Source organism: Mytilus edulis, chromosome 7 (genome assembly GCF_963676685.1).
Source record: "Mytilus edulis chromosome 7, xbMytEdul2.2, whole genome shotgun sequence".
NCBI lineage: Eukaryota > Metazoa > Mollusca > Bivalvia > Mytilida > Mytilidae > Mytilus > Mytilus edulis.
Window position 1 is genome coordinate 19,098,137 of NC_092350.1, and position 144,179 is coordinate 19,242,315.

At 32.0% G+C, this 144,179-nt stretch overlaps 7 protein-coding genes across 10 annotated transcripts in view; 2 read left to right on the forward strand and 5 right to left on the reverse strand.

Moving 5' to 3' along the window:
- The first annotated feature begins 3,357 nt into the window (after window positions 1–3,357).
- On the forward strand, window positions 3,358–24,256 carry LOC139480934 (battenin-like). The gene is made up of 15 exons (XM_071263914.1): window positions 3,358–3,447; window positions 7,867–7,913; window positions 9,557–9,636; window positions 10,577–10,644; window positions 11,262–11,336; window positions 14,219–14,271; window positions 15,209–15,243; window positions 16,825–16,931; window positions 17,353–17,407; window positions 18,030–18,199; window positions 18,624–18,703; window positions 19,866–19,985; window positions 22,254–22,364; window positions 22,919–23,084; window positions 23,509–24,256. Exons 2-15 carry the CDS (start codon window positions 7,890–7,892, stop codon window positions 23,568–23,570), a joined length of 1,206 nt encoding a protein of 401 aa, XP_071120015.1. The 5' UTR covers window positions 3,358–3,447; window positions 7,867–7,889; the 3' UTR covers window positions 23,571–24,256.
- A 4,872-nt stretch (window positions 24,257–29,128) lies between these two features.
- On the reverse strand, window positions 29,129–38,436 carry LOC139480936 (transcription initiation factor TFIID subunit 11-like). Its single transcript, XM_071263918.1, has 4 exons — window positions 38,143–38,436; window positions 36,513–36,600; window positions 30,799–30,895; window positions 29,129–29,470 (listed from the first exon to the last, which is right to left on the reverse strand). The coding sequence occupies exons 1-4, from the start codon at window positions 38,388–38,390 to the stop codon at window positions 29,337–29,339; spliced, it is 567 nt and encodes a 188-aa protein (XP_071120019.1). The 5' UTR covers window positions 38,391–38,436; the 3' UTR covers window positions 29,129–29,336.
- Window positions 38,437–38,629: 193 nt separating this feature from the next.
- On the forward strand, window positions 38,630–86,200 carry LOC139480935 (serine/threonine-protein kinase 38-like). 3 transcript variants are annotated; one of them, XM_071263916.1, is made up of 13 exons: window positions 38,630–38,991; window positions 51,304–51,446; window positions 65,557–65,608; window positions 67,278–67,400; window positions 72,395–72,478; window positions 74,134–74,412; window positions 75,472–75,574; window positions 76,338–76,399; window positions 77,394–77,511; window positions 78,145–78,268; window positions 78,909–79,004; window positions 80,727–80,815; window positions 81,361–86,200. In XM_071263916.1, the coding sequence occupies exons 2-13, from the start codon at window positions 51,319–51,321 to the stop codon at window positions 81,507–81,509; spliced, it is 1,407 nt and encodes a 468-aa protein (XP_071120017.1). In that variant the 5' UTR covers window positions 38,630–38,991; window positions 51,304–51,318; the 3' UTR covers window positions 81,510–86,200. The 3 variants fall into 3 exon arrangements, with proteins under 3 accessions (XP_071120017.1, XP_071120016.1, XP_071120018.1); XM_071263915.1 differs by lacking the exon at window positions 38,630–38,991 and adding an exon at window positions 48,211–48,345; XM_071263917.1 differs by lacking the exons at window positions 38,630–38,991; window positions 51,304–51,446 and adding an exon at window positions 51,629–51,689.
- A 6,591-nt stretch (window positions 86,201–92,791) lies between these two features.
- On the reverse strand, window positions 92,792–95,169 carry LOC139480937 (galactosylceramide sulfotransferase-like). The gene is made up of 2 exons (XM_071263919.1): window positions 94,985–95,169; window positions 92,792–94,261 (listed from the first exon to the last, which is right to left on the reverse strand). The coding sequence occupies exons 1-2, from the start codon at window positions 94,999–95,001 to the stop codon at window positions 92,980–92,982; spliced, it is 1,299 nt and encodes a 432-aa protein (XP_071120020.1). The 5' UTR covers window positions 95,002–95,169; the 3' UTR covers window positions 92,792–92,979.
- Window positions 95,170–105,119: 9,950 nt separating this feature from the next.
- LOC139480938 (galactose-3-O-sulfotransferase 2-like) lies at window positions 105,120–110,248 on the reverse strand. Its single transcript, XM_071263920.1, has 2 exons — window positions 110,139–110,248; window positions 105,120–107,351 (listed from the first exon to the last, which is right to left on the reverse strand). Exons 1-2 carry the CDS (start codon window positions 110,177–110,179, stop codon window positions 106,031–106,033), a joined length of 1,362 nt encoding a protein of 453 aa, XP_071120021.1. The 5' UTR covers window positions 110,180–110,248; the 3' UTR covers window positions 105,120–106,030.
- Window positions 110,249–115,392: 5,144 nt separating this feature from the next.
- LOC139480939 (galactose-3-O-sulfotransferase 2-like) lies at window positions 115,393–116,890 on the reverse strand. Its single transcript, XM_071263922.1, has one exon. It carries the CDS (start codon window positions 116,864–116,866, stop codon window positions 115,562–115,564), a length of 1,305 nt encoding a protein of 434 aa, XP_071120023.1. The 5' UTR covers window positions 116,867–116,890; the 3' UTR covers window positions 115,393–115,561.
- A 20,019-nt stretch (window positions 116,891–136,909) lies between these two features.
- The window catches only part of LOC139480940 (sulfate transporter-like), an 8,259-nt gene continuing 989 nt past the window's right edge, over window positions 136,910–144,179 (reverse strand). The window contains exons 2-3 of one of the 2 annotated variants that reach the window (XM_071263923.1): window positions 143,786–143,857; window positions 136,910–139,115 (exon numbers count right to left, since the gene is read on the reverse strand). In XM_071263923.1, the coding sequence (XP_071120024.1) occupies window positions 137,040–139,115; window positions 143,786–143,842 (2,133 nt within the window). In that variant the 5' untranslated portion in view covers window positions 143,843–143,857 and the 3' untranslated portion in view covers window positions 136,910–137,039. The remainder of the gene's footprint in view (window positions 139,116–143,785; window positions 143,858–144,179) is intronic. The other variant, XM_071263924.1, reaches the window with a different exon arrangement.

The window sequence follows — 144,179 nt, forward strand, 5'->3', positions numbered from 1 at the left end:
CGCGATATCTCATTCATTTTGGCTTTGGGTTGCTGATTGTTGTACATGTAATATTGACGTTTGATTTATTAACATACTATATTTAACATACTATATCATCAGATTATTACATGGAATTTTTCATATCGCATGTATTATGATATCAGCCCTAGGTTCAATATCATAACATGGCCGAGGGCTGATAATACATGCGATATGAAAAATAACAAGTTTTAAAAGATTTTTTTCATATGCTTCAACAATGGAGAAAAATAACAGATTTATATATTGATCCTTTTACGTGGTTCCCAACTAGAAGTTCAAAGAGTGAAAGTTTACGGACGTTGGACCCTAAATTTAGTACATTCGATATGAAATCTTTCTGTCATTTGCCTCAACAGAGAAGAAAAACATTTTAATATGGACGAATGGACAACAAAATATTCAACAGTATACATAATGAACATTGTTTGGAAAAGTCAACTTTTTGAAAGTAATTTTCTAAATTATGTTTTAAACTGTTAAAAATGCATTTATCTAATAAATTGTTTATGTTTTTTTTTGTTTTTTGTTTTGTGTTTTTGTGGTTTTTTTTATTATTTTACGCAATATACTTTGCAGTATTCAAATACTTGCAAGTGAATAATTTGACCTCATTAATCCGTATCCATGTGAACTTCAATCGAATTGTATTCCCCTCATTTTAGCGGTATATCTAAATTGCCATAAAGCGCGGAGGTTAGGCTAGCCACAAAATCAGGTTCAACCCACCATTTTTCTTTAAAGTCCTGTGCCAAGTCAGGAATATGGCAGTTGTTATCTAACAGGCAGTTGTTATCTAATGGTTCGTTTCTATAGATATATGAAGATGTGGTATGAGTGCCAATGAGACAACTCGCAATCTAAATAACAATTTACAAAAGTAAACCATTATATATAGGTTTATAAATTACATAAACAAACGACAACTATACTGTGCATCAGATTCCTTACTTAGGACAGGTGCACACATTTGGAGCGGAATTAAACGTTTTAATGGTAACAAACCTTCTCCTTTTTTTGAAACTATGTATGCATGTTGCATTGTTATTTGTTTTTTTTTGTGACACTTCTGTGTTCTGTTATTTCTTTGTTTTTCTCTTATAGTTGATATGTTTCCCTCGCTTTTAGTTTGTTTTCTCTCAATCGAGTTATGACCTTTGAACAGCAGTATACTACTGTTGCTTTTATTTATATCTATGTTTATATTTATATCGGGTAATATAGTTGTCGTCAGTCTTCGGTAGGTTACCCTTATGGTTGATTAGATGTCGTCGAGACTAAAATATGCCAAAAATATTGATACATAATTTTGAGTTTATGTGTTTATTTCAGACTTCAGTTTTTTTTATAGTTGGATATACTGAGCCAAAAAAGTTAAGCAACACTTTTTTTTCCAAATTTTTGTTTGTTGTTTCTGGATTTTTTTTTAAATTAAATTTCATTAATATAATCCTTAGTTTTACCTGTAATTTTAAACAGTCGTTCTTTTTCCAGGATTTCGCGCCATTTCAGCTTTGCACGTGTAATTGATGTTTTACCTTCTGTACCTGTACGTTTAAAACGAAAATTTTTTTTTTTTTGCACTAACGTTCAGAAACATTTACTCTCTTTTGTGTTTTGGGTAAAAACTAAAGAAGATAGAGAGAAACTGCATACAGCTGAAAATGTTCAGCAATGCAAGATCAACAAAAAAGAATATAAACCTAAATGTAGGTCGTTTTTTTTAGCTGTTATATATTTCCAAATCCGTTTCCTTTTATCCTTGATATCGCCTACCCTATTTTACATAGCCCTTTCATCATCTATGTGCATTTTAAGACTAAACTTATGCCCCGACTATCCAATGTTGGATAGTCGGGGCATAAGTTTAGTCTCAATGGGCTTAATGTTTTTTTAAATGCACGTGGACGATTAAAGTGCAATATATCTGATTTCAGTCTTTATTGATTATCGTGGTTGTTGTCACCCCCCCCCCCCCCCCCCCCCCGCCAAATTCCGTCCATATCAATATTTCTTTCCGTTTCCGTTTCGTTTTCCGTTTCCGCCGTTTAGCAACACCCTGAAATAAGACATAATTTCACGTTGAACGTGAAATAATTTCTGTCATGAACGTTGCACGAAAAATAAATACTTTGATGTGAACCTTTTGTGACTGAGTCACTGTTTTCTTGTATATATTAACTCTCAGTTTTACTTGATATTCCCGATTAAGTATACATATTTATGACATAATTGGTTTACGGCTTAAAAAATAAAATCTTGACGATCCCTGCCAAATGTTTGAATTTAATTATTTGAAAAATACAGAGCACGCAAAATAAGCATTTGAAAATCACGATGCACGTAAAATTAAATAGGCAGAACACGAGGCACCTGTCTTGCACGACTGAACGTCAAATAAACTTTGAAAAGTAAAAAAAACCCACATTGAACGAGAAATAAAAAACGGCGATCACGTTGCACGTAAATAAACCTTTACCACCCGCTTTTATAAACCCATGCTGCATCTTGTATATGATGTTATGTCTATCTGCGGTATTCATTATGTGGCTGGTGACCGTGAATATGCTCCATAATTTTGCAGCAGATGTCGGTACAACCTCACATTTTTCCCGTTTTTAAGTCTCATACAAATAAATTTCATATTTCAAGACAATATACGTATATTGTCAAATTACATTTAAAGCCATCTCTTTATTAAGCACTCTAGATGTCAAGTTATCTGGGCCTAGCTGCTGCTTTGTGTGGGTTGAGTGCTTATATAGTGTCACGGAATGGAAGTTCCTTTTATGATATAAGTTCCAAAAGGAAAAAATATTCTGGAATATTATTTCCACAGGAATAAATATTACAGTATATAAATGGTATAGACTATTTGTTCCAACAGGAATAGATATTATTACAATGTTTATAACAAAGTTTAAAAGAGGGGGGGGGGGGCAGAATGAAAAAGTTCTCCTGCATTTTTTTTTAGTTGTAATCTTTGTCCTGCATTTTTATTTTCGCTTTTTTTCGGTCCTGCCTTTGTTTTTCTTAGTTTATCCTAACTTTTTTTTAACAAAACTCTTGTCCTGCCTTTTTCAAATTACATTCTAGTAAAAATCAAATGTTAGCCACCTTATGTTAATGTCTGACGCTGTTTCAAAGTTCCCAGTCATTTTGCATTTATGTTTGTATCCTCAGCTGGCGAATTCCTCTTTACTGGAAAATGCATCTTTGAACTGCTGGTTTAATATTAATATACTGCCTTTCAAGTTTGTATGATCTTGTATCAAGCCAATATCAATGATTACATTTTAAATACCGCGGGAAATCTAAGAACTCTTTTATGTGAAGGTAATATTGGTGTTGAGGGCAATTTCTAGCACATGACAAAAACAAACACACATGAATTTTGATACAACATTTGCAGATTTCTTCTAAACGGTAAAATATTTAAAATTATGAATAAAGAAATTAATATGAGGCAGGTGTTTATCTGTATATAGTACGCAGTCCGACGGGATACATGGTAAACAGATAAATAAATAACAATTTTCAGTCGGAAAAAATACTGATTTTTGCAAAATTAAAACCACTATAAATGATTTAAAATATTATTACTTATGCTATCATTTATCCGCTATAACACTGGAAGTATTTGACTGCACTTTTAAATAGCAGTCTACCAGTCATTATAAAAATCAACATAAAGTATATTAATTATTGTTTTTTATCAAGAACATCTGTATAACTTGTATTTCTTTTGATATGCAACCTAATTTTTGTTTGTGTTCTTTTTTAATTGTTCATGAACATTAATAATGTGTTAACTGTCGATATTTATAGTCTTTTTTTTCACAGGCACTTGTCTCAGAATTTTTCCCCCCAATATACCTTAATATAACATGTATATAAGATATAATTTAATATAACATATATAAGGTATAAAGGGAAAACAAATTCTGAGACAAGTGCCTGTGCTTTTCTTTCATCATATTTATGGTCTTTTCTCTCTTTGCTGTGATTACCAGTCACCCTAATATAATAAACATATTTACACTTTTGGTATTAATTTAGCTGAATCTTGCCTCCGAAAGACCTTAGATCTACCCCGAATGATAATCACCTTTTGATGTCAAGCAACAATCACTTTTAAGTTGTGACGTCAAATATTTTAAATTATGATGTCAAAGTTTACAGGAACCTATGTGATTTTACGTAATCGCGGACAAATTTGCATACAAGTGTAAATACGTCTATTATAATCAATTTAACTATTGTCAGTTTATTGTCTTAATTTTGTATGCCATAACCATTTAATGTAAATGTGTTTGTGCTAATAAATATTGTCTATTGTCTATAATTCAAAATATTTTTTATTGTTCAAATATCAAATGTACATTTAAACAAAGGGATTGGACAAAAGGCAGTGCCTATACAAATCCTTTCCCATACAAGATGGATTGAATAACATGCATGATAGTATATAATTTTCTGATAAGTTAATAGATCATACGTTGTTGTAGTGAGTCAGGGGATGAAATGAAAATATCAAATAAAATAAAATAAACAGTATAGTAGAGAAAAGTGGTGATTAACCAGGAAGACTCACTTGAAAAGTTATGACCCTGATAAATTTGCACAGCTTTTTCATTTATTTTTAACTGAAATAGTTTTTCAAATTTTAGTATGTTACATCTGTGCAAGAAAAAAGTATCCAAATATTGTGCTTGAAAATTTGCCAAAGAACTACACTGCAAGGTGTAATGAAATTCATCACCGATCTCGTTACAATGACATAAGTTACAATATCTAAGGTTTCGCTCAATCTTATTCCATCTACCAGTTTCGATGGGTAACTTATGGTTATCTCAACACCTCATTAACAGGTTGTATCCATTGTCACATTGGATGATATATCTCAGCACCTCATTAACAGGTTGGAGCCATTGTCACATTGGATGATATATATCTCAGCACCTCACCAACAGGTTGTAGCCATTGTCACATTGGAAGATATATCTCAGCACCTCATTAACAGGTTGGAGCCATTGTCACATTGGATGATATATCTCAGCGTCTCATTAACAGGTGGAGCCATTGTCACGTTGGATGATATACATGTATCTCAGCACCTCATTAACAGATTGGAGCCATTGTCACATTGGATGATATATCTCAGCACCTCATTAACAGGTTGGAGCCATTGTCACATTGGATGACATATCTCAGCACCTCATTAACAGGTGGAGCCATTGTCACATTGGATGATATATCTAAGCACATTGTCACATTGGATGATTTATCTCAGCACCTCATTCACAGGTTGTAGCCATTGTCATATTGGATGATATATCTCAGCACCTCATTAACAGGTTGGAGCCATTGTCACATTGGATGTTATATATATATCTCAGCATCTCATTAACAGGTTGTAGCCATTGTCACATTGGATGATATATCTCAGCATCTCATAAACAGGTTGGACCCATTGTCACATTGGATGATATATCTGAGCACCTCATTAACAGGTGGAGTCATTGTCACATTGGATGATACATCTAAGCACATTGTCACATTGGATGATTTATCTCAGCACCTCATTAACAGGTTGGAGCCATTGTCACATTGGATGATATATCTCAGCACCTCATTAACAGGTTGTAGCCATTGTCACATTGGATGATATATCTCAGCACCTCATTAACAGGTTGTAGCTATTGTCACATTGGATGATATATCTCAGCACCTCATTAACAGGTTGTAGCCATTGTCACATTGGATGTTATATCTCAGCATCTCATTAACAGGTTGTAGCTATTGTCACATTGGATGATATATCTAAGCACCTCATTAACAGGTTGTAGCCATTGTCACATTGGATGATATATCTCAGCATCTCATTAACAGGTTGTAGCTATTGTCACATTGGATGATATATCTCAGCACCTCATTAACAGGTGGAGCCATTGTCACATTGGATGATACATCTAAGCACATTGTCACATTGGATGATTTATCTCAGCACCTCATTAACAGGTTGTAGCTATTGTCACATTGGATGATATATCTCAGCACCTCATTAACAGGTTGTAGCCATTGTCACATTGGATGGTATTTCTCAGCACCTCATTAACAGGTTGTAGCTATTGTCACATTGGATGATATATCTCAGCACCTCATTAACAGGTTGTAGCCATTGTCACATTGGATGGTATATCTCAGCATCTAATTAACAGGTTGTAGCTATTGTCACATTGGATGATATATCTCAGCACCTCATTAACAGGTTGTAGCCATTGTCACATTGGATGGTATATCTCAGCACCTCATTAACAGGTTGTAGCTATTGTCACATTGGATGATATATCTCAGCACCTCATTAACAGGTTGTAGCCATTGTCACATTGGATGGTATATCTCAGCATCTTATTAACAGGTTGTAGCTATTGTCACATTGGATGATATATCTAAGCACCTCATTAACAGGTTGTAGCCATTGTCACATTGGATGATATATCTCAGCATCTCATTAACAGGTTGTAGCTATTGTCACATTGGATGATATATCTCAGCACCTCATTAACAGGTGGAGCCATTGTCACATTGGATGATACATCTAAGCACATTGTCACATTGGATGATTTATCTCAGCACCTCATTAACAGGTTGTAGCTATTGTCACATTGGATGATATATCTCAGCACCTCATTAACAGGTTGTAGCCATTGTCACATTGGATGGTATATCTCAGCACCTCATTAACAGGTTGTAGCTATTGTCACATTGGATGATATATCTCAGCACCTCATTAACAGGTTGTAGCCATTGTCACATTGGATGGTATATCTCAGCATCTCATTAACAGGTTGTAGCTATTGTCACATTGGATGATATATCTCAGCACCTCATTAACAGGTTGTAGCCATTGTCACATTGGATGATATATCTCAGCACCTCATTAACAGGTTGTAGCCATTGTCACATTGGATGATATATCTCAGCATCTCATTAACAGGTTGTAGCTATTGTCACATTGGATGGTATATCTCAGCATCTCATTAACAGGTTGTAGCCATTGTCACATTGGATGATATATCTCAGCACCTCATTAACAGGTTGTAGCCATTGTCACATTGGATGATATATCTCAGCACCTCATTAACAGGTTGTAGCCATTGTCACATTGGATGATATATCTCAGCACCTCATTAACAGGTTGTAGCCATTGTCACATTGGATGATATATCTCAGCATCTCATTAACAGGTTGTAGCTATTGTCACATTGGATGGTATATCTCAGCATCTCATTAACAGGTTGTAGCCATTGTCACATTGGATGATATATCTCAGCACCTCATTAACAGGTTGTAGCTATTGTCACATTGGATGATATATCTCAGCACCTCATTAACAGGTTGTAGCCATTGTCACATTGGATGAGTCTTACTAATTCAACTAATTGTTATGACATTGACAAATTATATTGACAGGAACTTTCCACAAATTGACCTCAGATGCTGCAAAATAATGATATTTTTTATGAGGTTTTTTTTTTACATGCAATATATTAGTCTGTCACATAGAAATTTTGTAGTGAAAATTAGGGATTCTTTTTTTACCTAGTACTGAGTATTACATACTTTATGTATGTGTAACAAGATCAGCCCTTGTATTATCCCTTTTGTCTTTCTAGAGATTTAGATGTATATTTTTGGCATGTTGTGGTCATTTGTAACACATGACCACAGAAGTATGCATTGATTTAGTGTTATTAGTGTATACATGTACTTTAAAAACATAGGCACATTAAAATCAAAATCATATTATTATTTGATTTATCAATTCGTTTTTTCTTACAGGTTTGACATAATGAGAAATTAAAATGGGATCAGACTTGAGAAATTGGGTGAGTTAATGCCCTAAATTATACAGAAAACTGATACTATGTATGAATCATTTGATATGTTTGTGGTATATAAAATATAACTAAAACAATTTGAAAATTAATCATTAATATGACAGCAACCTAGAAACAAAGGTTTGGAACATAAACATCTGTGAATTCTTTGAAGAACAAACAGTAATGATGCCATATGAATATGAGAGTTGGTAATGCTTTAAACCTGATCTTTAATATCCGTGGTTATGGTTTACTGACAAGTTATGGTTAAGTCAATCTGATGCAATCCAAACCTGTGACAATTAAGTGATTTACCCTAACAATTCAAGTCTTATGAAAGAAACAAGCAAAAATGATCGCCAATATCAAAAGAAAAGTATATGTGTTATACTAATCATACTTTATATGCCTGTCCCAAGCAAGGAGACTATATTCCAGTGGTTGTTGGTTGTAACTATCTCCCATATTGATTTTTGTTGTATGAGTATTCAGTAAATCAGGCCATTGGCTTTCTTCTTTGAATTGATTCATATTTTGTCATGTCAGGGTTTTTTGTAGCTTACTTTACATATGAGTTTGATTTATGTATGAAAAAAGAAGATGTGGTATAATTGCCAATGAGTGTATATGACTACACTTATAAGCCATAAGACTCAAAAGTAATTGAAGAATTTGAATTTGATTTTTTTATCTACAGTTGTTTGATTGGTAAACCATACCACACCTCCTTTGTATAAGGCTAGAGTAGTGTTTATCTATTGTTTGATTGGTAACGGTAAACCATACCACACCTCCTTTGTATAAGGCTAGAGTAGTGTTTATCTATTGTTTGATTGGTAACGGTAAACCATACCACACCTCCTTTGTATAAGGCTAGAGTAGTGTTTATCTATTGTTTGATTGGTAACGGTAAACCATACCACACCTCCTTTGTATAAGGCTAGAGTAGTGTTTATCTATTGTTTGATTGGTAACGGTAAACCATACCACACCTCCTTTGTATAAGGCTAGAGTAGTGTTTATCTATTGTTTGATTGGTAACGGTAAACCATACCACACCTCCTTTGTATAAGGCTAGAGTAGTGTTTATCTATTGTTTGATTGGTAACGGTAAACCATACCACACCTCCTTTGTATAAGGCTAGAGTAGTGTTTATCTATTGTTTGATTGGTAACGGTAAACCATACCACACCTCCTTTGTATAAGGCTAGAGTAGTGTTTATCTATTGTTTGATTGGTAACGGTAAACCATACCACACCTCCTTTGTATAAGGCTAGAGTAGTGTTTATCTATTGTTTGATTGGTAACGGTAAACCATACCACACCTCCTTTGTATAAGGCTAGAGTAGTGTTTATCTATTGTTTGATTGGTAACGGTAAACCATACCACACCTCCTTTGTATAAGGCTAGAGTAGTGTTTATCTATTGTTTGATTGGTAACGGTAAACCATACCACACCTCCTTTGTATAAGGCTAGAGTAGTGCTTATCTATATTAAAACGCTGAATTAAGTTTTTGTATAAAAATATCAAGAACTCGAGAAGTTGAAATTACTTCATCACTCCTATAACATTTTTGTAAATATTGAATGTTTGATACATTTTAATTATGTATTGTATTTAATATAATGTTTGTTGCTTTTTCAGATTGGATTTTTCTTACTAGGATCAATCAATAATTTACCATATGTGATAGTGACATCAGCAGCCAATACTATTGCAGATAGGTAGGCTAACTGTACTATTTTCCAAAATCAAAAATTATATTACAGAATTATCACATTTGAATTTTTTTATGTCGGTAAAGATGGGATGAGGCCTTATGTGCCGACAGGAACTAGGGGATGAGTGAAAGATAAAAATCATCTTATATCTCATCATCTGTAGTAATCATTCCTACAACAGGTCTTTTTGCCTTCAAATGGTAAAGCTAAATTTTAACCTGGCTTAAAAGTGGTACTTTAGCAAATTTACATTTCAGTAAGCAGATCCATGTATATGTTGAATATGATATACATAATTATTATTGTATTATGTATTAAAGTGTTTCATAAGTTTTCCATCATTTTATTGGCACACAGTAAACACATGATGCCGCATTTTTGCGCCTGTCCCAAGTCAGGAGTCTCTGGCCTTTGTTAGTCTTGTATTATTTTAACTTTTAGTTTCTTGTGTACAATTTGGAGTTAGTATGGTGTTCATTATCACTGAACTAGTATATATTTGTTTAGAGGCCAGCTGAAGGACGCCCCTGAGTGGGAAATTTTCTCGTTGCATTGAAGACTTGTTGGTGACCTTCTGCTGTTGTCTGCTTTATGGTCGGGTTGTTGTCTCTTTGGCACATTCCCCATTTCCATTCTCAATTTTTCATGATGTTTTTTTTTATTGGCACACAGTAAACACATGATGTTTTAAAGTCTTAGAAATAACTTTTAGAACCAAGAAATTGGTTATTATTTGGTTTTAGAATTAAGATGTTGTAAGAAATTTATGTTTCTTTTGTAGGACTACTAAAATATTGACAGTATGGATATTTTGAGTTTCCCAGACTTTTATGCCACATATAAAAATGTGTTTCATTCAATACTTAACCCCAATAAAACTACAAGGAGGCATTCAATTCTTCATTAATTCCCAGACTACAATATTGATATGTTTATTTTACAGTTTTGATCAAAGAAATAATGTTGGTGTTGTTTTCTTTGCCAATGTGGCCTTGTCTGTCATAGTCAAAAGTAAGTAGTGAATAATTATGATAAAAAAAAATACAACTTCTCTAAAAATCAGAATTATATCAGCATTTTTTTTTTTTAGAATACAAACATATTAAATAGTTTTTTGCCTCACTTTTTTGCAATGAAAGAAATTCGGTTAAGTTCATATACAAAATTAAATGCACAATATTAAATTCAAAATGTATTTTGTGAGTTTAAGATGCTTCATGAAGCTGTAGTTGTTTTTTTTTTTTAAATTTCCCAGAATGCTTTAAACAATTCATATTTAGTCAGCCTAATAAATATATTCTATAAAAGGTCTGTACTTATTTGTGACCTAACTTTGATATTATTAGAATGGTTAAGGTAACTTGTCTGTTTTTTTTTTTTTTTATTAACAGCAACTTATTGATGATGTTGATGTATAAGGAAAGGTTAATTGATTTATATAAGAGCACTACTCTTGTTTATTAATCCCAATTTTTGTTGCTATACATAACAAACTCATTTTATAGAATATATTTACACTGCAAAGGTCTTTATTTGACCTTGAACTAAGATCAGTCCATATACTAATAAAGACATAAAAAGTAAGAGAAGAGACATTCCTTTGTGTCCACATTATTTTTATTTTCCAGGTGTGAATGGATTTTTTCTGCTAAAAGTACCCTATGGACTTAGGATTGTAGCCAATGCCATACTAATGCTGATAGGTAAGAACGAAAAGGGAAAATAGCTGCTTTGAATATGTATATCATTCAATATTTCCTGTAAGGGCTGTTCCAGAAAATACTATGTCCCCTCAGGGGACAACACTTTTTTTATTAACCCCCATCACCCTCAACAATAAGAATAAATAAGAACAACACTCTGACAGATTTTAAGAATGAGTTTTTATACGACCGCAAAATTTGAAAAAATTTTCGTCGTATATTGCTATCACGTTGGCGTCGTCGTCGTCGTCGTCGTCCGGCGTCCGAATACTTTTAGTTTTCGCACTCTAACTTTAGTAAAAGTGAATGGAAATCTATGAAATTTTAACACAAGGTTTATGACCACAAAAGGAAGGTTGGTATTGATTTTGGGAGTTTTGGTCCTAACATTTTAGGAATTAGGGGCCAAAAAGGGCCCAAATAAGCATTTTCTTGGTTTTCGCACTATAACTTTAGTTTAAGTTAATAGAAATCTATGAAATTTTGACACAAGGTTTATGACCACAAAAGAACAGTTGGGATTGATTTTGGGAGTTTAGGTTTCAACAGTGTAGGAATTAGGGGCCAAAAAAGGGCCCAAATAAGCATTATTCTTGGTTTTCGCACAATAACTTTAGTTTAAGTAAATAGAAATCAATGAAATTTAAACACAATATTAATGACTACAAAAGGAAGGTTGGTATTAATTTTGGGAGTTTAGGTCCCAACAGTTTAGGAATTAGGGGCCAAAAAGGGACCCAAATAAGCATTTTTCTTGGTTTTCGCACCATAACGTTAGTATAAGTAAATAGAAATCTATGAAATTTAAACACAAGGTTTATGACCATAAAAGGAAGGTTGGTATTGATTTTGGGAGTTTTGGTCCCAACAGAATAAGGGGCCCAAAGGGTCCAAAATTAAACTTTGTTTGATTTCATCAAAATTGAATAATTGGGGTTCTTTGATATGCCGAATCTAACTGTCATGACTGTGTATGTAGATTCTTAACTTTTGGTCCCGTTTTCAAATTGGTCTACATTAAGGTCCAAAGGGTCCAAAATTAAACTTAGTTTGATTTTGACAAAAAATGAATCAGTTAGGTTCTTTGATATGCTGAATCTAAAAATGTACTTAGATTCTTGATTATTGGCCCAGTTTTCAAGTTGGTCCAAATCGGGGTCCAAAATTAAACTTTGTTTGATTTCATCAAAAATTGAATAAATGGGGTTCTTTGATATACCAAATCTAACTGTGTATGTAGATTCTTCATTTTTAGTCCTGTTTTCAAATTGGTCTACACTAAAGTCCAAAGGGTCCAAAATTAAACTTAGTCTGATTTCAACAAAAATTGAAATCTTGGGGTTCTTTGATATGCTGAATCCAAAAATGTACTTAGATTTTTTATTATGGGCCCAGTTTTCAAGTTGGTCCAAATCAGGATCTAAAATTATTATATTAAGTATTGTGCAATAGCAAGTCTTTTCAATTGCACAGTATTGCGCAATGGCAAGAAATATCTAATTGCACAATATTGTGAAATAGCAAATTTTTTTTTAATTAGAGTTATCTTTCTTTGTCCAGAATAGTAAGCAAGAAATATCTAATTGCAAAATATTGTGCAATAGCAAGATTTTTTTTTAATTGGAGTTATCTTTCTTTGTCCAGAATCAACTTAAATCTTTGTTATATACAATATACAATGTATATTCACTTTTTACTACCAACTGATAAATTATAATAAATAACATTCAGTGATAACAAGCAGTTTTTTTTACATCTTAATATTTTATGATGTATTTAAATGAGTAGTTATTGTTGCAAACTCCATTAGAAATTTTAATTGAGATTAGTTTTGGAATAAGGGAAAGGGGGATGTGATTAAAAAAATTGGGTTCAATTTTTCTCATTTGAAATTTCATAAATAAAAAAGAATTTCTTCAAACATTTTTATGCCCCACCTACGATAGTAGAGGGGCATTATGTTTTCTGGTCTGGGCGTCCGTCCGTCTGTCCGTTCGTTCGTCCGTCCATTCGTCCGTCCATCTGTCCCGCTTCAGGTTAAAGTTTTTGGTCAAGGTAGTTTTTGATGAAGTTTAAGTCCAATCGACTTCAAACTTAGTACACATGTCCTGTATGATATGATCTTTCTAATTTTAATGCCAAATTAGAGTTTTTACCCCAATTTCACGGTCCACTGAACATGGAAAATGATAGTGTGAGTGGGGCATTCCTGTACTGAGGACACATTCTTGTTTTGAGAGGATTAATATTCAACAGCATAGTGAATTGTTCTAAGAGAGAAAAAAAATTTTAAGTTCATTAGAACACATTCATTCTGTGTCAGAAACCTATGCTGTGTCAACTATTTAATCACAATCCAAATTTAGAGCTGAATCCAGCTTGAATGTTGTGTCCATACTTGCCCCAACCGTTCAGGGTTCAACCTCTGCGGTCGTATAAAGCTACGCCCTGCGGAGCATCTGGTCTGAATTGTTTAAGTTTTCAATCCGTTGAAAAAATAATATTTGATATTTTTTCGCTCTTTAATGCATCTTCAAGATTTGAAAATTCTGTGTTCAATGTATATTGTGTCTGTTACTGTTTCTACTAAATACATTGTTTGTTTTCTACATGAAAATATGTAAAATTCTAAGACGATTTTGGAATGTATGTTCTTCTCATTTTACCCATATCACTTATTCTAGGACAAAATGTACATGCTTTGTTATATCACAAATTACTCTTTCGTTTGCCATTAAATTATGGGTTATCATATATGGATAGATGAATGTTGAATGTCAAAATGAATGCATATTCAGGACAAAGGTTATTATAAACTGTATGCTTATAAAGGGTACTCAAAGCTGTTGTGATTGATGAATACTGTTTTATATCTTTAACAGGATTATTTGGTGTGGCCTTTGCCTTTAATTTCTGGTTTGCAATTGTATGCATTGTAAGTATATGTGACAGGACTGCTTCCATTCATTTGTAGATACTGAGCCATAAGTGGTTGAGTTAAGGAAGTTCTTCTTTAGCTCAGTCTGTTAACACACTGCCTTGTAATACATTGGTCCCTGGTTTGAGCCTGGCTCAGGAGCCAAGCAATTTTGTTATAAAAATCAGGCTTCCTGGTTACATATATATGCAACAAGTAAAGTGAAAAAAATATAAATAAGTAATGGAAGAAGTTTTCTAGATATTGGCAAACAATGAATTTTATCATTTTAACAAAGTATTCTTTTCATATTCACTAGCAGAGTTATTTAGAGAGGGATAAATTGTGAAAATGTACAGGAATGTGAATTTTAATGCTGTTTAGAATAATAAATAACACACTTCAATTAATATAGATAAATCATAAAAATTTTCAGACATAAAAGAATAAGAACAAAATATAAAAAATTTCAGACCATTGTTTTACAATCTAATTAAAAACCAATCTCTCATCGCTACCTTTTTCTGATATGTCGCGTGGGAGATCTAACGAAACCGGCTTTGAGGTCACATGTGAGTGAACTAAAAGTTATGAATTTATAATCATATGCAAATGAGTTGACGACCTATTAATAAGCCAATCAAAAAAGTATGAATTATTTTGACTGACGATTTCGTCGTAAATAAAATGAGTTACATCCCTTTACCTTATGTTAAACTTTCAAGATTGTGGAAGACTCAATTTCATTGGTTGAAAAAGACACACCTACGAGGTCACTCACATGTGACCTCAAAGCGGGTTTCGTTAGATCTCCCACGTGACATATCAGAAACAGGAGCGATGAGAGATCGGTTTTTAATTAGATTGATTGTTTAAGTTCGTATGATTAGCCATTTAAAATTCCTGAGCATCAATATAAAATACACTTAGTTTGATTTTCTATTAACTATTGCAGGTTTTTGTTGGTGCAAGTGCTGCCTTCGGAGAAAAGTAAGTTATTGCATGATACATTAAACAGATTATTAAAAAAACCAAAAAAAAACCAAGTGATCTGGTTTAAAACATTCTTGATATAACAGATTCGTATGATATCAAAAGTTTTCTACAGTATTCTTTCAAAACTGTAAATTTGATCTTCCATCAGGATGACCATTGTATTAGAAAAGATTGTGTATGGTAATAATGTGAAGAAACTATGTAAGAATTAAGACAGGTTACTCCATGTGAATTTTATAGGAGTATTAAAAGACATTTTGTTCATACAATCAAGCTATGACTAAATTCAAATATTTAACACTGGAGTATTGTAATGTTTGGAAAATGAAAGTCAATGTAGACAAGACTAAAATCATGATTTTGTGCAGTGGTAGACAACCTGTTAATCTTAAATTTAGTTTTGGTAACTCTGATTTAGAAATTGTTAATGAGTTTAATTATCTTGGGATTTATTTTTCTAAAAATGGCTCATTTAAAGCAAATAAGAAGCATCTCGCAGAAAAGGCTATGAGAGCGATGTATGACATGTATGAAGTTAACAAAAAGGGGAGAAAGCATGGCTTATCAATAAGCTGTCAATTAGATTTATTTGATAAATTGGTTAAACCTACTTTATGGCTGTGAACTTTGGGGATTTGGAAATAATTATGATATATTAGAAGTGGTTCATTTGAAATTTTGTAAACTTCTTCTGCATCTTAAATCTTCTACCCGGAATTGTGTTATATATGGAGAATTTGGACGTTATCCTATTAGTTTAGATATTAAGGTTCACATGATTTCATACTGGGCGAAACTGATTTTTAGCAAACCCAGTAAATTATCAGCAATTGCATACAAATTAATGTATAGTTTATCTCAGGGATGAAATGTTTAGAATCTATCCTTAATGAAACTGGTTTAACTTATGTATGGTTAACTTAAACTTGGTTAAAATTTGGTTAAAGACTGTAGTTGGAACATCTCTCCAAGATCAATTTAAACAAACATGGTACTCAGATATTCAAACGAACTCGAAAACATTAAATTACCGCCTTTTTAAGGACCTTTTTTCGGACCTTTTTTCGGATTCGAAAAAGTATTTAGACATTTTGGAACCTCTTGATATTTATACTTTATGTCAATTTAGACTCATTAACCATCGATTACCTATAGAAAGTGGAAGATGGAAAAAAATTCAGAGAGATAAAAGAATATGCGGACTATGTGATCTAAAAGATCTTGGAGATGAATTCCACTATGTAATGAAGTGTAAATTTATGACTATAGAAAGACAAAAGTATATTAATAAACAGTATATTAATTATCCAAACATAATTAAATTTAAGGATGTAATGAATATGACAAAACAATCATATTTAAAAAAGCTATGTACATTTATAAGGCATATTAATTCATGTGTTTGATCTCCTGGCTAAATTCAACTTAGATTTGTAAATAGTGTACATATTATGTTTTCTTTAATTAATTTATAACTGTGCTATTTATTACATGTACTGTACAAATACTGAATACTTTACTGAGTATATATTTGTTTAATGTTTCTTATTTACATTCTGTTTGTTCTGTTTTCAGTGTAGCTCTAGGATATCTGAGATTATTTCCCAGTAAATTTGTCAATGCTTGGTCTAGTGGAACCGGTATGGCAGGGGTGCTTGGATCAACTATATACATTATATTTGGTAAGTTTCTTATTTTTTATGCTCTAAAACTTGGTAATTTCAAAAGGGTAAACTTGTTTTGTGTTGTTTAAAACTGCTGCTTTTGCTCAGATTTTTGTAACTTCACAGAATAATTGTGCTTCTTGTCAAGGTAAGCATCTCCTGCCTTGTTCGCTTAATTATTCAGAAATCAGTAATGAAGGTAATCTTTTCATGGTTTAAATCAAATCTGTGCTACCAAGCAACTTATGTTTTTCCTTCCAATTTTTTATTTATAATTTGTACAGGTTGTGCTGTTTGTGCAGGAAAGACAACCCATTAATAGAGGTTTCACATGCATTTTTTAATTGATGTTTTGTAAGGGTTGTGTGTGCTGTTGGTGCAGGGGACACAACACAGCAATTTTAGTTTTTCATCAATTTTTAATTTATAATTCGTATAGGTTGTGCTGTTGGTGCAGGAGGAGACAATACAGCCAAGTTAAAAAATTTAACAAAGTAAGTCTTGTCAAGTCCCATGTATTTTAGTCAAAGGAATATAAATATCCTGGCATATATATAAACTTAGCTATCTTTATACTTTGTATTACAATAGGACAAAAATCTTGTGTTTTTTTATAATCAATATATGAATTCATAAAAAAGAATTAATAAGCCTTTTTGACCGGCACATTTCCACAAATACCAGAACAAAACAGGTAAATATAATTTCTAATTAGTCCATTCTTCATATTACATTTAGAAGGGTTCCCATTTCCCCCATTTTATGAGATAGGTGAATTTATAATACCATTTACTGAATAAAAAATGAATTTAATCTGAGAGATTTGTTTATGAGAGTAAATTTCCTCTATAAAGTGAAAATTACTTATTACAAGCAATATATCAATGAAGGATTTTCAAATAATGGTTTACTTTTACAAATTGTGACTTGGAAGAAGAGTTGTCTCATTGGCACTCATACCACATCTTCTTATATCTCTCTACACCATCTTTTTTCCTTAATCACAACTAAAAGCAAAACAAATGAGTTCATAATCTTTTAGTGTCAAAGTAGACAAACAGTTGCTCTCTATCCACATCTGATTAAAATATGCTTGTATTCAATGTTCTTTAACAGGTATGCCTTTCTATTGACCTCCCCAGTTGTGGTTGTTTACTTGCTAGCCTATTTCTGGATAATACAGATACCTCCAGAAAGTTTAAGTCTTACCAAAGACGACAGTGATATACAGAAGGAAAAACAACGGCTGTTAGATAATGAAGATGGAGAATTAGATGAAATATCAGGTACTTTATCTTTAAACATTGATATTTTTGCCTTATCTAGCACCAATACAAGGTTAAATGTTTCATTTAAAAAAAAAAAAGAATTGAACTGTTCTCAAGTAAAGCATCAATGTCATATCTACCAAAATCAAAAATAAATTCATTAATAGACAATTAAATAGTAAAAGGCGCATGTGTATACACTGTACGAGTAAAAGGATGAAGGATGTATAAATATTTGGGTATTTTGTGTCTTTAGTGTCAGTTTGGACACTTACATTATTATGATTATACTCTAAACTTAGTTAATAAAATAATAAAAGTGAAGGAATACATGAAGTGAAGACCCATTGGTGGCCTTTGGCTGTTTTCTGCTCTTTGGTCAGGTTGAGAATTGTAAAAGTTGTAAAAGCAGGAATTCATGAGATCATAAATTCCATTACAGAATCAGTAGAACCTGTTGAAGAATCAGCTCTAAAAAGAATATTGAGATGTTTTAAACTGGTGTCATGGGTATCATTAAACGTAAGTAAAAAAGACCACAAGAAATACTAGTGGCAGATTTTACACTATTTTGATTAATTAATACTGTATTAATTTAATAAATTAGAATCATCCATTGCACTGCACAATTTCTTTTTTGAGTCTTTATAAAAAAAAAAATCTTGTAGGAATTGCATAATTACCATATTTTGTGAAAATAAGCATCAATGAATTAAAACAGAACTCTCATCTTGGATTTAATTTTGATTGGAATGCCATTGACAAAATTCAGTGGACACATTTAGAAAACTCAATTTTCTTTCTTTTTATTGGTCAATATATAAAAGGGTCCTAGAGATATATATAATGGATTTTGTTCTCTCATAGATCTTGTTGTATGTAGGACTTAGAGTCAGTATGCCTTGACAGGATGCCATTGGATATGGTACAGCACTAAGCTGTCTCTGTTTGTCCACTCTTTACCATGTTTCTCTGGCATTAAAAAGTAACTTATAATTTTGTTGTTATCATAACATTGACGTTTGGAAACTTACTGAATCCTTATTTTTTAAATCTTTTCTTTGATCTTTTTGTGTGATAATTTTCCATCTCAAGCTACTCTACTCAGAATGCCTTTTCTTAGTCCATCAGTGAGAATCCCGTGTTGTCAACGCTCAACATCATTGTCATTGCCAAAGAAAATAGTGAAAAACAGGGTTTCCTTTTGATGAGATGATGTAGGCGAGATAATCCCTTCTATTTTCAAAATAGTAGATAATCTCCTTTTAATTTACTACTGATACTGTCATTGGCATTAATCCATGAGAAATCAATGAAAATTGCAAGCTTACAATAATTTGTATAAAAATAAGAAGATAGGGTTTCAGTGCCAATGAGACAACTCTCCACTAGAAACCAAATGACCCAAAATTTAACAAATTTAGGTCACTGCATGGCCTTCAACAATGAGTAAAATTCACCTGCCATAGAAATCTATAAAAGGCCCAAAAATGACAATTTAAACAGAAAACTAGTATCATGATTTTTGTACAAACAATCAAAGAAAAGAAAATATGATACACAGCAACAACTGACAACCATTGAATTACAGGCTCTTAACTGGATGTTACAGTATCACAGTATCATTATGTAGATTTATGTAGGAAACATTTATAAATTGTTTAAATATTGTTTATGTTGACAGTTAGCTGCTGTTTACATGTTTGAGTATGTTGCACAAGGAAGTGCAGCTAAAGTGAGACCAAAGTCTGAATACAATAAAGGATGTCCTGAATTATATGCCAGCCTATCATTATGTTATCAGGTAAAGTTAGACCAGTCTGAATGCAATAAAGGATGTCCTGAATTATATGCCAGCCTGTCATTATGTTATCAGGTAAAGTTAGACCAGTCTGAATGCAATAAAGGATGTCCTGAATTATATACCAGCCTGTCATTGTGTTATCAGGTAAAGTTAGACCAGTCTGAATGCAATAAAGGATGTCCTGAATTATATGCCAGCCTGTCATTGTGTTATCAGGTAAAGTTAAACCAAAGTCTGAATGCAATAAAGGATGTCCTGAATTATATGCCAGCCTGTCATTGTGTTATCAGGTAAAGTTAAACCAAAGTCTGAATGCAATAAAGGATGTCCTGAATTATATGCCAGCCTGTCATTATGTTATCAGGTAAAGTTAGACCAGTCTGAATGCAATAAAGGATGTCCTGAATTATATACCAGCCTGTCATTGTGTTATCAGGTAAAGTTAGACCAGTCTGAATGCAATAAAGGATGTCCTGAATTATATGCCAGCCTGTCATTGTGTTATCAGGTAAAGTTAAACCAAAGTCTGAATGCAATAAAGGATGTCCTGAATTATATGCCAGCCTGTCATTGTGTTATCAGGTAAAGTTAGACCAAAGTCTGAATACAATAAAGGATGTCCTGAATTATATACCAGCCTGTCATTGTGTTATCAGGTAAAGTTAGACCAGTCTGAATGCAATAAAGGATGTCCTGAATTATATGCCAGCCTGTCATTGTGTTATCAGGTAAAGTTAAACCAAAGTCTGAATGCAATAAAGGATGTCCTGAATTATATGCCAGCCTGTCATTGTGTTATCAGGTAAAGTTAAACCAAAGTCTGAATACAATAAAGGATGTCCTGAATTATATACCAGCCTGTCATTGTGTTATCAGGTAAAGTTAAACCAAAGTCTGAATGCAATAAAGGATGTCCTGAATTATATGCCAGCCTATCATTATGTTATCAGGTAAAGTTAGACCAGTCTGAATGCAATAAAGGATGTCCTGAATTATATACCAGCCTGTCATTGTGTTATCAGGTAAAGTTAGACCAGTCTGAATGCAATAAAGGATGTCCTGAATTATATGCCAGCCTGTCATTGTGTTATCAGGTAAAGTTAGACCAGTCTGAATGCAATAAAGGATGTCCTGAATTATATACCAGCCTGTCATTGTGTTATCAGGTAAAGTTAGACCAGTCTGAATGCAATAAAGGATGTCCTGAATTATATGCCAGCCTGTCATTGTGTTATCAGGTAAAGTTAAACCAAAGTCTGAATGCAATAAAGGATGTCCTGAATTATATGCCAGCCTGTCATTGTGTTATCAGGTAAAGTTAAACCAAAGTCTGAATACAATAAAGGATGTCCTGAATTATATGCCAGCCTGTCATTATGTTATCAGGTAAAGTTAGACCAGTCTGAATGCAATAAAGGATGTCCTGAATTATATACCAGCCTGTCATTATGTTATCAGGTAAAGTTAGACCAGTCTGAATGCAATAAAGGATGTCCTGAATTATATGCCAGCCTGTCATTATGTTATCAGGTAAAGTTAGACCAGTCTGAATGCAATAAAGGATGTCCTGAATTATATGCCAGCCTGTCATTATGTTATCAGGTAAAGTTAGACCAGTCTGAATGCAATAAAGGATGTCCTGAATTATATACCAGCCTGTCATTGTGTTATCAGGTAAAGTTAGACCAGTCTGAATGCAATAAAGGATGTCCTGAATTATATGCCAGCCTGTCATTATGTTGTCAGGTAATGTGTAATAACTTCACTTCTACAACCAACAATAAATACATTTAAGGACGAGTAGATTTTCCCATAGGCACAATAAGTTAAGTTGATTCAACCATCAGATACAGAAGACTTTAATTTTATTATAGATTTATGTAAGAGTTGCATTTTTATCCAGGAATCTTGTTAATTACTAATTCTTTGTTTATTTGGTTTTTTTCTGGGGGGGGGGGGGGGGGGGATATAATTCATGAGGATTGGATATTTCACTTTCAGCATAGCTTACTGTTGAATATTCATTTATACGATAACAATAATCCTGATTTATAAATTTCAATATATCATGTACAACACTTTATCAGTCAATGAATGTGCATGAACTATTTGCCACTGAACTTTAAGCAACCATTGACAATAATCAATCTTTAGCCTTACCATTCAGTAATATCCTGAACCAAGTTATCTTTTATGGAAATTCTCCTTACTTATGATTTTGATCGTCTCCCTTAAAATAGTTTATGACTTCTTTATCTTTTGTTGTAGGCAGGTGTATTTGTATCCAGATCATCAGTACAGTTATTTAAAATCAAAAGAATAGAAATTCTGTCTGTATTACAACTGATAAACATGGTAGTATGGCTGATAGATGTCCATGTAAGTTTCCAGTTCTATTAGAGGTTATATGTTTTAAAAAAAATGAATAAATACCAGGCAGTAATGATGAACTGGTTCTGTAAATTTGCAATTGATTTGTGTAACATTGTTTTCTTGTATAGATGATTCTTTAACTACATGAACCATAGGATTTACTGGGAGACTTGTGTAACTTATTCCATGTGGTTATATTAGGATTCAAACTGAAATACTGTGAAACCTTTAGACTATACAATTAGTAGTATGTTGACACTATGATAGTTGTCTTCAGCAGGCGTGGCAGCAGCTTTAGCGTTCATACAAGCAGCAAGTATGTTTGATAGCATTTACTTTCATTAGAAATACAGGACAGGCGAGACATTTTTGTGTGTCCACTTTAGTATCATTGATTTTGTTGTAAAAAAAAAGAATAAAACATGTATTTTTACAAAAAAAAAAAAAAAACACTTTTCTAACAGGTAACTATAAAAAAAAAAGAGTGGAATGATGTCCACTTTTAAAAATACTGTCTTTTATTGTCAACTTTAAACATCTTTATTATTTTTAATTTTCAGACAAAGTTTATACCTGTTTACCTATTACCTGCCTATATGATATATGTAGGTTTGTTAGGTGGTGCCTCCTATGTCAATATATTCTATCTCCTACTGAATGATGACAAATACCCAACCAATGACAGAGAGTTGTGTATCAACATTGCTGCTTTATTTATAACAGTTGGTAAGTATGAAGATAAGCGATATATTATTTAGTGCTACCTACCAATACATCACTGTTTTGAACACTTCAAAATGATGAAAAAAGGCTAAGAGTTATAGGGAAAGATGTATTTCACCTGGAATTTCTGCTGTAATTGTAAAAGTACAATGTTGACTATTGATAACTTTTATTTTTAAAATTGGGATTTCACTTCAGATGCTATTTATTCAAGTTTTGTAACATTTCAGGAAGATTTGACAAGTATGTCCATTATATCTAACTACATTATAATTCTTTTTGAAACTAAAATAATTATATAAACTAGTGTTTAACTTCTAAGTCTGCCTGCCATCCAAATATTTTCCATACAAAGTGTATGCACATTCTCAAAATATGTCAGTGTATTATGACATTTATGAATATATATTTTATTTCATTTTATCAGGAATAGTGTCAGGAACAGCTGTAGAAACCTTGTTATTCCAGACAGCATTGAAAAATGATTAGAGAAAAACTCAAGAGTAAAACATTCCATTTGTGTCAAATTCAGGGTTGTCAAATACTGTAAAATCAGAAATTATTGCAAGGTTTTTATTAATGAGAATAATGCAACTCTCACAATAATGGAACATTTGGATATCTAGCACATATATCTGTATGTTGCTTTTCCTAAAATCACAATTGTATAATTAACATTTTGGTTCATTCTTCAGCAATCACAATTATCAAACTGGCATTTTTGTACATTTTTAACAATAGCAATAATATTTGTACACAATAATTTCTGGATTTACAGTACATTTTTGATTTGAACCATGAGATTAATTGTTATGTACATGACAAAGTATTTTTATTTTTGTAATTTTTTATATTTTATTGAAAAATTGTGCAATATTGTTAATATATTAAAAATATGAAGCAAAAACACATCTGTTATTTAGAATTAACTATACTTATTTCTGATTGACCATTTATGTTTGGTATTGCTGGTTGGTTTAAATATGTTGTTATTTGAATTTGAGTTATTTTTCTTGGCAGCAATGTTTAATTGTTAAAGATGTAAATGGTTGATTTTCTTATTTGAAAAAAGTCTGATAAGAGATCAGTACTATCTTGTAGTGATGAAAAAAGCAAAGCTTAAAGAAATTAAGATAGTTCAGAAAACAAACTTTTCTAAAGCTATCAGTCATTATAGCACTGATTTAAAAAAAAAGTTCAATATTGGGACAAAAGGGAAATAACTCATGCAAAAATTGTGCCAATCAGAAACTTGCCATTGTTCATTTTAAGTATTTGAATGAGGCTATCACAAAGAAGCTATATTATATATGTCATTTTTTGCAATGTTATTATAGAATTCTTTATGTAATTTAGAACTGACTTAGCCTAAGAGATGAGACATTTACCACTTGTGTAACACAGGATATGATTTTAAATGTTACACTTGGGAGTAAAAAAATATATATATTTCACTATAAAAGGAGCAGGACCTGCAGACCCTTGCTGAACATGTGTGTCATGCAATTGTTTATGATACTAAGTTGCTCAATCATCAGTATTCCATGTTATATTTTGTTATCATTGTCAACATTTTAAACCTCACTTATGCTCAGTATAAAGATATTGAAAAAAATGTCTATCCCTGTAAAATGAGCATAAAGCATGACATATAAGAAATATTTCTTAATTTAGACTCAATCTCCACTGATAAATTGCACTTATTACATTATTGTATATGTAGAATAGTATTGAGAAATGTTTGTTCTGGTTCTCTATTATCTTTCACTAAAGCACAATGTTATATACTGTGTTTTTTTTATTTCTATTTTGTATGTAAAATATGCTTGTTTTCCATGATAAGTTGCTTATTTTGTCACTCCACTATAGCAGGATGACATTGAATCCAACAAATTTTAAGAAGCCATATACTATTTGTAGTTCCTAGAAAAATGCAACGATAATGTCATACATATCCATTGTATTGTAAGTATTTGATAAACAAGAACTTGTTGAGCAATGAATCAGAAACTGTGTCACATGGTATAACATGAAGCCTGATTACAAATTTCAGGCAGCTATAATTTGAAGTTCCTAAGAAATATGCAACAGACAGATATACTGACAAGTAAAACTGTATACCCTGCTTCCTTCAGAGCAGTGATATTTAATTAACTCTAACTTGAAAATGAATTCAAATATGCATATTCGTGACAAAGTCTTTTTTTTCTTTTGAAATTTCAACTATTATGTGAGTTGGTGTATAGAATGATTGTAATGTGATATGTCCATCTGACTTTGATTTACATGGTTCATTTGTCAAACAGCAAGTTTTCATGGTTTAATTTGTTATTCAAATACTGTAAACAATGATTGCATGGTGTAAATGTTGTCTGGCATGGTTTTTGTCGAGCCTGCAACTTTTGTTGCAGAAAGCTCGACATAGGGATAGTGATCTGGTGGCGGCAGCGGTGTTAGCTCACTTCTTAAAAGCTTTATATTTTAGAAGGTAGAAGACCTGGATACTTCATACTTTGTATATAGATGCTTCATGTTTCGAAGTTTCCATCAGTCACATGTCCAATGTCCTTGACCTCATTTTCATGGTTCAGTGACCACTTGAAAAAAAAGTTCAAATTTTTTGTAATGTTGAATTCTCTCTTATTATAAGTACATGTGTAATAGGATAACTATATTTGATATGTGCGTATCTTACAAGGTCCTGATGTCTGTCAGACAGTTTTCACTTGACCTCGACCTCATTTCATGGATCAGTGAACAAGGTTAAGTTTTGGTGGTCAAGTCCATATCTCAGATACTATAAGCAATAGGGCTAGTATATTTGGTGTATGGAAGGACTGTAAGGTGTACATGTCCAACTGACAGGTGTCATCTGACCTTGACCTCATTTTCATGGTTCAGTGGTTATAGTTAAATTTTTGTGTTTTGGTCTGTTTTTCTCATACTATATGCAATAGGTCTACTATATTTGTTGTAAGGAATGATTGTAAAGTGTACATATCTAGCGGGCAGATGTCATGTGACCCTGACCTCATTTTCATGGTTCAGTGGTCAAAGTTAAGTTTTTGAGTTTTTGGGCTTTTTATCTAATACTATATGCCATAGGTCAACTATATTTGGTGTATGGAAATATTTTATGTCAGTCACGCAGGTTTTATTTGACCGTGACATCATTTTCACGGTTCATTGCACAGTGTTAAGTTTTTGTTTTTTGGTCTATTTTTCTTTAACTATAAGTAATAGGTCAGCTATATATGTTGTATAGAAACATTGTTAGCTGTACATGTCTGCCTGGCATGGTTCATCTGACCTTGACCTCATTTTCATGGTTTATTGGTCTTTGTTTAGTTATCTTGGTTAATGTTAAGTTTATGTGACAGTTGTAATAAAGCTTAGCTTTATACCTAGGACTATCAACATAATATCAATGATTTATAGTATAGAAGGCGAGACATTTCAGCGTGTGCACTCTTGATATAAACTTGACCTCATCTTCAGGGTTCTTTAGTTGATGTTAAATTTTTGTAATTACAAAAATGTATATTTCATTTGAAATATGGGTTCCTTGCAAGGTCTACATGTCTGGCAGACAGAGTTTATCTGACTTCAACCTCATTTTATGGATCAGTGATACAGGAGTCACCACACCAGGTGAAGTGAGTAACAAAGTCGCTCTAGGTCTCCCCACTTCGCTCTAGAGAAGCTCCAGGGAGAAGTTTATGTCACCTTCATTTTCAATAAAATACCCCAATGTCGCCTCATGATATTTTGAGAAATTCTCTATCCAATTGTAAACGACCAATAGGTAATGAAATATAATTTTGTTATGTTTGTTTAATGTCCAACATCTTTGTAATTGAAAATTGTAGATGGCACCATTTTGTCTTTTCAACTCTCATTATTGAAGACAAGGACTTACTTCCTTAACAATTGTCATGCAAAAAAGATTAGGAAAATAACAAAAAGGTGCAGATTTTTAAAGTAAACATGATCTGTCTATTTTCCTTGAGATCTCCCTGTTGGGCCCTCACTTCTCCCTGTTTGGCTCCCAGGGAGAAGTCACTTCTGTGTGGTGATCCCTGGTGATACGGGTAAGTTGGTACATGGATTCCTTGCAAGATCTACATGTTGGGCAGACAGGATTCATCTGACCTCAACCTCATGGATCAGTGATAAGGGTAAGTTTTATTTAACGTATGGTCTATTTGTTGGAACCATAAGCAATAGGTCAACTATAGATGGTGTATAGAACGATTGTTATGTGATGTCATCCAGCAGGTTTCATCTGACCTTGACCTAATTTTTATGGGTCATTTGTAAAATGTTATGGAATTATTGCATGGTTAATAAGTTGTCTGACATGGTTTATCCGACCTTGACCTCATGTTCATAGTTCATTTGATAATGTTCAACTTATGTAATTATATTTGGTATATGAGTTCCTTGCAAGGTTTTACTGACTTCACCTCTTTTCCTTGTTACTTGGTCAAGTCAATTTCTCAGGCCCTATAGCAATAGGTCATCTATTTTTGCAGTATGGAATTATTAAAAATTTTAAACGTCAACGTCTGACTAGCAGGTTTCATTTGTCCATGACCTCATTTTCATAGTTCATCTGACAATTTATAGTTTTTTTGTGGTTAAGTCTATTTCTCAGTTTCTTTAAGCAATAAAACCACAACATTAGGTGTATTGTATGATTGTAAGGTGTACCATTGCATGTCCTGCTGGTAGGTCTTGTTGGACACTGACCTTATTTTCAGGTTTCATCAGTCAATGTTAAAGTTTTTTGTGGTTTGATATTTTTCTCTGGTACTATAAACAATAGGACAACTAAATTTGATATGCAGAATGATTGTAAGGTGTTCATGTCTGCCTGTAATGCGTCATCTGACCTTGACCCCATTGTCATGAATCATCAATGTTAAGTAACAGTGAATGAATACTGATAAGAATCACATATATTAAGGATTCTAACAAACATAGAAAAAGGGAAAGCTTTCAAATTTTTATTTAGTTGACTGGTTTTATAGGTGCTCAAACAAACTGTGATATACGAATACTGTAAATTATGAAACAAAGAAGAACATAATAAAATATCCAAACTGTATTAACTTGTTTTTGTTATATTTTTATCAAGATATACCATTGGACTAGAATTGATCAGAATTGGATTTTTTTAGATGCAGAAGTCCAATAAAAGAAAGGCAAAAGATACCAAAGGGACATTAAAACTCAGTCAAAAATAAACTGACAACACCATGGGTAAAAAACAAAACTGATAAACAACAGAACACAAAACACAACATACAAAACATAAGACTGAGCAACAAACACTCAGGTGCTCTTGAAGGGTAAGCAGATCCTGCTCCACATGGGGCACTGTCAGGTTGCTCAAGAAGAAGACATTACTAAGTCGTAAAACTTGTGTCTGATCTATTTGTCATTTTAAACAAGAAAAATATGTTTAAACTAAACTAGGTTGCTCAAGTAAGTATATAAGAAGGTAATTGATTGGTTGCTAGAAAACTTAGTTGGTATGAGTTGATACATTTCCTACCACTGGAAATCAATCTATCTATCAACATTGCATTAAAATTTCAAGAAAACATTTTTAAGATCTGTGAATCTCAAAGGACATACCACATAAAAAAAATAAGGCTTGTAAATTTAAAATAAGATCTTGAAGACAAACCAAAGTATAATGAACACATCTAGAGTACTAGGAATAACCTTGTGGGAGGAAATGAATTTAACAGTGACCCAAAATTGTTAGCTTGCTTGTACAGCATTGAGTTTGAGGAGGGACTCAATTTAATGATGACCCAAAATCATTTGCTTTCTTTTAGAGTTTTATGCATGCACATTTGCCTACTGACAGAGGATGTCATGTTATAAAGCATATCATTTCACAAAAATTTCTATATCTGATAACCAAAAAGTATCATGAAAATGATATAGACTACATTCTATTTCATAGGTGTCACAGATTACACAGGTTTAAGTGAAAAAAACAACAATCTGACAAAAAAATCATACAACACTACTTTTATTTGAATGAGATTTTTATTTGAATGAGCATTCACACTATTTCATTTTCAACATTTGAACATTGACCTATATTCATTTACAATCACATTAATACATGTACTATTTCATGATGATGATTTTATATCATATACATGTACACGAATGCTCTTGCCTGAAGAGCCTATTCTTTTGTCCATTCTGACATTGTTCTATTCTTCATGAATCTCAGGTGTTGAAAAGAACTTTCTTTGTTCTAGAGTTTGGTAAATGATTTCTATGCTTCAGTCGTCTAACTGATTCTCGTAAATGTTTGGGATGAATTGGTCCTGGTTCTGACCACTGTTCCATGATATCAAGAGCTAAAATTCAAATAGCAAAACAAATAAAATTTCTTGTACATAATGATATAATGAGGTTTAAATACATTATAGAACATTAAATAATTATTTACAACAATGAATTAAAGTTTTCATGACAAGCTACGTCTATTTATACTTTAACCTACATTACACTCCACTTCATTTTTTCTCATTACATTTACCACAGCTATATTGGAACTTTAAGTAAGGACTTGATACTTTATATATAATGATAGCTCTATGTTTTAGCTTTGAAAATTATACAAACATAAACTTATCTTGATTTTCTATCATGGTTAACTCTCTTTGTCTTAGAACCTACAATTTCTATCTATAAAAATATTATTTTTTTAATCCTTTTGGGTCAAAATTTAACAATTTAGAAATTCCCAGTTGTCTCTGCAATCTGCAACTGAATCCTAATCCCAAATAGTAGTAAAATTATTAAACTTCCAAATAATGTTTATTTCTAAGACTATAAAACACCTATCTATCTATAGCTGATAAAGATTGACATCTAGAAATCAGATGGCTTCAACAGATAACTATCAGTCATTGACTGGAGTATTGATTTATCACACTTTTCTCCCAGATTATTTTTATGAATCAATTTATGGTCGCCATAATCATTCAATTAGTAACATATTATTCTATGGGCTTTGATGAGCTTATCATTGATGAAAACTGGGAACTAAGTTAATAACCCAAAACTGTTGAAGTGATATTGTAACAGAATTTTATGTGTTTCCTATCAGAAAAGGAACTTAAAAAGTTATATATATATATATTTATAATTTTATAATAAAAACTAAAAAGGAACCTGATGTTCAGTAGTTGTTGTTTGTTGGTGTGTTTCATAAGTGTTTATCGTTTTTTACATATAGATTAGACAGTTTGTTTTCCCGTTTGAATGGTTTTACACTAATCATTAGTTGGGCACTTTAATGCTTACTGTATGGTGTGAGCTATATAACACAATTTTCCATATATTGCGGCATTATGGCCTTCTTCATTGGAATAAACAACAAATAAATGTACATTGCTTGGATACATGTACGTTAATCCATAATTACTACTGTGACATTTATTTGCTACGTTTTTTACTGTTTTTATAAGTATTTTCACTAACAATCAATCAGGTTCTAAAAATATTTTTTTTATCCAAAATGCTTCTTCAGTTTTTATGCAAATATCTGTGCCAAATGTTCTTTCAGAAGTGTTTAAGAAAATCCAACCTCATACATGTAACTGTGAGAACTATCTCCAACAAACCAAAGGGTCTAAAATTATTATCCATATAAGATCAAAAAGAAGTACAAATGTATTACCTTCTTCCACTACTTCACCAACAAAGACCTTGGCAATGCCAGACATCGCTATGACAACATTCTGTGATACACTGGACTTGGTGATGGATTGCATCAGCTACAAAATCATACACTATAATCATAAACAGGCAGTAAAAGACCTAATAAAAGGTTTTACATTTGTCATTTCTGGGCTTTTAATTGCTTGCTCTTTGGTATGGAATTTGCTGATTGTTGGAGGCTGTAAGGGTGCTAAGCTTCTGTGTCATTTGGTCTCTGGCGGAGAGTTGTCTATTCAGCAATCATAATTATATCTTTCATTTTTATATTTGACAGTTTTAACCAAAGCACAATGGACTGAAATAAAACTTATTAATTACTGAACTGGACAAATGGCCTTGCAGTGTTCTGCCTCAGGCGCTTGTCATCATTGTACTGTGATGCTATATATATATATTGCTTGATATGCTATCAGAAATTATTGTTGTAAAGGTTATTACTATCACCAGATAACATTTTGGATGTGATTCTCTTATTCACAAACTAAGTTTTTTTCTCTTTCAAATGATTCTTGTTTTACTTGTTTAATAAAAAAAAGTATATACTGATTTTACTCATTAAGGTCAAGGATCAGTAAATAAACTAGTCCATAGATTTTTTTAAAACTAAGAACTCAATTAGATATTGAAAATATACATCAAAAAATGTAAAAAAAAGTATATGTCACCGACTTCGTTTTCAAGAAAAATCCATTTTTAAAATGGTCCGAGAGGGTACTAAATTACATTGAATATATAGGGTAAATCTATATTTTTCTTCTACAATTTTCGGTTTCTGGGATAAATCACGAGAACCGCTCCATAGAATTTTTTTTTAAATTAATATTTTTTTCCTCTTTGTCTTACGAATTAGATGATATTAAAAAAAATATGGTCACCGACTTCGTTTTCCTTGTAGAAGCGACGTAAACCCAACATTTTGACAAAAAAAACATCAAAATTCGTGACGTCGTAATTTTTATTATATAACGTCAAGTTAGCATGCTAATAATTTCCATCGTTCTTCGTGTTGATTATGCACGATGATTATGTGTTTCGTATTGATAGATTCTTTTTATCATAAGAGTCTGGATAATTATCATAAATTTTTATTTAGTATTACCAATATTCTTTATTATTTATATTTTACCACCTTATTATACACTTTTTCTTTTTTTTTCTTTTTTGCATTTTATTCTGCAATTTTTGCCCATTATTCTGTATTCCGTAAACCCCAATCAGACCCTCTTTTATGGATCATTTTAAAAAGAAATTATACGTTGTAAAAAATGTTCATTATCAATATACGTATGTAAAACAATTACTAATTCAGACAAAAATACGTTGTAAGTACATGAACGCAAAAATGGTAAAATCTTAAAAATAGAAATCATCAGGGTTACTGTCTACAAGTTGACGCAATAAAAGATGTAATTGAAGCTATATTTTTTATGCCCCCTCAACTTCCCCTGTACGTCTGTCCGTCCGTCATTCCGTCCGTCCAACATAACTCCTGTCCGTCCGTCCCCCTTTATAGTTTATAGTTATTCCGCAAAACATCTACAGTTTAAATCCTAGAACGTACTTTGCTGTCTGTTTGCATGTGGTCAGGATTTTGATCTTTATTAATATTTGCTCTACACTTCAAGTTAACAAGTAAAACACGCAGACAAACTGACATCTTTGTTAATATCTTTTTTGTTCTGTATAAAATTTATTGTATACAAGTCTACAAAAACGTTTTAAAAAGTTTACTAAATGGTTATTGTTCCATAAGTGTAAATATGTATGCTCGAAGTATATACAGAATCAGTACATGATACACAACATGTGACAAATAAAGGGGGGGGGGGGGGGGGTAGTAATGACAGGAAACTAAATTAAACTAAGGCTTTGATGAATGTAAACTTTAATAAAACTGGAAGTTACATAAGGGGAACAGGAAAATAAGAATATATTGCATCACTTACAACAACCTTTAAATTGACCAGTGATTTTTTATTCATCACTGACCAGCAACACCGAGATAATCCAACGATTTTTAAGGGTCCGTATGAAGTGTGGACCTAAATGTTCTTTATCTTTAGATATAACGCTTATTCTGTAAAATCTTCAATTAACGATTTTGTAAAATTCAGTACATGGTCTACACTATTATATTAAATAATAATTTTATTTTCCGTTGTTATTCTTTATAATTTTGCAAACTTTTTTGTTCAAATTTGACATTCGCTAGTATCCGTTATTCTGCAACTCCCTTTGAGATCTAATTATATGTGACAATAAATTATTGTGCTTCTCTCTCTGAATTTCGCTTTCTCTCAAGACATTTCACAGTAGTCTTTGTGGTACAGTGTATTTTCCAGAAAATACATCGTGTAAAAACATTTCCGAGGAAACCAAATTAACGGAGGTTGAGACATATGACATAAAAACAGATGTACATATTTATGTTTGATATGTCTACACCCCCCCCCCTTTCCCCCCAACCGAAAAAAAAACAAGAAAAAAACAATCGCACACAGGCTGAGACATGACTGGTAATATTGTGTTTTGTTATTTAGTCCATCTACACAAATGAGGTTGGACCTTAAACGGGACTCTGGGATCGGGTGTTTTTCAGCACGGGATTTTGGGATTGATCCTTTATGAATCCGGCTATTCTTTTTTCGAATTTCGGTATGGGATTGAAATTTCTATAAGTTCGGGACCTCGGGATTTCATGTTTTTAAAGCCGGGATTTCGGGATCAGGACCCCTGCACCCCCTGGATGCTGTCTTATTGAAGTACTGACTACTTACGGGATTTACATTTAACTTTCGGTACTGAAAGTCTGTGACATTGTGCATATTTTTCAGTCGGTATATATATATAGTAGTACTATGATATAGAGGTGATTGATATAATCTCGTTCTCAACCTTCAAGTTTTATGAGTGAATTTAGAATTGAGAACAGTTCTATTGTATATTGAGATGCTACTTTCAGCTAGGGTACATTTTTTTTTATTCGGTTAATTTTTACGAATCAATACTATTAGGATACTAAGCCCTGTATAAATCTTTAAACCAAATACTATTTATACATGTATCTATTTAAAGATTTGGGTTCTATTTTTAACATCGAAATTGCGGACGTGAAAGAAAGCACCATTAAAAAAAAACAACGTTAGATTACAAAATGTAGCGATGGATTAATGATCGTGAAACATCATTTTTGCTTATTTTTAATTTGTTATAGTCTAAAAACTGTGTATGAATATTAAAATAATTGTTCCAACCGTGAACAAGGTTAATTAATTTGTATTATAGTTTAGTGTCATCTATGACTGACTGACAGCAGCGGCGAATTTATGACCAGTATTAGTTTATGTGGTTCATTTCCTTTTCTCTAATTTGAAAATATTTTTACTTGTTCCGACTGGTGTGATAATTTTCAAAATATGGGAGATATTATAGTCTTACCGTACAACTTTTAACTTTAGTATTAATGTCCCAAAATTGCACCCTTCTGCTTATTTTCTGCTAGACGATGTCTTTTCCCAGTGAATATAGGGTTTTTGAAAGTACAGTTTTGACATACTACATATAGAATACTTCCGAGACCACACTGTTTTTTCTCATCACAATTATGTAGAAATAGTAGTGAGCAACAGTTTTCACACTTATTTTAACGTCAGCAGATATATACAAACGTCCTGATTTTCATTTTGAAGATCGTCTTCAGGACTGTTTTCATATTCATTTTCAATTTTTAATTTTAGAAAAACAAGTTCATTCTCCTATAAGTAACATACTTTCCGTCAAATTTACCGTTGACGTTGTCCCATCGAAAAGTCGCCGGGTGCAATTTTAACATTGCAAAATCTGGTCAAAGGGACGTAATTCGTACAAAACGTCGCAATATTTCGCGGAATCCGCTAGACGGCGTTCATTTACTGTTACTTTACCTTAACTAGTTCCACTTTTCAATAGAGAATGGTTTTTTTTTGTAACAGTTACATGTACTAAAAGTAAGTACATGTACATATTAAAATACAGGTCAAACAATAATGTTATTACAGTTAAACCAGCTTTAGCCTAATTGTTGATGATGTTTTAGCTACAAGTAAATGATGAACGCTAAGACAATAAAGCCAAGTCAATTTACTGTGTAAGTTTAAACCATAAATCATAATATGATATTTTTTACACTGGACGTTAAGCAACCAACAATCAATCAATCAATCAATGATATTTTTCCTCATTTGAAAACAAAGCTTATTCCAATCCAATGACATTACATTTGTATTTTTTATGTTATATGTATTTTTTGCAAAACATAGTACAAGTACAAGAGGCTGTCACAACGACAGCAAACCGGATTTATTAACATTTATTTGTGTCCTGGCTATATCACAAGAACCATTACTGATGAATGGTGAAAGTGAAAATCGTCAATATCAAATTTGACCTCCATTTTGTCATCAGTATCAACATATTAAAATTTGAAAAGCTTAGATTGAATGGTTCATGAGTAAATGCAACAACCTGAATGGAAACGCCATTTTACGATCTTTCAAGAACCATAACTCCTGAACGGTAAAAGTCAAAATCGTCATTATTGAACTTGACCTCTATTTTGTCATTAGTAACAACATATTAAAATTTCAAAAGCTTTGGTTGAATGGTTCATGAGAAAATGCACGGACACGACGGGAAAAACCATTTTTCAATCTTTCAAGAACCATAACTCCTGAACGGTAAAAGTCAAAATTGTCATTATTGAACTTGACCTCCATTTTGTCATCAGTAACAGCATATTAAAATTTCGGAAGCTTTGGTAGAACAGTTCATGCATAAATGCATAGACACGACTGGAAACTCTATTTTTCAATCTTTCAAGAACCATAACTCCTGAAAGGTAAAAGTCAAATTCGTCATTATTGAACTTGACCTCCATTCTTTCATTAGTAACAACATATTAAAATTTGGGAAGCTTTGGTAGAACAGTTCATGCGTAAATGCACGGACAACTCCATTTTTCAATCTTTCAAGAACCATAACTCCTGAACGGTAAAAGTCAAAATCGCCATTATTGAACTTGACCTTTGTATAGTTGTCAGTAATAACATATTAAAATTTTAAAAGCTTTGGTTGAACGGTTCATGAGTTAATGCACGGACAACATTTGATTGCCGCCCGCCCGCCCGCCCGACAGCCCGTCTGCCGCCCGCCCGCCCGCCGTACATCCCCAAATCACAAAAATCCGGTTAAAAATTGATCATAACATATAAACAGAATTATGTGCATTGAAGACTAAAAAAAATGAGTGAGTTTTATTGTAAAGTTTTTTTTGTGAAACATCTTCCTGTATCATGTGTATGTTATTTGACTGAAACTTGAATTGTTTCAAAGAAAACTTCTTCATACATACAAAGATGTCTTATATTAATGGTTTTGTTTGTTTAGTGGACTTTCTCTTCTTTAAAATTTTGTAGTGGTGTAACTGTTGTTTGTTCTGTTTCAACATGTACATGTTTACAAAATGTAGATTGACCCATTTGTACTCACTAAATTTGTAGTTTTTTATGTAATAAAAATGGCATTATATATGCATGAACAATTTTATACCCGAGTGATACTTCATAGAATGTTTGTTCAAGGCACCATACATGTACATATTTTATAATAATTATTTATACAAAAATTATATATTACCCTTTTAATTGAAGCTTTTGGAAATGCAGCTCTTCTGTACATTTCATATCTATTAAGTTGATCTTCTGTAAAGTTTGACACTAAAACCCTGAAATATACATTCAAAATTACAATACTTTTTCTTTAAACTGCAATTAAGTTCAATTAAAATCACAACTTTAACGCTGAAATAATAAGGTTAAAAGTGGAAGAAAATAATGTATCTATCTTTACTTTAGAATAAGGTCCGGAACACAATTACCATCCCTTGAAACAACTTTGTCAACAAAAGTTCCTAGTGAACATAAGGGCACCAATGATCTCCATGGATGAAAATTTATTGATCCAGCATCTACAGTGAAGTGTCATGGAAAGAATTTAATTCCTTTATTTGCATGTAAGGAATGGTGAACAAAAAACTTCAGAAGCCCCTTTCCAAAAAGTATTTAGCCACTTTTAACAAAAAATTTCATTGCAACATACTCTGCAATACACATTTGTTGATTATGAATGATAACCAGATGTTTTAAAAGGATTGTAAACTAGATATATGCTCTCTAAATTCAGATACAATGTAAGAAATTTCATCAGATTATCAAGTTCCAGTTAATATTCATATTTACTTTTTAATTTGTACAGGGATTCAATATCATCCCTTATTGATTTGCAAGTGTTCTTGGTACCAAATTATGTTTTCATTATGTCTTATTTTCACCTGTTTAAAAAGGGGATTGCTGATTGCGTAAGTCAGTATAAAAGCATGTGTTGAATGTTTTTGTTATTTTCTTTTTCACTTGTTAATAATTTATTTTTTTCATTCAAATTTTGATAGCATTTGCTGAACCAAAATAGTGTAATCAATTGTCTATCTTAATCAAGTGTTCTCCAGTCAGATGTGTCAATTTTTCTGTACAAGCTAGTGATTAGTGGTCTTTTGTAGGATATTATCCCTCAGGACTTTAAAACTGGAATTAGGAAAATTAAATTATACTTCAATAAGCCTATGGATTATGCAATTATGTACAACTGATTATAATTGCTGACATAAATGGCGGCAAGAGAACGAAACAAATTTGTCCATGACGGATGATTTAACGGTTGCAGGGATAATTAGAAGGAGGCTAGGCTCATATAGCAGGTCATGGAGATGAGGCGATTTGCCAGTGGGGAGAGGTTTGATGAATTCATTATACACCTTATCGCTATTTGTCTGCCATTACTGGATATCACACAGGTTCCCATAAAATTTAAATGTCATAAAACATAATAACTGACGCCAAATGGAAAAGTAATTGTTGTATGCATCAAGTTCAAACGGCCGGGACAGCTGGGATTACAATTAGTTGTATTCAGATTGGTTGTTTGTACAATGTCAATACGTACACCTTATCGCTATTTGTCCGCCATTACTGGATATCACACAGGTTCCCGTAAAGTTTTGACGTCATAAAACAAAATAACTGACGCCACAATGGAAAAGTGATTGTTGTATGCGTCAAAAGTTCAAGCGGCCGGGTCAGCCGGGATTAGCGATAAGGTGTATGACGTCCATGACATTGACAATGTAGATATTCAGTGTATTCAGAGGAACAAAGGTATGCCATTCACGTATACAACATTGAGAGCATACAACTGATTGTTTATTACGTACTGCATCTTCAATCGTTCTTCTTCTTGTTTTTCTTTTTTATGTTTATTAGCATTTTCCTCTTCTGGTGTTTCAAGCTTTCTTTTTCTTTCCTGAGATGGGCTAACACTTGATGCCTTTCCATCAGTTTTTGTCTCCTTTAGTTGCTTCTCTGGTGTTGTTTCACTCTCTGATCCAGATTGTCCTTCCTTCTCCACATCTTTTTCCACTTTTATAGGAGAGATTTTCGGTGAATCATTTGGCTGGCTCATTTTGTTTTCACCCGGAAGTGAATATCTGAGAACAAATGCACTTTCAAGTTTGATGTAATTTATGTTTGTATTAAACACATGTGTGACAGGACTAATCTCAGATGAAGGATTTCAAAAGTTGACGTTACGTCATCTTTTTTAAAAGCATTGATCTATTAGCTGAAAGTAAAATACTCAAAAGGTATATGATGACTTTAAAGTTCAACACTTTTGACCAAAAGTGCACTTTTCTCTCCGCCGAAAGCGTATGAATAACAAGTGCCCAGAATGTAAACAAAGTTTCAACATTATGTTTCGTGGTTCAAACTTAATTTGTTCTCCTTTTATTAATTCTGAGAAGACAATGATATGATTCTATAGTTCATTAGTATGGTTGATTTCTCAGCTAATCAATACTTAACTGGGAATGTTTGGTGAACTATTTAATGACATGATCGGCGGATGACCTCATTTCCGGTAAGAGTAAACAGTGAAATCACCTGGACATTTTATCAAGCAAGGAAAAAGAAGGGGAAAAGTGCCTGACAGTAATCTTTTCCATGTGAATTTTCACTTAACCGCTGAAATTTGGAGACTTAAGAATAAACTCCTGAAGGCCCGGGTAAGTAAATTATCAACCGTCAATACTGTCGCCCAGAAAACGGTTCAGTCATCATGAGTGATTAAAGCCCCACGTTATTCTTTTGGTATTGTCTGTTCAGTATGAAGAAACAATAGTGTCATATTGTATACCGTACTTCTAAGATACCAAAATTAAGACTTGCGGTAATTTGGAAGTTTTAAGATCAAAATGATTGGATGTCAGACTTATTCAGAAACTTTTTGAATGTCTGTGCGGTTCTTAAAATAATAGACAAGAGAAAACTTATAGCCTAATATAGGAAGTAAAATTGGTCATTGGAAAGGCTAAAACAATAAGTTTTAATAATCTCCCATATTTATATCTGTGTCAAATGTTAGGGATAAAGCATTAATTTCATTTAAAATTAATTTTCTCCTCTGTCTTGTCATGACACCATATATGATGGCCATAATACACTATCATGACTATAGGCAGTAGCAATTGCACTTACAATCTTGGAACGGCAAGATACACCATACCACACTCCTCAAAGCAAAGTTAAAGCTAAATGTTCAAACGAAGCAGAACCACACAATAGGTAGAAGCCAGTCCGCAATATCCAGACAGGATAGCCACATATCATCATCATGACTATATCGCTATTTGATCGCTAATACTGAACATCACTCGAGTTCTCGCAAATTTTGATGTCGTACATGTAGTAGTGAATGTCTTGACGCCACAAAAAAATGTAATAGTTGGTTGACGTCAATAGTTCATGTGTAATAGATTCATACATATACAATTCTAACAATTGCAGTGAAAGGCTTTGTACATGTATATAGAAATACAAACAGACACCTCCCAACCCCACAGCATTCAGGTGTGAGATTGATATGTTGCTGACACACTACCTGCATTGGTTTTTATATACAATTTACAATGTTTTAGTTTATTAGATGGTGTACCAGTGATATTGTAATCTTTTTTCAAAACTTCGGTTAACTACCTCTACCGTTTTTTATTGGGAAAATGCATATTTTTTTTTATTGAAATAGGGAAATTTGTATATTTTATTTAAAACCCATCTACGATTTTTTGCTGACCTGTGCTGTCTTTTTTGCACTGTTTTTCATGTATATTTTAATTTGGTTGTCAGACATTTTCAACCTGAAAGGTACTTTTTGGAGAGGGGAAAGAAACAGAAACAATGATGGTATTTATTGCATTGAAAACCACATGTGTTACAAACACCATGATGATTCTGATCAGAAAACCGGATCTCAAAAGTGCTTCCTAACATCAAAATAATAACATGAATACGAAATTTACAAACATTACTACCAATGCCATCACTGTTTGGGGAAAATGTAAACTTCAGGGATCTCCATGGCCTGTCTTGCGCCATCGTCAAATGACTTGCACTATCGTTCAAATGTCTTGCGCCATCGTCAAATGACTTGCGCCATCGTTCAAAACTGTGATAGTTTTTATAGCCTGATGCCATTTTTTTAGCAATTATAATCAAATGCATGTAATTGCATAACCTTCAGGCTTTCTTTACAGTATAATCCAGTTCAAACGCCTGAGGGATATCCGGATTAGATCGCTAATCACTTGTACCTGAGCCCTGAGCTTGTACAGGTAGATCAACAAAGCAGACAGGAGAATATTATCTGAAGATAGACGATTCATTTGTCAAATTATTTAATTAAGTTTCCGCAAATGCTTATGATAATTCAGATTAAATAAATAAATTAATAGTCCAGTTACAAAGTTTAACAACAACAAGTAGAACACATGCTTTTATTTTGACTTACGCAATCAGCATCCCCCTTTTTAAGAAGTACAAAATAAGACGTAAAACAGAGAAGTTATTATTTCATCGCATATAACTGGAGTACTGCTGTATTGTAACGATAATATATAGTGTTTCCTACAGGTGGTTTTGGCGTGTAATGGCGCCCTGCCGCGATTTCTTGACGCCCTGCCCTTTTTGGGGAAAAAAATTGGCGCCCTGCCCTAATTTTGTCGAAATTCCTGACGCCATGCCTTTATCGTCGTAATTAACAACCGGTACTGAAAGACATATTTTATGAATACCGCTCGAGTTATTTCCCTTCAAAACAAAAGTTCACTAGGTCGCCATTTAGTAATCGATTTCGTAATCAGCTGATTAGCAAACTGCAATAGATTGAATAGTGAATACAGATACTAATCACGGGTCCTGATTGTATCCCCCAAGTCCCAGAAACATCGTTTTGCCTAGAAGATTAATGAAAAAACATCGTTGTGATGCTTAGATAATTTTTTTTTACAGCTGATAGATTTCTAATTTACATAATTTACATTGTTTGCATGGTTGAACAAGCCAATGAACGGCGATCATGAGACATTTGTCAAATTGAAAAGTAAAAATTCTTTGCAAACTATTTTTTAGATACAAATGCTTGACTGTACCTTAAATGAAATGAATAAAAATCCAAACTAAATTATTAAAAGCAGAATAATCCAGAAAATAAATGAATTCCTTGATCAAATGTTTTCTTTTGTTTACAAACATGTCACATGATCATTTTAGGCGGGGAAAATACTTGGGAAAACACCTAAGTAACAGACAACTATGTCTGGCTATTTATAGACATTGAAAATAAACAGCTGATATGGTAGTGCCATGAAAGTAGTAAAACTTGTTGTATCTATATTAATTTAATTTGGAAAAGGGTGTAGAGGGGAAGGGGTTAATTTGTAAAGTTATTTTTTTTTGTAATTTAATAAATTTTGGTTACTAAAAATTACCCTGGATATCAGGGAATGTGTCAACCTGTTTTTAGGGAAAAAAAGGAGGATTTGTCAATGACAATTGATATGACCAAAGCAATATTTTTATATACATGTATATGACATAGTGCTTTCTTGTTTTTAAAGAACTGATTTTGTTTTTAATTGTGTTTATTGTTTTAAATATTTCATATATATATGTTTTAAACACTTTTTCTTGTTTAACAATTTGTTTTAATGATTGATTACAGATGTATATGTCCTTTTTATAGTATTAAACTAGTATGTTTTAAATGAATCCATTTTATAGAAATTAAGTAAGTGCCCTAAAATTGTTGTCCATCGCGCTTAATGTGCCCTCTGAGCTAACAATTACCCTGCCCTTTTTAAAAGCTGCAGGAAACACTAATATAGAATTACTTTAAATGTTAAAAAGTAAAAACTTTTAATATTTCCTGTAAATAAATATTGTATCGTAATTCCGAATTCATTTCGTAGTTTACAATCAAATTGATACATCCGCGTTTCCGGTTTCTATTCAGACTCGAAAGATGCATGTTGCATATAGTATCGATTTGCTAGATAAAGTCATTAAAAACCTTTTCATATGACAACGTTCGCTTTACAAATCTTTTTAACCTTTACATAACCCGTACGACTCGTTTTGTCGTTGCTGCAAACCAGCCACACCGGTAATGGATTCATGAATTCTGAATTTGACAATGTCCGTGAAAAATAAGCTCTACATGAATTTTAACCCCCATTACAATTGCCAAAAATAGCAAGAAAACTACATTAGGACCTTTCGTGATAGCTATTGGTCATTCTCGACTAAGGGAAAGGGAGGGACACAAGGGCTTGGCCTTTAAAGGTTACAAACGGCAATTATTGAAAATATATATACTTTTATATAGTATTTATAATGAAAATTCAAATAAATATAAATTAAATAAGCAATGTTCACCTATCCTTATGTGGAGGGATGAAATACTTTCGATCGCGCTACACTGTACGGCGTAAATACAGTTTATGATGGTGAAAGTTCCTCCATTGTTCAATTTTCATCCATGGAGATCCCTGAACTTTTTGGGAGGAATTTTAAACATTTTTTTTAGTAATTGGGAATTTTCTCTAGGGGAAAAAGCTGAATTTTGGCTGTAATATGAGGCAAACAATATCACTGTGTACATGTATGCCACCACTTTCAACTTACATGTACATCATTTATCTTCATTGCTTTGATTGGTAGAGCAATTCCTAATCAACCACCAACAAACTCTTTCACATTAATTTCAGATTAATATTCCCATGAAAAAAGTTCCTTCACACAAGAAAGTTGATTTCCTATGACATCATTTCACAAGCTCTTTCACACATACACAAAGATCAATCAGACAAGCTCTTTCACACTGATGCAGGAATAATAATTTCCAAATCCAACAAGCTCTTTCACAGGAAGATTGACATTCCAATCCCATAGGGCTCTTTCAAACACACAAAGATTGAATTCCCAATCTGACCAGCTCTTTTGAATTCACACACACGAAGATTGACTTCCAAATCTGACAAGCTCTTTCACACACACATATCAATTTCCTTTATAGCAAGCTCTTTCACATAGATGAAAGATTGTTTTCCCAATCTGTAAAGCTCCTTCACACAGGAATGCTGATTTCAAAATCCAACAAAACTCAACCAAAAATTGTTTTCCCTTCTTTAGTCATGATCATGGTTATAGAATTCTGTTAACTGTTTTCAAAGCTGTAATCAAAAGCAAAGAATGCAACACATACATGTATTCTTTGCTTATTGATAGAATGGACATTTTGTTGCATAAAGGTGGGAACACTGCATCGTCCAATTCAGTATTACTAGCAGTCTACATGCTTAACCACAAGTCCTACAGCATTGGCTAGTAAAATTCTTTTCTACGATTAAACAGAATCCAACTAAAATTTTCAAAAAATTGAGCTTCTGGCTTCTGAGCATGTGGACTCAAAAAGTTTTAAGCGTGAAGGTTGTAGTAATATAAATACTGAACATTTGATTTGTAATGAGGTAGGTCATTTAATCGACATTGACACCTGTTCGTTTTACAAACAAATACTATAAATTACTAAACATAATTAGTATACATTCTGAAACCTGCACAAACTTTATGTTAGCTTTATGTCAACAAGAAAATGTTAAGTTGTTTATATAATTCATTGATAGAATTAATTACATGTACATAATTGTACGGGAGAACTATATTAGACAAGAGGAGACCAATACAGATGTTTGATGATGACCGCATACATGTACAATGATGTATATGTATTACATAGTATTACATAATATTTGAGACTGCAGAATTTTGTCCTTGGTGCAATGTAGGCGTTAAGATATTGATTTCATTTAGCAGTTGATCTGTGTTATATATTTTATTGTATAAATTTCATTAAATGTTAATATGACTGTGGATATATTCTTCAATTGTTTAAATTAAAGGAGATGTAGGGTAAATCATTAATGACAAATCATTGTCCATGAAACAACAAATTAACACATAACTTAGTCTTTCATTGCTAGTACTTTTCCCATTTTAAACAAGTCATTGGTACCCCTTGATTAAGAAATGACAATATACATTGTATTATGTAAGGTATTCATAGAATAAATAAAAAAAGTTCCTCTCTAAAATGTTCGAAAGACCTACCCTACATTAAAAAAAGTATCAGAAGGTAGCATTATAGCCTTAAACAATGGATAAGATATATACCATTCTGTATGACAAACATGAAATTGTTCAGGATTTGAAGAGCTTATTTATTCACTCAAATTAGAACACCAATTATCTGACATGAGGATAATTGTATTCTTAGAACTGGATTATCAGCGGTACGGTACCCTTTTAGATCAGTTTTATATTGAAAAATCTAAATATAAACTTTTTTAAAATGTCTCAAAGTAATAATAAAAGTATTACACAATACCAAAACCATATCAAAATAATATTGCAATGTATATTCATGTATATATTAATTATGCACCTGTCATTCTAGAGTTATGCCCCTTTGCAAATAGAAAAATTGCTGAATCTTGTTTCTGCCACCTTACTTAAGTTTGCTTCAACCAAATGTTATAAATGAAACTAATATGCTATGCTTATTTTATAACCATTAAATACAGAACAAGTTTGAGTTTTGGCGATGTCACTTAAAATTTCTAGAGTTATGCCCCTTTACAAATGGAAAAATTGCTTATTTTTCTTTTCCGTTCTCTAGCTATACATATAGTTTGCCTCAACCAAATGTTAAACACTTATACACTATGCTTATTACCACAAAACTCAGATCAAGTACCAATTTGGGTAGTGTCACTTTTACTGTTCTTCAGTTATTATGCCCTTCATAACTTTATATGATATGCAAGCAGGCCTAAGGGCATCATGTGTGTCCCATGGACATATTCCCTATTTTGTAACATGTACAAAGATTGGCTGTAATAGTTCCTACCTTGAAGTTCTAAGTACAGTACTCAAAAGGGCCTTGCAATTGCTGGACAAAGTACTGTATTACTAGCCTGTAAAAACTGAGGTTGTGAGTTTGAATCCAGCATGTGGCAAGTTTGCTCAAGGTCAATCTTAGGATTGTAAGTTTTCCTACAGTACTACAGGTCAGTAGTTCTTTAGGCACTTGAACTTCCTAGGCTTCTACCAATAAAAACTGACTGCCAACAAACAGCACAAAAGTGCCAAAAGTAGAGTTAAAAACACCCACCAATTAAAGTACTCCATCATTGATGGATAATTGTATATAAGACCTATACATAATTACCAGACCTGCTGGACATATAATTTTATATTTAGATACTTTAATAACTGAGGAAAACATTACATTTTGCACATGTAAGTTAATGTTATGATGTTATGGTTTAAACCTTTCAACTTTTAAACAGTTATTATTATTTTTTATTTGCATGACATTAACTATTTATTTCTGACAAATTTGAACCCCATGTGAAATAATAACTTTTTACACTTGTTCTCTTAAAATCAGCTCAGCTGTTGTATTTCCAAATTACTCATAAATATAGCAATACAATGGGTGCTGCACGTCGTGTGGAGCAGGATCTGCTTACCCTTCCAGCGCACCTGATGAGATCACCCCAAGTTGTTGATGGGGTACATGTTGTTAAGTCTTTATTTTTCTATGTTGTTTTGTGTACTTATCTTTTTCTTTTTAAGCTATGGTGTTGTTGTTTTATTTTCAATGTATGAGTTTGAATGTCCCTCTGATATCTGTCGCCCCTCTTTTATGTCTGATGGAGATTTAAATCCATATGGCGTGGCATTTGTTAATTTCTGATCCTTATTTACAGGAATTTAAAAACTTGTTAAATATAAGGCAATCAAACAGCAACCCTTTATATAGATATAGGAAGATGTGGTGTGAGTGCCAATGAGACAACTCTCCATACAAATAACAATTTAAAAAGTAAACCATTATAGGTTAAAGTACGGCCTTCAACACGGAGCCTTGGCTCACACCGAACAACAAGCTATAAAGGGCCCCAAAATTACTAATGTAAAACCATTCAAACGGGAAAACCAACGGTCTAATCTATATAAACAAAACGAGAAACGAGAAACACGTATATATTACATAAACAAAAAACCTGTAATAATCAGATTACATCTTGATCTAGAGGTCACAATATATTGTTCAATTTTCAAACTACCCACAAAACTTATATTGATACTTAACCTATACATGTACTAACAAAACCGCATTGCTTACCAATACATGTACATATTATAATTACTGTATAGGGTGTTTATTGAGTGTGAAAGCAATGACTTGGTAAAACTTCAGTTTTGTTATATTAGTATTATTACCCTTAAGTTATTGTTGTGGTTTGTGGTCTATAATTAAATGGTGATCAAACCCCAGTAATATACGGTGTATATTTAAACATAGGTAGTGTTTTGTTACACTATACCTATATTTTTGTTGGGAATGATAATATTTTTATTTCATTAAGAATTCAATAGACTAAAAGGGGTATACATTGTATATATAGGTACATTTTGTATCTGATAATACATGTTTTAAACAAATGTACCCGGTAAAGAAAACTTTTGTGGTTTACATTCAGGTTAAATGAAAGTTTTGCCAAAAATTCAAAAATAAGGACAATTTCATAAATATTTCTTTTGGGAAAACATGTGTTAAAAGTTAATTTTGTAATTATTTATTATTCTCTGGTGGGTGTTATAGATCTAGGGTAAACTTTGTTGATACAGGAAAAACTATATAATTTCAATTTGCCATTGAATATATATGAACATTTAGATACATGCATACATTTTTGTCATACTGACAAAATTAAAATGAAAAATATTTTATTCAACAGATATTTTATTCTCTGGCAGTTTGGTTAATTGCAATTATTTTATAGTGAAAGCAGTGTTTTCTGAAGCTCAACTTTTGTTTGAATCTGGAATATGTACAAAGTTTAACTTTTTAATTTCACTTCAGATACTGTTTTAACCTTCTTCTGGTATGAAAGTTATTATGAATAAGAGGCTTGAATGTTTAAGTAAAACTTTCACAATAAATTTGTGTCCACATCTTCGTGATCTTTAAAAATCAGTAAAAGTCCCAATCTCCTGCTGGTTTTAAATTTAGTGTGTGGACATTTGTTTTACCTTCCAATAAAGCCATAAATATATTAATTATGTGGACTGTGATGTAGTTTTGGTCAGAGACAGGTGTCTGTAGAGATTGTAACTTGTCAAGGAAGTCAATGTCAGACATTCTATTACAAATGTCATCATAAAAACTGGACAGGTACAACATGCTAATTACTACTAAAACATACCTGGACACACATAACAATTATTGACCACAAGATTTTAAATCTTATCACATTTAAATGTGAGCATGGTTTATTTTTGTGAATATGGATTTTACACTGTTTTTCTCATTGTCTATTAAATGAAGAAATTGGCACGTTTTTTTAAGGTATGTATGTATGCCTGTTAATCATGCTGTCTTAAGTGCCAATAATCACTTATTCAATAAAAATTGCAAAAGTTTGAAAATTAAAACAAAAAGCTTGTTGACATGTAAAGTCAAAGACACATTCTTATTCCTATACCTGCTGCTGTTATGTATGTTCTATTTATTGACCTTAATTATTTTACTGTGGATCAATTAGTTAATAACGATTAACATAGATAGGATTAGATATTTATAAAAGTTATAAATAGCCTTCAGGATATATCAGAAAAGACAATTGAAAAAGTTTAAAAAGTATATCAAATGGCCATATGCCAGAGACAAGTTTAATCTTTTAAGAAGATTTTGGTCGTGTGCACAGAAATGTGTATATAAGGTTATTTAGTCGATGGTATTAATTTTGTCATTTACTTAAACATAAAATACCATTTGTCATTAAGTGCCTACTGCTTATTCTTCATGTGCATATAAATGTCAAGTTGTACAATTCAAACAGAAATACATTCCCATTTGTAATATGGATTTATATCAAATATCAAATTAGTATTTGAATATGGATAAACCATTTCTTTTGGATCTGGTCTCAAAGTTATTTACTAAAGAGCAGGTATGGAGCATTCAATTTGTTTTATCTTTAATTTTGTTCAAATAAAAAGATTTGGAGTGTTTGTAAGTTGTTATAAGTTAAGATTTATTGCTTTGTTTGTTGGGTGTTAAGACAGTACATGGTACTACACCCATAAACATATTCCATCTTAGAAGGACCAGAGTTCACAGGCATAAGTACATAATTGGCCTTGTGTGTAAAATGATTAAATCGTGACTTATTTCTTTTCTTTCAGAAACTCAATACATTCATTATTATTTGCTTATTTATAACAAAGGTTCTTGTAGGCTTTTGATGTTGTGAATCCTGATTTCTGGAGGGAGGGGGAGAATTTTTGTGGAAATGGAAGTGAAATGTTGTTCTTAGCCCCTTTTTTATTTGATTGGGGAGTCACGTTTTACTTTTTGCTGTTCTGTGCCCAATGTCCAAAAGACCATGCAATATTCAAAGATTCTATATCAAAATTACAGTTTTCACTCATTTATAGATAATTCGCAGAATCCTTGTGGTGATATGCAAGGACTCCTGTATAACTGCAAGGAGACTATGTTTTTCCCCTGTTACTTTGTCATAAAGCAGAGCAGAAGAAAGTGAAATTTTAATGTCTGATTAGCCATCATTGTTTGTGCTTTGTCGCCTTTGGTTCTAATTGGATTTTAATAAAATTCTTGTCAAAGATTTACATCAGCAGTATCTCAAATAATTGGAAACCTGCAATGGTCAAATGTTTTAAGGGAGTTATAGGCTTTAGAATATAGATGCCATTAAATATTTATATTGTTTGCAAGCTTTCAGGGTTAGAATTGTTTAGAACCTGTAGTTTTACTGAAATATTTGGCCCTTATAACTTATTTTGATTCAAGCATCACTGATGAGTCTTTTTTAGACAAAACATGTGTCTGGTATTCAAAAGAAGTAATAATCTGGTGTCTATGATGAGTATATTTATAAAGAAGGTTTAAAAGAAGTAATAATCTGGTTTATCGGTCGTCCAACTGTCTATATCTATCGGCTCAGCTCTTAATAACACTCCATATCACGGCTTTGTGACGTCAAATACGTTGACCTGGACATATCAGCGACGTCATAATGTTTGAACCGACGTTGATAAGTTTGACCCGAACTTATCAAGTCAACTTCCGGTTGCTGGTGAAACTAAGACAATACTTCCAAAAGACGCAAATACAGCCCGATAAATCGATTATCAGGTTATCGGCATATTAATATTGTAAAATATTAGCTGCTCGACATAATATGAAGGCTTTTTGATCTCGTTCGCTGCGCTTACTCGACAAAAAGCTTCATATTATGTCTCGCAGCTGATATTTTACGATATCAAAATGCAGACAACCTGATAATCGGTACGTCTATGATGAGTATATTTATGAAGAAGGTTTAAAAGAAGTAATAATCTGGTGTCTATGATGAGTATATTTATAGTGAAAGTTTGCCTCATTGTTTTTGAGGTATAAATTTATCATGATTTTCTTAAAACATGTGATTCGAAAAGAGAAATTAACATGTATGATGTAGCTTTTGTAATTTGTATCATTCTTAGACCTTGAACTTTGCAGTTGTCCAGTTTAACCTTTCATTGACCTTGTGATTAATACAGTATATAAGTTAGAGTTCCAGCTTCAATGGATGAACTGAAATAGAATCTGTAATTGACAGAAAACAGTTAACAAACTGACACATGTTAATATTCTTTTTAATTTGCTGTCAAAATTATGGTCAAATAGCTTTGTTTTAATATTTAAACAGTAGTTACATTTGTACCCTCATTCAGATGTCATAAAATACTAGACCGAAAATTGCTTACTACATGTTTTGTGTAATTTTTGCCAGTGAAAGGAAATTTGAAAAGACATGCGTGAAGTTAAGAAAATTGTTGGGCTAAAAAAAACTGACAGTCTGTGTTCTTCCCGGCATTTTCAGATAGCACCAGCATTGGTCTTTATACAGCACTGTTTCCCTACAATTATTGCAAGCACATATGATACCAATAGGTTCAATTAATAAAATCTTTCCACAATGTTAACAAGGTTAAGGTGCTTTAAAACCCTTGGGAGAATAATTGAAAATAAAAATTCAAATAAAATTTAAATAGAAATATGCAGCTACTTGAGATATGGAGATATTTCCATTAATATTTTCTAAGTTGTGGTCAAAATCTGCACTAATTTGTCCTTTCTGTTTTATTTACAAGACATCTATTTGTAGCTATAAACATTTTTAATTAATCAAGATTAAATCTAATGCTTATTCAACCTTTCACAAATCTAATCATTGTTATTTAAATTTTAAAATCAACACTTTGACAAAACATTACCTTTCTAAAAGCCTTTCTAAAAGCCAATGTTGTTGTTGGTAATTGTCTTGTTTTGTATCATAATAAACCATTCAATTACTGCTATAAAGGATGTGTAGATCTGGATTAACCATCAGCAAAATCAGAACCAAAAGTCATTACGGACATCCAAATATTGTTATTCAAATTTATCCTTGTTTTGAAACAATGATCTAAAATTATAATCTAATTTGAATACATTGCTTTAAACTTTCTTCTCTTAACCCTCATCAGGAAAAACAAAAGGCTAACTTACTACAGATCATACCTTGCTATATGTACATTTATATACACATGTAGTATAGGGAAACTTATCAGAAGATCCTTTGAAGTTTTCTTCTAGTACTTTGAAGATGTGCATACCTGCAAATTGTACACTGTAACAGTAAAGAAAAATTCAAAGTATAAAAGTAATGCTATTTATAGTGTCACTGAATACGTTAATTTTGTGTTTGGCAGTACATGTATCTTCAACATTTTGTTGTTCTGTAATCCACTACATGCTGGTTATATAAATCCTTGTATTAACAGAGCATGCAGTAATTAATGTAATATTTCGCAATACAATCTTTGCTGTTCACAAAACTAATGATTGATTACATTTCCAGAGTCGCCGCTCCAAGATGGCCACAGTAGGAGAACAATCACAAGTGGTCAGTAACCATACAAAAGATAAAGCAACCAAGGCAAAGGTCACTCTTGAAAACTACTACTCAAACCTTATAGAATCTTACCAAGATAGAGAAAAAAGGTAAGCTAAAGGTCATGTCAAAGGTCAAACTTGAAAACTACTACTCAAACCTTATAGAATCTTACCAAGATAGAGAAAAAAGGTAAGCTAAAGGTCACGACAAAGGTCACTCTTGAAAACTACTACTCAAACCTTATAGAATCTTACCAAGATAGAGAAAAAAGGTAAGCTAAAGGTCACGACAAAGGTCACTCTTGAAAACTACTAAAACCTTATAGAATCTTACCAAGATAGAGAAAAAAGGTAAGCTAAAGGTCATGACAAAGGTCAAAGGTCAAACTTGAAAACTACTACTCGAACCTTATAGAATCTTACCAAGATCAAGTAAAAAGCTGGTAACCTGAAGGTCATGTAAAGGTCACTTTTGAAAATACTACTGAAACCTTAGAGAATCAGTAAGATCTAGAAAAAAGTTAAATTGTGGCATATTGATATAGAGGTCATGGTGAAGGTCACAAACTACAACTTACCATTTAGATTCTTACATTTAAAAAGTACCTGTTACTTGAGAAAATCCTTTTAAAATTTATTTTATTATATGCATGTGGACAACTTCAACTAGAAAAAAAAACTGACAATGGCAGAACAAAAATTGTTGAATAATTTTGTTGAAAATCTTGTTTAAAAACATGAAGGTTTGTTCATTGATGAGTACATTAATAAGATATACAGATATACACACAATCAGTAAGTCATGCTTGTTTTAGCATTCATTGTACTTGTACAGGCTCAGTACTAGGCTTAAATTAAAATATTGTTTGTTTGCCCTTTACCGACCGACCCTATAAATTCGTTCCGCCTGAAAATCTTTTATTTGTGTTTACCAGCAAGATTTTATTTTATTTTATTTTTCGTTCCTACCAAAAATTAATCTTATATTTGTATTTCCCGCTCAAAACTTTTTTACCAGAATTCTCGGGTTTTATCTTTCCCGTATAAGGTCTAGTCAGTTTTGTATCATGTGAGCGTTTGACATGAACGAACACTTGGGTTTGGAGTTTCAAAGCATAACTTTGTTTGAAATGGATGTTGTATTGAAAACTTTGAAATCATGATTAACAAATGTTACTCTGTGTCTTTATACTTGAAGAGCTGGGTTCATTAAAAAAAGTTCCTCCAATACTAAATTATCAATGTGTGTACACAATATTTTGTAAACAGACTTTGTATCCTATTTAGGGATGGCCTTTGGTCTGTAGATCAGGATGATTATGTTAACGATGCCTTTGACCAGCATTGATATATTCTAATTTATATCTAACATGAACCAAAGGTCTGTAAAGGGGAGAATATTTGGCAGTAAAATCGCCATGTTTTCCATACAGATCATATATAAATGCGATTTAAAAAAACGTGACAATTGAGTTTCAAGTCTTGTAGCATTTTTATTGGAAACACAGACACACACAAAAATTTAAACACTCTAGGGACCTTTTCTACTAGTAATGTACAAAGTATGCATGGTATGTCTACCCGGACTTATTTTACCAGGACAAAGTTATCTCTTACAGAAAAACTTTAGGTCTAGGTAAGCGTACAAGGTACATGTACGTAGTACAGAATATTAGTAAGTTAAAATTCTTAAAAATTCTAGGTGTGTAAACGTTTCAATATGCCGCACCGCCCTATATTTTGATATTTGAAAAAAATTGTTTTGCATATGAAATAACTTCATATTATATATGATATTTTTTTTTTCAAAAGTGAAAACTTGGGACTATTATACTAAAACTTATTAGCAAAAGCATACTTAAACAAAAGCAATACAGACAAAAATGACATCATGGAGATTTTGTATCTATAAAATAAAATATTATACCTACCTGCCTACCCATGACAAAAAATATACCGAGCTAAGTTATTTTTTGGGAAAGAAAAATAAAATATTTTACCTACCTACCTACCCTGTTTCAAGACATAGGGTCGGAAAAGGGCAAACAAACAATATTTTAATTTAGGCCCTATTTTTATATGTAAAGTATCACTTCAATTGTTCATGATAATAAATTCAAAATGAAGTAAAAGAGGATGTAACATTAACTGCAGTTTACAAATATTGCTTATCCAAGCTACAAATAACAACAGAAATTCTATTTTGTTATGGAATTCTAAATACCCGATATTATAAGGCAAGATAGCAGCAAATTATGGATGGTATTTAAGTTCTGGATAAGTCTATTAAATTAACATTAAGATACCAAAATGGAAATCCAATTTATATATATGTACTTTAACAATAAAGAAACTTTATTTATGGGTTATTGTAAGAATGATTTTCTACATTCTATATATAGTAATAATTATATATGATTATTTTACCTGATTAATCAGTTTGACTGGGATGGCCAGGTGTATTTCATTAGACATCAATAAACACAAATAGGTATTTTCTTTGTTCAAAAAGATGCCATGATAATTGTCAAAAGATTCAGTATAGGATCAATTTATGTACCTATATATGGAAATATATTTTGTGATTGAAATTTCATCTGATGCTTTAGCCCTTTAGTAAAACTGTAGACTTGAGGAGTAAAAATCATTCTAACTGCTATATGAGATTAATCCTGGGAGTGAAAGGCCATGAATAATAAAGTCTTGTCACTATAAATGTAATGCCAGAAGCCCATACCATATGCAACTTTAATACTTTTGAATATAATGTACTAGGAAGTGGGGTTGAGAATTGAGAATAGAAAAATAAACTATGTTTTTTAAAGCCTAACCCGTTGAGCTTGTGGTGTGCAGTGTTCTAGGATTTTTTTGGCACCTTGACTTACCACGGGTAAGATCAATAAAAAAATTACTTACCCACATCTAAAAGTTAAATCCGCCAACCAATGCCGACGGCGCAAAGCATACCCCCTGGTCCTTTTTTCAACATCATACAGTTTGTCTCTCTGCTTTTTGTCAAGTTTGGGCTTTTTTGGTGGGGGTGATGCTTGATTTATATCGTTTAGCCTTTTTGTAGTAAATCAAAACTTATGCAAACTCATGATCTACAGATTCAGTTTGAATTTTCAGCCATAATAACTTTGAATATTGTAATTTACTGAACAAAGCTGGATTCGGATACGATTGAATTTTGTACAAAATTTAAAAAAAACGATTTCTTACTAAATATGACAAATATGTTATAGTTATTACTATGTCATTTATTAAGAGCTATAATAAATGCAACTGTAAGTTTATTTTCCTCCGATGACAAGAAAAAAAATCGTTTATGTCCCGATTTAAGCACCAGTTATCAATCCGGATTTTCCGATTTTACCGACACCGTGACCGACTTTTAGAATGATAGGAGAAGAATGTGGTCTCTTTTGCGCTTGATTACACCTAGTAAACGAGTGCTTGAATAAAAGCGCCGATAGACATCGACAAAATCTTCGATCTTTTATCAAAGTTTTTTCTCGTGATTTAATAAAAATAAAAAGCAGATATGGGAAAATTGAAGAGGACCGGGAAATTTCAAGAGTTTTTCGGCTTCCCCGAACTTGAAAATTGACTTACCACCGGGTGACAAAGGCTAAAAAATGACTTACCCTTGTCCTAATCCACTTACCCCGGGTAACGGGTAATGGGAATCCTAGAACACTGGTGTGGTTAACAATTATAATACTTTTGAAAAGGTTCCTTGAAGCTCAAATTTATCGCATCATGATATCCAACATGTCCAAAAAGAAAACACGTTGGATATCATGATCAAGAAAGAAATGCCTTCATTTCATAGAAAGGGGGAAATTAAGTGTTTATTAGGGACATGATGAATGTAAGGGGAAAATATGTGCCTACAAATGTAGCTCTCCAAGGCTTTTCTTTAACCTTTTTTTTTAACCATTTCAAAACTTTCTAACACCTTCTGTAGATAAAAATAGCTTATTTGGTTTTAGGTTTTAATCTTGATTGCTTTTATTAGAATTATAATATAATGTTAAAGGTAACAAGGAACACCAGAGGGTTTATTGTTTACGTAAAATTAATCATGAATTTGTTTCTCTTAATCTTAAGTTGCATTATTTGTCCAAGGGCATAATCTGTACTTCTAGTTAAGCATATGTTAAATGTCATATCTGCAATATAATGTTTTTAAAGGAGCCAGCATTTATGATTCATACATATTAGATTTCTATATAATTTATCTTAAAGGGCATCAAAAGTTGTCTTTGCTTTCATGTTATATACAATTTTTGAACTGGTTGTCTGTTTGTTGAAAAGATGTGCCAAGCTTATGTTTTTATGTGCTAAGGTTATTTTGAAAAGTTAGAATAAATTTTATATTTTGACTTATGGCCTGATAATAATTTATACAAAAAGTAACGTAAAGTTGGCTCTGGTTTAATTCTTCATACAATATGAAAATAGGAAAATGTGGCATAAACTGTATGATTGCCAATGAAACAACTCTCGGCAAGAGGCCAAATGACACAAGAAATTAACAACTATAGGTCACTGTACAGCCTTCAATAAAGAGTAAACCCGTATTGCATAGTCAGATATTACAGGCCCAAGAATTGACAAATTTAAAACAATTCAAAAGGAGAAGGTATTTGAATTTTTTATGCAACACTTGCATGACTTGTTAATATAAAAATAGGTCCATGTCAGTACAATTATATTTTACACATTTTTGGGATCTTTTAAAAGAAAGAGACGCTAAATGATCTTGTACATGTACCAGTACATTAGATCTAACATGGACCTCTTGTTGTATTGTCAAGTCTTGCATAAAAAGTAAAATAGCTTTGCATAAGAATCAAATCAAGGCCAATTATACCAATCTTTCGTGTATAATTTACATAAATCTTTAAAAAGACAGGATATTAAAACAAGTTTTAAATAACCCTGTAAATAAAACTTTAAATCTGCTGTTGGTATTTTTTTGACAAATTAGTCTGAATGATATAATGCATGTTTTAAACAAATCCGGTCTGTCATCAAACCTTAGAATTACCTTATGAATGACAGAGTCCACCTTACCACACATTTGTATTGTAATGTGTCTCTATGACATGTGTTTTGTGTCAAAATTCAAAGGGAACAGTTACAAGATTCCTTAGTTTGAATAATATTAAGTTTAGTTTTATTGTCTTGCTTTAAAACTATCAAAACAAGTTTAGATTGTACAAAAGATAAAAATTAATATATATTTGTTACTTCCTTGTGTTTTCATATATAGTATTCTGTTCTATACTAAATATCACAATAATTTCCAACCTTGACATTTAGGGTACGATATTTGGGCCCCAATCCCAAAGAGCAGTATGCTCTTTTTTTTCCAATTTTCAGCTCTAAAATTCCAAATTGTAAATTTACATTGTGGCAAGATTTTGTTGGTGTCGTATCGTGGTTTTTGTCTACAAAGATCTTGTTCTTGTTTGCAATTCAAGCGGTTATTCCTTCTGAGGATGCATAATTTTGTACCTTATTTTTCAAAATTTTCTTGATGGGCATGTCCCCAAACCCCCTTAGCATGTTGCACACAGCTGACAGACTAATAATATTCTCCCCAATCCCCAAATCCAACATTTCATGAACATTTATTTCCATATGCATGGGCCTTGGACCCCTTCCCCTAAGCACTAGAAAGGTTTGATCTGTATATTACCCTGAGTCTATTAAAGTTGTCATTTACAGAGACTTTCTAAAAAATCTGTCTTTTAAAACATAATTTTTAACAAATTAAACCTATAGTGGCTTAATGTAGCAAAAACATAGACTAGTTTAAGATAAACAGCATGCATTTTTAATGGTCTTAATTTTGCATAGCATAGAGAAGTTCAATTTAATTCTGATCACAGTAATTGCCCTTGTATTTTATCTTTTGTTTTGTAATTTTATTATTTTTATTGCATGCACATGTTATTTGCTATTTTGATAAAAGTGGATAAAAAATTTAAAACCCAAATTTACAATGTAAAACACAAATTTTCTTTGTCATTTTTGATTTATTAAATGCTGACGGAGCATTTCTATGAGTTTACTCATTCATATGATATAGTTGTTTTTGTAACAAAAGTCCCAATGTTCCTACTTTTAAACCTTTAAACACAGTAGTGATTTAGTGTAGATAATCTTTGATGTTATAGATGGCTCATTGAATGGTCCCATTGCCAAACTTAAAATCAGCTACCTATTTGATTGTACAAGATTTGGAAACTCTTTATTATACCATATGATTAAGCATGCTTATAAGTTTGTTTTTTTATGCCTCCACTATGGTAGAGGGTGCATATTCTATAAGTGTTAACTTTATCCGTCCCTAGATCCTTACACACATCTTAAAATTAGCTTCCAATCTCTAACTTAAGTTTGACTCAACCAAATGTTATGAAACTTATACTCGATACTTAAATAAATACCACAACATACAGATCAAGTTTGAATTTCACTTGCATCACTTTAAACATTTTTGAGTATTATCCCTTGATAATGTTATAGAGGGGTCATCATTAGTGTCCCATGGACAGATTCACCCTGTATTTTATTACTTTTTAAAATTCAACTACAAATACATAGTTTTGATCATGTTGATATGCACACATATGTCCAAATGGAGATTTGGTTTTGCAATCCACTTTAAAAAAAAAAATATCGCAGTTGAAAATGTATCAAACCATGAAAGAAACGGGTATCATTCTACTAACGTGTTTGATACTGTGATAAAGTAAAAATCTTCTTTCATTCCAAAAATTTGTAATTTTTACCGGCAATTAGGAAGTGATGTATATTTCCATTATAACCGATTAAGTATACAAAGAAAAAGATCAAAGGCAATGGCCATCAATCATATGTCTAGTTATATGTACTATGTAATTGTTTTTACAATATACATGCTGTGGTGAGGAATAAATCTTCCTCTAATCTCAGATCCTATAGTATATAAATGTAACTAGATGGCTTTTATAGAAATAGATATCACACTTATCTGATCTTGTCAATGATCAACAATCAGGATGTTTTTACCTGCACCTCTTACTTTCTGTGTGCATGAAGGACATAATGATTTAGTGAACTTCTATCAGGTCTATATGGCATCTGCTATTACTATCATGGCATTTGTGTGCACCTGTCCTAAGCCAAGAACCTGATGTTCAGTAGTTGCTGTTTGTTGATGTGGTTCATATATGTGTTGCTCTCTCTTGCTTTTTAGAGATTAGACCATTGGTTTTCCCGTTTGAATGGTTTTACACTAGTCATTTATGGGGCCCTTTTATAGCTTAATGTTTAGCGTCAGCCAAGTTTCCGTATCGAAGACCATATTTTGACCTTATTGTTTTTCTTTAACAAATTGTGACTTGGAAGGAGAGTTGTCTCATTGGAACTCATACCACATCTTCTTATATCTATGAAACTGTAAAGATCAACTGTTTGTTTGCTGTTTTTATAGTGGACATAAGATCTTTGCAGTATTATGAATAGGCAGTAGATGTGTCCTTGCGAAGTCTTTTGGTGGTTTTTTTTTCAAGATGTTCATAGTATTTCATGATGTTCGTAGTATTTCAAGATGTTCGTAGTATTTCAAGATGTTCGTAGTATTTCATGAAAATGTACTTGCATCAATCTGTAAAATCTCTTGATGTTTAAATGTAATATAAAGTTATAGAGATTTTATTTGTCTCTTGCTGATCTAATGTCAATAATGCCTGTTAGATTGTATCATGTGATTATTATACATTTCTTTGCTTCATATGATGATAAAGGCAGAATCGAGATTTAGATGAACTAAATCGGACGAGAGATCATTATGCTGTTAGTTAGCAGTGAGTGCTTCATTTATGTTAGCAATGAGCGATGTTGGTAGTAGTCTGTGTAATATTTGCTTTTCTTTATCCATGGACTCAGACTATGCTAGTCTGTTTTACTTTGCCTGTTGGATTGCTCTCTGTCATTTACTCAACAGATTTCTTTAGGCTTAGCCGTTGGTAGATCACTGTTCACAAATGTCGGATAATATTAAAAAGGTGGCATTTTTCACTAAGAACTTCCATCATCTGCATAGTCTATATATAATATTCATTTTGGAAAACTAATTAACATTGGTAAAAAATTCCTCAAATTATTCTTATTTTGTTTATCAAACAGTTCATCAGATAGATGTGCATAAAAGGTTGGGTTATATGTCTTAAATACAGTAACCAGAGAGGAGAAAAATAAACAATTTATTGAGAGAACATATTGTCTCCAACAATACACAATGCAAGTGTTTATACAATATTTTGAACTTTATTTGTGCAATCACTGAAAATATAGAACGATATTTATATTTAATCAAGATATTAAAATTTCATAATTTTAGAATTAAACCAAAATCCCCAGAGAATTAATTACAATGTATTATAGCAGATAATCAGACTACAACATTTAAAACTTTGCATCCCATCAGGGTCTTCCACAATCAGTTTAACAATGTACAGTTCAAGTGAACTCTTCTCAATAATATCTAACTGATTTTTTTCAGTTTGCTTAAGTTGCACTGTAACACCACTGTCACAAGATTTGGAGGATTGAGAGCTTACAAGTCACAAACATATTTAATTGCACAACATTCTTAGTTTCCCTGATCTTTTCAGTAGCCTGTAATTCAGTGGATGTTGTTGGTTGCTGTTTGTCATATTTGCTTTTTGCTACTGTTTGTCACAAACTGGACAGTTGAATTTCACTTTTGAGCTGTTTCACATTTTACCATGATTGGGGCTTTTATAGCTGACTATTTGATATGGATTTTGCTCATTGTTGAAGGCAGGATGTTGACTGATAGCTGCTCAAATCCACTTCATTTGATGGAGAGTTGTATCATTGGCAATCATACCACACCTCATTTTATATTAAAAGTGCATTTCCTCTTGATTGACTCACTGCATAAGCTTGTTAAAGAAATGCAGCATAATGTTAATCTTCAGTGGTAAAGTGTCATACTCAGTTTCTGTTACAGGTATATTCTAACAGCATTAAAAGTTTGGATAGTTCCTGCTCTTTGTGTCTTTGAATTAAGTTTTATATCTGATGTTTACTTTTACTAGGTATGTTCTAAACATTGACATGTTGATTGTTGTGGTTTTCACCTGTAGTCTATTATAAATTGCAGATCTATGATAAAATGTGGATACATATTAATGAGACAGCAACTGTGCAACACAAGTCTCACAGAGGTCAGCGTTTGACATTCAGTAATAAGCAAACAAAAACACCTTTATAATGACAAGTAGTAATTAAATTGCCATGAGTTTAAAGGATATAACATCTTACACACATTGTTTTTTTCAGTTTAGAAAGAAGTTGACAGAATTATTTCATATCATGTGCACCTAAGGTGTGGATGTTCAATTTTATATTTTAGATCTAATCAGATTGAATTTTGGGTTTTCCAGATTAAACGTGAACTTTGGCATCTCAGAAAGGTGGAGTTTTTCTTTGAAAAATATGAAAAATAAAGAAATTTGCCTTGTTATTGCACAAAGTCAAATTTTTTTTTGTATTATCCAGAGCAATACATGTCACAAAATTTACTAAGTTAAGAAATAGGACAGTTTTAAATTATTTCCTGGTCTCTTTTTGGTGTTATATTTCAAGATACATTCATTGGTTATGCACAGTCAAATAAAAAATTATATGACAGTTTATTTTGAATAGAGTTTTTTTATATTACGCAGTTATGGGTACAAGTAGTTTATAGATTCAGATCTTTTTTATATGCACCACTACTCCCAAATAAATATTCATGAATTTGAACTATAATGGACTTGTTTCGTTTGTTTATTTACAAGGATATGAGATAAGGTGGAAACACGTAGTCGTCAGATTTGTTTTATAAAAAGAACTAATGACATATTTACCTATATATATTTTTAATTGTTTTGAAATATTAAATCTTGATGAAATTTAAATTAACATTGAATGATTTTATTCATCAGTATACCAAATGTTAATACTTTATATGGATATATATTTATATCCCTGTTTAAAATCATGTGAATATCAAGAAAAATTGGTTTACTGGGTTATACTTCAGATTAAAGTAGTTTTAAAAAGGTTTTTTTGCAAGTCATTATACATGTAATTTATTAGGTAGTTAAGAGTATTAATAGCATACTTGATAAAATGTGAAGTACATTTTGATATTGTAAATGTTAAACCAACAGGAACCAAATGTGCATTTAATTTCTGTTTGTTTTACTACAGGTATTACTTTCATTAATTCTTGTCAAACATATATACCTTGACATGAGCATGTGTGTAATATGATTTTAGTTGAATAAAATTTTTAAATTCCTTATGAAAAAAGCAAAGCCATCAAATTTTGTGTGCATTTGAAGAGGCAAAAATCTAAATACTGGCGACAAAATATAGCACTGGCGATTTTCTGGCTCCAACTTTTTTGGAGCTAGAGCAGCCCATTCATAAAAGCCTTGTATTTATTATCTAATCAAAAGAGGTCATTCTGCATTTGAGTATATCAATCTTTGTTTTTGCTCAAATATACCATCTGTTTTATTATGGAGTATCGTTTTGCCATCCTTATAAATTATCTAAGTAAGTCTCTACAAAACTTATATCATTAATGCAGGTAACAATTTTTGTGGATTGAGAAAAAGTTATTTGGTGCTAATTGCATTTCTTTGAACATTAAGATCTGTGATAAATGTCTAACCCACCAAATCTATGGAATCAGTATCAGTTCAAAGAATCCACAGTATTTATTGTTAAAATTAGATTTAAAAACGGGGACTAGGATGTGTTAATTAATTACCTAAGTAAGTTCACAGTACCCTTATTTGGGATTTCAGGTCTATACCTGGTAATTCATTATTTAATTGATGGAAAACTATGGGCATGATCTATATACATGCATAGGATCATACTTATATTTTTTTACTGAACTTTTAGAGCATAAAGTTATGGTTACCTAATACTGTCTGGAAGATTTTGTTGACATGTTACCAGTAATGTGTATACATAAGATTAAACTCTCTTATGTCAATGATACCCTGTTATAGTTCAATCTCCTTGCATGGTTAATTCTTCTATAGATCTTTAAATGAGTATGGGTAATTGATCAAACTCTTATTAGAAAATGGTTTGGTTGCATAATTTTTACTTTGTTCATTTCATTTTGTCTATACACAGAAATATATTTATCAATATTTCTTTCAATAGACATCTTTATTACAATTTATTTCCATAACAAAATTAACTTTTATGGCTTTGAATTAATATTACAACAACATATTGCTGAAATTGTCTTTTCATGCAAAATAACATTGCCTTGAACCTCCATTAAATTATGATCTGTGATCATGTAAAACATGACTAAGGTGTTGGTTCTTTTAAAACAGAACTGTTTATTTATGTGAAATTATTAATGTTTGTTTACATGAGATTTTAACTTTTTTGTAATTCTTATTAATAATAATTTTCAGTAGTTGAGACTATTTGGCTGCTAACTAGACCATTTAGAATTATTAAAAGTACCAAAGCATCATATGAAGATGATGTATAATAAGTTATTCAAAAGCCGTTTAAAAAAAAGTCATCCCAATTATTGTTCTAGGGTAGTACATTAGCAATTACAATAAATTCAACCTGTACATTTATTGAGAAGATGGATGAAAAGAAAATTTAAAATTGAGAATGGAAATGGGGAATGTGTCAAAGAGACAACAACCCGACCATAGAGCAGACAACAGCTGTCGGAATGCCACACATGGGTCTTCAATGCATCGAGAAACTTATAAATTCTGACGAAATAGTATAAAATGCAATCAATGTACTCCAAGAAAATATTTTGAAAGGCAGTTGATTGGCAACATGTATCTACATTGTATTACAACTGTGTAAAGGTGGTCAGATGTTGTAGTGTTTACATTAAATAGTAGATAGAGGATGTACATTACCCTGATGCCTTAATTAGATTATAGGTAAAGATAAATAGAAACAGGTGTGTGTTATACCTTTGTTGATTGTTCTCGCTGACCCTAGGTTAATTAATAGAGCAGTGATATAAAGCTTGGTAATCAGAACATGGAATAGAAAGAGGAGGTAAAGGCAGCAAGTAAAAATGATATTTTGCTAGCAGTTCAGAGTTCTCGAAAAGTGGTGGTCCCTAAGGGATTTCACCATCAAAAAATGGAAAGGACCGGCGCAATTTTAGTATTTTGCAATAGAAATGATAGTGAAAACCAGTAAATTTCCCTCAAGGACCACAAGCTTAGGGGAAAAAGATTTTAAGAACTCTCAAGGTGCAGATCCGGGATTTCAAAAGCCCTGGTTGAAATATTATTTCTATGGGGATAATTTAGCCTTTCGACCTCAGTTGTTGTACTTTCACTTTTGAAAGTTTTTCAGAGTTTACATGTAAAAGAGTTATCATTTAATTTTACTGTCAAAACTACATACATGCAAGACATATCTCTGTGTCAGCAATTTATTTTATTGCATTGTCAAAAATTCATCTTAATTTGTTTCTGGAAAATAGTTGTGTACATCTTTTTACCAGAGTTTTACAGTCTGTAATTAAGATATTCTTGTTTACATCTCTGTCTTTTATGAAGTTATCTATTATTACACAATAGTTTGACTTGTAAACATGACAGAATGTTATAACTGTTGTTAGAATTGCCAGTAAATTGTCAATTGTTTGGTTTGATGGCTGTATAGATTTTTACAACACTACAGAGAGATGTTTGTGGCTTACCTATAGTTGTTATGTTCAGTCGTAAATAAAAGTAATCAAATTAAGGGTTTATACATCTAGGATCAAACAATATTACTTCTTGTCATGCAGTGTTGTTCATCATTTTGATTGGACATCTACATTTTAAGAGGACAAAAGTCTTGAGTTTTATTCTGACAGACAAAGTTGTATACATGTACCATGTGTCATATTATTTTTAACTCCATGGAAAATTGACCCCTGAGGTTTCATTTTCATCCATGAAATATCCCCTCATGAAAAAATTGTCTCCCTCTATGGAAAATAGATTCAATAGATTTTAAGTGATCGGCCAACAGAAGTAAACAATTATAAAATTTGTTGAAGAAAGGAAGATTTAAAAATGTAATCATAAAGAATAAAATAATTATGAGAATATTTTAATGAGAAGGTTCTCAGGGAATGTAAATAAATATGAATGACATCTTAAATATAAGGATGTGATATCACAAATGTATATGAATCATAAATATTTATGTATTGAGTGTAGTAAAATGTAAGTTAAGTCTGTTTCTCAGTAGTCACTCAGATGGAGGAAATTCTGTCTGGAGAATTTATACAGGATGTATATATACTGGTTAACCTCTGTCTGTCTGACCATCCCATCAAATATATAGTCACACTTTTCTCAGAGCTTCCTGAAATTTGGTATCAAGCTTAATGCAAGCATGCTTTACTGTGTGATATATTTTCAGAGTCTTCAAATCAAATTTTCATGTGCAGAATACTACTTATATTCCTACACATTTTGGCCATATATAAAAAAAAAAATCACAGGAACTCTAAATCAAGCTTTTTGAAGAGTTTCAGTTTTTATTTTTAAAGCATGTTATACTGTGTGATGCATATCCACAATATTTCTTATTATTTCCTGTTTTACTAAATACTTAAAGCAAGATTCTCATTGGTTCAACTTGTTATATTTGTTTTTTCTGTTCCAATTCATGCTTTAAATATTTTGGACCTGAGATAAAAGTTAATATGCCCCAGTCTTGACATAGAGATTCCGAAGATGTTTTTGACGTTGCTATAGGTGGTCTTTTGGTCCAATAATTGTTGAAGCATTACTGGTCTGGACAGTATTTTAGCAGTCCTGTAACTTAGGAGTATTATAAAAAATCTTACATCTACACTGGTCATTTGGTTCAGTAATTGATGACATTTAACTGAACTCTAAGACTGGTCCAAACCATTTATTACTGGACATTGCTACATGTCTGACAGACCTTGGGAATGACTCCTTTCCTAAAAGTACTGTATGAATAAGTAAACATCAGGGACTATCCAGTTTAAAGCATTATCTCTTACATTTTTAAGCTAGTCAAAACAAAAATACAAAAAAAATCAAACATTCTATTCTTCTTAATTCAAAAAATTATAAGTTCTTATTTTTTCTCTTTCTAGATACAGAATTTTAGAACATTCCATGGACAAAGATGGCCTGACAGAAGAACAGGTAAATATATATATGCATAGCAGCTCTGATATTGGCTGCAGGTGTAGATGCAAATTTTTCAGCAGTGTATGGAAAAGTTGTAAATGATTTTTTCGCACTTTAATAATGTATAAATGAAGATCAAACAAGTTTCAAGATAGTTGTCACATATGTTAATAAATAGTAACTTTAAAAGTTTTATATTTATACTATTTGTTTATCATAGTAAAAATCATTACATACATGTGTTTGAATTAATGTGACATCCTCAGAAACTAAGGTCATGATATAAAAACAAGCAGTAATGAAAAGTTTTATGTATATGCTTTTAACTCCTAATTACATTTATGTAAATGCATGTTAATTAAAACTGTAAAACAAAGGAAGTTGATGTTCATGATATAGATTTGACAGAGATGTCGAGAACTTTTACATTTGATTAATTAACCTTCTTTACAAAAAAATACTTGAGGTTTATCACCTTCCCCAAATACAATTTATATCAATTATAAAAATTTTAGTATTTTGAGAAAAAAAAACTTAAGCACATGTTTAACCCCTTCACATTCTTTATGTGCCTGTCCTGTGACATGAGCCTGTAATTCAATGGTTGGGTTTGGCTGCTTTCTGCCATACTTGTTTTTCATTGTTGATTTGAATGAAATAAGGTTGTTGGTCTTCATTTAAATTGTTTCATATTTTGTCATGTTTTAGGCCTTTGATAGCTGACTATACAGTATGTTTTTTATGCTGATTGTTGAATGTCCTATAGTGACCTATTGTTGGTTACATCCATGTCTAAACCAACAATAAAAAGTAACTTCACTTCCAGCTGCAGGGTAATAACCTTTTGAGGTTAACAATTTTGATTATATCACCTTTTCAACAGGCCATAATTGTATAATGTAGGCAGCTTTCTAATTGTATAACTTTGACCTATCTGGAATGAATATAATTACCACTTTCATTTACTAGTATTGTAAGATCTCTCAAATATAGTAAATAAGAATAAATTTTTAATATTATCAAAACTCTGTTGAATTCAAGAATTGAGTTTACTGCTGACTTACAGTACCTACCAATCATGTACATGGCATGTAACATTCTGAAAGTTCCCAGTTTCAAGTTAAGTTTATCTAAGAACATCAATGCTTGGTAGTAACACATTACACTTTTTTTAATCATGATTGTCCATTTTTGAAACTTTTTTGGTGACTTGAAAGTTAAAAAGTCCTTGAGAACTTAAAAAATGATGGTATGGCAGAAACTCAAATCATTCCCAATTACAAATCATACCTGATCATATGTTGCAGTATGTTTTAGCCATGTGGAAGGAGTGCCATCAAAACAAAAATATGGAATACAAGGTGCCATTATTGATAGTTTCATTGATTGGTTGATTGTTATCGAATATTAATTGGCAAATGTTGTGTGAACAGGAAAATTCATTAATATATGAACCAATGGTTTTGGTCATTGTTAGATACTTATTTTTGATAAAATACTGTAGTGCTATTTTAGCATTTTGCATAAAATGACTGCACTAATAATGCACCTGGAAATTGTCATACTTAAAAGAGGGGGAAACAAATCAATCTAATTGAGAAATTCATTTTGCTTTGAGTAATGCATGCTCATTGTTAGAAAAATAGTTGATATAAATATATACATTATTTCAACATCTTTTCAGAAACAAGACCTAAGACAACAGCATGCTGTCAAAGAAACAGAATTTTTACGTCTAAAGAGATCGCGGCTAGGAGTAGATGACTTTGAACCTCTTAAAGTTATAGGTCGAGGAGCTTTTGGAGAGGTAGGTTAGGTTGTTACATGATAAGTATAACAATACTGCAGTCTGCACCAAAAACTTTTTCAACTTCTAGTCCAAAGACCAACATTCTGACTTTTTTCTTATTGGTCCAAACAAAGTTTTGCAAAATCTTACTAGTCCAAATGAAATTTTACTAGTCTGGGGCATCAGACTTGTGACTAACCGTGCAGACTGATACTGTTACGGAAAATTAGAACGAATGATGCCAGCCGTGCGAGTATATCAGAAATATAAGGAATTCATTGAGTTATGATTTTAGACTCTCTCTATATACTGGCACAGAAATCAAATATATTTTAAATGATATCTACTTGAATCTCATGAAATTAAGACTTTTTAAGTTTTTGAAAAATGCATTGCAGTTTTCAGAAATTTATGTAAAAACAATTGATTATTTGTTTCCTCAACATGTTCCTGTATACATTTTAATAACATTATTAATTAGTAATCATTTCAAAATATGAATTCTCAATATAAAGCATAAACAGTTTTGCATTTGTAAAAACTGAGAAATATTCAATAGAAAAGGAGTTAGAAGATTAATGATAATTTCCAAAAACCAAACAAAACTGTATGTCTAAGTGTAATCAGGAACAGATCTCTCACAATTTCTGTAGTATTTAAAGCATCACAAAAGTTTTTGAATTTACAATAAAAATATACACACAAATATTATGTTTGGACTTTTGAACTTGTTGTTCTTATTGAAATTATTGTATTAAAATAAGATAGCGGGACTGTGGAAAATATGCTTTAGATGTATACAGGTAGCATTGCTTATAAATAACAAGACAATTCTTTGAGTCAATTAAAGATAAGGATATATATTAAATATGTCTGATAAGTTGTCCATCAAAAGAATATTTAGCAACAATATTATTAAATGAAATAATCATTATTCCCTGCCAGAATGGAGTTTAGTTGCATTAAGTGACATTGTGTAAGATTAACAATAAATACATGTACCAGGAGGTTTATAAATCAGTTGCTTTCTATAACTTTTATAAAACACAATGATTCAGCATGAATTTGACCCCATCCCTAAGTATAATATTGCATCAATAATACATGAACCCTACACAGATGTCTACAGATAATAAACATCATTACCTGTATTCATTAATATCTACTATGACCAGGATTCCTGTAAGCATTTTCAATCATTTAATGATTTTAATTTGCATGATAAAAAGTTATTCAAACGGTAGTCAATGGACTTTCAAGCTGTGTCTTATTGGAGTTGAATGACACAGATATCAAAATTAGCCTGATAAAAAAATAAGTTTGATAAAATCGTAAGTCCTTGGTTTTTAAAGTCCAAGGGTGTTTTGAATAATGTCAATAAAATTGTAAGTCCTTGGTTTTTTAGTGTCCAAGGGTGGTTTGAATGATGTCGTAAATTTTGTTGATTTAATTGGTGTAAGGTATTTGACTTTTTTCATTGATATAGTGACTTTAGACTTCAATTTTACTATGATGCTGTAATAGTAAATAGCCTTGTGTTGTATGGTTATACATGTAATTCAGTTTTATAATGCCCAACAATGTCTTCCAAAAAAGGTATTGCGTTGATTTAAAAACATAAATTAAGTAGAAATGAATGGCAGAAAAAGAAAGATTATATAACTAAGTAAAAAGATTAGACACAGAAGGGGGAAATAGTTGAAGGAAATTACACAGTTATTTTTGACTATTTAAGTAGTATTTTGTAGTGATCCTGTTTATGATATCCCGCTAACTCCTTCCTGTCTGTATAAAACTATCATAAATATAAATTTATACAAATTGTGTTTAATAGATTTATTTCCTTACTTTATATTTATTTTCATCCAGAACATTAAAATTTCTTAAGAGGAAATCTTATTCAGAAAATTTTAATTAAGTCATGAATTTTATTAGAGTGACACACCCTGAATAAAGTTATGGACCCTTTCATGCTAATTAAAGTTTTGATTTCTCATAGATTAAGTGCTCTATATAATGTTTGTTGTATCAAAGATCAATACAATCCATGCATATTTTACCATATTGGAAAAGTAACATGCTTCAAACAGACATGTAGGCCTCAGGTTGTGGTTTTGTTTTGGACACTAGTTATTAGATGTCTCTGAAAAATATCTCCATTGTAATTTCCTATTCTAAAATGTTAACTTTAATACTGTAACAGTAAAACAGATGTGACTTTGATCTTTTGTGTAAAATTGAAGTAAAATAAATATTTAGGATAAGAAGGGACAGCTAGTTTCATGTTTTAAACGAAATAAAATTTCCACAATTTCGATGTTTTGAAGAACTTTGTGTATTGTTTAATCTGTAACATTTCTCAATATAAGTCCTACATGGTCTTGCCTTAACCCAATTTAAAAACAGTTTTTTTTCAAACCAAGTGAATGAAGGATTACAGGTTGCACTTTAAATATCGTAAATTATTTATGGAAAACTAGCGTAGAGACACTCTGGGTAAAATTGAAAGCAAACAAAAATAAGGGTTGATATTATTTATTGTGTTTAAAACTTTTAAGTGTTCAAATATTTAATTTGTAATCCACTTCCTGTTTAACGTAAACTTAACATGAAAGTAAGGTTATTGGTTGGAGATTGTACATATTATCTGTGCACCCTCCCAATAAATCAATACCATAAAATGGCAAATACACCTTGTAATCCGGTATCCCATAAATGTCACCAGAACTTGAAATAGAACTTAGATTTAGTGCTTTCATAATAATGTCTCATATTAATAATTTGGATACCTCTTCGGAAGATTTGTAGCTTCTATTTCTTCAACCCAACTTTTAGTTTCTATCTGTAGGGAATTTGTCTTCATTGGAAAGATAAGTGTCATTTAACTTGGTATACTGCCAAGGTATGACTGCTACCCTATCTAATGATATCATGCAAGGGAATTAGTTTTGGTATAAAATAGGTCACTAACCTATCAAGTCATGGTCATTTTGAAACATTAGAAATTGTACTCAATCTAGCAATGCTTTAGTTGTCAGTTACTCACCAAAGATTGTTGAAAGTATATGGTTGAGTTGTCTGCTTTTCACCAATGGTTGGCTACCATCATGTGTTTGAGTAGCCAGTTAATCACCATGGGATGGCCACCAGCATGGATGTGCTTTTAATAGCTGTCTATTACTCACTAAACCATATGTTTGGGTTGTCAGTTTCTAACCTTTAGATGGCCACCAGAATAGTTTGGGTTGTCAGTTTCTAACCTTTAGATGGCCATCAGAATAGTTTGAGTTGTCAGTTTCTAACCTTTAGATGGCCACCAGAATAATTTGGGTTGTCTGTTTCTAACCTTTAGATGGCCACCAGAATAGTTTGAGTTGTCTGTTTCTAACCTTTAGATGGCCACCAGAATAGTCTGAGTTGTCAGTTTCTAACCTTTAGATGGCCACCAGAATAATTTGGGTTGTCAGTCTCTAACCTTTAGATGGCCACCAGAATAGTTTGGGTTGTCTGTTTCTAACCTTTAGATGGCCACCAGAATAGTTTGAGTTGTCAGTTTCTAACCTTTAGATGGCCACCAGAATAGTCTGAGTTGTCAGTTTCTAACCTTTAGATGGCCACCAGAATAGTTTGAGTTGTCAGTTTCTAACCTTAAGATGGCCACCAGAATAGTTTGGAGTTGTTATTTTTCCAATCTGTTGGCTGCTAACATGTGTTTCAGTGGTCAGTTACTAGACACTAGTTTTCTACCAACAAGTGTTTGAGTTGTCAGTTGGCTACCATCATGAATATGAGTTCTGTTGTCAGTTTGAGTTGTAAGTTTCCTCAGCCAAGATTAGCTACGAGCATATTTGAGTTATCAGTTACTCACCATAGACTGGTTAGTGGTTACCAGAATGAGATTTAGTAATTTACCTGGCTTTTTGGGGTTTCGAGCATGTATTTGAGTGATCAGTTGCTCCCCATCGGAGCATTTGGTTAAGTTGTCAGTTACTCACCATGGTATGGAGGTTCACATAGAGCACTATAGTTTCCTCAAATGAAACTGAAAGCCATAAAATTATAGGAATTGTGTTTCCCCAAAAATCATTTGAAGGATGGACTGTTGACTGTAAAATTTGTGGCTATTATAGATGGGACTATCACTTAAACCGAGTAATACAAAAATTTAATTGTTATACATTGTTTTAAAAACACAGCCAACAGACAGACCATCATGAAAAAAAATAAGTAAACTATTGTTCAGTTTACTAAAAAGTGTACAGAAGTCTGTATTTACATACATGGTATCAAAATTACAATCCATTCAGGTTCAATGTTTACATTATAATACCATTAGTTTAGGTAAATTGTCCCCTTTAAACAGTGATTATTTTACAATTGGTTAATAGACGGATATATAATGCTTGCATGAGAGTTTATTTGGTACAATTTACTACATTAAATTGTTAATGGGTATAGAATGAATTGACCTACATCATCACAAATTTCCTGGAATATGACCTGCAAGTTGTTGACAAGAATGATAATGATTATTATTTTTGTTAGATAAAACCATTATTTTTAATGTACTGATTGTGAAAAATATTCATAAAGAATTATAAAAAACATAATTTGTTTTAACAGATTGGTTATTTTAAGACACAGTAATTTCAAGTTGCTCATTTTCAAGAATTATTGTGATACATAAAATAACATCATGAAAAATATATGGATAATATGATGTTTTAAATACCCTTATGAGATTAAGCTGTTTGAACAACCACATATGATAGGAAAGGGCATACAAATTAAAGTGAGAACGAAGAAGTCGTGACTATGTATGACCATAAAGGTGATAGTTATTCCACCAATTGTCTTTAATTATGTATCATGAGGAAAGGGTTATTATATGTATTATATTTAATTAAAATAGAAAATAAAGATAATTAAGTGATGACCATTGTACATGAAAACTTATATTTGACATGATGACCATTGTTAGGGTAAACTAATTTTAAACTTTGTAATTTTAGGTACGATTAGTACAGAAGAAAGATACTGGTCATGTTTATGCCATGAAAATTTTACGAAAAGCTGACATGCTGGAGAAAGATCAGGTATGACTATAGTTTTGGATCTTTCAAAGAATATGAGATTATTGGTTATGGTTATACTATTATTTAACTTTAATCCAATATTGAGCTAGAACATGCTTTGGTCCCTGTATTGCGACCGTCCAAGGGCCTTATAGTCAGTCAAGGTCGTTAAAAACCCCATCAACATCACCATCCTTAGATCTGTACATATGTCCAGATTTTTCATAATGATATTTCTGTGATTTTTTTCGGTTAAACCCAATAAAATGATATTGATTTACAATTGATTAAGACTTAAAGGAATATAGGCCTAATCTGCCATCTTGGATGGCCAATGATCAGTATAGATTACTGAAATTAGAAAATTATGATACAGTAATGCAATTTGTTTGTAATGGTTTCCCTTTATTAAATGAAGACATCTATAGTGATAATCATTTGGTGATAACTTGTTTTATCCAATACACTGAAGTCTGCTTATTCAAAAATCAAAAAAAGAACAAGATTTTTAATGGGAAAGAAAGAAAATATTTGTTTGTCCCCGCCGTAACAGAGGAGTCATTAAGTTTTACTCTTGTCCGTCTGTATACCAATTGATTTCCATTCTCTTATTTTTTGGTTACCGCAACCAAATGTAATGATAATTATACACAGTGGTTATCACCAAAAAATACAGACCAAACAAAACAAATTTAAATTTTGGTTTCACATTTACCATTCTAGAGTTATGCCCCTTTAAACATGGAAAATTGTGATTTTTCGTTTCTGTTTTCTAACTTTTATTGCCTCAACCAAATGTTCTGAATCTGTTATTAATTTAAATCTGATGCAATTTTCTTGCTCCCTAGTGAAGATATGAATAATCAATCATAGCAATGACATTGTCCTTACTTCCTGTTTGACAAGACTATGAATTAAGGGTATGCTTAACACAGCAACCTGTGCATTATTGTGTTATATGACACTGTTCTTTATATAACAATACAGTTCTTAACTATGTGTTATCTTTGACCTACATTCTTATTCTTAATGTAGCCTTTTCTCAGTATACCATAAAGTTTATTACTCGTAAATGTTTTAAAGACATAAGTGTTTAAGAAAAAAAAGTACTTGGTAGAACAATAAACATTTTAAATTGAAAACCTGAATAGCTCAAAGAATACTATAGTTAATACAACTGTTTTATAACTAGAAATTTTATTCAGTAACCTTGTAGTAGGGATCATATTGCATTCAACTTATCCTTCTTATTGGTACTGGTGAACTGAACTTCATGCCATCTAGATTTTTCTTTGCCAAAATGATGTTTTGTGTGCACCTTTTATGTAATTTACATGTCATTGAGCCATGTCAGTTGTTATACACTTTGCAAATGACTCTGAGCAAAAAATGCTCTCAAACTTTCAGTTAACATCAGATTTACATGAAGATTGTTTGCAAATATTGTATATATACACTTAACTCCATAAAGTCAACTGCATCAATATGAATATTGATAAAACAAAATTAATCATAACACAAATATACAGTTTTAAGAACAACAGAACAAAATTGTCATCAAAAAAATATCAAAGTTATAAAATTTTGATTTGATTTTATTCATATTCCCAATTATGTACTTTTTTTGGTAAATTTTATTTATATTAACGTCTGATTCGCAATTTGTTTACTTTCAGATCGCTCATGTACGAGCAGAACGTGATATTTTAGTAGAAGCAGATCATACCTGGGTTGTGAAAATGTTTTATTCTTTCCAAGACCAACAAAATTTATACCTCATAATGGAATTTTTACCTGGTGGTGACATGATGACATTGTTAATGAAGAAAGATACTTTAACTGATGAGCAATCACAGTTTTATGTGGCAGAGACAATTGTGGCTATAGATTCCATTCATAAATTAGGCTTTATACATAGGGATATTAAACCAGATAATTTATTGTTAGATGCTAGAGTAAGTATTGTGGGTAAAAACAATTAGAGGTTGGTGTTTTTAATATGAAAAACATAGAAATCAAGTAATGAAAAGTTTTGAAATAGAAAAAATTGCTACCAGCCATGTTAAAATAATCTATAAAAGAGACGTGAAAGATGCCTAAATGATATTCATACTCATAAGCTGAATTCAATTGATAGTGACATACCTCAAAACAAACAAAAACTAAACCACACAACAGCGTTACACAAAACACAACATAGAAAACTGAAAAAGTATAAGTTTGTCATATAATTGATACTGTAAAGTTAGAACTTATTGCAATGTTTTTATTATTGCGAAAAATGCGGAAGGTTTTAATCACAATAATCTAAACTCGCATTTAATTTTATTTCTTATAAATTAAACAGGATTTTTCTCAATATCGCAAAAACTAAAATCGTATTTTAGTCTAAAGTGACAAAATTACAATAATATAAGCACACAATAATTTCTGAATTTACAGTTTTCTAATATAATGCTCTTCAAACATTCTGAGTGTACAAGCGTAATAAAATACAAATACATTGTATGTCACATCATAGACAATGTTTTGGTTTTAAGTGCTGTTCTAATCATACTCCTCGTTGAGTTACACTTGTTGTAAAGGGTAAAGTGGCATAAATGACATCTTTGAAAATCATCAAATCTTACTGTGATGTAATTACATAAGAATTGTGACATTAGAAATGCACAGGAAAATGCACAAATGTGATACATGTAGTGGGTAAAAAAGTTGAAACACTAAATGATGATTCAAATTGCAAAGCTTTTCTTAAATAAAAGTCAGATTAAAGCTTGTTCTCTAGTTCAGTCAATATTTATGCAAATGAAATCTACATAGGCTTAGAATATTTAATTGTATTCTGCTTACACAAATAGGAAGCAATACTTATCTACCATCCTGAATAGAAAGCAAGGTTACAAAAAATACTGAAAATGAACAACAATAAACAAAATGAGAAAGAATCAATGTGTTTGTTTTGTTTAAAGTTCAGAAAAATTCAGAACTAAAATGCATAATTTTGTATTTTTCAGGGACATATCAAATTATCTGACTTTGGTTTATGTACAGGCTTGAAAAAATCCCATAGAACAGAATATTATAAGGATCTCTCAAATGCCAAATCTAGTGATTTCTGTAAGTTTGTATTATTTATTAGCCTTATTTGCAGATCATCTTGCGAAAATATAGATTTTTTTTCAATGAGCCATAAACACAAGTCAAATAGACATCCAGATTGGTTTGAAAAAAAAGATGTTGGGTATATATCACCATGATCACTGAGACAAGACATTATAATTTTAGAAAAAAAGGTCTTCATAGAATTTTCATCCAGTTCTTTTACCAGTATTTAAACTCAAATCAACAATTTTCTGATATGAATATCATCTTTGTCTGATCCTCTGGTCATATGGAAGTCAAATTAATTGAGAAAATTTATGATTGGAAATTGTTGTACCCTCTTCTATGGTACTTTGGAGATGCATTTATTTTGTACAAGGAATATATAGTGGTTCTAAGGAGATGCATTTAGATTATACAAGGAATATATAGTGGTTCTTCGACCTTTTTATTTTGATAACCAACTGTAGATTCATCTATTTTATAGGTAACAATTTTCATGTATTGAGGGAACCATTTTAGTGGATATTTGATTTTGTGGTTTTGACAATCTCGGCATAAAAAGCCTAAAGAAAATTAGTGGTTCACCTTGCCTGTACCCTCAAAACCCACAAAAATTGGTATCTAATGAATAATAATGTATCCACAGTTTATGTGAAGTTGGGAGAGACAAAAAGCGTATATATCCCTACTAGAAGAATATATATACAATTATTAAGGTGAAGGCAGAAAAATAATTGTTCCTACTGTTGACTCATTTATTTTCCTATACTTTCAGCTGGGAATCCCATGGATTCTAAGAGGAGGGCTGAAAGCTGGAAAAGGAATAGAAGAGCTCTGGTATGTGATATTAAAATGTAAAGAGATTTATTTTTACTGTTGGTATGTCGGTTATGTAAGCGGACTACCAATTTAATGGTGTCCATGTTGAAATGACATATTCTAAATATCCCATTCTATTTACTCTAAATTATGAATGGGCAACCAGAATTAACCAGTAGAAATAGGTGCTCTGGTGTATAATCTTTGGTTGTTGTCTCTTTTTTGTAACATTGACTTTCTACACATAAAATACCTAGATAAAAAAAGTTGTGGTATGAGTGGCAATGAGACAACTCTTCACAAGAGACCAATTGACACAGAAATTAACAACTATAGGATAATGAACTAGTAAAAAATTACAAAACTTTACTTCATACTTAATGGTTACAATCTTGCATATTTGTCTATGTTACATTTGTAGATTCATAAATTTTTCTGGCGTTTTAATAAATAATTTGTGCTATACATAGCACCTGTAGTACCTCCAGAGGGATGTCATCCTGAGTTCCCACAAAAGATTGAATACTCTTTTCAGAAACTTGTGAAAAATTAATAATCAATTTCCTAGTTCTTATAAGTGTAAGTCATGAATTCCAGTGAAAATAGACAAAATCCTGAATTTTCTTAAAAATAAAGGCCCACCAGGGATTTCCATAACCCTTTCACAGATAGCTGCCCAGACAGAAGCTACTCTGAGACGATGGCTTCCCTGGCTACTGTTACTCAAGTGGGATATCTTCATAATAAACGTCAATAAGAATTGAATCAATTCCTATCTATTTATATAAATGAGCTTCAGTAGACTAAAAACAAATTTAAATGCCTTTACCAAAATCTATCAATTACTTAAATTTGCAATGATGAAATACACATTTTTGTCTATTTTCAATTTTTCAATGCCTTTTGTCTGAAATTTTAGTTTTATTTATAAGTGGACACCAGAAAATATTTTCTTAAATATAAACTCAATGCTTAAGACTTTTAAACAACAGTATAATTTTGTCTTTGCCAGGCATACTCCACAGTTGGAACTCCAGATTATATAGCACCTGAAGTATTTATGCAAACCGGTTATAACACAAGCTGTGATTGGTGGTCACTTGGGGTCATTATGTATGAAATGATGATAGGTAAGGACATTATATGGTCAGTAAATGATTCCATATTAAATTTCAAACTTACATCAATTTTATAAAGTAAGAAAGTAGAATATTAAAAATCTAGGAATTTAAACCATGCCTACACATTTTCAGGACCACACATTTAAGAATTTGACACAGGTTAAAAAAAAAAGGAGTGAATTGATCAGTTTTAAAAAAATATCTTATTTCTTCGTGCTTGAAGATATTGATTTGATATTTGGAGTATTGTTTTATTAGAAGCAAGTTAAATTTTTCTTCCAGTCTGACTTTTATGTACAAAGTTATAGTCCTTGGACTTGTTATAAAATAATTAGTTTTCCACACTATTTTTCCTCATGTTTGAAGATATTGATATTTGTTAGATAGTTTTCACCATGACAAGTTAAAGATAAAGTTAGCATTTTGTTTCAGAACAATGAATTTTAACCAATAGGTGACTATGTATTGCCATGCAATTCTCACAGAATTCGTGTTTTTATGTATATTTTATGATTTCATGTAGTTTTGCTATGCATTTGATAAGATATGGGGAATACATTAATTAGACTTCTACCTAACAAAACAACAACAAAAAAATAGTGAAGATGCCTTAGAAGTATGAAAACCCTTTTTTAATTGCAGGTTACCCACCATTTTGTTCTGAAAATCCACAAGAAACATACCGGAAGGTTATGAACTGGAGAGAAACATTAATTTTCCCCCCAGAAATGCCTATATCTAATGAAGCTAGGGAACTCATTCAAAGGCAAGTTTATATATATATATATATAACAGTAATGTACAAAGGTACAAGTGGGGTCCAAATTGACCCTAAAGAATAAGGGACCCTTATGCTCTTTTTAAATTCAGCTAGAATGTTCCAGAGTTTTACCTATTTAAGGTTAAATTTTGTCAAAACTTCATTACATCACATAGATAGAAAGAGAAGCCAAGGATACCAATGGGACATTCAAACTCACTAGTAAAAAAAAATTACAATGCCATGGCTAAAAAAGAAACAGACAAACAACAGCACATAAAACTTTAGACTGAGATGTTAGAAATTATATAATTATGAACCAATATTGTAAGAGGTCAGCAAGTTTTTGTTCACACATTTGATATATCAAAACTTGACATTATAATAAAAGATAGATATTTTTGATATACGTCAGTAAGACGATAACCCAAATATGAGCAAATCTCTTAAAATAATCAGTTGAAGGTATTAAGATTTCATAACTCAGACATCATTTGCTTAGTTAAGCTTTCTCTTTATGCATGGTGGACATACACTTGACATTTATTTCCCCTGTACAAATTTTATTGTACATAATTTATCTTCCTATGTATAAAATATCTTGGGTATTCATGAAAGGTCTTTATATTGTGCTATATATTTCCAGATTTTGCTGTGATCCAGAACATAGAATAGGTGCTAATAGTATAGATGAAATTAAATCACATGTATTTTTTAAAGGAGTTGATTGGGAACATATCAGGTGTGTATCGTTTTAATGATTTCACAAATGTTTAGAAAAAATAAGGCGAAGTGTACTTTTAGAATTAACAATAAAAAAATGAAATTTTTTCACCCTCTCTTCACCTTTCAAATGGGTGAGATAAAAAAAATTACTTAAAATATGATTGAAGTTAAGTTTTTGCCATGTTCTAACCTACTATAAAGGAATGCAATGTAGATAGTTTTTGGACTATTAACTGTGGCGAATTTTGTTTTCCATAATAATGAAGTCAGTGAAATTACCTTTTATTAACAGGGCTCACACTACTTCAGAATTATAGGGAGAAGTGACTTCTCTTTTTGAAACTGATCGGGAGAAGTGGTGAGGTTTGAAAGAGAAGTGCTCATTCGCGCGGTGCGCTACAATGTTTGGATTTTACTATAGAATAAAGGGTCATATGTAAATAATGTTCTTTTTATATTATTCAATTCATATCTGAGTATACCATTAAAGTAACATTTCAAATTAAAAGTTGTTTAAGTTTTACTAAGGTTCTTGTGAGAAACTACCAACTAAATATCTAGCACTACAAAAAATATTTTTTTATTTTAAAAAATGTAAAGAAATTATAATATATCAATTACAATTTAATTCAAATCTATCTTGTGTATGAAATTCAGTGTTTCTCATCAAAAATTATAAAAGTTATTAAGCTTGGCCATAATATAAATAATAGTCTCAAAGTTAAGCAACTTTGAAACAATCCATAACAAATATAGGGAATTATATTCACCAATCAATTAGATGTAACCAAAAGTCTCTTAATGCGTGTGGAATACATTATTTTCTCCTTTTGGATCAATATTCTTCTGTCAGCTGTTCCATCCGTACGTCCGTAGTAATTATTGTAAAAGTATGGATTTCAGTCATAGCTGGTCCGGTTCAGATCCGTAGTTTAGAAATCGGTCAATGGCGGACGATTGCAAGAAAATTCACCAAAATAAACGATGTTTGACAAGTTATTTGGAAAGGAACATGATGTTTTTGATGCAATAAATGGATAAAACATTTACTGGAGGCAATTTTTATCACGTTTAAATGAAGTAACAAACTTATTATGCCGCCGATATTTAGGTTGATGTTCGTTTTCGAGTAACAAGCACCGGAACTTGCGGAAATGCATGAAGTAATAAAAAGTTGTATTTTTATCAAATAACCTGCTACACACTGCAAAGACAATGCTTCAACCTCTTTTCTTAAGATAATATTGTTTATGTCTAAATTTCTTTAATTATCAAATAAAAAATTGATGTTTCATCAACTTTGTAAAAATTGAAAATGTCCGATGACGGAAGCGACTGAAAGCAAGTATCGTCAAGAACAGGGCGACTTGTTTTCGCTTTTGGGGGTCGAGGAAAGCGAAGTGACGGTCGGGAAAGCGACTTCTTCGCCCAAGTCGCCTGGTAGCGTGAGCCCTGATTAAAGCGGAGAAAAACTAAGACAGCGTTGACAGACAAAAGCTGTGGTAGTAAAAATAACACAACCTCAGGTTAGATAGAAAAAACAAAATGAAAAACTATCAAAAAACAAGCAACAGTATACAAGAAAAAAAAGACTGACCAACATGAACCCCACCAAAAACTGAGGGGTGATCTCAGGTGCTCTGAGAGTTGTTAAAACTTATAATAAATATTTGTTTTCTATTATAACAGGATGGAGTGTTTTAATATAATTTATTGAATTTATTTGTAAATTATATAGGGAGAGACCAGCAGCCATTCCAGTAGATGTTAAAAGTATAGACGATACATCAAACTTCGACGATTTTCCAGAAATTGATCTCAAGTGGCGTAAGTTAACAATTCTATAATGTGGAATTTGAATATTTTCATTTTTATAGTTTAATAACACAGAACTATCAATGATTTTTTACCAGTAGTTGTATGCTTTATTTTTATTTTATTATTTTAATTTTACTATTAGATTTTGAGTATTTTTTCTGCTAACATTATTATGAATAGTTTGATTGATTGATTGATTGACGGTTGCTCAATGTGAAACGGAAAAACATGAATATTGAGGAAAATGAATAAACCCTATTTTTAACCTGACCAACATGCTGAATCAGATTTTGAACACACCGGTTTACAAGATGATAGTCCCCAGGAAAACATGTCACCATAATCACACACTTTTCTAAGTCTTTAAGAGTGACATGTCTGTGGTTTGTTTCTAAATGCAGCATGCTTGGCAGAGAAGCAGAAATACTATTTATAAAGTCCTTGTGTCGGCAAGTTCATTGTTAAAAAACGCATAATCAAACAGTCAAAATGTTTTCATTGTCCTATTTATAGCCATACATATTATATTAATGTTGTCTTTGTTCTATTTATAGCTACAAACCAGAATAATCAGCAGCAGCAGACTTTAAGTGAAAGTGACAAAGACAGTAAATATAAGGACTGGGTGTTTATAAACTATACATACAAACGATTCGAAGGATTAACACAAAGAGGCAAACAACCGTTCCCAAAGACATCATAAAACATACAGCAAATCTTGATAGTGTGCCATTTACTCCATAAACACAGCTGGCCTGCATTTTACATTGATGTTTTTAATAGTGATGGAAAAAAGAAAAGATTTGTTAGCTTTTGTGTTTGTTTTGATTTATTTTTCAGAGGGAGATTTCTTCTAAAGAAATTTATCTGGGGGCAAATATTTTGAGCAGTTGGTTTATAAGTTGAAATTAATTTTTTATTCATAAATATTTACAGTATTACAAAATGAAAATACCGTCTACATTAAAGTGTATTAGATTTGCCTACAAAAATATCTGTCTATATTTTATCTCCATATAAATCTGTACGTTAATCAATGTATTATCTTCATGCTACAAATTATGTAAATAGCATTCAATGGAATTTACGTAAAGAACTGAATTATTGATACTTTTCTGTAAATTGTCTTATCTAAATCAAACATTTTTGAGGAATTTAGGCAATAATTGAATATTCACTTACTCAAAATGTATTGCTGCAGTTGTTTTGCTTCAGGGGAAACAGAAAATTAAGCAAACATTTACAAGTGTTAATTGAGTTTCAAATGGGCATAAGTAAATGATAACACTTTAATGTTTAGTAATTACATATTAACTGCTGTCAATTGTCTGAAGAATTCCATTTGATTATTTCTCAGAGGTTTTTAATATCATTTACTGTTCATTTTAAATATGTACATTTATATAACCGATAGTGAAGCTGGTTTTATATAATGCTTTTTAAAATCCATATTTACTTACAGTACGTACAAATTGGGTGCTTTCTTTTCTTTTTTGGAAGCTTATATTTTTGTTGTAGTTGCAAAATTAGATTGTATTAATAAAAATTATGCAATAATAAAAGAGAGAAGTCAAAATGATTTTTAACTTTAAAAATATTCAAATCAAATTTGTTTGTAGTTCAAATGCTAAGAAGAACTTTATTGGGCTGTTCCAAGAATAAACTATTCAAATTTTATCTTAAATTTTCAAAACCAACTTGTTTCGTTGATTCATTTTAACAAAATACTCATCCATTGAATAAATAAATCATCCTTGTTTTATGTTCTGGTTTCATTGTGCTGTCATGATTTCATTTAAAAATAGAATTTTGAAGACTTGTGTTTTTACAAGTTAGTGTAAACCAAATACTCATTCATTCGTATTTGGCAATTTTTTTTATAAAGATAATGGAACAGTCTGAAGGATGAACCTGTTTAGATATGCATGGTTCTTGTGTTAAGATACATAAACCCTTTACCCAGATCAATTTTACAACTTTATTAGTGAAGTAAAACAATTGATCTGTTTTAAGGGTTTATCCATATACAAATGTCTTTTTTCAAGTACCTTGTTTGTTTAAATAGAAAAACCAAAAAACATAAATTAGATGATTGGCAATTTTTTTAAAAGAATTTACTCTTTTTTTTTTTAAATTTATTATTTTAGCACAGACAAATAATGCTTATGAAGGTCTACAGCCAAAACATGTCATTTATTTATAGTGTAAAGATAGTTATTTTGGTGTTATGTCATGATTTATCATTGGCAATCTAGTTAGCTAGACTAGACAAACCCAAGTTTTTTGGTTGCTATAGAAATATTTTCTTTAAAACTTGATTAGTTTTGAAAGTTAACGTTATCATGTACAAATATTAACACAAAGTTATGTACTCTATGACTCTTTTTGTAAGGTGGCATTTCCACACAGCAGGGCTTTATAAATGACATCATCATAGGTGTGTACCTAGTGTTGATTTCAGTGTTTCACATTCAGACATTTTAACAACCATTTATATTGAACCACAATTGTCTTTTTCTCATTTTGTTCAAAATTTTCTTCATTTTGTTTTTTTCAGTTCTAATACTTTAACAGCCATTTTACCATTACCAAAAAAGTACTGAGTTTAAACCAGTCATTTGAAATTGGATTCTAATAAATAACTTCATGTATATAACATTGAAATCAGCAAAGACCAAATAAATATTCAGTTTTTTCAGTAATAGATGTATTTTATCTTACCACAGGTAGTATTATAAATGTGATATCCAAAGTGACATGTCTTTGTATTTCTAATAATGGCAGGACATGTCTTGTATTTCTCATGATGGTATGACATGTCTATGTATTTCTCATGATGGTGTGACATGTCCTGTATTCTTCATGATGATTGTACCACATTCCATTTTCACTGTGTTGTTTTATTTACCATTTCCATTTTTGAGGAAACATTTTTACGAAGTTGATCAGCTAGGTCAAATTTAACCTTAGGCACCATTCTGCTTCAAAATTTGTGTTGTATTGACATAAGCATGCAGAATGTCAGCTTTTTATTTTTGACCTTTAATATATTTTTGACCTCTAATATTTTTTCATGTAAGAAGAGAAAACTACAGTATGTATTCAGTTGATCTTCCCTTTTCAAAAGAGATGATTGTAAATAGCTAATTGATATGCTACAATGCTTTCGGTATTTTACGATTGTTATTAATTATTGTACTATTAGAAGAAGAACTATGGTATCCGGTAGACATTTACCAGCATGCATTGTTTAACCTTGTACCCATGTTAAGATGAAAAAATAACAGTGTGCCATTAAATAACAGTTTGTGATAGAAAATGTCCGTTTCTTTGTGGATAACTCTGGTTTCAACTTATAGATCGGACTCCCATCAAAATATACAAATGATTAATTAGAAGCAACCACAAACAATAATGTTATTGTAGGAACTATTTTTAATTGTGATTTAATCAACAAAAGTGCTTAAAACTGTGTCTACTGATTCATTTACATGGAAAGTGATGGAAATTTGGACAAAATTGATACAATTCAGCAAGTTCTGTTTGCTGAAACTTCATACTGTATTTGGTCTTTTTAACTCTTGATTTGAGTGTCACTGAAGATTTGTTAGTAAACAAATTCAAGCCTGGTATTTATGATGAGTTTATATCATGATGACCTGTTGATATTACAGAGAAACTTCTTACATGTGTTCGTTTGAAAATCCATAAAAAAAATGCTGAGAAAATAGATTTTTCTTTCAAGCAATAAAATGTTGTCTTGTTTTAGATTGTTCCATCATATTCACAGTTTTTGTTTTCCATTTTATTTATTATTCATCTGTTTTTTATTTATTAGTTATTTTGTGTAGTTCACCCATGAATCATGAAATAAAAATAGCAAAGACTGACCTAATTTAGTTACCCATTTTTTTTTTTTTTTATTTAAACTTATTATATCATACACCTAGGGAATACCATTAAACTCATTTTGTTGTTGGTTTGATAAACTGACCTTAATTTACCTAACGGTATGTATCAGGCCAATCCTTGATTTAATAATTTTTAATACTGTGGATTCATTCATTTTTGTGGGTTCCATTATTTTGTGATTTGAGGAAAATTGTATTCTTTTCGATAGTTGACAAATTCTAGTTTATTGGAAATTTGTATTTTGTTGTACAAGAAATTGTTGTTCACTTCTACCTGCAAAATCCTAAAAAAAAAATACTGTAGAAACATTAAATTTCTTGGGGTTAAAATTTAGTTGTTTCGTCTCTATATAAGATTTCATGGGGATTTAATTTCGTGGTTTCCAGTAAATGAAAGTGATATTATATGTAGGTTAGATTTTCGTGGGGTTTTAATTTCGTTGATATATTCTTTCCACGAAATAAACGAAATTAAATCATCCAAGAAAAATTTCTACTTTTACAGTAGTATTCCACAAATAGTATTCACAGTACATGGACGTAAGGAAATAATTTCTATAGCAAAACAGTTTAGTTTAAAGGGAGAGTAAATTTTAACTTGACAAATGTTCATGCACTGTAAATATTCTATTAAATATTTGTAATGCCTTCCAATACACAAAAACAGACTGGGGTAGTTTTGCATGCAACTTTTCCATTATTTCACATATATCAAGTTCCAGTTTATATTACAGTTTTTATTTATGATTTTATATTGTGTTTTTGAATTTGAGGTTCATAATGAGAAATAGAAGTGTAATGATTATTCCACATTGTTGAATCATACCAAAGTGGATGTAGATCTAATTGATCTTTTTTATCATGTGTAACTTAACATTTCTATAATATTGTCTCTCAGATAACCTAATCAGGTTTGATGTTAATATTATACTTGAGTATGCTTTTTTTTTGGCTGATATTTTTACCATTGCTTTAAAGTATCATTAAAGCTGAGCCCCTTACTTTATGAAACCATTCTTGACAGCCCATACTTATGTGTCAGATATTTGAAAATAATAGTTTGACATACATTTACCTTAGAGTCCCATTGATACTGTATTTTTGTAGATGATTTTAAAGATAGAAATACAGTAATGATATTAGACTATGTATTGGATAAGGGCTGTCGGTTAGTTAAAACATTTACACTTATTTCAAATTTGCAAAGGAAATATTGTGTTAATCTGAATTTCGATAAGATAATTTTCTATATTTTATTGTCAGTTCTTTGGAATTATTTTAATACATTGACTGACATGTCTTTCAATTACCAATGATAGACCATTATGACTTTATAAAAAGAGGCATCGGGTAATGATGAGTTATACATGATAATTATGTTTGACTGCTAGTGATTTTTGTTTATAATTCTGTGATATGTAGATATATGATTGTTTCTTTGTCCTCTGGGTGGATGTACACAAATAAACAAATAAATCACAAATCTTGTCATATTGTTCTTTATACTTAATATATTGCAAGTTATATGTGTCAAGAGTATATATATACCCTTGTGAATGAATTCAATATGGAAGAAGTTCTTTATTGTTCCGATAAAGAAGAAACTCATAACAATATGCTATTTTTAGCTCACCTGGCCCAAAAAGGGGGGGTACTGATATCCTTTCAGGTATAACTGTGCCGACAGCACTTGCCAAATCATACCCTGTTCTAACCAGAAAACATTGAAAAACACCCTGTTCTATACATGCTCAGAAAATGTATACCCTGTTCTACACCGTATAAAATAAGATGCAGTTCTAGACCCGGGTTCTAGACTGTATCTTCAACAGTTGAATAAGAGATCCTGTTCTAGACAAATACTTTTTGTTAAAAAAAAAACCTGTTCTAGTCAGCAGGGCATAAAAATCGACCCTGTTCTAACCAACAGGACATGAAAAAGAAACCCTGTTCTAACCAGCAGGGCATGAAAAAGTGACCCTGTTTTGCGGAACACCTTTACCACTTAAAATATAGTAAGTAACCCCTCGGGGTATTATTACGTTTATGTTATAACATATTTTAAAAAATAACTCTGTATATAAAACGTAGGACTAAGGTAGTTCGAATACTTTCTAAGTATATACTCAATTCGAAATCTGCATATAGAATAGAACAGAAAAGAATATTTCATTTTCCAAATTATAGGGTCTATAAAGAGCATATAAAGAACAATCAGTGAAAGTCAGTGTGAGCTACTGATGATTGGGTCAACATTAAGACATTACAATACTAGTATGATATAATTATCTTTATAGCAGCATACTCCTCAGTCAGAATTGGAGCAAAAACAAAAAGAGAAAAAAACATTTCGGGACTTTTTACAGCTGACTATGCGGCATGGGCTTAGCTCATTGTTGAAGGCTGTATGATAACCTATAGTTGTTAATTTTTATGTCATGTTGGTCTCTTGTAGAGAGTTGTCTCATTAACAATTATACCACATCTTCTTTTTTAAATTAACAAAAAAGATCAAAAAAAAAAATCTACATGAAAGTCGAAAAATATAATATGGTATGCATGATAGAAAAAAGGGCTCCAGAAAGGTTCTCCTAAGATCAAATGGTCACTTTTAGAAATTTCTTTAGTTAACCAGGCCCATTTCCCATGTTATAACAGGAGATCTTAACATCGTTCAAGACCGAGAGTTAAAATCATTCCTCAGTAAAGGACCTAAATATCGTCCCCCGTCAATTATTAATTGGAATGAGTGTCGTAATATCATCCACGACTCACTCCATACTTACTGTATGAAATGGATAAAACGGGAAAAAGCTGACAAAAAATCTTTGGACTCTTTTTTTAATTCAGTAATGAAGATAGTTGATATACGTATTCAACATTTTAATGAACATTTTACTATAAACAATAACCACAATAAACCTATTTCTCGTATCAAACATAAACTAAAAGAACTAGCCAAGGAATTTGTTTTTGTCCAGGCAGATAAAGCTGCTAATAATATTATTATTGTTTGACGTAAATTTTACATTGAGGTTCTGAAAAAGGAAATCACCAATTCACCAACATTCCAACTGACTCCCTTTTCAGAAAACGAAATCTGTAACAAACATAAACTTTTAGCCACCGCTTTACAAGCAGAGCCAAATACAATGAAAGTCCCAAATATGTATTGGCTTCCGAAGCTACACAAAACCCCTTACAAATATAGATTTATTTCGTCTTCAAGCCATTGTTCAACTACTAAATTGTCTATTCTTCTTACCAGCACACTTGGTACAATTAAAAACCGGATAATAAATTGTTCAAATAAGGCCTTCGAAAATAGTGGAATAAATTACTTTTGGAGTGTCAAGAACTCGTTGGAAGTACTTGATAAATTGCATGCTTATATTGGTGATTTTGAATCTGTTCAAAGTTTTGATTTTTCTACCCTGTATACCACATTGCCTCACATTCTCATTAAGAAAAAATTCACACACCTAATTAAATGGGCATTCAAAAAATCAGAATGTGAATATATATGTTCAAACTCTTTTAGGTCATTTTTTAGTAGCAATAAACAAAAAAACTATGTTAATTGGACATGCTTTGATACTATATATGCCCTTGAATTTTTACTAGATAACATTTTTGTTCGCTTTGGGGATTCCGTATATCGTCAGATTATCGGAATTCCAATGGGGACTAACTGTGCACCACTTATTGCGGACCTGTTTTTGTATTGTTATGAGTTACAATTTATGACAAAAATAAGCAAAGACCCATCGAAACAACATCTGATAAACAAATTTAATAATACTTTTAGATATTTGGATGATATTTTGGCTCTCAATAATGACGACTTCAGTATGTATATTAATGAAATTTATCCTGTTGAACTTACTTTAAATAAAGCTAATACTAACAATGACCACTGCCCTTTTCTCGATCTTGATATCTATATCACTAATGGAAAGCTGAATACTAAAATTTATGATAAAAGGGATGATTTTTCATTTCCTATCGTTAATTATCCGTTTTTAGATGGTGACGTTCCCTTGTCACCATCTTATGGTGTTTATATATCTCAACTTGTACGATTCGCTCGTGTATGTAACAATGTTTCAGATTTTAACGAGAGAAATTTATGTATTACTGAAAAATTATTACACCAGGGTTTTCGATATCACAAACTAGTCAAAACATTTACTAAATTTTATCATCGGTATAAAGACATCATTCGTAAATATAGCTCAACATGCAGACTTCTAATACGTTCAGGTATTTCACATCCAATTTTTTATGGTAATATTCTTTATAAAGCACAAAGGTGTCAGTATTCACCTCAGAAACTTACAAAACCTTTGAATAGACTTATTAAGAAGGGATATAATTACGATACTGTTGTCAAGTCATTAAAGATTGCATATTTTGGCGTTAATATTGAGTCACTGATAAGGTCTTTGCATCGGAACTAAACACATTTATTCTAAAAACAGTTGTTGGCATGACACGGGTTATGTTCTTCTCATATATGTTATGATGGTATGATACTAAACCCCTAACGGGACGGATTGTACCTGATGTTCATATGATGAAATCATAATCTATAAGTCAGTTTAATTGAAGTCTGGAGCTGGCATGTCAGTTAACTGCTAGTAGTCTGTTGTTATTTATGTATTATTGTCATTTTGTTTATTTTCTTTAGTTACATTTTCTGACATCAGACTCGAATTTCTCTTGAACTGAATTTTAATGTGCGTATTGTTATGCGTTTACTTTACTACATTGGTTAGAGGTATAGGGGGAGGGTTGAGATCTCACAAACATGTTTAACCCCGCCGCATTTTTGCGCTTGTCCCAAGTCAGGAGCCTCTGGCCTTTGTTAGTCTTGTATAATTTTAATTTTAGTTTCTTGTGTACAATTTGGAAATTAGTATGGCGTTCATTATCACTGGACTAGTATATATTTGTTTAGGGGCCAGCTGAAGGACGCCTCCGGGTGCGGGAATTTCTCGCTACATTGAAGACCTGTTGGTGACCCTCTGCTGTTGTTTTTTATTTGGTCGGGTTGTTGTCTCTTTGACACATTCCCCATTTCCATTCTCAATTTTATCCATCTGGTCAATTTCTTTTCTATTGCCACCTTCCCTGGTGATGGTGCTAACAATAGGTTAACATATCTTCTTTCCAATATGACAAGACTATCACTCAATTCTAGGAATTTTTCCTAAACGTTTACCTTAAGTTGGGTAGTACAATGAGTGAACGCCTTCACATACTAGTGTTCTTTAATAGAAGACTCGAAAGGGTTGACTTGACTGTCCCCTTTGCTAATATTTTGCACTATATGGACCAAAGAGAAGGATTGGGCGGCTAATTAGAAAAGTTTAACGGCCACCTAGACATATGAATTGTATCGCTCATCAAATTTAAAGGAGTTTTACAACTTATTACTCGCTGCTGTCTACAGGCCTACTAAACGTATGTATTATCTGAGAAAGTCAATCTCAATCAAGACTCAAGTGAGTTTTGTGATCCAGTAAGGGAATAATATTGAATGGAAAAAGCAAGTGTCATACCTGTCTGGGACTTCACAGTTTCTTCTATTGCTGCAACATCAGACACAGCGAATTGTCCAATAAAAACCTAATCCACATAAAAGCAAAGGAGAATCACCAAGTTCTAACTCTTCTCTTTTTCATTCTTATTTGGGGAAATCCCGCACCATGAGGCGGCCTTCAGTTGTCCCTTAACACTTGTGTTTTCTATATCATCACAATGAACGCCACGATAAACTCCATAACATACAAATTAACCAAAAGTTGAAGAAAAAACCAACACTTAAGTAGCAAAGGCATAGCTTCTTGACTAGGTGACAGGCACAAAAATGTAAAAGGTGTAAACATAATTTGAAAATTTATAAAATTTTACGAGAGGACAAAAGGCATGTATCTAGAGATTTTATTCCTAAAGAATTGTTTCAGTTTGAACATATTTGGTAATTGCTTATTCATGCATTGGTAGATTTGCAAGTACTAAAACGAGATATATTTTTGACTAGGATTTCGGCTTTCGTTAGACATGTTAGAGGTACTTTGGTTAATTTATTTATTGTTTTGTACTTACTTTCATTTAGAACCGTTTGCTATTACAATGCTGAGTTATTATGCACTCATTTGGAGTTTCTCAGTAGAAGTTTCAGATCAGCTCAACCTATTTGTAAATATTTAAATGGAATTAAAGTTTTATTCACTGTTGGAAGGATTATATTTGGATGTGTTTTAGTCTTACGAATTGAAATTGACGACGAAAGGGTAAGATAGGAAAACATTTACCTGAAATGGCATTTCCTAATAGCAATTCTAGAAAAGTTTCGTGAACATTTAATTTGAATACTCCTCTTGATGCGACATATAAGTGTTTATTTCGTTTTACTTTATTACTTTTACGCAGGAAGTCTAATTCAGTTCCAGTATCAACCAAGAAATTTGACAAACAAAGGCTATGCAGGGGTGTTACAGTCTTTCGTCTCTTAAAATAGTTGCATTCAAACTGACAAAAACTAAATATCATTTTTGTAAAAATAGCACGTTTTGTGAGTTATCAATCAGCCCCCTTTACCTCTAGCCAATGTAAAATAAAAAAGACACACAGCAATACGCACAGTAAAACTCCCAGTCAGATGTTAGAAAAGTTAAAAGAAACTAGGCAAAATAACAATGATCAACATCAATAAATAAAGATTTCTAGCAGATACTAACATGCTTCGGACGCACGAAATTTACAAAGTGTTGTTTCCTATTTGTCGAGCTTTCGACTTTTGACTAAAAAGCGAGACATAGCGATCGAATATTCCGTCGTTGTCGTCGTCGTCTTTGTCAAATATTCACTCTGTGGTTAATGCTTTTGAAATTTTAATAACTTTCTTAAACTATCCTGGATTTCTACCAAACATGGACAGAAGCTTTTTTGATCATAATATAGTATCTAGAAGTAAATTTTCGAAATCTACAAGGGTGTATTTTACGTGCAAGATATATGACTCTCACTTTACACGGGTCAGCCATTAATTGTCCCCTTCCGACGGGATATCATCGTTTCTCAAGACCATACTCGCAAATGGTGTCGAGGGAGAGCCGAAAATTCAGTAGCTTCATAAAGTAGACGAGGCACTGGGTTCCGCAGAACTCTCACAATTTTATTTTGAACTGATCGAAACGAATTTTCAACAGACCTTCTATATTTCAATTGGAACTGAAAATGAACTTTTACTGGTCGACTTTATTATAAACTCTAATTGAAGAAGAGAACAGATTCTTCTCAAATACAAGAAGAAACATCTTCTTTAGACTTTACTTTCAAATGTATTGATGATGTCCTGTCAATCAAAACACTATTTTTCAGCCCTGGCTTCCACTGCATATATCCTTGTTAACCAAAAACTAAAATTACGGATACTAATAGTCTGCTTAATTCCTTAATCTTGATCTAGATATTTACATATATGGTCATCTTTAAAAAAAAAAACCTAGGACAAATGTAATGATTTCAACTTTCCAGATTGTCAACGTCTTATTTCTTTATAGGTGCAACATACCCTCTGTGTGTTGTACGGTCGATCACCGTCCCGTTTTGTTAGTTGACCGATACGATGTGTATGTATCTCAACTCTTAAGCGACATGTTTTCATGGTACTTTATCTTTAAATCAATTTACAAAGGGTGTCATTTCAACATAATGCGGTCACTCTCCTTTTTAGATGTATACAGGTCATTTATCTTACGCCTTTCATATACAGTGTCTTTTCAATTGTACGGGTACACGCCGAACTCCTTATCGATTTTGTAGAGGTAAATAAGATATCTTTTCGACAATGTAAGTATATTGTTTATATATAGTCGACCATAACAACGGGGTCTGTAATTGACCTTTTTAAAATATTTTCGATAATGTTTAATGCAAATCACGAGAAAGTGATATTAGATACAGCCTAGGGGTAAAACATTGGGAGGTAATAGTGATTCTTAGTTCATATTTTATAAACAAATATTAAAATGGTCTTGAATTTAAAAAAAGGTAAGCAGATAAGCTATTTTCACCTAATATGCATTTTAATTCAATATGAAAAATAACAGTTTATTTAAATTAATGCAATTCTGACTGTCGTTTGTATTTTTATTTTATCCGTTCTGTATGCATGTAGGGATACAAACTGTTTTAGAGCGCATTATACCTAATTGTCGCCGATATGTTCTAACATCTACAAACTAATTAATCTCATTCAAGATAGTCATATTGACGGTGTCTTATTTTTTCAACAAACGACATCTCACCCATGTTAAGATATTCACAATCTTTTTGAGTAACTGTAAATGGCATAGACCACTTGGACGTTTCGACATAATAACCTTTGCTGTGATGTGCCTTAAAAATGCAGTAATCCTCTACTTCTTCACGTAATCGATCAAAATATAACAATTCTAATTGAAAGTCTAGACCCTCCTTTTGAATTTGTGACCACAGGCGTTTGTAAAAGAAATTGTACAAGTCATAGTCTAACTTAGCGTATCTTTCGTATAAATACCTATTGGTATTGTCAACAAATTGATATGCCTTTCGTGCTGTATTTTTCCTTAAATACAAGACATCCTTTATAGTCCATCCTAATATACGTCTCATCATAACTACCGACTCAGTGAAATATTCCATTATAATCACAAACTGCAATTCTTTATCAAGTTTCCTTAAATAGGCCATGCTTTCCTCTGCTGAATATTGACGAAAGAGATTTGAAGGAAAACCATATTCAACAGCCATTCTGTTGTTTGTCATTGACCACCAATATGGTAAACCATGTTCATAATGAGTAGGATATTGGAGATACTTTAAAACTTTGTTTTCAGCTATGATGTTTTTCAATATATGAGTAGGCCTAAAATAATTCAAAGTCGACAGGAACTGATCAAATGGTTCGCGAACAATGCCTATAAAGGCTGTGTCAATTGGCATATACTTATGAAACGCTTCATTGTTATACAAAACATGGCAGCATAAAATATCAAATGTTCTATTAGGCGGAGGAGGAAGAATGTTATCGTTATTCAAAGATGACTGTAAACTGATAACGTTATCATAGTGATGGTCTCGAACTCGAGAAATTACAAATGTGAAGTTGCGAGATTCACCGTAGCGTAGAAAAATGTTCTGTGCGGTTGAACTTCCTGCTTTGTGAACTTTCACAAACGCCACTCTTTTGAAAAATGTTTTGCTCAATTCAACCTTTTGTGCATCATTCGTCGAGATCGAACTAGGTTTTGGTAGTGTTGAATGCTCATTAAACTCTTCGGTATGTTTTGTTGAAGTGATATTTTGATTTTGTGTCGTGTTTAGCGAATATTTGTCAACATGTTTAAAAGGTTCGATCTCAAAGATTTTATTTAGCTTTTTATTTTGTTCATCGTTGTCTTCCACATATGAATTCACATAACGGAGGAAGTTTGTATCCTGCAGTAGTACATACAGTGCCAGCAAAAGTACAGAAAATGTAATAACCTTGAATCTGAAATAAACAAAATATATATTGCATAGGCGTTCTGGGTTTCTAACTGCAGTTGTATGTTAATTTTAATCTTACACTAGACAACGGTAAATGAATTTAAGTCTGAAAAATACAAATTCGACCTCAACGCGATTTAAAACATACATTGTATCGTAACGTTGGTCTGACGTATTAAATTGTAAGCCTGGTATCTTTCATAACTATTGCATTACTACTTTAATAGACTTTATTGATATGCCTTATCAGTCAACATGACTATCCTATATATTTTTAACAAGATTTACACGGCGGGAATCAAAACGGTTGACCCTTTTAGAACAAGGGAGTTTATCCGCAGTTTTTGGTGAAGCTCGTATAACTTTGCCTAAGTTAGTTTTTTGGGGAAGTGTGTTGCGAAAATGGTTGTTAGTCGTTTCTTGTTTTTGATTGGCATTGGCATCTTCTCAATCCCATGGTTGTTTTTTACTTTTCGGAATCCGGACTTCAACTCCGATTTTATATTGAATTTTGTGTCTTTTTGAACAAACCTAAATCGACTCTTACATTATTCAGCTTCTATCGCAATCTTATGATGATTAAACAATGCTTACTCAAATGAAAAAAAACTAATTCCATTGACTGACTACAGATACTAACAGTTATAAGCCTAATACATTTGATAACTAACTACAGTAGCTTTTTAAAATTGATTGCTATTAAAAAGTCTTAAAAAACATGACTTACATCTGTTTTTTACACATTGCTGGAATTACTAACCAAGGATTTTAATGTTGTGTCGTAATCCAGTTTGCAGTTCTTTTCGGTAGCTCACAACTATTTATCACATTAACAAAATATTTTATCCTTATGCACTGATACATTTATTGAGACAAACATGCATGATCTAATTGATTAATTAATTTTAATATGTCTTGCAAGATGTTACGTTCATCCTTTTAATACATCTCAGTTAAAGATTATACCATCAAATAACCCAAGTCAATACATTAACCATGAAATTATAAAAGCCTTCTTGTATCAAACTACTGAATCAACCTTGGAAAAAAATGGCAAAAATAGTTTCCACGTTTTATAGAATAAACAACTGTTTGTATGAAGGTAGTCATGTGACAATGAAAGTAGTGTTGTAGCGGTAAACCTGCATGTAAAAAGTCGCACTTGTTTCCAAGAAATGTAAAAACTAGCCCAGAGGAGAAAACAACCAGGATTCCCTTACCACAATGAATTGATATTCATGTTGTATCTTTTGTATAAATGCCCATAAATGGTCATCAATGCTTATCAACTTTGTAATTGTTTGGAATTTTTTCCTATTTTGATCTGAGCATCACTGATGAGTCTTATGTAGACAAAACGCGCGTCTAGAGTATTAAATTATAAGCCAGGTACCTTTTATAACTATTGTATATAATTGTAAATCAGATAAATACATGTATTTTGTAGTTGTAGTTCTAACTTTTGTTTTCTTTTCATTAAGGTAAAGATAATTAATCACTCAGTTCATTTATAAGATTTTAGTGTGGGGCAACTAAACTTACACGATGTATTTGGTTTACAGTTTGATGAAAAAGAAAAACCGACAAAGCTAGATGATACAATTAATTATCTGATTAATAACCCAATTATATTACAATAGTATTGGTTTTTTTTTTATTGTTATCAGTTACATCAAATATCATTATTACAAACCTAAACTTTTTTATTCTGTGGGTAGTAACCACTTCGGTGTGACGTGTATATCAATTATATGGTAATTTTGTGGGTTATCAATGCTCGTCATCTTTGTTTAGCTTTCTTTACTATTTTGACCTGAGCGTCACTGATGAGTCTTATGTAGACAAAAACACAGTATGACGTATTAAATTATAACCTGGTACTTTGACGTTTTTTCATTTATTTGTATTGTAGTCCTGTCATCACTGGTGGTAAGCTGATGGTCGTAACTAAAAGTTACGACCATCTGAATATGGGAGACAACTCTAAGGATAAGTTTTTCTTTTCCGATTTTCGTGCAGTAAAAGGTTAATTTGAGTCAAACCGCTTGTGTCACATACCCATATCGTGGGTGTGTTGATTTTGAAACCAAATTTGACGCATAAAATCATTCCAATTTTCGTAAAATAGTCATTCAAAAATTCGAGCATGATGGTCGTAACTAAACTTGTGATGGTCGTAATGTCAACTATAGTATTTTGGATGATGGTCGTAACCGACAAAAGATGGTCGTAACTTTGAAAGATGACCGTAACTCAAGTATTTAGACGAACTTTTATCAAATTATTTAAAAAGTACTGTACACATGCATAACCATGTTAATAAACTCAGTTGTTATATAAAGTTTACTACAAAAAATATTTTCAATTGTTACTCTGATAATGGTATGCAGAAATTAAGTTAAAGAATTATCAAACATTACATTTTTGATATGTTCCAAACGACCACCATTTAGGAGAAACATTGAAAACTAATCAACTCGCATTAAGCCAAATAGTATGTTAGGGTTGAGTATTAATATATTTTTACTGTACGTTAAGGCATAAAATTGTTGAATATTTGCTTTCAGATTTTTGTTATTTACGACTTTTTATTACCTGCAATCATGTCGGCAGATGAAATTATTGAACGTACAATTTTGAACAATCTTCTTTAATTTTTAATTAGCTATTGCAGTTTTTATAAACCATTGGCTTTCAAATATTCGGCTTTTGGTGAATCATGATTAATGAAAATCCACAAATGCCTGGTATTTTTAACGTGTTGTCTTTATTTTTTATCGATTGCATGACGATCTTGCGGTACATCATTGATATTTGTTCTAAGTATTGGTTTAGAATAAAAAGAATTTAAGAGTAAGATCAAATATTAGTAGTTTATAGACAGGCTTGTAGCCAGGATAATATTACAAGGTAGAACTAAATGTACTGCGGCAAATATTACATACATATGCAGGTAAATATTTTACAATGCTACACGCTTTGAATTTAAGAATTAGATCAAATATTAGTAGTTTATAGCCAGCCTTGTAGCTAGGATAATATTACAAGGTAGAACTAAATGTACTGCGGCAACTATCACATACATATGCAGGTTGAAAATAATGTTTATGTTATATGTTTATATTGTATGAATGTCCTTAGATTTAAAAGACCAGCACGCTGAGTTGAAGCATAAAGTTCTATATTTTAAATATTATCCTGGCTACAAGCTATGTATGAATACTGTTTGCTGAAATTCAAAAAAATACATTATCATCAGCATATAGCAAACAATGTAAATTGCTAACCCCTTTGATATTCTTTAGAAAGAAGATTAAGGATTCATATAGTGAAGGATTTTTTTTAATTGTGTAGTTATTTTGACTCTAAATATGGCTCCTCTAGTAGTGGAAAGATGATCCCAAATTGTCAAGCCTGTGCTAGTATATGATCATAAACTTTGCAATGTCAAAATACAGAGTGAATCTACCGAGTTAAGAAAGATTGGCAAAATGTGTTTCTCTTTTGTAACACCAAGTAAATGTTCACAAAATTTCATGCGTAGTCTTTCTGAAAGAATCTTAGGATAAGCCTGATCTACATTTGTAGTCATAGATTATTTTTTTTTTTTTGATAGGGTTGAAATATCCCCAAATTTTAGTACTATATAAGAGAATAGGTTTTATTGTATGCTCAAAAACATGAAGACTGTTTTTTAAAGTTGGATTCAGTGACAGAATGTCCTTGCGTAGCTTATAGTAGGCTTTTAACGCCTTATTATAAAATCTCTCTGAGCGAAGGAAAAAAATCCAGATGCACTAAAAGTTATTCCTTAATATTTACAATGTTGAGCACAATCAATGAGTCTTTTATTAAAATAAAAATTATGTTTGATATGTCTGCCTGTCTTGTTAAATACAAGCACCTTGGTTTCAATGGGATTCATTTTCAAACACCGATCTTAATCCATCAAGTTTACTTTGAAGTCCTTTTGCTGAGGTTGATAAAATGGCAATATCATCAGCATATATATAGTAAAGAATAAACTGGTCGTGAATAAACAACAGCTTGAGCAGGGGAACTTTTAATACAATCAGGAAGTTCGTTTATACAAATTTTAAACAAATTTGGAGTCAAATTGTCTCCTTGTTTTACTCCAACTTTAGTTCTAAAGAGATCTCTTATCATACTCTTTAACTATATTCAATAGCTTAAGTTTTGTCCCTGGGAGAATGACAGTATCAAAAGCCTTCTGGAAATCAATAAAGCAGGCAAACACTCTACCTTCTTTTGTATTACAATACTTATTAATAATAGTTTTTAGAATGAACATATGGTCAGATGGTCGTGTTTTTTTTTTGATAAACCCAATTTGGCTATCACCAATGATATAATATTTATTTAAGAATTTACAAAGACGTGTATTTTATTAAAAAAGCTTCCCCAATGAATCAGTAATTGTAATTCCTCGATGGTTATTAAGATCGGATGCATCATTCCCTTTGTGAATTTGGAATAAAAAACCTGTGGTCCAGGGTTCATGGTATTTTCCATAAGAAACACAAAGATGTATAGCGGATAGCATGGCGTATTCAGAACTTTCTAAAACCACGGGTAATAATTATACCTGAACTTCGAAATTGCACCTTATAATCAGCTTGACAATATACCAAAGACAATACGACTTTTAATTAATTCGACAACGGACCTGCGAATTCGCGGATATGGTCTTGTCTCGATAACGACCTCCATTACATTATTTTGATTCCTTACTTATGCTATCTCGACTTAAAAAGTATCAATTTTAAATTGTAGATTTTTTTTGAATTCCGTCTAGTAAGTACATACTAGTTTTTTAAAAGTTTATCTTTTCAATACATGCAAAATATAAAGAAAATAAATCAGGATACTGTTATTTCATGTGATGTCAAATTTGTTAAAAGCGCCTTTTCTTAATTCGTAACTAAGAATGATCATAACCAGAGCTGTGTTTTAAAATGAATTCTCCCTTTTTGAGAAATTTATATTGTTATTAAACTTAACCGCTTATAATTAGTTGCCTCTTGGTCGATTTTATACATTATATTTTAAGAAACAGTGATTGGTCATTTCATTTTGTATTGGGGTTTTTTCCGATTCATTCCAATTTTCTTTCCTTTCGCACTTTACAGGTATCCCTCTCTTCATCCCTTTTAGTTTTTATCATTTAGTGAAATCAACTTCACAAATATATCATATAATATATTCATAAAACAATAGACACATTTAAAACTCTTGACTTGTCTTATTCGGTCCTATTTAATAAAGAGTTACGACCATCACAATTTTAAGTTACGACCATCCTGAACATTTTTGATTTTTTAGTTACGACCATCATGCTCGAACTATTGAATGATCATTTTACGAAAATTGGAATGTTTTTATGTATCAAATTTTGTTTCAATATCAACACACTGACGATTAGTATGTATGAGACAAGCGGTTTGACTGAAACATTTTTTTTACTGCACGAAAATCGGAAAAGGAAACTTTATTACTAGAGTTATCTCCCATCTTCGGATGGTCGTAACTTTAAGTTACGACCATCCGCTTACCACCAGTGTGTCATGTAACTTTGTCATATCAGTACTATATTTAACATTGCCATAAAATCTGGAGGCTAGCCAAAAAAAACAGGATCAACCCACCATCTTTTCTTAAAATGTCCTGTACTAAGTCTGGAAAACGGCAATTGTTATCTTATTGTTCGTTTCTGTGTGTTTTTCATTGTCGTTTGGTTTTTTGTTGTGTTTCTGTTGTTTCGTTGTTTTCCTCTTGTATTTGACGTGTTTCACTCAGTTTTAGTTTGTTACCTGGATTTGTTTTCTCTCAATCGATTGATGACTTTCAAACAGCGGTATACTACTGTTGCCTATAGTAAAAAGCAAGATAATATTCCATTTTTATTGAACGGAGCAATTCAATGTTGCTTCAAACATTCGAAAAGACGGAAACACGGCGTTTTTTTTCCCTTTTTTTTTTTTTAATGAAAAACAGTTTGTAACTCTTTTTATGCTGATTTAAAGTTGAATTGAAACCATAACTGTGCACTTATTTCTCCATACTCAGGCAAAATGTCAAGCCGCCATGTCCGCCTGTGCCTGAATATTCATTTCCAAATTGACTTAGCGAGTAATTTTTTTTTCGATTTCACAAACGAAGTTATATTTGTTTACTAGGTGACAAAGAGAGGGTTACTACATATATCCCTTAAAACAACAACTGATAAAACTTCTTCCCGGATATTCTGTTTCAGAAAACTGGATACCTTTGTAAATGATTACAAAAATATATATAGGGCCAGAATATTTATCTTTCATGCGTGATAATATCAGATTATTGCATGACATGGCTCGAAGGCTGATATTGCCCGAGGGCTGATAATACATGCGATATGAAAAATGACATGCTATGATCTTTTTATCATATGCTTTATTTTCTATCGTTAATTATCCCTTTTTAGATGGTGATGTTCCCTTGTCACCATCTTATGGTGTTTGTATATCTCAACTTGTACGATGTATGTAACAACGTATTAGCTTTGAGCGAGAAAAAATTATGTATTACTGAAAAAAATATTACACCAGGGTTTTCGATATCACAAACTAGTCAAAACATTTACTAAAATTTTATCATCGGTATAAGGAAATCATTCATAAATGTAACTCAACATGCAGACATCTTTTACGTTCAGGTATTCCACATCCAATCTTTTATGGTAGTATAAAGCACAAAAATGTCAGTATTCACCTCAAAAGCTTACAAAACCTTTAAACAGACTTATTAAGAAGAGATATAGTTACGATATTGTCAGGTCATTAAAGATTGCATATTTTGGCTTTAATATTTATTTACTTGTAGGGTCTTTGCATCGGAATTAAACACATTTATTCTGAAACCAGTTGTTGGCATGACACTGGTTATGTTCTTCTCATATATTTCATGATGGTATAATACTATACCCCTAACAGGAGGGATTGTGCCTGATATTCATATGATAAAGACATAACCTTTCAATAAGTTTAACTGAGGTTTGGAGCTGGCATGTCAGTAACTGCTAGTAGTCTGTTGTTATTTAGGTATTATTGTCATTTTGTTTTTCTTTTGTTTCATATTCTAACATCGGACTCGAACTTCTCTGAAACTGAGTTTTACTGTACATTGTTGTGCTTTTGTTTTTTCTACATTGACTAGAGGTATAGGGGGAGGGTTGAGATCTTTAAAACATGTTTAACCCCGCCGCAATTTTGCGCCTGTCCCTAGTAAGGAGCCTCTGGTCTTTGTTAGTCTTGTATGATTTTTAATTTTGAATCAGCAGTATTTAGCATTTTCTTTCAATTGACTGTGATCCTAACAAGTCTTTCATCTTGTGTGATAACAAATAGTTACATGCATAATGGATCCCCAAGCTGATACATACAAACTTTGTTTTTCTTTTTTAGTTCTTAAAATTTCTCCAATTGAGAAATGTTGTTTGATTTGCCGAATCCTTTCTATAAAAGAGAAGACAGAATGTGTTTAGTAAATGTAACTTTCACTTTCAAAATAAATTATTGATTACAGAAGTTTGGAAACATAATACAATAAATTATATATTACTATAGATACAGAATAATGGATACTCATATAACTTGCTGAGTTTTTTTTTATCTACACACAACTTTTAAAAATATTGTCAACTTTAAGAAAAATATATTGACTGTATTCGATATTATTAAAAAAAAAACAAGTGTTGAAGCCTCTGATTTTACCTGAAAAAAATACAATTTATTATTATTATATACACCAAACAAAAGATCAAACTATAAAGAACTTGTTGATTACGTAACTTTAATTAATCAGGATTTGATTGAATTAAGTGATTACGAGTGGCATTACCTTAGATCACAATCATCAGACAATTGTTGAATAAACAAACCAATTCTAGACTAATGATTTGGTTAAACAAGACATTATGATGAGTTAAACATGGAAAATATCTTCACGTTTTAAAATATGTTAGAGCTGAGGGTCAGAGCTGCTATACAAACAGACACAATAACACTCAGTTTCGTATCGATTAAAAATAGTTCTTTAACTAGTATACTCCAATACTTCACTTACCTGTTGTCATCCATCATCGACACTTTTTGCAAATTCCGTTTATACTGTTCAAATTTGTCACAAATTCCTCTATATAGTGAAAATAGTTTATTCATATTTTATTATGGGGCCGGATCGACTTGGGGAGGGATCGACGTGGGACGGATCGACTTTGGCCGGATCGACTTTGGGCCGGATTGACATGGGGTCGGATCGGTTTGGGCCGGAACGACCGGATACCGACACATTAAAGACTTTCATTTGCATAGTTTCGACATACACCATGTACAATAACAAATTTAATAAAATAACGATTTCTTTCAAATTAAATGACCTTTCTTGGTACATGTATTCCTAATTATTGGAAGATTTTATATAGACAAAAGTAGTATACCTAAAACGACAAAGTTATTTTTCATTTACCTGTATATATTATGAAAACCGTTTTTTTTCAAAATTGATTATTTTCTAAGGGTTAAATATTTCACGGTGGTGTCTTGCCATGGCTTTATTTGGACTTTTTTGTTTGCTTTTTGGCCTTGAATGTTTGTCCCTATATATGTACTATGTATTTACATTCAGGTATCGCAGATCAAATTTATCCGTTCATAGTGTGTTAATTAACGTTTTTTGGTAGAGTTAAGCCTTTCAATTGATATCTTATCTTGTGTTTTTCTATGTTGTGATGTTGTATTATTGTTTCAAAAAAGGGATAAGGTTTGGTACCATTAAAAGCGGGACGAAAGATACCAGAGGAACAGTCAAACTCATAAATCGAAAATAAACTGACAACGCCATGGCTAAAAATGAAAAGGACAAACAGACAAAAAATAGTAAACATTTAATCCCGCTGCAATGTTTGCACCTGTCTTAAGTCAGGAATCTGATGTACAGTAGTTGTCGTTTGTGTATGTAAATTATACGTGTTTCTCGTTTTGCGTTTTTTATATAGACTAGACCGTTGGTTTCCCCGTTTGAATGGTTTTACACTAGTTATTTTGGGCCCTTTATAGCTTGTTGTTCGGTGTGAGCCAACGCTCCGCGTTGAAGGCCGTACATTGACCTATAATGGTTTACTTTTATAAATTGTTATTTGGATGGAGAGTTGTCACATTGGCACTCACACCACATCTTTCTATATCGAGTTACAAAAACACAGGTTTCTTCATATAAGTTACGTAATACGCTTCATAAGACTAGGTACAGTAGTTCTTTAGAAGTGACATAAAACAATTTACAGATAAACAAAACACCAGAGTCGTCTTTCTTACCCTCAAATAAAATGCATTTTAATAAAATGGGAATCATCATAACCTATAGTAGAAATAAGAAGATGTGGTATTAAGTGTCATTGAGACAATTATCCATCCGAGTCACAATGAGTAAAAAATAAACCATTATAGGTCAAAGTACTCCTTCAATACAGAACTTTGGTTCACACCGAACAGCAAGCTATAAAGAGCCCCAGGTCTATTCTATATATATATATAAAAAAAAGAAATGAGAAATAATATGACCATATCAACAAACGACAACCGCTTGACATCAGGTTTATGACTTAGGAGAGGTGCAAACAAATGCAGCGGGTTGAGATGTTTTAATAGACGTCAACCTTACCCTAACCTGAAACAGTAGTATATAATTACAACACAGAAAAAAAAACACTATAAAATTTCAATTCAAATGGCTAACTCGATCAAAAAGAAATATTTAAAACAAAAAACAAGTAAATATACACTGAACGAATGAATTCGATATATGACAAACAATGTCAAAAAAGCTATAACCTATAACTATTAACAAAAAAGAGTGAAATAGGTTAAGTACATAGGTGAATATAAATAAGATATCTTGTTAGGATCACGGGAACAGAAGTGAAAATGTATCGGTATACTAAATAGTTATCAAAGGTGGTCATGTTAAATAAGCATACACAAGAATGTTTTACATTAATCTGTACACGTGCTATGTCATTGATAAATCTTATGAATAGTTGTCATTGATGTAATCGGGAAACACTTATACCCTGTTATAATTTTTAATATATCGTTTTTACCTTAAATGGGATAAAAAAAATCCATAGCAAGTGAACTTTAAGAAGGATTTCCAAAAATGATTCTTCAAAATTTTTTTTATTTAATTCAGCGTTTACTGTTGTCAATGGCCATTTGAAAATAACATTCATATTTTTTACTTCCCCCCATGTTTTTATTGTGGTTATTGTACCTTTGACTATGGGTTGATACTTTAAAAAAATCATAAAAATTCCATTTTTCGTCGCAGTTAATTTTTCCATAGCAGGTAAGAGTGTAAAAATGATGAAACAATCTAATTATCAAGAAAAAAAAATTTTGAATCAATGTTTTCTGTTGTTGACTGCAGTTTGAAATGCAAATTCCAAACCTCCGTTCGACAGATGTCGTATGCACAGTATACAAATGGATCGACATAATAGAAAGGTTGACTTTATAATAGTTTCCGCTTTGCCCAATTTCAGTATTTAGAAATAACAAGTGGTAATTGTTATTGAAAGTTCTATCAAATTTTAAGAGACTTGATACAGAAAATTGTATCAAAATGACGTATTTTGTTTATGACTTTAATCTACCGTGGCCATGATACATTTCGAGAAAAAAAATTAACAATATAATAACACAGATACATTCCAAACCAAGGTTATGTCAATTTACCAAAATTATGAAGACTTACTTTAAAGACACATACGAGATATCATGTGTCATAATAAAATCATATCTCGGTGAGCAATTTAAGACTCTCAGAGTTTTCATAAAAATTTCTTAAACAACATGGGTTATCTCGCTTGGAAATGTCCAATATTCTTGAACATGAATCCGCTATAAGGAGTATATATGTATATTATATTCTATGTTTATTGGTGTCGAACCAACAATGTACTCCTTTCAAGTAAGAACGTTTGTAAAATTCACCCATCTCTGGCACAATATGTGCTTTCTATGGCATAGTTTACTTAAACTAACCAACACATTTGCAGAAATGAAACTTTTGGTGATTTTTTTTATTATACGACTTTGAGCTAAAATTTACTTGTCTATGAGTTTGCATTGAAAAAGGTGGATTATTGCGCTCTATAATATATCAATTTAAAATTTCCAGAAAAAAACCCAGGGATTATTCTGAAATGCAGTTCTTTCCTAGAAGACTTTAAACATTGGTTGAAAACTGGCATGTACAAAGGTGAAACATGTACAATGTATCTGTTAAGTTAAACCCAAGGTAAACTGTTCAGAAAGCTTTAAACATTGCAAAATTTGGTTGGATAGATAGGGACTTTGAATTGGTGGTCTTCCATCAATATTGTTTTAAAAAGTTGATTCAGTGAAAATATATACGTTAAATTTATTTCATCATTCAGCTGCTGTCGTAAAAATCAATGAAATTTACAAAAAAATAGAATAATAGAACATACAAATGACAAATGGACAAGACAATAAGCCATTCTATGAACTTACAACTTACAAAGGTTTCTCAGTTTCCCAACAGATGAAATTTAAAGATGTTCGATTAAAGCTAGAGTGCTATTACATGGGTGTATTTCAATTTTGTCTGGCCCCACAGAGAAATTGGGTACTATTAGTGATGTAATATAACTGGTAATATGTCCAAGAACAACATTCTGTTATATTAAAAAAAATCATTTATGATTACTAAATATTTCTTCCATTAAATTTCCTCTTTTTTGAAAACCATATTGACGCCTTCTTATTTTCTCCACAAATAACATCTCATACATATCTAGATAATCACAATCGTCTCGAGAAACCACGAATGCCGCAGACCACCTAGAAGCTGCGACTATATAACCGCTGCTTTTATCTACTTTAGACCTACAATAATCCTCTACTTCTTTACGTAACCGATCAAAATATAACAATTCTAAATGAAAGTCCAGACCCTCCTTTTGAATCTGTGACCACATGCGTTTGTAAAAGAAATTGTACAAGTCGTAGTCTAACTTAGCGTATCTTTCGTACATATATCTGTGAGTGTTGTCAGCGAATGAATATGACTTTCGTGCTAAATTTTTCTTTAAATACAAAACATCCTTTATAGTCCATCCTAATATACGTCTCATCATAACTACAGACTCAGTAAAATATTCCATTATAATCACAAACTGGAATTCTTTATCAAGTTTCCTCAAATACTCCATACTTTCTTCTTCTAAATATTGATCAAAGAGATTAGAAGGAAATCCGAATTCAGCTGCCATTCTGTTGTTTGTCAGTGACCACTTATATGGTATACCATGTTCATACTGAGTAGGATTTTGCAGATACTTTAAAACTTTATTGAGTGCTTTTATTTCTTCAAAAATATTTGGAGCTCTGAAATAATTTAAAGTCGACAAGAACTGATCAAATGGTTCGCGAACAATGCCTATATACGCTGTGTCAGTTGGCATATACTTATGAAAAGCTTCACTGTCGTATAAAACGTGGCAGCATAATATGTCGTATGTTTTATTTAGTGGGGGAGGTAGAATATTTTTGTCAGTCAATGTTGATTCTATATCAATAACATTATCCCAATGATCTTGTCGAATTATTGGAAGAACAAACGTGAGGTTACGAGATTCACCATAACGTAGAAATATGTTCTGTGCTGTCGTACTTCCTGCTTTGTGGACTTTCAGAAATGCTACTCGTTTATAAGGTATTTTGGTCATTTCAATTTCGAGTGAATAATTTGTCGAGACCAATCTAGGGTCTGAAAGCGGTGTAAGCATGATACTCTTCTTAGATATTCGTTTCCCAAATAAAGCTCTGGATTCATTTCTTTGAGACAGAGAGGACGGAGAAACGAAAACACCTTTAGAGCTGACGGAGTTATGCACAGTTTTGTTTTGTTGAATTTTATCGGGCACATTCGACTTGGTGGCTGAAAGATATTTACCTTCGTGAAGTAGTGCATATATTGTCACCATGACGATCGGTATAGATAAAACAGTCAATCTGGAATTAAAAAAAAGTGTTATAAACTTGTGTTCTTAGTTAATTATACAATGTATAAGTAGTTGTTACAGTTTACAACTTTCTATTTGAAAAGAATTCCAGTTCAGCACCAGTTTGAAATATTATTTTACACAGCATTTACTGAAATATTTTATGAGAACACGACTTTTAAAAAAATATAACAATTCGTAAGTTGTCGGTCTCTTGATCGCGAATACGTTTAGCGTTATATTAAATTGAGAATGGAAATGGGGAATGTGTCAAAGAGACAACAACCCGACCAAATAAAAAACAACAACAGCAGAGGGTCACCAACAGGTCTTCAATGTAGCGAGAAATTCCCGCACCCGGAGGCGTCCTTCAGCTGGCCCCTAAACAAATATATACTAGTCCAGTGATAATGAACGCCATACTAATTTCCAAATTGTACACAAGAAACTAAAATTAAAATAATACAAGACTAACAAAGGCCAGAGGCTCCTGACTTGGGACAGGCGCAAAAATGCGGCGGGGTTAAACATGTTTGTGAGATCTCAACCCTCCCCCTATACCTCTCACCAATGTAGTAAAGTAAACGCATAACAATACGCACATTAAAATTCAGTTCAAGAGAAATCCGAGTCTGATGTCAGAAGATGTAACCAAAGAAAATAAACAAAATGACAATAATACATAAATAACAACAGACTACTAGCAGTTAACTGACATGCCAGCTCCAGACTTCAATTAAACTGACTGAAAGATTATGATTTCATCATATGAACATCAGGCCCAATCCTTCCCGTTAGGGGTTTAGTATCATACCATCATAATATATATGAGAAGAACATAACCCGTGTCATGCCAACAACTGTATTTTAGAATAAATGTGTTTAGTTCGGATGCAAAGACCTGATAAGTCCAAACTAAGTTACCGCATTTTTAGGATATCACTAGTCATACAAGGTATTAATCTTACACTGGATTTATTTTTTACGTGCATTCTATGGTATTGCCGTTCTTTTTATTTGATACTGTTTGGCACGTTTAGATAAGTTTTGGAATACAGAGGTCAAAAGTACAATACCAAAAAATAACCAACTCGTATGTAAATTCTAAACGGAAAGTCCTTTTTCAAACTGCAAAATCAAAAGCTCAAACTCATTCAACAAAGGAACTGTTATATTCCTGACTTGGTGACAGCATTTTCTTATGTAGAAAATGTTTAATTAAACCGAGTATTATAGCTAACTAAATCGCTCACTTGTTTAACAGTCGCATATAATTTGTGTGAAAAAAACCCAACCAGATATGATAGATGCAATTGTAAAAAAAAATAGGGCTCAGTAGTCAGCATTGTGTTATAAACTACATCACCAAAAACAAATAACGTTTTAAACAAAGAAAATCAATGAAAAACATTAAACTTTGTTAGTTGCGTCTGATGGGAAAGAATTATTTATAGTTATTGTCGAAACAAGGACTACTCGATCAATTGTTTTAGGTCACAAAAATTTGAGTAGTATCCATTGATAGATTGTTGGTGTTTTAACGCCACTTTTAAGTGTCCTGTACCAAGTCAGGAAGATGGCCATTGTTATATTATTGTTCGTTTCTGTGTGTGTTGCATTTTAACGTTGAGTCGTTTGTGTTTTCTCTTATTTTTGAGAAATTGAGATAAGACGTGGCACGGTACTTGTCTATCCCAAATTCATGTATTTGGTTTTCATGTTATATTTGTTATTCTCGTGGTGTTTTGTCTGATGCTTGGTCCGTTTCTGTGTGTGTTACGTTTCAGTGTTATGTCGTTGTTCTCCTCTTATATTTAATGCGTTTCCCTCGGTTTTAGTTTGTTACCCCGATTTTGTTTTTTGTCCATGGATTTATGAGTTTTGAACAGCGGTATACTACTGTTGCCTTTATTTAAGTGCCACTTTTGAGCTATTTCATGGCTGTCAGTTTTTATGGCTGGAGGAAGCCGAAGTGTCCGAAGAAAAACTAAAATCCTAGTCAACTAAGATTGGAGTCGAGTACACTCGCACGAGCGGGGTTCGAGCTCATAACCTCAGTGTTGACTGGCCAGTAATAACAGTAGAAGAACCACTTGGCCATCAATACCCCTAACAAGGGTAGAAGATCGAGTAAAGTTTTTGTTGTGTTTTATAAATATATACTCAATGCAGATTCAGTTTTAGATATTTATGATCATATCAACAACTCTATGATTTATTCAATCTAAATTAATCATTTATGATAAAGCTGGAAATAGTGACATTTTTCAGTGGTTCCTCTTCTATCTCTGCGTTAAACGTCGATACTATTTTTCTTTTATCTACCACCCATGTTATAAATTTGTTATTACTTTTAGAAGAAAATGAAAATACAAAAATACCGACTTCCTAGGAAACATTTAAAACAAAGAGTCCCTAAGCTAATGACAAAATCATGAGCTCAAACACACAAAACGAATGGATAACAACTGTCATATTTCTGAATTGGTACTTATGTAGAAAATGTTGGATTCAACCTTGTTTTATTAGCTTGCTAATCTCTCAATTTTATGGCAACGCATATAATTCCATTATATTGACAACAATGTGTGAGCACACCAAATAGACATAATAGGTAAAAACGTCAAAAATAGGGGTTCAGCAGTCATTATTGTGCAATTATCTTATTCATTATAAAAACAAACAAATATGTTAGAAAGAAAAACAGTAACCATTAAGATATACACCTTTTTCACAGATTCTAATTTAACTTTCATTTCTTTTAATATCATATTTTCGAGATATGAAACAAACTTACGTGCGTGTATAAGCCATATCAACATCGCGGAAAGCAGACATTTATGATAGATAATGCGATGTATATCCAACTAGTATGGTGTGTCGTTCTTTTGTTCGTATAACATAGTTAATGAGATACACCTTTTCAACTGATTGATTCGTAAAATATGCCTTGCAATATGTTACTTACTATATCTATTATATTGTAAAAAGATGTAACAATACACTGATTATTTTTACAAGACATGATTGTTTCAGAAGATTTCAAACAATGTTTCATTATTTCATATCGAAGTAGATATTCCAATAGCTTTAATTTACTTGGGATTTAATATGTTTAAATGATTTGCTAAATGGTTAGAATATTTGAAGATTGAGGTGCTACATAACACTACAGGGAGATAACATGATACAAAAAGCTGAACGTTTTTATTACGTTCTATTGTTAAGGAAATATTAAGCTTCTTTTAATGATCAAAATTAGCGTTTTTCAAATTGCTACATATCCAATGATTTTTTTTTTCTGATAAAGAGTGTAGTTCAATGTTTTTTGAAATTCTTATATTTTTTTAAAGGTTCAAAGTAGTTATTTTGTCAAAATCTAAGGAAAATTAAACGAGTCAAATTAGTTAAAGTCAATTTGTTTGGTACCATCTTAAGTAAAATAAGCAATGATTTTATAAAATATAGTTTTATAAGTGCACCCGTTTTGCATATCTACACCATATGTTGTAAAGCATATCACAAATAAAAACGTAATATACGTTGCCCAAGTGTACAACAATAGCACTGAATAATATTTGAAAACAGCAGATCTGAAAACAAAATTGTTTTTATTTCTCAATGAAAACAAATTAGGGAATGTAGAGAGGTTACTAGAATTATCGTCCTTTCTTTCTCCTATAACCCCATGGCAAATTTTTTGAAAGACGTTATTAAGTGTACTTGATTTTAAATCGTAAAGCTCTCTTAGGTAACATATAGATATTTTACAATATCAGGTCCTGGACATGATGCTTGTTTCTAATCAAAATTGATCGTGAAAGATGAGGCAACGCGTTATTTTGATCGTGAAAGCAATGGGTGACCAGACTAGACTTATTTATATAAAATTACAAATATTATTTCCGTAGGAATTCAATTTTGAAAAATAAGGAAATAATTCATGGAAGCCATAGATTTGTTGGAAATTGAAACATGGCCCGGGCCGTGATATTCGAATTTTATCCTGAGCGTTAACGAGGAATAAAATTAACCTGAAGCGGTGTCGGGTATGCAGTGTGTGTGGCTGTTCTTTTTACACCCTGTTAGATAAAGCTCAAACATTCTAATACATCTGTAGCTTGCATGGATTATTTCGTGAATAACCGCTAGAAAAAATATGTTTGATTCTTGTAATTATCAAACCCAATATTTGCCATTTTTGCTTTACATGCTTTTCTCGTAAGCTACCGTCAAGTCAAAAGTTGACATTTCGTAACTAAGGAGCCGCCATGTTGACTTGCTGAAATCAGAAAATATGCAAATAATGCAATAGAATAGAATAGAAAACAGCATAAAATAAAACCCTACCTCAGAAATCCATTTTGATACAATAGTATACGAATAGTATACGAATAGTTCTCGTAACAGAAAACCTGCGAATCTAGCGATTTAATTTATGTGACGTCATGTTTTGAAATGACTTACAAAAAATGTATATACAGTGTGGTGCGTTTTGTAGATTCATCATTCAACAACTTCCTGTCTACCGAACACTTTTCAAATGATAGCCAAGTTGAAAATTTTCGTCACATTTTTCTCAGGAACTACATTACACGGATTTCTTAAATTTGGTTTCAATGTTATCATCAGTCAGCTAAACCGGGTGGTGCTTTTTTCAGATTCAAAACTCAACAACTTCCTGTTAATATCATAATATTTGGGCGGAGATATCATCAATAATCAGTAGCTAGCACTTTCACTTGTTGTTCATGATTTGTATGCTCTTTATAGACCCTGTAATTTGGAAAATTAAATATTCTATTCTGTTCTATTCTATATACAGATTTCGAATTGAGTATATAGAAAGTATTCGAACTACCTATGTAATATATATATACAGAGTGATTTCTTGAGATATGTTATGACATATACGCAATAATACAGACAGATAAATTTATTTTACCCTGATACCCTGATACTTGAAAAGTGTCGGACTAATGGGTTGTCGGATTATTGAGCTGTCGGAGCAATGGGTTGTCAGAATATTGGGTTGTCGGACTAATGGGTTGTCGGACCAATGGGCTGTCGAAATAATGGCGTGTAACCAATTTTAGCAGCGGAGTTGTTCGTAACTCCTGCTTGGCGTTCGAAGCGTTGTCTTCTTCTTTTTGTTCAACCTTGCATGGCACAAACAGAAGGATGTTCTCTATTGCTATCCTTGTCAAATTCAAAACTGAAACGAACAATCTCAAAATCACAGCGAGAAAACAAAGCCAAACCCGGAAAGTATTCACAGTGTTGTATAAGACAGACAAGACAATAAAACGCTTTGTTCAAAGAACTTTGATTTCATCTCATCTGTGAGTTTGCTTGTGAGTTTATTAAGCTATTGTTTGCGGTATGATAAGTAATTCGATCTGTTGTGAATAAATTCATGGTTAATATTATATTGTAAATTAGATTATTCAAATCTAATGTTTTGTTGTTGTTTTGTTTGAAATCATCGTTGTAGTTTGTGGTACAGTAATAAAGATGAAAACTTTAATGCACTGCCATTATATGTAAATAACAAAAAGGATCAAAATGTTAAAAAGCTTAGATTAAAAATAAAATAATTCCATATGATCTATCTTACTACTAACCCGTGTTAAAAGCCTTGGTTCTGTCATAAGCATTTAAAAATCCATGGTTCATTCAGAATCATTAAAAATCTAAGAAATCGGTTAAACAAATACACTGTGTGTCTGAACAAAATCAGAATGCCTGTAATTCAGTATTTGTTGTATTTGTTTGTCGCTGTATATCACATTTGCCTTTTTCACGTGTATTGTTTTGAACATAAAGCAGGTCGTTGATTTTCTCGTTTGAATTAAGTTTACATTCGTTATACAGGGCCTCAAATAGCTTACAATGCGGTATGGGTTATACTTATTGTTGAAAGCCGTACTATTACCTATAATATAGTTGTAAAATTCTACCTTATGTCTCATAGACAATCATACCGAACGATCTTATTCTCACAATCAAACTATTTTCCGAGTTCAAATGATAACTTTCGGCAACCAAATGGGTTTTCAGCTGGTTCGAACTTAATTTTATAAACCAAATACTGCTTCTTGAAATGCCGGTATGTGTGGTGGCAAACGTGTTGCAATACTGCAAAGATGTAGCATTCAGAAATATTCGTCGCAAAAAACTACAAAATATTTAGTGCCATGCAAAAGTTAAAGTGTTATTTACATTCTATAATATTTGGTATGTGATCTTTAATATGCCACTCAGACTTTAAGAAACGTCACTAGTGTCGGGGCAGAAAGTTGATAATCAAAAGTTATATCAAAGAACGACTCGTCCTATTTAAACAAAATGTTATTGGATGTTTCGGAGACCTTGATGATGAATATTCCGCATCAATTTCACAAATACTACATGATATGCATTTTTAACTTTTACTGTTCAGTCTTGAATATATACGTTCGATGTGGCTCGGTACTTATACATTCTGACATTGTGCTATGGTCAATTTTGAATTCTTCTCGTTTAATTTTGTTTGGTACTTTACCTATAGAGTGTCTTTATGCCCCTTTGTGTTTCTTTGTTGAAAAAGTTATTCGTTTTATACTGATTAAGATTATATTACAACGTTGACTGCTGTACTTCATGTTTTGACGTTTTTCCCTATTATATCTGATTGTTTTACTCATACATTGTTGTCAGTATAATGAAATAAAATGCGACTGTCATACAAATACCACATTTAGCTAACTATGAAACCAGGTTTAATATACAATTTTCTACATAAAAAAAGATTTCGACATTTGTTTTTCATTCGTCAGATGTGTTTGAGCTTTTGATTTTATCATGATTACAGTACTACGCGTTTTAAATTTCTCTTAATGTTCGGTGTTTTTGTTATTTTACTGTTTGCTAATGTCAAAATAATATAATTATCTTCTAAAAGCAACGTTGCACAAATCTTTAGACTGAAATTTAGTCTGATATACTGCATCCTTTCATAGTTATACTATTCAATTGTAATATTATTCTGTCCATCAGCTGAATGATAAATTACCTATTTGCAAGATGTTGTTGTTTATCTTTCTATTGTACGTACAATAAATTTGTTTGAAAACAAATTTGACAAACAATGACTTCAAGAAACTAATGTTATTTGTGTAAGTCAAGTAAGCCACATGTGCAATGAGTCATTGTCATAAATCATCATAAATCTAAATGGTTTTGTTAGTGTTGGGTTGTTACCTGCGTGTTTATAAAATATAGCTATGCATTATATTAAAAACTCGTCGTTCAAAGAGCAATTAAACGTTTTTTTATTTCTCTTTTTATAATTATTTAAGATTTAAAGAACTTTTATACAATTTTTAAGGGAATAATCATTTCAAATAATTTACTCACACTTAAAAAAAAATGCTGTCAGAAAGTACATATTTTCTATAAAAAAAACCCCATATAATTAGAGGTTATTTTCTTTAAAACAAAAATGCGATTTACTGAGTTTTGCTTCTCGTTGTACAAAAAGACCCTTCCAATGTCATATGATAGCTAACAGTACAGTACAAGTTTCCGAATAAAATATAGTTTTCATATATTCTTCTGGGGTAAGGAAGATGAATTGCCACTTCCGAGTTCTCTCCTCCACTTTTAAATGATATGAAATATTTTGTATTTGTACTTTTACATGAACAAGAACACTTTCTGTAAAAATAAGGTCACTTTCGGTGGACTTTTGTTTTATATGGGGGGAAAAGGGGGAGGGGTAGGTTAATCTCGATGTACAAAATACCACTTTCAATGTCAGATGATAGCTAACTTTACACGGTTTCTATATACTTTTTCCTGAGGTAAGAAAGATAATTTACTGCCTCTATGTTTTCCCTTCCGGTCCCATATGATATCGAAATACTTTCTAATGTACTTTTACGTGAAATAAAGACTCACGTGGCTACTTTCTCGGAATGCTGAGCTAACATATATAAACTTTAAACTATTAGAAATACTATCCGACTAAAACTTTTTTTTCTCGATAAAAAGTACAATATATGAGCGAGAATATGTAATTTCAAAATTAATGCATGTTTGATTTTCTTTGAATTTCTTTTGCGTCATTTTATAGGGGTATTTCATGTTTTACTGGACACGCAGAGAACATGGGTGCAATTAAAGATGTTATATGAGGGTCTAATCTGGGGACAACATTCCGTTATGTAAAAAAAATCATCATTTATGGGATCCATGTAACCTTGAATATAAAGCTTCCATCAAATTTCCTCTTTTTTGAAATCCATATTGACGCTTTCTTATTCTCTCCACAAAAAACATCTCATTCTTTTTAAGATAATCACAATCGTCTCGAGAAACCACAAATGCCGCAGACCACTTAGAAGCCGCTATTATGTAACCGCTTCTTTTATCTACTGTATGCATACAATAGTCCTCTACTTCTTTACGTAATCGATCAAAATATAACAATTCTAAATGAAAGTCTAGACCCTCCTTTTGAATCTGTGACCACAGGCGTTTGTAAAAGAAATTGTACAAGTCGTAGTCTAACTTAGCGTGTCTTTCGTACATATGTCTGTGAGTGTTATCGGCGAATGAATATGACTTTCGTGCTGCATTTTTCTTTAAATACAAAACATCCTTTATAGTCCATCCTAATATACGTCTCATCATAACTACAGACTCAGTAAAATATTCCATTATAATCACAAACTGGAATTCTTTATCAAGTTTCGTTAAATAATTCATGCTGTCTTCTTCTAAATATTGACGAAAGAGATTAGAAGGGAAACCAAATTCAACTGCCATTCTGTTGTTTGTCATTGACCTCTTATATGGTAAACCATTTTCATACTGAGTAGGATTTTGCAGAAACTTTAAAACTTTACTTTGTGATTTTATTTTTTCAAAAATATATGGAGCTCTGAAATAGTTCAAGGTCGACAAGAACTGATCAAATGGTTCGCGAACAATGCCTATATACGCTGTATCATTTGGCATATACTTATGAAAAGCTTCACTGTCGTATAAAACGTGGCAGCATAAGATGTCGTATGTTTTATTTTTTGGAGGAGGTAAAATATTTCTGTCATTCAAAGTCGATTGTAAATCGATAACATTATCCCAATGTTCTTGTCGAATAATTGGAAGTACAAACGTGAGGTTGCGAGATTCACCATAACGTAGAAATATGTTCTGTGCTGTCGTACTTCCTGCTTTGTGGACTTTCAGAAATGCTACTCGTTTATAAGGTACTTTGGTCATTTCAATTTCGGTTGAATAATTTGTCGAGACCAATCTAGGATCTAACAATGATGTAAGCACAACACTCTTCTCGGATGTTAGTTGCCCAATTTTTGCTCTTGATTCATTTCTTTGAGAGAAAGATGACGGAGAAGTGGAAACAAATATAGATCTGACGGAGTTGTGAACAGTCATGTTTTTTCGTTTTTCATCGGCAACATTCGACTTGGTGGCTGAAAGATATCTACCTTCGTGAAGTAATGCATATGTCGTAAGCATGACGATCGGTATAGATAAAATAGTCAATCTGAAATAAATGAAAAAAAAGGTTTTGTACATTCTTTTATAAATTAATATAGGTTGTTACAATTCGTAATTTTCTATTTTACCAGTTCAGAACATTTGTAAGACATAATTTTTTTGCAGTATCTACTGAAATAAGTCACAAGAATAATGGCTTTTAAAGAGTTTTGCTGACATAATCCATTTTTGAATCCAAACTAGATTTATTTTCTAAGTTCAAACTAGATTTGCATCATAGGGAACGAATAGCAGATGTTTTTTGTGACACTTTTCTGTTGTTTCGTTGTTTCCCTCTTAAAGTGGATGTGTTCCCCTCAGTTTTAGTTTGTAATCCCGATTTGTTTTCTCTCAGTCGATTTATGACTATCGAACAGCGGTATACTACTGTTGCCTTTATTCTTCAGTCAAATTTTAGTTTTACATTGATCTCATATTTTTTTGGTAATACATATTGTTTGATAATACTGCAAGGTGAAACATGCCATTTAACAAATACATATTAGGTAGCACTCCACAGTTAGGTGTGTAGTTTCGCATTTTGGCCCCTGTGGATTTTTCAAATATAAGAGCTAGTGTGCAATAAAATTCATTTTTGGATAGCTGAGTATTAAAATAGCCTTTGTATTGGGTTTATATGAACATCAAGATTATGTAATGTATGTAATATAGGCTGTTTTCTGTATGACAGTCCGTATTTGCATGTCCCTACCATACATTGGTCCGGCAATTATTGCAATGTTTTTTTCCAACTTTTTATCGCACGAACTTTGTGATTGGATTTTACGAAAAAATGAGGCGAAAGACACCCATTTTTTATTTGATCATTAGGAAGATTTATGAAAACAGTTTCTAAAAAGGTATCACTCAAAGGCATTGAAATTCTAGTTTGATCAAAATTTTGGGGGGATATGTGACATGTCCACCCCCCTTTTTGCAATATTTTATGGTAAATAAATGCAGAATGTTGCCATGGATACACATAAAAGGAATTAATTTTCACTCTTTTAACTTTTGAAAATCAAATCTATGGAATATACTGATTACATACATATGCACATGTACAACACAAACAGTTAGGTTAATGTATTAGAAATCCAGGAATAGGAGATGATAAAACATTTTGTGGCTCATTTTTTATTTTATTTTCTAACTGTGGAGTGCTACCTTATATCAATCATGGGTATATATCACATAGATAATTTGAAACGTTTGGAATATATCATATAAAAAAGAAGATGTGGTATGATTGGCAATGCGACAACTGTCCACAAGAGACCAAAATGACACAGACATTAAAAACTATAGATCACCATACGGACTTCAACAATGAGCAAAACCCATACCGCATAGTCAGCTATAATAGGCCCGCATATGACAATGTAAAACATTTCAAACGAGAAAACTAACGGACTTATTTCGTGTACCAAAAATGAACGAAAAACAAATATGTGACACACAAACAAACGACAACCACTGAATTACAGGCTCCTGACTTGGGACAGACACATACATAAATGATGTGGCGGGGTTAAACATGTTAGCGGGATCCAAACCCTATCAGTCAACTTAAACTAATTACGACGAATCTGCAAATCTTCAGTCCGATTCCCGTCAAAGCTGATACGAAAATGTCTATAAAGTATAATGAGAGGTAACAGTCGTATACCGGTGTTCAAAAGACATAAGGTAGCAATAAACAGTTAGGAAAAAATATTAAAATTTGCCCTTATGAATTTTACCATCCCCCTTTCATTGCTTTCTTGCAATATCAAGCTTACTGTTTGTGTCATATATGGGCATATGTATGTAATCAGAATCTTCCATAGATTGTATATTCAGTATATACAATGGTAAAATATAATTTCTTTTTGGTGTATCCATGGCAACAATCTGCATTTATTTGTTATAAAATATTGCAAAAAGGGGGGGAAAGATGTCACATATTTCCCCAAAATTTGGCTAAAAGTAGAATTTCAATCATTTGAAGTAATACCTTTTCTGAAACTGTGTACATATATCATTCAGCAAATCCAATGAAAATCATATGTCTTTCATCTCATTTTTTTGTAAAATTGCGTCAAAAACTTCGCGTAGAAAAAGAGTGTTTGTAAACAGTACATTAATTTCTGGACCGATGGCCGGTCTAACTATGAAAATACGGATGGTCAAACAGAAAACAGCCCATAAAACATGTAAAAAATAATCTTGATGAACTTATAAACCATCTTTGAAGACTAAATTAGCACTCATCTGTCTAAAAATGATTTTTATTACACAATAACTTTCCTATTTTAAAAATCCACAGGGGCCAAAATGCGAAACTAAACTCCTAACTGTGTATTGCTACCTTAATAGTAAATCTTTTTTTCAAATTCTCCCTTTTAACTTATTTTCTGAGTTCTGCTAGCTAATACGAGTGAAATGGCCTTTTATTTTTGAAAATTGGTTGAGTAATGAATATTTTATGAAGGTTAGCAGTTGACACTGAAACGCGACAAAAACTGATTTTAAAGAAAGGTGCCAAGTCAAAGTGTAAAATCTTGTCTCTACCTCAATTTTTAGCCAAATCTTAAAAACTGTACCTCTTTTGTCAGTTTTTTAATGTTGAATATCTTAATAAGATCTCTGATGATGCAACATTGTATAACATTAAGCAATTTCAAGCATAAAAATGTTAATCTTTATGCTTATTGCATACCAAAGACTTGATTAAAAAACTTGGTGATAGGGAATCAATTTCTTACATCTGATTTAACTATACATTTAATATATGCCAAAATGTAACATGAAATCTTGATAAAAACAATAATTTGATATATTCGCAAGAAAAAAAACAACGCGTTCAATACTTAGGCTACTACATGCAGCACAATCCATCAGAAGCAAGAGTTAAGCCGATAGAGTACAAATATAAGCCTTGTGTCAAAATGTCTAATTTTGGTTGCTAAGGACTGTAAACAATAAAATTGACATATATTGTCATTCTTAAACACTTAATTTACTCAGAAGTTGATTTAGAATCTAAATATCAATAGATTTGTGGCATGAAAAGTCTTAAATTATACAATTTTGAGCTTGGTAAGTATGCCATAAGGTAGCAATAAACAGTTAGGAAAAAATATTAAAATTTGCCCTTATGAATTTTACCATCCCCCTTTCATTGCTTTCTTGCAATATCAAGCTTACTGTTTGTGTCATATATGGGCATATGTATGTAATCAGAATCTTCCATAGATTGTATATTCAGTATATACAATGGTAAAATATAATTTCTTTTTGGTGTATCCATGGCAACAATCTGCATTTATTTGTTATAAAATATTGCAAAAAGGGGGGGAAAGATGTCACATATTTCCCCAAAATTTGGCTAAAAGTAGAATTTCAATCATTTGAAGTAATACCTTTTCTGAAACTGTGTACATATATCATTCAGCAAATCCAATGAAAATCATATGTCTTTCATCTCATTTTTTTGTAAAATTGCGTCAAAAACTTCGCGTAGAAAAAGAGTGTTTGTAAACAGTACATTAATTTCTGGACCGATGGCCGGTCTAACTATGAAAATACGGATGGTCAAACAGAAAACAGCCCATAAAACATGTAAAAAATAATCTTGATGAACTTATAAACCATCTTTGAAGACTAAATTAGCACTCATCTGTCTAAAAATGATTTTTATTACACAATAACTTTCCTATTTTAAAAATCCACAGGGGCCAAAATGCGAAACTAAACTCCTAACTGTGTATTGCTACCTTAATAGTAAATCTTTTTTTCAAATTCTCCCTTTTAACTTATTTTCTGAGTTCTGCTAGCTAATACGAGTGAAATGGCCTTTTATTTTTGAAAATTGGTTGAGTAATGAATATTTTATGAAGGTTAGCAGTTGACACTGAAACGCGACAAAAACTGATTTTAAAGAAAGGTGCCAAGTCAAAGTGTAAAATCTTGTCTCTACCTCAATTTTTAGCCAAATCTTAAAAACTGTACCTCTTTTGTCAGTTTTTTAATGTTGAATATCTTAATAAGATCTCTGATGATGCAACATTGTATAACATTAAGCAATTTCAAGCATAAAAATGTTAATCTTTATGCTTATTGCATACCAAAGACTTGATTAAAAAACTTGGTGATAGGGAATCAATTTCTTACATCTGATTTAACTATACATTTAATATATGCCAAAATGTAACATGAAATCTTGATAAAAACAATAATTTGATATATTCGCAAGAAAAAAAACAACGCGTTCAATACTTAGGCTACTACATGCAGCACAATCCATCAGAAGCAAGAGTTAAGCCGATAGAGTACAAATATAAGCCTTGTGTCAAAATGTCTAATTTTGGTTGCTAAGGACTGTAAACAATAAAATTGACATATATTGTCATTCTTAAACACTTAATTTACTCAGAAGTTGATTTAGAATCTAAATATCAATAGATTTGTGGCATGAAAAGTCTTAAATTATACAATTTTGAGCTTGGTAAGTATGCCATAAGGTAGCAATAAACAGTTAGGAAAAAATATTAAAATTTGCCCTTATGAATTTTACCATCCCCCTTTCATTGCTTTCTTGCAATATCAAGCTTACTGTTTGTGTCATATATGGGCATATGTATGTAATCAGAATCTTCCATAGATTGTATATTCAGTATATACAATGGTAAAATATAATTTCTTTTTGGTGTATCCATGGCAACAATCTGCATTTATTTGTTATAAAATATTGCAAAAAGGGGGGGAAAGATGTCACATATTTCCCCAAAATTTGGCTAAAAGTAGAATTTCAATCATTTGAAGTAATACCTTTTCTGAAACTGTGTACATATATCATTCAGCAAATCCAATGAAAATCATATGTCTTTCATCTCATTTTTTTGTAAAATTGCGTCAAAAACTTCGCGTAGAAAAAGAGTGTTTGTAAACAGTACATTAATTTCTGGACCGATGGCCGGTCTAACTATGAAAATACGGATGGTCAAACAGAAAACAGCCCATAAAACATGTAAAAAATAATCTTGATGAACTTATAAACCATCTTTGAAGACTAAATTAGCACTCATCTGTCTAAAAATGATTTTTATTACACAATAACTTTCCTATTTTAAAAATCCACAGGGGCCAAAATGCGAAACTAAACTCCTAACTGTGTATTGCTACCTTAATAGTAAATCTTTTTTTCAAATTCTCCCTTTTAACTTATTTTCTGAGTTCTGCTAGCTAATACGAGTGAAATGGCCTTTTATTTTTGAAAATTGGTTGAGTAATGAATATTTTATGAAGGTTAGCAGTTGACACTGAAACGCGACAAAAACTGATTTTAAAGAAAGGTGCCAAGTCAAAGTGTAAAATCTTGTCTCTACCTCAATTTTTAGCCAAATCTTAAAAACTGTACCTCTTTTGTCAGTTTTTTAATGTTGAATATCTTAATAAGATCTCTGATGATGCAACATTGTATAACATTAAGCAATTTCAAGCATAAAAATGTTAATCTTTATGCTTATTGCATACCAAAGACTTGATTAAAAAACTTGGTGATAGGGAATCAATTTCTTACATCTGATTTAACTATACATTTAATATATGCCAAAATGTAACATGAAATCTTGATAAAAACAATAATTTGATATATTCGCAAGAAAAAAAACAACGCGTTCAATACTTAGGCTACTACATGCAGCACAATCCATCAGAAGCAAGAGTTAAGCCGATAGAGTACAAATATAAGCCTTGTGTCAAAATGTCTAATTTTGGTTGCTAAGGACTGTAAACAATAAAATTGACATATATTGTCATTCTTAAACACTTAATTTACTCAGAAGTTGATTTAGAATCTAAATATCAATAGATTTGTGGCATGAAAAGTCTTAAATTATACAATTTTGAGCTTGGTAAGTATGCCATAAGGTAGCAATAAACAGTTAGGAAAAAATATTAAAATTTGCCCTTATGAATTTTACCATCCCCCTTTCATTGCTTTCTTGCAATATCAAGCTTACTGTTTGTGTCATATATGGGCATATGTATGTAATCAGAATCTTCCATAGATTGTATATTCAGTATATACAATGGTAAAATATAATTTCTTTTTGGTGTATCCATGGCAACAATCTGCATTTATTTGTTATAAAATATTGCAAAAAGGGGGGGAAAGATGTCACATATTTCCCCAAAATTTGGCTAAAAGTAGAATTTCAATCATTTGAAGTAATACCTTTTCTGAAACTGTGTACATATATCATTCAGCAAATCCAATGAAAATCATATGTCTTTCATCTCATTTTTTTGTAAAATTGCGTCAAAAACTTCGCGTAGAAAAAGAGTGTTTGTAAACAGTACATTAATTTCTGGACCGATGGCCGGTCTAACTATGAAAATACGGATGGTCAAACAGAAAACAGCCCATAAAACATGTAAAAAATAATCTTGATGAACTTATAAACCATCTTTGAAGACTAAATTAGCACTCATCTGTCTAAAAATGATTTTTATTACACAATAACTTTCCTATTTTAAAAATCCACAGGGGCCAAAATGCGAAACTAAACTCCTAACTGTGTATTGCTACCTTAATAGTAAATCTTTTTTTCAAATTCTCCCTTTTAACTTATTTTCTGAGTTCTGCTAGCTAATACGAGTGAAATGGCCTTTTATTTTTGAAAATTGGTTGAGTAATGAATATTTTATGAAGGTTAGCAGTTGACACTGAAACGCGACAAAAACTGATTTTAAAGAAAGGTGCCAAGTCAAAGTGTAAAATCTTGTCTCTACCTCAATTTTTAGCCAAATCTTAAAAACTGTACCTCTTTTGTCAGTTTTTTAATGTTGAATATCTTAATAAGATCTCTGATGATGCAACATTGTATAACATTAAGCAATTTCAAGCATAAAAATGTTAATCTTTATGCTTATTGCATACCAAAGACTTGATTAAAAAACTTGGTGATAGGGAATCAATTTCTTACATCTGATTTAACTATACATTTAATATATGCCAAAATGTAACATGAAATCTTGATAAAAACAATAATTTGATATATTCGCAAGAAAAAAAACAACGCGTTCAATACTTAGGCTACTACATGCAGCACAATCCATCAGAAGCAAGAGTTAAGCCGATAGAGTACAAATATAAGCCTTGTGTCAAAATGTCTAATTTTGGTTGCTAAGGACTGTAAACAATAAAATTGACATATATTGTCATTCTTAAACACTTAATTTACTCAGAAGTTGATTTAGAATCTAAATATCAATAGATTTGTGGCATGAAAAGTCTTAAATTATACAATTTTGAGCTTGGTAAGTATGCCATAAGGTAGCAATAAACAGTTAGGAAAAAATATTAAAATTTGCCCTTATGAATTTTACCATCCCCCTTTCATTGCTTTCTTGCAATATCAAGCTTACTGTTTGTGTCATATATGGGCATATGTATGTAATCAGAATCTTCCATAGATTGTATATTCAGTATATACAATGGTAAAATATAATTTCTTTTTGGTGTATCCATGGCAACAATCTGCATTTATTTGTTATAAAATATTGCAAAAAGGGGGGGAAAGATGTCACATATTTCCCCAAAATTTGGCTAAAAGTAGAATTTCAATCATTTGAAGTAATACCTTTTCTGAAACTGTGTACATATATCATTCAGCAAATCCAATGAAAATCATATGTCTTTCATCTCATTTTTTTGTAAAATTGCGTCAAAAACTTCGCGTAGAAAAAGAGTGTTTGTAAACAGTACATTAATTTCTGGACCGATGGCCGGTCTAACTATGAAAATACGGATGGTCAAACAGAAAACAGCCCATAAAACATGTAAAAAATAATCTTGATGAACTTATAAACCATCTTTGAAGACTAAATTAGCACTCATCTGTCTAAAAATGATTTTTATTACACAATAACTTTCCTATTTTAAAAATCCACAGGGGCCAAAATGCGAAACTAAACTCCTAACTGTGTATTGCTACCTTAATAGTAAATCTTTTTTTCAAATTCTCCCTTTTAACTTATTTTCTGAGTTCTGCTAGCTAATACGAGTGAAATGGCCTTTTATTTTTGAAAATTGGTTGAGTAATGAATATTTTATGAAGGTTAGCAGTTGACACTGAAACGCGACAAAAACTGATTTTAAAGAAAGGTGCCAAGTCAAAGTGTAAAATCTTGTCTCTACCTCAATTTTTAGCCAAATCTTAAAAACTGTACCTCTTTTGTCAGTTTTTTAATGTTGAATATCTTAATAAGATCTCTGATGATGCAACATTGTATAACATTAAGCAATTTCAAGCATAAAAATGTTAATCTTTATGCTTATTGCATACCAAAGACTTGATTAAAAAACTTGGTGATAGGGAATCAATTTCTTACATCTGATTTAACTATACATTTAATATATGCCAAAATGTAACATGAAATCTTGATAAAAACAATAATTTGATATATTCGCAAGAAAAAAAACAACGCGTTCAATACTTAGGCTACTACATGCAGCACAATCCATCAGAAGCAAGAGTTAAGCCGATAGAGTACAAATATAAGCCTTGTGTCAAAATGTCTAATTTTGGTTGCTAAGGACTGTAAACAATAAAATTGACATATATTGTCATTCTTAAACACTTAATTTACTCAGAAGTTGATTTAGAATCTAAATATCAATAGATTTGTGGCATGAAAAGTCTTAAATTATACAATTTTGAGCTTGGTAAGTATGCCATAAGGTAGCAATAAACAGTTAGGAAAAAATATTAAAATTTGCCCTTATGAATTTTACCATCCCCCTTTCATTGCTTTCTTGCAATATCAAGCTTACTGTTTGTGTCATATATGGGCATATGTATGTAATCAGAATCTTCCATAGATTGTATATTCAGTATATACAATGGTAAAATATAATTTCTTTTTGGTGTATCCATGGCAACAATCTGCATTTATTTGTTATAAAATATTGCAAAAAGGGGGGGAAAGATGTCACATATTTCCCCAAAATTTGGCTAAAAGTAGAATTTCAATCATTTGAAGTAATACCTTTTCTGAAACTGTGTACATATATCATTCAGCAAATCCAATGAAAATCATATGTCTTTCATCTCATTTTTTTGTAAAATTGCGTCAAAAACTTCGCGTAGAAAAAGAGTGTTTGTAAACAGTACATTAATTTCTGGACCGATGGCCGGTCTAACTATGAAAATACGGATGGTCAAACAGAAAACAGCCCATAAAACATGTAAAAAATAATCTTGATGAACTTATAAACCATCTTTGAAGACTAAATTAGCACTCATCTGTCTAAAAATGATTTTTATTACACAATAACTTTCCTATTTTAAAAATCCACAGGGGCCAAAATGCGAAACTAAACTCCTAACTGTGTATTGCTACCTTAATAGTAAATCTTTTTTTCAAATTCTCCCTTTTAACTTATTTTCTGAGTTCTGCTAGCTAATACGAGTGAAATGGCCTTTTATTTTTGAAAATTGGTTGAGTAATGAATATTTTATGAAGGTTAGCAGTTGACACTGAAACGCGACAAAAACTGATTTTAAAGAAAGGTGCCAAGTCAAAGTGTAAAATCTTGTCTCTACCTCAATTTTTAGCCAAATCTTAAAAACTGTACCTCTTTTGTCAGTTTTTTAATGTTGAATATCTTAATAAGATCTCTGATGATGCAACATTGTATAACATTAAGCAATTTCAAGCATAAAAATGTTAATCTTTATGCTTATTGCATACCAAAGACTTGATTAAAAAACTTGGTGATAGGGAATCAATTTCTTACATCTGATTTAACTATACATTTAATATATGCCAAAATGTAACATGAAATCTTGATAAAAACAATAATTTGATATATTCGCAAGAAAAAAAACAACGCGTTCAATACTTAGGCTACTACATGCAGCACAATCCATCAGAAGCAAGAGTTAAGCCGATAGAGTACAAATATAAGCCTTGTGTCAAAATGTCTAATTTTGGTTGCTAAGGACTGTAAACAATAAAATTGACATATATTGTCATTCTTAAACACTTAATTTACTCAGAAGTTGATTTAGAATCTAAATATCAATAGATTTGTGGCATGAAAAGTCTTAAATTATACAATTTTGAGCTTGGTAAGTATGCCATAAGGTAGCAATAAACAGTTAGGAAAAAATATTAAAATTTGCCCTTATGAATTTTACCATCCCCCTTTCATTGCTTTCTTGCAATATCAAGCTTACTGTTTGTGTCATATATGGGCATATGTATGTAATCAGAATCTTCCATAGATTGTATATTCAGTATATACAATGGTAAAATATAATTTCTTTTTGGTGTATCCATGGCAACAATCTGCATTTATTTGTTATAAAATATTGCAAAAAGGGGGGGAAAGATGTCACATATTTCCCCAAAATTTGGCTAAAAGTAGAATTTCAATCATTTGAAGTAATACCTTTTCTGAAACTGTGTACATATATCATTCAGCAAATCCAATGAAAATCATATGTCTTTCATCTCATTTTTTTGTAAAATTGCGTCAAAAACTTCGCGTAGAAAAAGAGTGTTTGTAAACAGTACATTAATTTCTGGACCGATGGCCGGTCTAACTATGAAAATACGGATGGTCAAACAGAAAACAGCCCATAAAACATGTAAAAAATAATCTTGATGAACTTATAAACCATCTTTGAAGACTAAATTAGCACTCATCTGTCTAAAAATGATTTTTATTACACAATAACTTTCCTATTTTAAAAATCCACAGGGGCCAAAATGCGAAACTAAACTCCTAACTGTGTATTGCTACCTTAATAGTAAATCTTTTTTTCAAATTCTCCCTTTTAACTTATTTTCTGAGTTCTGCTAGCTAATACGAGTGAAATGGCCTTTTATTTTTGAAAATTGGTTGAGTAATGAATATTTTATGAAGGTTAGCAGTTGACACTGAAACGCGACAAAAACTGATTTTAAAGAAAGGTGCCAAGTCAAAGTGTAAAATCTTGTCTCTACCTCAATTTTTAGCCAAATCTTAAAAACTGTACCTCTTTTGTCAGTTTTTTAATGTTGAATATCTTAATAAGATCTCTGATGATGCAACATTGTATAACATTAAGCAATTTCAAGCATAAAAATGTTAATCTTTATGCTTATTGCATACCAAAGACTTGATTAAAAAACTTGGTGATAGGGAATCAATTTCTTACATCTGATTTAACTATACATTTAATATATGCCAAAATGTAACATGAAATCTTGATAAAAACAATAATTTGATATATTCGCAAGAAAAAAAACAACGCGTTCAATACTTAGGCTACTACATGCAGCACAATCCATCAGAAGCAAGAGTTAAGCCGATAGAGTACAAATATAAGCCTTGTGTCAAAATGTCTAATTTTGGTTGCTAAGGACTGTAAACAATAAAATTGACATATATTGTCATTCTTAAACACTTAATTTACTCAGAAGTTGATTTAGAATCTAAATATCAATAGATTTGTGGCATGAAAAGTCTTAAATTATACAATTTTGAGCTTGGTAAGTATGCCATAAGGTAGCAATAAACAGTTAGGAAAAAATATTAAAATTTGCCCTTATGAATTTTACCATCCCCCTTTCATTGCTTTCTTGCAATATCAAGCTTACTGTTTGTGTCATATATGGGCATATGTATGTAATCAGAATCTTCCATAGATTGTATATTCAGTATATACAATGGTAAAATATAATTTCTTTTTGGTGTATCCATGGCAACAATCTGCATTTATTTGTTATAAAATATTGCAAAAAGGGGGGGAAAGATGTCACATATTTCCCCAAAATTTGGCTAAAAGTAGAATTTCAATCATTTGAAGTAATACCTTTTCTGAAACTGTGTACATATATCATTCAGCAAATCCAATGAAAATCATATGTCTTTCATCTCATTTTTTTGTAAAATTGCGTCAAAAACTTCGCGTAGAAAAAGAGTGTTTGTAAACAGTACATTAATTTCTGGACCGATGGCCGGTCTAACTATGAAAATACGGATGGTCAAACAGAAAACAGCCCATAAAACATGTAAAAAATAATCTTGATGAACTTATAAACCATCTTTGAAGACTAAATTAGCACTCATCTGTCTAAAAATGATTTTTATTACACAATAACTTTCCTATTTTAAAAATCCACAGGGGCCAAAATGCGAAACTAAACTCCTAACTGTGTATTGCTACCTAAATCTATTTAGAGAAAACATATCCGGGATTTAAACTTAAACCGCGGGAAACACATCAGCTATAAAGGGAAAAACAAAGGAACAAAAGTAACAATGACGTGCAACAAAAATAAACACCAACATACAACTATATGATAACAACTGACATATTTCTCACTTAGTACAGAATATTTTAGGGGGAGGGAACGTGGGTTGAACCTGGTTTAATGGCTAGAAAAACATCACACTTTATAACACTGTTAAAAGATATACAAACGCGTAAAATAATGATGTAAACTAAAACCTCTGTGGATTAATTGTTATAACTTGGTAAACCTTGAACGATATGAACAATAACAGATCGTTCAAAAATGACAGTCTGATTAAATCAATATCTATCGTAACTCTTACTCGTCGGCATTAAAATCAAAGGTAGACTGCCTTCATGACTAAATTTAGTTAGAATATTGTGGGTTTGCTGTAGTGAAGATGAATTGATATTGCTTTATGTTTGTCTTCAATTTTTAATATGGTGATACTGATGACATAATAAAGGTCAATTTCGGTATTATTTAGTTTCATCATATCTTTACAGCTCTTTTCATAATGCAAGTAAGACAACAGTTTGTTTGGCTTCCTTGCTTTGTTTGTATCAATGTTTGCCCAATCATTGTAATTAAGATAAGCATCTTCAAGCAATATAAATGGGCGGAGTTATATCTGTGTATAAGTTCATTTTATCTAATGAATGGCAATAATTTATTTTGAATTTCTTGAACCATAAAATTAATTTTTGACTCTTCATAATGAATAATCTGCGAACTGGATTATGTAAAATGTGAAGAGTCAAAAATTAATTTTATGGTTCAATAAATTAAAAATAAATTATTGCCTGCCATTCATTATGAATAAATTTCTATCAAACTTATGGCTCAAAGAACTTTTTGTATTATGTATATTAACAATAACAACGTACACACATGTTGGCGTATGAATACATAATTCAGAATGGGCGTGTCGCCATAAAAATTGACAACATTGAAAATAAAAGTAATACTTTTAACCAATCAGAAGACAGTAAATACACCATATTTATTCATTATTTGATAATGTCCAAACAATTTTAAATGTAATGTATGCAAGTTTAAATCCGCCTACTTATATTGTTTGCAGATGTCAATCTTAAATACACATTTATTCTAAAGCCGTGACAAAGTTGTTGGCATGGTACGGGTTATGTAAAGTTATTATGTCATAATAATAAACCCCTAACAGGAGGGAATGAGCTTGATTTCCATATGTTGAAGACATACTGTTTCATTCTGTTTAATTGAGATCTGCAGCTGGAATGTTAGTAATTGCTTCTAGCCCTTCATTAATTTACTTTGCTCATTGTCATTTTGCTTAGTTTATTCTGATACCTATTTAGCATCCTTATTTTAATGTTCATCATAACCTTTTAGCTAATATGGCCGTATTTACACCACAAATTTTACTCTGAGTACAGACACACTTGTGAACCTGGTAAAGTTTTAAGGCATGGCAGTACCTAGATAATTATTAAATTTTTAAATGCATTTTATTTTTCAGAAAAAGTTTTAACACTCTTACACGTTGAGCAGGCGGTAATGTGAATATTTCTTTTTGTGTTCATTTGAGGGTCCTTTTCGTTGTCTTTATTAAACTAGGGTTACTTTGAAAAATTTGAGACAATGATTTAGATTTTAACAACTTTTAAAGTTTCAAGTGTTGAGTATCAATTTCGTGATAAAAACAAGATATGTACATTGTCGGAAAATATAAAATGTATGTGTATTCGCTATGAAACATGAGAAAAGCTCAACGAGCCACGCTTTTCGTCCTGTTTCGAAATCTCATACACATTTCCGACAATGCACATATATTTTTTTGATTTTGATTTTCCCCTAATGTTTCATGTTGGGTGAAGGTTGACGCATATTAAAACATTTAAACCCGCAACATTTCTTTGCACCTTTCCTAGTAAGGAATCTGATGTTCAGTGTTTGTCGTTTGTTGATGTGGTTTATAATCGTTTCTCGTTTTTTCGTTTTTAATTTTTTACATTGTTTTTAATTTGTTTCCCGTTTGAATGGTTTTACACTAGTAATTTTTCGGGCCCTTGATAGCTTGCTAATCAGTATGAGTCAAGACTCTGTGTTGATGGTCGTGCTTTGGCCTATAACAATTTAATTTTACAAATTGTGACTAGGATGGGTAATTATTTCATTGTCACTCATACCCCATCTTCCCTATAGTATATGTCGATCTTGAACGGAGTATACAAAAGCTAGATGTCATTTCCCCCTCGTTTATCATTCACGTATGCGTTAATTTCATACATAAGATACAAAAATCGTTAGTTCATTATCCTCTTACATGAACAGAAGTTTGGTTCGTGTGTGTAGTATGACAGTAAATCACTCATGCTGATACAGCCAGTATATGTCTACTGTATAAAAAGCACGGTCAAAAGACATAAACTCGTTCCCATATGTAAATCTATCCGGAAATTGATACTAATATTCGTTATACAACTCCATTAGATGGTTATTTTTCTTGAAACAAAATTGAGAATGTGTCAAAGAGACAACAACCCGACCAAAGAGCAAACACTAGCCGAAGGCTACCAATGGGTCTTCAATACAGCGAGAAACTCCAGCACCCGGAGGCGTACTTCAGCTGGCCCCTTAACAAAAATGTATACTAGTTCAGTGATAATGGACGTCATACTAAACTCCGAAATATACACAAGAAACTAAAATTTAAAACCATACAAGTCTAAAAAAAAGGCCAGAGGCTCCTTCCTGACTTGGGACAGGGGCAACAATGCGGCGGGGTTAAACATGTTTTTTGAGATCTCAACCCTCCCCTATACCTCCAGCCAATACGCACAGTAAACTCAGTCCAAAAAAAGTCCGAGTCCGATGTCTGAATACTGAGGTAACAAAAAAAAAATAAACTACATGGCAATGATACATTAATGATACATTGCAAGTTTTGACTGAAGTTAAAATAAGGTTATGTTGACATTGATCACTCCGAAAAAAATTATAGTACTCACCTATATGCAAATTTTGTATACATTTTATCCCAAATTTTATCATTTAATATACAGTTTCCACATCTATATGTTATACAAGGTATAAAGACAAGACAAGAAGCAATAACAAGATGTTACTGTTTAAGAAGATTATATATTTTTAAGGCTTACCAGAAAATGAAATGATATATAGGAAAAATATCAAAATTGATCAATTGTTTTTGTAACAAATAAAAGTTGTTCGCATAAGTTCATGCTATTGTGACAAGCGACCAAGGTTTGTGTTATTAGCTGTATTTTTATTGATTTTTACAACTTGTTCTATTGTCTTGTTTACACACCTCAGTCCGACTTACGTACAATACTTAACCCAACCACTCACGTCATGTTGCTGTCCAAAGACATAACATGTAGTCTAATAGTTAATTTTGTATTTGAACTCACTGGTTTTTTTTCTATTTCGTTGAAGCGAATTATCTAAGTAAGGCCCTATGATATTTTTGTAAATATGATAACATAAGATAAAATGAAATTTAAAAAACAAACAATTTACTTAACATTTGTGGCTATACTGGACATTTGCTTATCAAGCAATTAATTGTATATGATACTTTTTGAACGAAAAAAAAAGCAGCCATTTTTTCAATAACGTTGGTACTATTAGTTGTACATGAAGCATAAACATGTTACTCCATGGTGATCCGAAAATTTCAGATATAGTCATTGATACTAAAAGACTTTATATACAAACTAAGAAATTTACATTATAATTCGTGTAGGCACAACTAAACATAACTTCAAAATTAAATGTTAACAAGTTTCTCCATTATATTGTATTTCCATTTTCATTCCATTATATACAAATATTGTGTATGCTAACTAATTTAAAGTTGTGTCAGGGCATTAGTGATTAGTAGCATCTGTTATGGAACTTTTGATAGACATATATGCACAGAATAAAAATAAATTCGTGCGACGAAACACGTGTGAAGAAATTTAAAAACAATAACAATTATTTTGGACGGGTTTTATTTTCTTAAATTAATGTCATTGAAGAAACGCATTCGATTTTTGTTTCAGAAGTTGGTCAGTACACATGTTCATTGCATGTTCCTACAAATTAATGTTTCATTAAAGCTATTTCATAATATCAATAGAACCCAAGGGTGTCTGATAAAAGAAATATGCTCACTCTTAGTCTTCGTTCGACAGGTGTTATATAGCCATTCTTACCCCATGCCAGTTTTTCCCCTGGGGAAATTATGGATCATTGTAATTCTTCTCCCGCGGAAATTTGGCAATACGTATACATATAGTCACTTGTCTCCCATGCCAATCTTCATCCCATATATTATGGATTTAATTACATTTATATATTTTTTGTGTTGTTTTGTTTGATCGTCCGAATCTTCAAAATGCTGACATTTACATGTATTTTTTTACTGGACAACTTACTACATGTAGAGGTATACTCCATACTGATACCCTCGTGCTTCCAAATGCAAAACAGTTTTCGATTGGGGTTAACTTTAAGTGCCTACCTTAATTATTACCCAAGGAACATTTTTAATATGTATCGCCATACCAATTCACGTTGCAGGTTTAGTTTTTCTGACAACAGGCTAGTATGACGAATAAACTTGAATTTCATTGATGCAAGTAAAGCTTCAAAATTAAATAGTATTAGTGGTATCTATCTCTGATTGAAAAACCATACTAAATAGACATGTTTTCGCAGTTAATGTCAGTCTCTGTACGCTTTTTTATATTAACTGTAGCATTGTCGTGCTACATGCATTAGGGGGGATATTGGCCTGATCCTGGTTTTCCTCCCATCACGCTGAAAAATTGGCATGGGGGAAGAATGACAATAGGAAACCGTCAACTCCCTGTTTAAGTGGGGCGTCTATTTGGGAGTTTGAATGTTTATAATTCTCAGCCAAATCTAGCCAGAATAGGGACATTAGGATACCTAGCAACAACTCTGCAAGATCCGTAGATTTCCTTTTTCAAAGCTTTATTGTTGACCCTATCCCATTTTCCCTCAGTTTCCTGTTGCAGTCCCAAGTTCTCGTTCTGAACATTACACATGAAATATTTGCCATTGGACATTAAGCAAGCAAGCAACAATCAATCAATCAATCAATACTATCAATATGTTTTAAGAAAAAAAGATTGTTGCGTGCTTTAAATCATTAATACTGTAATTAATTTGCCTCTATAAGGTATATTACACGAATTGAAAGTCAATTTCAAGGGATTTTTAATTGTGATATTAAACGTTTATTTTTTTTTATTTTTTTACTAGTTCTATAAGGTTTTCGTTATATAAAGAGAACGGATCACAGTGCTAAAATCTTACAAATTAGGTCATTGAGAGAAAACATCAAATATTTAAAATCGTTGAATACAACATGAGTTATTGGCTTTCTCAACTACATTTATGTTATTTTGGGAGACGTCGGTAAGCTTTCTTGAAAAATTACCCGTTATATAATATATGTTTCACAGATGACAACGGACATGTTCCAACTGTGTGAATGTGTTCAATATAAATATCCCTTCTTCTTTTCATCGAAAGTGACATCACAGAATTATATACTTATCCCAACATTTGTATTTCATCTGTACTAACACGAGCTAAACAACGAATTTGACATGTGGAGCAAAATGAGGTAATCCTTATTGCACATTTGAGATCTGTCGAGGTCCGCATTTCTCAGTCTGTACTCATAAGTTTTCTATGTTATGCTCTGGATAATGCTGTTTGTCTTTTTTTATGAACTTGGATGTCCCTTTGTGTGTCCCTTCGGTATCTCAAGTCTCTAATTTTACCTTCGTCGCCGAAGGCGCAAGCAGGTCTAGTAACCGCTCGACTTCGTCGGAGAGATATTGGATAGAAAACTTTCGTCAAAGTTTTATTGAAAGGAAATGATTTTATAATAAGTCTACAGCTTGATAATGTTGCCGATCCTTTGGAATTTGATAACCCACATTTAAAAGGATTTTTTTGTTTGTTAAACTTTTCTTGGCTCGATTAATAGTACTAGTAGCTTTATAATGTTGAGTTGTAGTAAGTAAGCAATGCTTACATCTGCCGTCCAGCTACTTTCTGTTTGCCGATTGTTTTTAATTTTACCACACTCAATGAACAAGGAAAATTTTGGTCAAACTTTGCTTGACTAGTACTGAAGATTTATTGTCTGCAGCTTGATTGTGTTCAGTTGTAACAAGTAAGCAATGTTATATTCGATATGCAGCCAATTCCTGTTCGCCGATATGATGAAATAGAACAACTCTCTTTGTAAGGAACGTTTCGTCATTTTTTTTTTATCTAATGAAAGGAAAATATAGGTTATGCTTCAATAATTTAATTTTGGATGTAACGCGTCTTCTGATTGGCTGACGTTATTTTGTTATCAGCCCATAGACATAATTTAGTCATGTGACCGTGACGTCATCAACGTTTTTTCCTTGTTTTCTACGGTTTAAAAAGGAATTTAAAATTATATATTTTCTGTCTATTCGAAATAACATAACAAATGTAGTGCACACGGTTAAATAACCCGCTACGCGCGTTATTCAGTGTGCACCAATTTTTTATGTTATTTCTTCATAGACAGAAAAAATATTACAGACATTCCTTCAATATACATGTTAACTCGATCAATTGCATGCAGCAACGCAGGTACTTGTCTTGTTAAACACGATACCACACACCTTTCAAAATTTATGAAAATTCGAAAAGTGATAACACAAGAACCTTATTGAACTGCTAAATAAAATATTTATTTCTGAGGGAGAGTTGGGCGCCCACTCTGGACATGTTCAACCCCGCCACATTCTGTATCTGCCTGTCTCAAGTCAGGAGCCTGTGTTTCAGTGGTTGTCGTTTGTTGCTGCGTATATTTTTTCTTTCTTTCATTATTATGTACATGAATTATGCCGTTATTTTTCTTGTTTGAATATTTAACATTTGTCATATCGGGGGCTTTAATAACTGACTATGCTGTATGTTTGGGCTTTGCGCGTTGTTGGAGTCCTTCCGGTGAGTTGTAGTTGTAAATTTCTGTGTCATTTGGTCTCTTGTAAAGAGTTGTCTCATTTCAACAAAATATAAAACATTGACAGTTTTTGTTGACATGAATATCAATAATGTGGTTATTTTTATTTTCCTGTTTACAAAAATTTTAATTTTTCGAAAAACCCAGGCATAGATTACCTTAGCCGTATTTGGCGCAACTTTTTGGAATTCTGGATCCTCAATGCTCTTTAACTTTGTACTTGTTTGGCTTTATAAATATTTGGATATGAGCGTCACTGATGAGTCTTATGTAGACGAAACGCGCGTCTGGCGTACTTAATTATAATCCTGGTAGCTTTGATAACTATTTACATCACTGGGTCGATGCCACTGCTGGTGGACGTTTCGTCCCCGAGGGTATCACCAGCCCAGTAGTCAACATTTCGGTGTTGACATGAATATCAATAATGTGGTTATTTTTCTAAATTTCATGTTTACAAAAATTTAAATTTTTCGAAAAACCAAGGATTTTCTTATCTAAGGCATAGATTACCTTAGCCGTATTTGGCACAACTTTTTGGAATTTTGAATCATCAATGCTCTTCAACTTTGTACTTGTTTGGCTTTATAAATATTTTGATATGAGCGTCACTGATGAGTCTTATGTAGACGAAACGCGCGTCTGGCGTACTTAATTATAATCCTGGTAACTTTGATAACTATTTGGATCTCAATTTCCTCGAAAATAAGCATGATAATCAATATTTTATTTGGTGATATTACAAAGATCTCATCTTGATATTAAACATATCTCAAAATCATAAAAATAAATGTCGAGCCATCTTAAAAGTTTAATCTTTGCTATATCATTGTAGAAACATCACATTATTAAGGCACTAAAAGCATCCCATATATCTGCAAATATACGTTCCTCCGATATCTTTGAAGCCAATTGAGATTTTTTGAAGAAACGTCTTACGTATTGGTTACAACTGGCAAACACTACAGTGACACCAACGTTTTCTAATTCACATATAACCTCGATCAAGATTCTTAAACCGTTTATATCAATGTAATTTATAGACGAACAGTCAATGATGACGTAATCCTTATTATGTAGGGATTTGTCGTGCAATCCATCCCATGGCAGTCGCGTGAAAGATTCCACGCTTTCTCTGTTCAGGTGTTCCATGTTCTGCATTGAACCAGGCGGAACAGCCACTACGTAGGATTGTTGACTTTTGGTCAATTTTGCATGGAGATTAAACTTGCCGTCTGTTAATTCAAACAGTTTTTTTCGAAACGCCTCTGCCGTGGCAAAATACAGTGATGATTCAAATTTAAAAATCTGAATTCTAGGATGCGTCAATATGTGGTCATAGAGTTTACTGTTCAAAAATCTGTCCTCGGTTGTTAACTTTGACAGAAGATACACTTCGGGGATTTGACTTTGCAATACTACTGTGAACATACATAGGATAACACCGACGTAAAGTGCATATGGAAAGTCAATGAAGCAACCGCTTAAGTTGGTCCCAACGGCTATTAGAAAGTCATAACGATTTAATCTCCACATTTCCGGCAAATCTTTCATTTGAGTAACAAGATTTTTAACAGCTATGATGACCATGGTAGATAAGACAGAAATTGGAAGCATTCGGAACAAAGGTCCGATCCATAAAAGAATGATCAGAATGAAAAACGAAGAGATAAATCCGTGTAAAGTTGACTTTGGGCCCATTAAACACAAAGTTATAGTTCTTGCCGGACCTGCACATGACGGGAAGCATAGAAAGAAAGAACTTACAAAGTTCGATAATCCATATGCCACAAGTTCTTGGTTGTCATTGACTCTATAGTTATGCGCTGCTTCGCAAAGACGAGACATGGATACAGAGAGCATAAAAATCATTATAGCAACCACAAAAGAATCTAAAACCAAATCTATGGAAAGATATGGCATTCTCGGTGGTGGGAATCCTGCAGGGATCTCGCCGACTACTTTAAGTCCTAAACTGTCAGATAAGTTAGCAAAGTTCGAAATTACTGTTGCTATGATGACCACAATAAAATCTATAGGAATTGGTGTCTTAAGTTTGTGTCTGAACTTCACATTGATAACATCTTTAAAAAGGAGAAGTGTAGCGGCAGTTATAATGGAGGTTATCATAGAAGCGACGTGTATTTCCGGAACTTTTTCGAATATGGCTTTGTATGTCAGTACAAGTTGTCCTGCTCCTGTGAATCTCGGAATGGTAATTCCTAAGGCATTTGGTAACATGCTTGTTACAATGTGAACACCACCAGCTGCGGTGAACCCGCTCACAAAGGAAGATGATATGTAGTTGACTATAAATCCTAGGCGTAATATGCCCATTAATAACAGTATCAGACCGATTATACATGTTGATCCAGAAGCTATGGACGATTTCAAAATGATGTCATCTTCCGGATTAGTCGAATTCGGACCTGCTGCAGCTGGCAAATGTTTATGTACTAATTCGGAAGTAAACAAACTTATAATGCCGTTGGTTCCAAATGAAATGTGTCGAGAGGTTCCAAATAGAATATAGAGTATCACCGGTGAAAACGAAGAATATAGTCCATATTCAGGAGCTAAGGAGGCCAATACACCGAAAGCAATTCCAAGTGGAAAACTAAGGCAACCTATGGTTATTCCACTAACCAAGTCATTCAGAATGTAACTTAACTTGTAGGTTCGACAAACGTTCACAATTGGTAGCAGGGTACTGAAATATTCTCCCACTTTCTCCTTAGGACAGCATAATGTGCGTCGTAAACGAGTTCGAATTGTCGGTTTTGGTGGAGCTGGTTTGCTGTAATGCTCATCCAGTTCATGCTGTGTACGAACAAATCTCCTTGCGGTAATTTCATGATGATGACTATAAGGTGGACTCCCAATGTGAAAGGACATCTTGTTTATTTCAGGACCAAACTGAAATAGGAATATGATATTTTTTTCATTTACTTATTTACTTATCATCTTTGTCTCGAATGGGACAAAAAGAGATTTTGTCATTTAGTTCACTGTTTCTCTTGAGAGTTTTTGAAATATAGTAAATAAATATTAATTAAACCTAAAGTTCACTTAAGAATGTACTTAGGTGAGATTAAGTTTGAATATAGCTCTCTTATACTCAATATTCTACCCAGTTTTGTTCGACCTATGACTCATAGGTTTTGAGTATCCTTCGACCTATGAGTTTTGAGTATCCTCGACCTATGCTTCGACCTATGAGTTTTGAGTATCATCGACCTATGCTTCGACCTATGAGTTTTGAGTATCCTTCGACCTGTGAGTTTTGAGTATCCTGGACCTATGCTTCGACCTATGAGTTTTGAGTATCCTCGACCTATGCTTCGACCTATGAGTTTTGAGTATCCTTCGACCTATGAGTTTTGAGTATCCTCGACCTATGAGTTTTTAGTATCCTTCGACCTATGAGTTTTGAGTATCCTGGACCTATGCTTCGACCTATGAGTTTTGAGTATCCTTCGACCTATGAGTTTTTAGTATCCTTCGACCTATGAGTTTTGAGTATCCTGGACCTATGCTTCGACCTATGAGTTTTGAGTATCCTCGACCTATGCTTCGACCTATGAGTTTTGAGTATCCTTCGACCTATGAGTTTTGAGTATCCTCGACCTATGCTTCGACCTATGAGTTTTGAGTATCATCGACCTATGCTTCGACCTATGAGTTTTGAGTATCCTTCGACCTATGAGTTTTGAGTATCCTGGACCTATGCTTCGACCTATGAGTTTTGAGTATCCTTCGACCTATGAGTTTTTAGTATCCTTCGACCTATGAGTTTTGAGTATCCTGGACCTATGCTTCGACCTATGAGTTTTGAGTATCCTCGACCTATGCTTCGACCTATGAGTTTTGAGTATCCTTCGACCTATGAGTTTTGAGTATCCTCGACCTATGCTTCGACCTATGAGTTTTGAGTATCATCGACCTATGCTTCGACCTATGAGTTTTGAGTATCCTTCGACCTATGAGTTTTGAGTATCCTGGACCTATGCTTCGACCTATGAGTTTTGAGTATCCTTCGACCTATGAGTTTTTAGTATCCTTCGACCTATGAGTTTTGAGTATCCTGGACCTATGCTTCGACCTATGAGTTTTGAGTATCCCACGATCTATGAGTTTTGAGTATCCTTCGACCTATGAGTTTTGAGTATCCTTCGACCTATGAGTTTTGAGTATCCTTCGACCTATGAGTTTTGAGTATCCTGGACCTATGCTTCGACCTACGAGTTTTGAGTATCCTTCGATCTATGAGTTTTGAGTATCCTTCGACCTATGAGTTTTGAGTATCCTGAACCTATGCTTCGATCTATGAGTTTTGAGTATCCTTCGACCTATGAGTTTTGAGTATCCTTCGACCTATGAGTTTTGAGTATCCTTCGACCAATGAGTTTTGAGTATCCTTCGAGCTATGAGTTTTGAGTATCCTTTTGGTATCTTCTGGCTCTCTTTAATATTGTTATTGAACATTATCTTAGAAGCAGGGGCATTCACCATTTTTTACGATTCATATATTTACAAATAAAAGATTCCAGTGATGACATTGTGTCACCTTTTCTGAAGACAATAAAGATAATACAGGGTTTACACCACTTATAACAAAATTGTCGTCTTAAGGTGGTATAGATGTCCTTCATATTTCCGCACTCTGTCACAACTTTGACTATTAAGTGCCGTTGCATGCATGGCTTATTTATAATTTAAAAGAAATAAACTTGCAGTAATATTACGTGACATTGCATTGGTGCTTAGAAAAAAAAAGAAAAAAAAGTAAAAATATAACAGTGATTTAATTGAAAAAAAATGGTGGATTGACATCCTATGTATATTTCTTGGTAAAACTATGTACATGTGATACGATGCTTTTTGTCCGCAATTTGCTTTTTGTCCGCTTTTGCTTTTTGTCCGATAATTTTGCTTTTTGTCCGACACTTTTGCTTTTTGTCCGTTTTGCTTTTTGTCCGTTAATTTTGCTTTTTGTCCGACACTTTTGCTTTTTGTCCGTTGCTTTTTGTCAGTTTTGCTTTTTGTCCGATAATTTTGCTTTTTGTCCGACACTTTTGCTTTTTGTCCGTTATGCAGTTTTTAGAATATTTGTGAAAGAGCAAATATAGAAATCTGCTCTTTGAAGACGTCGACTTGTACAAAGGATTGCTGATGTAGGAAGTAGGTTCCATTGTACTAGTGTATGTGGATAAAATTATCTTTATTTGTTTGAATTGTTTAAAGTGGTTGGTATGTTTATATTCTACTATCTGATTTAACGAGAACATCTGTAGGGTAGATTGCTATGTGTTGGTGTATGATCTTATAGAATACAACTAGTCTTGTTTGTATACGTCTCAATTCTAATGTAGGCCACTGTAGGTGATCAGGCATATTTGAAACAGAGCTGGTATTGTGATATCTATTACATGTATAGCGAGCAGCTCTTCGTTGGACAATCTCAATTTGGTTGATTTGATTTTTGGTGTGAGGGTCCCAGACGCAAGAGCTGTACTCAAGAATAGGTCTAACTAATGACATGTATGCCCTTTCTATAATTTTTTGGGATAAAACTTTAAGGTTGCATTAGCTGACTAGCTGTTACATTATTTATGTGTTTATTCCATTTTAGATCAGATTGGATGGTTATGCCTGAATATTTTGTAGCTGTTTCAGTTTGGAGGATGTGACCATGAAGGATGTAGTCATGGTTGACTGGTTTCTTTTTGTGTAATTCTAAGTATGGAGCATTTGTCTGGGTGAAATGGCATTAACCAGTCTTTTTCCCACTGTGCCACTGAATTTAAATCCTGTTGTAGTTTGGCTGCATCATCTATGTTTTTGATGTTTCTATAGATGATGCTGTCATCGGCAAATAACCTTAAGGTGCTGTATTGTAAATATTCTGGGAAATCATTTATGTAAATGAGGAATACGATTGGGCCAAGGACAGTGCCCTGAGGCACCCCAGATGTTACCCCAATTTTTTCTGATTGTTCTCCATCTAGCATGACTGTTTGTGTACGATGGTGTCAGTAAAAAATCACCAATCCATTCCAAGGTATTATTGTCTATGCCGTAGTATTTTAATTTGTAAAGTAACCTTTTGTGAGGGACTTTGTCAAAAGCTTTGGCAAAGTCCATCACAACGACATCAGTTTGTATGTTAATATTGTTGTCTCTTGCAAGGTCCTCTATGGAAGATAGTAATTGTGTCTCGAGCGTTGTAAGAGCGTTTTGATCGGAAACCATGTTGTAAATCATATAAAATATTGTTTTTTTCGAGATGTTCCATTATTTGACTAGCTATGATATGCTCCATTATTTTGCAAAGTATACATGTTAGTGAAATTGGCCTGTAATTTATGGCATTGTTTTTGTCGCCTATTTTGAATGCAGGACAGACATTTGCATGTTTCCAGTCTGTAGGTATTTTATGAGTGTTAATTGATTTTTGAATGATGAGTGTGATTATAGGACTAAGATGATTTTTCATTTCCTTTAATACCTTTCCACATAGTTTATCAGTGCCTGTGGCTTTATTCGGATTAATGTTATGAAGTAGTTTGTTGACGCCCTTTTCTGATATTTTAATTTCATTCATTTGTGGATGTGATGATAAGTTTTTTACTTGTATTGGATCTGCAGATGATTCAGTAGTGAATGCTTTTTGAAATTGCTGGTTGAGGATGTTCGCCTTATCTTTTGGTGTTTGTTACGAGCAATCCATCCTTTTTTAGTGCAGCTACACCTGAATTATCATTTCTCATGCTCTTGATATATGAGAACAGGTTTTTTGGTTTGTGCTTTTTGTTAGTGCTTCCAGGTTCTTCAATTGGGAGGTCTAGGATCATGTTTTCAATATAATGACAATAAGCTGAGAGCATGTCTGCCTGCAATGTTTTTTTTCATATGTTTGTATTTAATTTGAAGATGATGATTTTTCTTAGATTTTTTATGCAAACGTTTTGTTTTGTTAATCTTGATTCTTAGTTTGTCTGTGATCCAAGGCAATTTCATTTTGTGTGTTATTTGTTTTTGTGGTATGTTAGTCTTTCGCCATCTTGGATTGTAAAAAAAAACAGAGAACCTAAGGTTCAGATTTTCTATCAAGTTAGCGAAATTTGATGCAGGAATGCCGATATTTAATGTGAATTTTCATTTAGATTCCCATACCACCTTAATCATAAATTCAACAAAAAACGTATCAGATCTTGTAATTTTGTCGAATGAAGTGTTTGATCTTCCATCGGCACTTTTTGAACCAATGATTTCAGACATGACCATGTTGCAAATGTCCGGCGACCACGACCACACAGCTTACTAGATTATAAATCTAATATAGATGATATGCCCATTTTAATACTACTAAGTCATGATTTTGAAAGTTTATAGTTTTTTTGTTAAATGAATTTCATATGTTAAGTATAAGTATTATATAAGTATAAAATGTAAGCGAATAAAACGCATTAATGCAAAATAGTTGCTGGTTTTTATAAGCTGCTCAATGAAAATCAAGTGCAGATGTTTCACCTGTTTTCCTAAGACCAGTCACGTGATATATATAGATATATATTTATACTTACACTGTCATTGTCTTCCACTGCGTCTTCTGAAGGTTCAGGGTCGCCTAGGTCATCCATCTTTTATGTTTTCTGCTATTTATATGATATCAAACGTTATACACTCGGAATAAAACAAAACATACGTATAGGCATTAAGAATGTACTAAGTTGAAATTAAAAAAAAATCAATAATTTTGATACTATAAGTAGAAAGAGTTTTAGTTGAAAACAAAATAAGCTGTATGATGCTCCTTATCGATCTCGATTTGAGTTTTTAAAAAATGGCGGGAAAAGACTCACTCGGACTTTTACTTTATATTCATTGATATTGTTTTGGTCTCAAATTGAAAGAAAAGAAATCTAGAATCTGCTTACATTTTCATAAATGACCATGCATGTGCTATTGAAGTCTTGT

Coding starts and splice junctions, on each gene's coding strand:
- LOC139480934 (XM_071263914.1), top strand. CDS start 7,890: ATGGGATCAGACTTGAGAAATTGG. Junction 9,637..10,576: donor GCCAATACTATTGCAGATAG/GTAGGCTAACTG, acceptor TTTATTTTACAG/TTTTGATCAAAGAAATAATG. Junction 17,408..18,029: donor AAGTTAAAAAATTTAACAAA/GTAAGTCTTGTC, acceptor GTTCTTTAACAG/GTATGCCTTTCTATTGACCT.
- LOC139480936 (XM_071263918.1), bottom strand. CDS start 38,390: ATGAGCCAGCCAAATGATTCACCGAAAATCTCTCCTATAAAAGTGGAA. Junction 36,601..38,142: donor GAAGAACGATTGAAGATGCA/GTACGTAATAAA, acceptor TGTATATTTCAG/GGTTTTAGTGTCAAACTTTA. Junction 29,471..30,798: donor TGGTGAAGTAGTGGAAGAAG/GTAATACATTTG, acceptor TTTGAATTTTAG/CTCTTGATATCATGGAACAG.
- LOC139480935 (XM_071263915.1), top strand. CDS start 48,292: ATGGATAAACCATTTCTTTTGGATCTGGTCTCAAAGTTATTTACTAAA. Junction 74,413..75,471: donor ATTTATTGTTAGATGCTAGA/GTAAGTATTGTG, acceptor TGTATTTTTCAG/GGACATATCAAATTATCTGA. Junction 80,816..81,360: donor AGAAATTGATCTCAAGTGGC/GTAAGTTAACAA, acceptor TTCTATTTATAG/CTACAAACCAGAATAATCAG.
- LOC139480938 (XM_071263920.1), bottom strand. CDS start 110,179: ATGTCTGCTTTCCGCGATGTTGATATGGCTTATACACGCAC. Junction 107,352..110,138: donor GATATGGCTTATACACGCAC/GTAAGTTTGTTT, acceptor TTTTAATTCCAG/ATTGACTGTTTTATCTATAC.
- LOC139480939 (XM_071263922.1), bottom strand. CDS start 116,866: ATGCTTACGACATATGCATTACTTCACGAAGGTAGATATCTTTCAGCC.